We start from the raw sequence: 144179 nt of genomic DNA on the forward strand, positions 1-144179 counted from the left end.
GGGCAGCGCGCAGGCGGATGCGGCAGCACAGACAAGCCAGCGAGCAAGAATTATCAACACAAGAACATGCGATGGACCCACAAGACGAAGAGAGTCGAAGAAGAGGAGAGCACCGTAACGGTGCACAGTGACGATTACTCTGCGGAAGAAGAAGTAGGAGAAGAGGAGGCGGAGGCCGAAGTAGAGACGGAACACACGTACGCCACAGGAGCGCAGGCAGCAACAACTAGAAGACAGTCACCAGCAGCTCGAGAGAGAGCAGGAGTCAATCAGCAAGAGGCAAGCGACGCTAGAAGCGACAGTTGTCGATGGCAACGTCCGGGTTACCAACATGGAGCGCATGCTACAGCAACTCCTCACGCAAATGAACGAAATGAAAGAAATCATCCACCAACAGCAACAGCAGCAGGCGCAGATGTTGTCAACGCAGCAGCAACAGCAGCAGGCGCCACCTCAATCAAAACAGCAACAACCAACGACCAAGACTCGCCCAGTATGGCCGGAGCAATGTTAGGTCGAGAGTTGGTCATATGGCAATGGAATGCGAACGGCCTACGCACAAAGAGGGCATCGTTACAACAGTACATACGACACGCCGGCCGAAGACCGGACGTTATTCTAATACAAGAGACACACACCGAAGACACTCCGAAACTGCCGGGGTACCGCTCCTACGCCAGCCCGCCCAGCGCGAGAATCGCAGGGAAAGGAGCCGGGCAGGGGGTGTGTACCCTGGTGAGGAAAGGAATCACCTACGTAGAGCACGGCCTACTCCGGAATACCGCCATCGAGCATCTCGCCATCGAGGTGGTAACGGGCCGTAAGAAGAAGGAAAGCACCTACATCGTAAATATCTACAGCAATCCAAAGCAAGTTCAACAAAAGTTCAGAACCCTCATACACAAGACCATGCAGCTGGCGGGTAACAACACTGCGCTGGTGTGTGGCGACTTTAACGCGCCGCACACGGCGTGGGGCTACCCGAGGACAACGACCAAGGGCCAGAGCCTCCACGAAGAGACCCTGGAGGCAGAATATCACCTACTCAACGACCCGGCAGTCCATACGAGACACGGCACGTCAACGCAGAGGGATACCAATCCCGACCTGGCCTTCTGCAACGCTACCACCGGAGTCAGCTGGCGGAACACGGGCGAAACTCTGGGCAGCGATCACTGCATCCTCGAGATCGTGGTGCCGCTGCGCGGACGGATCCCGTCTCCCCGCGAGCACGCGACAACGGATTGGAACAAGTACAGGCAGGAGCTGTGCCCTGACAGGGAAAATCGAGGACATCGGCGAGTGGTCGCGCAGCGTCAACGCGGCGATCAAGGCAGCCACGACCGAAGTCGAAACGGACGAAGGGACGCAGCAAGTAGACAGCCGCCTAGCGCACTTGCTGGAGGCGAAAAACTCGCTGAGAGCCCGGTGGAAGCGACAAAGACATAACCGAAGGCTCCGCAAGCGCATCACCTTATTCAACATCGAAATCGCAAAGCACAGCGAGGTGCTCTGCCGACAGCAGTGGCAGGCGGTCTGTCAAGAAGCGGATGGCCAAATCCACAAGAGTAGAACCTGGCACTTGCTCCGTCACCTGCTCGACGAAGACAAGACAAAGGGAACGCAACATCACATCCTGGCGCGAACGTTACACAGGGCCAAGCAGGAACTCGGGGAAGACGAGGTCCGCCGGCGCATAAACGACAAATATCTGCCGGCCACGCCGCAGACCCCCCTCCCGAGCTACACTGGTGCAGCCAATGCCGAGCTCGTTGCGGACATCGAGGAGTGGGAGGTCAGAGCGGTGATCCAAACCATCAATTGCAAGTCGGCTCCGGGGCCGGACGGAGTGTCAAACAAGGCGCTGCGCAACCTGAGTGACGCGGCCATAACCGCGCTCACCGGTTATTTTAACAGATGCTGGCGGGAGGGCAAGCTCCCCGCCGGCTGGAAGGAGGCCAGAACGGTCCTAATTCCAAAGCCGGGCAAAGCACCGAGCATAGAGAACCTGCGGCCCATCTCCCTGACGTCCTGCGTGGGGAAGGTGCTGGAGCACGACCTCCTGAATCGGTGGCAAGCTTACCTAGAAGAGGAGGGACTCTACCCCGACACCATGCTGGGGCTCCGAACCAAACTCAGCACCCAGGATGCGATGTTGCTGATCAAGCACGAAGTCCTCGACAGGCCGACCAACTCCCTGGACAACCGAGCGATACTCGGACTCGACCTGACGGGGGCGTTCGACAACGTTCGTCACTCAGCCATCCTCCGGCAAGTATCGCGCCTGAACATGGGTGAGCGCACGTTCGCCTACGTGCGAGACCTCTTGTCGGACCGTACCGCTACGATCGTGGCCGGTGACCTAGAACTCCCGAAGAAGAAGCTGGGGAGCACGGGTACGCCGCAGGGCGCTGTGATCTCGCCGACGCTGTTTAACATCGTCATGATCGGGGTTACCGAGCGCTTGCAGAGCATCCCGAGAGTCGGACACACCATATATGCAGACGACATCACGCTCTGGGTGTCCGGCGGCAGTAACGGCGAGATCGAGGCGTCCCTGCAGGAAGCCATCGATGCGGTCGAAGAACACCTGCTGGACACTGGGCTCACGTGCTCCCCGAGCAAGTCCGAGCTGCTGGTGATACCACCCAAGAAGAAGAGGAAGACGACGGAGAACGGGCCCGACATTAATCTACACACCAAGGACGGAACGATCATCCCGCGGGTGAAGACGCTGCGAGTCCTCGGACTGCACGTGGACGCTCTCGGGCACAATGGTCAAACCATAAAGAGACTGGAGGTGAAGATCATGACGGCAGTGGGGCTGATCAAGAAGGTGGCCACGCGGCACGGGGGCATGCGCAAAAGCAACCTCCTGCGGCTGATACAAGCCTTCGCGGTCAGCCATGTGGCATACGTGGCGGCCTTCCACGACTGGTCGGCGGCGGAGAGCGGGATGCTGGACGCTCTGTTACGCAAGGCATACAAGTCGGCGTTAGGCCTCTATTCTCACACGAGCACGACCCGGCTCCTAGAATTAGGGATACATAACACACTATGCGAGGTCGCAGAGGCGCAGCACGTATCGCAGCTTGCGCGCCTAGAAACGACCAGAGCAGGCAGAGCAATTCTCAACCGAGTAGGGCTGCTGCGGGGGGAAGGCGGTGGGGGCGGGGGCAGGGGGCCGACGGGGCTGCCATCGCCGCTGCGGTCGTCGTCCGGACGGTCGCTGCCGAGGGGGCTGCTCGGCCTCATGCACGTCACGCCAATACCCCGGCACATGGATCCGGAAGTCAACGGGGAGCGCCGCCTTGCCAGGGCGAAGGCGCTCACGGCCGTGCCCGCGGCCGACACGGACGCGTTCTACGTGGACGCGGCCACCTACCCGCACCGCAAGGGCACGTACGCTGTGGCCGTGGTCGCGGCGACCTCCGGGGAGCTGTACACGGCGGGCAGCGTACGGGCCCAGGACCCGAAGCAAGCGGAGGAGCTGGCCATTGCGCTGGCCCTCACAAACCCAAGGTGTGCCACCGTCCTGAGCGATTCGCGAGGGGCGGTGCTGAACTATGCCACGAACAGGGTAGGACCGTGCGCGCTCAGGGTGTGCGGGGCCCTGCCGCGGAGAACAATGCCGGTGACCATTAAGTGGTTTCCGGCACACGAGGGCCCGGTCGGAACCGGAGCCAACCGCAACGAAGAGGCGGACCGAGCTGCGCGCGTGCTGACCAGACGCGACAGCGCGGCACCTGGCTCGCCTCCGAGGCCTGCGGGAAGCGAAGGGGAGGACGAGGGTGAAGGGGAAGAAAAATACGAGGAAGAAGCTGAAACGGCGGTTCCAATCACCACCTACTGGGAGGTGCTCGAATGGTACAGGGAAGGCCGCAGGGTCTACCCGCCACCGCACCGTAATCTCAACCGCAGAGAGGCAGTGATCGTGCGACAGCTACAGGTGCGGGCAATCTGGACACCGGTGTTCGCTAAGCACGTGTGCCCCGAACTCTACCAATCGGACGCGTGTGTGTTGTGCGGGGGTGAGAGGGCCACCATGCAGCACATGCTGTGGGGTTGCGGACAACAACCAAGGCAAGAGACTACTAATACGGACGAAGTGACCGTGCTTCCACCGCGCATTGAGTGCGCGATCATGAGTGCGGACTGTGGGTTACAGAAGATGGCTGTCCAGCTCGCGCTCGCGGCCATCGAAAGCCAGCGGCCGAAACCGACGCCTCCATCTCCCGCGAGGGGGGTGCGAGGTAATAGGCAGTAGGTTTGCCCCTACAACGGGGCTTGAACGCAGGCCAATAAAGATGTTGTTTCTCTCTCTCTAATATCAAGATGAGGGTGCCAGCCCTAAAACAAAATATTCTAAGGCATTTATTCACACAGATGGCGTACTGGCTGCGTTTGGTTAAGTAGTGGTACCGTTTTTATACTTTACCTTCCAGACTGCTCTGTTATAGCCGCTTTTTTCCTGCGAGCCAACAGGGGTTTCGAATGCTAACGGGGTTGTAAAGAAAACAAGAACTTAATCTGAAATCATTGTTGTAGTTATTACTCTCTTCGCCACCAGAAAAAGGCTTAGCTATGTACTCGGCTGACGAGGTACCCTGACTTGTGCAACTTGATGGCACAGTCCTACTCGTTATGAAGTAAAAAAAATACTCCCAGGTGGAACGAAATTACTCGAGAGTGTTCGCATCCGATAGGAAAGAAGAAAGAACTAGTTTTTCATTCTTTTCCTCATTTTCTTTCCTGTGAGTTGCTGATTCTGGTTTGGTGAGCCTTATTTGTGCTGTTAGAAAGCCCTAGATTTTAATTATAAACTCGTTTAATTCTAAACCCCCTAGGCTCCCGCCACAGGCGGTTCTCTAGGTTTTCTGGTCGATGAAGCCCCTTTCCCTGCTTTATAAAATCAATGACTCATACCAGTCAGCCTCGAAAGCGCTTTATTTGCAGCGAATTTTAAAACTTCCCTTCCCTTAAGCTGCATATAGCAGTAAGGGATTATTGCATCAAGATTATTAGCAACCAGAAGAACCGTGCTTTAAAGAAGAATAAATGTGATGTACAAATTGCATGCCACGTTAGAGAAGCGACTTTGGCCCTGAAAAATGCTGTGCGTGAAACTAACATGGTACATTGAAAGAACAAATATGTTATAGATGTGAATATTAACATTAGAAGCCCAACTACAATAAGGAAACTTTTTAGTTGGATCCTTCCACCGCCAGAATAATCGAGCTTCAGAGATGTTGAATTTCCGTACATTCCACATCAATCCTAAGCTGATTACGAAATAAAATATGTCGCGACACAACTCGAGGTAGACTAAAATACAATAGTGTGCCAAATGTAACTGTTTTACCTGTTTGTGTTGAGGATAGTCACTAATTGGCACGCTAAGTACCTACCTGAGAAAAATAGAGATAACTTCGAGCAAGTTAAGATTTTAGATTTGTTCTTTCTCCAAGTATTCAAGGGCTCTCTCACGCTGAGTACTATGGAGCGAACTTTTAAATGACGTTAACTAACGTCAACAGTTACTTTCCCGAATTAGGATGTCAACAGTGACCCACAGCGGTGGCTCGTCGGCTAAAACTCAAATTCGTATGTTCAATTATCGACCGAAGCTGCGGTTGTTCATTAGAAGGTTCAAAGCGAAAAGAAATTCATAAATGGATGCGTCCGAGAGAGGCAGGGGGATACGATGCACATACATGTAGACGAGAAACGAAACGTTGAAAAAGTATTTTTATTTGCATTAAACGTTTTTACTAGGAAACGTTAATGTTCGGATTGCGCATGGCCGCCATCCCACTTTGCGAAAGTGGATGTCCAGCCAATCTGTTGTAGACCACTGCACATGCTGAAGAGTGAGGGGAATGTTCCTCGTCGTCTCGGCGGGCTTGTCGCTTTTCCAAATTTAAAGCGCAAAAAACTTTTAGACAGAAGACGAAACGACACAAGGACAAGGATAAACGAAACTACACAAAGACCAACCTTAGCGCTCGTCCTTGTGTCGTTTCGTCTTCTGTCTAAAAGTTTTTTGCGCTTTAAATTTGCACTATGGACTACCAACTAGCTCGAACCCTCACGTTGTTAAATTGTCGCTTGTGCTTGGCTTCTCGTGCTGCAAATGCCCGATCGTGCCTTACCTGACACATGCTCTCGCCTTCAAATGATCTCATCCACCTTTTTGAGATCAACTGCAAACCTAAGCCCTACCAGGAACACCTGAAGGGTTCCTAATGTTCACAGGGGCCTTATAATCAATCATGTGGTTTAGATGCCTGTTTTGTGGTTTTTCTTTATACGAATACTGTATGCCAACCTTGCCTGACGCATGCGCTGGGCGTCATGGCGGAGACTATCAGGAATACATAAAACGTTTCCCATTGTTAACGGGTGCCTTATCATTCATCATGTGGTTTCGCTGCATGTTTTGTGGTTTTGGTCGACACTGCTGGGTCCTGTCTGGTTTTTTCTGTTTACGAAACGAGATTTTCTGAACTTAGGCTAACATCTTCGCTGTAAAATCAGCGCTGCTTGCACAAGTTGTGAAAGGCTGGAGAAACAGCAGAGCTGGCGCCCTCTCTCACTTCGTTGGAGACCTAGCTGTTGCACCTCACATGGATTTCCGAACTTGCTGCAGAATGTCTCCCATGACCGGCAAGCGAGGATCGTTTGGTCCGCAGGCTTTCACATCTTTCCCAAAAGTGGACGGGGTTAGCACGCTCTAGAACCGGCGGCAACCGACTTCCTAAAGTCGGCGTCTGTATCGCGAACTCGGCATCTGGGGTGTCCACTTCCGGTGCGAACGCACGGAAACTGGCATAATAAGGAGAACAGCACGCCAGAAATCACGCTAAAAACGCTGGGCAGAGTGTTCTCAAAGGCAGAGCTGGCGACGTTGGGCGCTCCTCACGAGGCGCACAATCAGGTGGGGTCCGTCTTTTTCCTTGAAATTTTTTTAAATGCAGAGCATTTCAGTAACTCACGATGTCACCCGCGTTGACGTCCGTAGTCCGCACCGTCGTTGTCCCTACTATATATATAAAAAATACTATCCGGCGCCCGGTTTCGATCCCTCAACCCTGCTGGCGGAACGCAATGTACATGGTGCTCTACCCACTGCGCCACAAAGCCGACACAGAATGGGACGCTACGAACGCGCCTTATATCGTTGACTCATTCAAATTACTGCTGACGAGCGCTCTCTCGTCAGCAGTTGCCACAAGTGCACCAACATTAACGTAACGCAAACTACTTAACGTCGTGCGCCCCCGGAAATGCTCTGCATTTGATCGTGCCCCTCGCGAGGGGGATGTTTCACTGCGTCTTCTCTCGGTCGCGGGACCCGTGGCGCCATCTGGCGGAGGCGCGGCACAACTCGTAGCACTTTGAAAAGATGCGGCGCCAGCCAGCTGTGTGTGTGCGTGCCGCACTTGTACAAATGACGAGTGCATTGGCTGTCCACAGAGCAAAGTATTCGTGCAAGTAAGCCGTTGCAGTCAGTCAGTCAGTCAGTCAGTCAGTCAGTCAGTCAGTCAGTCAGTCAGTCAGTCAGTCAGTTAGTTAGTTAGTTAGTTAACAACTCCGCAAGCATTTGCGTTTCTTGCTTTGTAAACAAAGCGAAACACGCAAGAATGTCGAAATTTCCTTGACTCATTCAAACTACGCCAAGAAGCTGCTGATACAACGCATTCACTACCACCAACTCCCTAAACACTAAACGTTAACGCAATACACCCACCCCCTATGCGACGCATTTACTCGAGTCCCACACGCGGGGAGATGGGTCCAATTTCTCGTTCGCGCGCGCTCCGGTCGCTAACATCTGTGGCGTGATCGTGACGTCAACATCACGCGTTCGTGTGGTGGCGCGATTTTTTCGAGCTCCTCAGTTGGCGTAAGCGCGAGCGTAAGCCTGGAAGGGGCTTCTGTTCACGAGCCTTTATACCATGTGTTGTGGAGTGACGTCACGGCTTCACGGGTGCCGGTGAGGTGCAGCGGAGCCTCGAATAGGCTAGCGCAGCTAGTGCGAAGCTATCCACAGCTGTGCCAGGGGCTGCTAGCAAAGCGAGGTGACGTGATCTCTGCGCGAGTTTTTTTTGGTGCGATGGCCGGATAACGCTCGGCTTAAACAGCTTTGCTGTGAAAACAACATTTCTTTTGCATAATAGCATGCAGTCGCTGTGTTTTTACAGTAGCTTGGGCGTTGTGAATCCATACTTAATGTCTTGAGTTCGATTCGAAGCCTTATAACCTATAGTTATGAAGATGATAAAATACAAAAACGTTTTTTCTGCGACAGATTCAGCCGCATCGTAACCACGTCTCGTTACGGCCCATTATAAGCACTTCACGGGGGGCCTTATGAAAAAAATTGCCGCTTTTGCTCATGAAACAAAATTTTAATGACTGGTTTAAGACGCACGTAAACACAGCCTCCGGAGCGGACAGAAAAGCTCTAATTGGCGAACTTTGCGATTTGGCAGGGTCAATAATTTTCTCTCAAAAATGACTTCTTTCAAAACTGGAACTATAGGCCTCCTGCGCTGCCCAGGGGGCGCTCCGCAAGCGGCTTCCGGGCAGTACCTCCGGGTAGTACAAAGCTGCGCGGGTCCCATAGGATCCCGTGTTGACAGAAGCAAAATGAGCTCGACGCTCCCGATTATTTTGCGACGTGGTCACCAGCTCATCCCCGACGCGTCCGATCTATTTCAGCGATCAACTTAGCATTAGGGGAAAAAGCTTTGCAGCGCTAAACACGTTTACAGCGCCGACGAAAGTGCCGGGACCGTGACGGCGTCTGCTAGTCGCAGGTTCACCGATCGATGGTCGTATGAAGTGAAATTTTAAGTGAAATTTCTAGTTTAAACTAATACTCTAGGTGACAAAGACTTCTCAAAAACAGCTGATCAAAAAATAAGAGTGACGCAATCGGCGATGATCGCGCTTTAAAAAGCCAGCCAGTCCGGCGGACCGCAGGCTCGCCTGCTGCGGTGCGCCGCTGTTTTGCGAACCTGCACACGTGCACTATGCATGCACTTTCATTAAACAGTGCTCGTTTGCGTCGCCGTTACGAATACATGGTGCAGCGTTAGCTTGCCGTTTTATTGCGTGTCTCAGTGACAAAATGCCGCGACCGTCAGAAGCGTGAAATCTGTTTTGCGATTCCGAAATTAGTGGCCGTAAAACAAAGTGGTCGGGCGAACTAAGAGGTCGCTCGCTTTCCTTGTTTGCTCTCACTTTACTTAATTGCGTTCTTGCAGCATACATTCCCAGTTCGCACTTAATAGCCTATAATGAGGGTCAGCAACGGCCGAGTTCCATGCAGCCGACACGGCGGAGGGCTGGTCGGCAAAATGGGGGGAGGGCGGGGGGGCAATTCAACTGGAGGACGCCAATTTTCTGTTCTTGTCTCGCTGTCTAACTCCATTTGAAGTCATAACTGGCGTTTCGGCGTTCAGATTTGACGACCCCTGCACTAGAAAACCAACACAGTCAGTAATGATCGTATGTAAATATTAGGGGCCCCGCGCCGTGTATGCGGCTGTGTTATGTTATGCTGTGTTATGTGATGTTATAGAAGTACACATCTCTGCAGGCACCGGGCGTGTGATTTGGTGCATGTTTTGCGTCCTTTAATAGCGCTTACTTTGTTTATTTGGCGCTATTGCCCCACCTACTCGCTAGTATACATGTACCCTGCCATTCGTAAATCGTGCGGCGTAAAACGTTACGCAAGAATCATTTAGTTTGCGAAAATACGAAACAAAATTTCCACTCGTTTCAAAGGTGCTGCCAGGCCAGCAGTGTCAGCTCAGTCGGCTGCGCAATTCTTGCGTTCGCTTGCATGCTCCCGCTGAAGCAACCTTTTGCAGTTACCTCAGGATATAGGATGAGCAGTGTTCCCTTGTTTATGCTACTCGTGAACTTTCCTTTGTCGACCGCACGCAAGAAGAAAAAACTGTAACTGTCACGTCAAACAGTTAAATCACCCGACCTGGCGATACTCAGTGGGGCTCTTCGATTTAAAATCTTGGACTCACCACGGACTCCCCGAGAAGCAGTCCGGCATTCGATTTTCCCATGTATCCCTATGGCTTCGGGGAATCCTCGGACTTCCCGCGGACTATCCGCGCTGAGTCCGAGACTGTAAATCTAAGAGCCCCACTGGCCCACGCCACGACCACCGCGACAGCTAGCTCAAAAGAAAGCCGACAAATCGGCTTCTTTTAGCGGATATTATTTTGTTTAGCCTCTGCAACTACTTTAAGGACTATTTCATACAGTATGCAGTCATTTAAACACGCCACAAAGCGCCACAACCAACTTTCTATCTGGCTTGTAATTGAAAACACATGGAGGGCGGCTGGGGTCGTCTGCTTCTGTACTACCCAGAGGCGTCGGTCGCTTGGGGCGCTGCATGTCGCAAAAACTCCAGCGCAGGAGGCCTATGGCCGTGTCCGCACAAATGAAACTTCGGCTTCTTTTGTCATCTGGAAACTCATAATCTTGTTCCATTCTGACAAGTCCTTCTGTTCTTATGCTAGGGTCAGTGGTCGAGAAGGTTGCTGCCAGAGCTTCCAAGCACAAACCCAATCCTTACCCACGTAACCAGTGCGAAGAACACTGGTGCGAAGAACAGCCTGCCCAAAAAAGGGTTACAAAACTCAGAATTTAAGTATTTCAGAAAAATGAAGACAAACGTTTTTTCTCGGCAATCACGCAATTATGAGCCACTTTACATGCAGAGGATAAAAAGCGCCCCCCCCCCTTCCCAAGACGACATAATATCTATTTGGTTTATTAGTGGTGGGATGAGACTGGATATCAATCATTATGCCAGTATTCGCACATGGCTGCTACTATGCCACAGCTTTCAGTTAGCTAACGAGCTGCCCAGAAAGATAATAATTTTGTTGAAGTGGGAATCTAGCATCATAAGACAATATTGCAATAGGTGGAAACTCTGCAACGTTCTTGACAGCTCTTGTTGTAAACAAAGAATTCGTGTGGGTGCCAGCCGCAAGCCTCTTTCTGTATAATCTCATTATTTGTCTCAAACCAAATCTCGCCAAAAGCTACATGATATGGGAACGAAATTTCTAAGTCATGTGTAGACCCGCACAGCTTTTTCGCAATTGAGTGAGAAATGAACTGAAAGGTAACGATGCGTGCCACATAAACACAACGACTGATGCGGTCGTGGCAGTGTCTCGGGCAAAGCAGATATAGAGCTGGAACTCTTGCCAGGTTGCAGGTGGTTCACGTCCGAGTATGGTTTGGTATTTCCCTATGTAAAGCTGTTAACCTGCCAGAAAGCATCGGTACCTTGGGGGGAAAAAAGAAAATATACGGCGTACTCCTTCTACAACCACAGGCTGGAGTTTATGCACAATATTAAAATTTTTATTTTGTGTCTTGTCTTCTGGTTCCAATGGTTTTAAAATGAGTGACCTAGGCAGGTGAATTAAGAGGATAACATACAGCCATTCGTTCTGTCTTGTTTACTTTATCTAAAAGACGCTCAAGGTTTACGCTTCGTGTCTGCAACATAGCACCCTCAAAAATTCTCCGAATCAGACAAAACCAAAGGTTGAATTTAGGGTATTTTTGTGTAGTAATAAACATGTCACCTTTTGTTTACTTTCTGAGGAAGCAACATTTTCGATTCCCGATAAAACAATTCCCGCTGACCACGATTTTTAATGCCGGACGTATCGTGCGACCGGGAAAACACCGTCAATTCTTAATCGGAAGGCCATCGTTGTCATCCGGAACTTGCGATTAGAGTGTGAACAAACTAAAAGTGACCATTATCTTCTTACATGCCACCCAGAGTCGCAAATCATAACAGTGAAAGTAAAAACGGCAAGTGTTTTGTTCCCATTCACAGTGTTCTTTTTTATTGTTTTAACGTATAGAAGAACTAGAACAGAGCGCAATACTTTTATCGGCGTGATTTTTACTCCATGTATTTATAAAACGATGTGTGCAGTGACTCAGCCATAAAAAATGAAAGATTTGAAGAAAGTTATGTCTTTACGGGAAGTACGCCCGTTGTGCCCCATCAGATTCACGCTCCATAAATGAAGGCAACTGTTCACTTTTTATTGAATCGTGAACCAAAATACTTTAGATAATTGTTCTGCTGACCAAGTTAGCAACTACTTTTAAAAATACATGAAGAAATATAGTCCTCGATTTCAAAAAAAACTGATATACTGCGCTCATTCCTCAAATGCCTAAGCCTGTATTCAGCATGAGTCTGATAGGAAACATTGCAAGCACCCCCTGAAAAACTTTAAAATAGTTGTTAAAATTTATTTTCGTCTTGTTAATGCTTTGTACAGAATTGTTTGAATGAAACATCCGACGATAATACACACTTACATTATTGTTACACATTATTACTTCTAGAAAAATCCGCCACACAGGGGAAGATAGCGCCGAAATTTGCAGGCTCCGAAAGCCCAGATGACCAGTAATTATTTAGTGTTAACGTAGGGAATACTCTCTATACATGACAAATTCTTTATCTTTCGCCGCACGCTCCCTTGTTCTAGCAGTATATTGGCAAAAACTAACTTCACTTCGACAATGTTTGCACATGACAGTGGGCACTGGAGTCCCAAAATTGTCATATACATCAACGCAAACAGCAAGGACTGTAAAAAAGGTGTGCAATACATGGCAGTTAAAATTGGCTGCTATGCTTACTCGCTGCGGGGAAATAGATTTTCATTATATAGCAATCGGTTGCCGTATTTCTAGCACGGTACCAGCGTTCAGGCCCCTCTTTTAACCGCGTTCGAACGTTGCTATCGCTGCTATGTCCTATAATATACCACTGCAAGTTCTTTGCAGCCTTTACTGTCTGTTAGGATTCCACAAATACGGTTACAAGCCCCCTTCCAGATTCTGTACCTTAGACGGCCGAAAAATTCAAGGTTCAAGAGGAGCAGCCGGCCCAGCTGGGTGTATCCGTACGTACACCTCCAAAAAATGGGCAAGCTATTAGTTCTGCGCACCGCTGAAAAGAATAGTGCCTTGTATTTAAGATTGTCTGAAAAATGCCAGCTTCCTCCATTAACCTTCTCAGAATCTGACACAAATCGCATGGCTGTTTTCTGATCCATCAAAGAACGCTTTCAGGAGTGCTGTTTTTAGATTAAACCTTAGACCTCTACATAGTCATAGAAGAAATTAAGAAAACATTACCTGATAACTTCGAACATCGCAGAGGTGTAGACGGAAACTACTTTAGTTCGAGGCCTCTTCGCGATGATGAATTAGACCAAAATAATTTAAGTCAGGAAAACAAAAGGTCTTTCGTTCAAAATTGGCATGATGGCAGGAGACTGTAAAAAGCTCAAGCTTTGCTCCGGATTGACAAGTCTGCATTGCGAAGTTTGTCACCCATCTTCCGCACACCGTTGCGACCTTACCTAGTGCATTAACCATCTCAGTGGCCAGCTTGCTCCATTTAGCAGTGGCATTGGCTGCCCTCCTCTTCTTTTGTTGCCTGCAAGTATCAGCCTTTCGTCGCTGTCATTTCCTTTTGTTCCTCTTAACCACCCGCACTGGCTTTAAACACATTTTAAACACATACAAACGATCGCGGGAGCCGCAAGACCCTTCGAGGCCGGGGCAGCTTGCGCTCCATGCTTCATCTTGTCGCCATGGCCATGTCACCAGCGTTCTCAAAGGTGTCCGCACGTAATTTACGCTGGGTCGTTCTCTTCTCCTCTATCGCTGTTCGGTGTTGCAGAACGACGCGAACATCAACAGAGTGTAATTAAAGGTTCGCAGCGATGTTGCATTAATTCCTCCCGCGTCAATATATTCACTTTGCCCGCCACGTACTGTTCACTAATTGGGGTTATATTATCACCAAGTGCGATATAAAAAACATTTGTGATATAAAAAAAACAATCCAGGTTGACTACGTATTTTTCTAAGCATTCAATATTACATGCATTTCAACATGGTTTTCGCAAGAACCATTCCACAGAAACTGCGCTACTCGAGCAAAAAGAAATCAATCTTAAGAGTTTTTGAGATCACAATCTAACATTAGGCATTTACGTAGACTTATCTAAGGCCTTTGACTCCCTTCGACATGAAACACTCGTCTGTAAACTGCACTCGTAAGGCGTGCGTGGTGTTGCGTCTGACCTTTTACTCTTTCCCCTAAGTCACCGTCAGCAGTACGTATTAATAGGCGAGGATTTTTCTGACCTAAAATCTATAATCAGGGGCGTGCCCCAGGGCAGCATTTTGGGGCCTCTTTTATTTTCCGTTTACGTAAATGATTTGCATGCCCTCTTGTAAAGGCCGCAAGTTTTGGTAATCTCTTATGCTGATGACACCACTTTGCTGATCACCGGTAAAACAAGCGAAGACATAGAAAAAAAAAATATCGGTTACAACACTGTCGACGCTCTTGGCGTAGACACAGCGCAACTCCCTAGTGATAAAACAACGGCAGGGCTTTTTCGGCCGAAAAACAAACTCGCTGCCTCACCAAAGGTGTACCTTGGCCCAGACATAATCCCGGTGGAAGACAATGTAAAAGTTCTTGGCGTACAATTTTCTCGAAATATGACCTGGGACTCTCACATCGAACAAATCTATAACAAAATATGTGAAACTGTTGGTGTCATCAACAAATGTAGGTATATCTTACCTGAACAAATTAAACTGTTATTATATATTTCGCTATTTTTTCGCAAATCACATATGCGCACTTGGTCTGGGGAATGACAAGCAACAAGAACTTTAACCAGCTTTTCCTAGTCCAAAAAAAGTTTCAAGGATAATAGCCAATGTGCCATATAGTTTCCGCACGCCTGAACTCTTCAAGAAGTGTAAAATAATTAAAATTAGCAATTACTACGACTACCGGTTCGCCCAGTCATACGTTGAAGCTATAAAAAATACCAACCACTTTTACGAGGGCCTAGCGAAGTTAAAGAAAAATATTATAGCATACAACACACGCAATCCAGACATATGGTATACTCCTACACGCCACAACAACTACGACCGTCAATCTTTAACTTTCACTTTGCCCAGACTGCTAAATAACTTTACAAGAAACTCAATTGAGATCGGTAAACTCTCTAAATCGGCTTTAAAAGAATATTTTTTGTAACGCATGTTAAATATCTGTTGTATTTTTGTTGTTATAAATACGTGTGACATGCACCTGTTGAATTCATTTTGCTGTTTCTGTTGCCCTGCTAACCATGACTGTAAAGCACATTTTGTTACGTTTTACTTGACACGTGTTTCAATTTTTTCTTCTTCTCTTTTTTTTTATTTCCTCTGCTGTATCTTTTAATCTGTTTGGCCCATTCCTGTCAATCACATGGTGGGCAGCCGCCTCGTCATGCTGCTCTGTGCAGCTTTTTGTGGCTGCTCCTTCCCCTGTCCCAATCTGTAAGGCAAATAAAGTTGATTTGATTGATTGATTGATTGATTGATTGATTGATTGATTGATTGATTGATTGATTGATTGATTGATTGATTGATTGATTGATTGATTGATTGATTGATTGATTGATTGATTGATTGATTGATTGATTGATTGATTGATTGATTGATTGATTGATTGATTGATTGATTGATTGATTGATTGATTGATTGATTGATTGATTGATTGATTGATTGATTGATTGATTGATTGATTGATTGATTGATTGATTGATTGATTGATTGATTGATTGATTGATTGATTGATTGATTGATTGATTGATTGATTGATTGATTGATTGATTGATTGATTGATTGATTGATTGATTGATTGATTGATTGATTGATTGATTGATTGATTGATTGATTGATTGATTGATTGATTGATTGATTGATTGATTGATTGATTGATTGATTGATTGATTGATTGATTGATTGATTGATTGATTGATTGATTGATTGATTGATTGATTGATTGATTGATTGATTGATTGATTGATTGATTGATTGATTGATTGATTGATTGATTGATTACTTGCTGGCGTTCCATCCGACATCACACAGAAAATTGAGTTGTGAAATGTACTACTAAGATGGCGAAATTCTGCCATGGAAAATATGCGGAGCGTTGAGCGTTATGCTGTAAGCGAAACATGTATCTAAAATATTGCAAGTAGCTGTTGATCCTACCTGTTAAGACGTAAAGAACTACAGGCCGAATTATACTTTAGAGAACGCGCATTGTGTCCACTCATGTTCAAATTTAAGCATCAAACTGCAGGCAAGAAATGTTTCAGGAACCTTGAGTCATTACCATTTTAATTCACCGTGAATACAAATAATTGCATATTTTCCTTGCTTTTTACTCTGTTTCCGATAAGACATCAGATAAAGAAATTATAAAAATAGTTACAATTACAAAATTTAAGGAGCATTTCGCGAAATGTTTGAATTGCACAGTTTTTACCAGGTTTATTGATAATAGCAGGTTAAAATTGAGCTCCCCGACCTAGAAAATGTTTTTAGAAGCGTTTTAGACGAATGATGGCAGCTGTATAGAAGTTTAAATTTAAGAAAATGGCAGCCTTTATGTAAAACGAGCTTTCATCCAAAGCAGCATACTTAAAGTGTGATAAGCTGTGCCCAAATCCATGGCTTAACCGGACAAAGATTGTCAGACCTGTGTTTATATTTTTCGAATGTCTTCTTGAGGATTCTTTTATGAACTCGATTTCTTGTTAGAAGGCTGCAGATATTTTGTACAGTCCTCTTGAACTATACTTTTGCACCACTTTAACGAAATGTTAACAGCCGGAAACGATTTTGCTATTTTTTGAGACCTCGCTTTGACGATGATTAATTTTGGCGAATAATTAATTTGACGAAAGCAATTTTAGAAACTAATTCACCTGTTCGAAGAGACGTTACCCCCAATGGCTATTCCATAGAAAAGAAATAGGGTTAGTGCCTGTACCATCTTAATTTTGTAGGAAAAAGATTCCCGGGACCTATGCTCCATCGTTTTATAGTGGTGGTTTTCCTGACATTAGGACTGGAAAACAAACATGCTAGTTTTATTCGGGTCACCTATTGGTAACCTGAGGAACAACTAATAAGTTCTAGAAACTCCTGTAAATCTTAACTGACATAATAATTCGGTATCTGCTTGACTGCTACGCTTTTTCTAAACCAGCAAGAAAAAGTGTTACTATTATGTTACTTGAAAAAAAAAATATTACTATTATATTTCCTCGCAGAGTGCAAACGCGTATATTTTCAGTAAGAACTGCGAGACCAGGACTACCGAGATGTGCGGCGAATCTCAGCGAAAAGAAAACGAATGGATTTAGTGCAGCTAAGCTTCGTTCACTGAAGACTAGGCAGAAACCTCCGTCATACATTTTCGCCTCAATATGTGAAATGGAAGGAAGAAAAACACTAGCGCATGCTTATTTTTTTTGAGTCCCACCAAGGGAAGAATCTGATATAACGTTCATTCTACCACGAGGCGCAAGGCTCACTGGCGGTCCGAAACGTTTGCCTGACAACAAAATATATTGAACTCCATCGAATAGAATCCCATGACTATGGGTATAGTATCACCTCAACATGATTCAGGGGGCGAAAGAGTGGTGTCAGTAAAACGCTTGGGAAACTACAACCAGTCCAATAGATACCAATCCCCAAACAATGTCGGGCATAAAAACCACCGCGATGATAATTTGAAGCCGCACTTAAAGCTTGGAAGCGAAGTATAGAATTTTTGTTTTATAAATTATGCAGGGCCTTCTAAAAAGACATAGTTTAAGCTGCAGTGTAATAAAAAATCTGAAATTATACGGTAGGACTGTGGTTGAGTAGGGGAGAAATTTAGCACGAAACATAGAGGTGAGAGAGAGTTTAGATGAAAGGTATGAGCAACGTTAGTTTCTTTCTAGCATTAACGGCTGTTATCCCTAAGTATGGGTTTTGTGTCTTCGGACACGATATATACATAAAAACCAAGGCATACATTTTGCCTGAGCAATAGAGGTTAAGGCAAGTTTTTTGATAGATAGCTCAGGTCTCGCGAAGAGGCTGCCAGTGAGCCGTTTTTTTTTGGGAGCAACTACCCCATCTACAATTGCTCCACTGGCGACAACAGACGAATCTAGGCGCTACTGGCGAGAAAGCGAAGTGAACTGCGCTGTGAGCGGGCACAGTGCGGAGTGAAGCCGAAGATTGTCAGCCATAGTTCGTTATCGCGCCGAGAGCGTGCAGGGAATGCGCACGTCTTCTGATTGCGAAGATGAAACCGGCGTAGGAGGCGCCGGCAAACCCTTAGGTGAGCTTGAAAGTCAGGAGGACACCACCATCTGTGCCATAAGTTTGTACCTACAGGAATCAGCCACGGTTCAGAAACGGAACGCCCTTTAAGAATGAAATGACGATAGAAACCCGGCCAGCGCAAACTGAACACGTGCAAAAGCATCAAAATCTTTTGGCGGGTGACTCAAATGACGTAAAGAAAGGGCACTTGTGATGAGGAAAAATCAAGTTACCTATCTGGCAGAAATAAAATGTAAAAAATGGGGCATGTTTTGCGTACTCCAGACAGAAAAGCATATTTTTTCTTAAAAATGGCAGAACACTTGTAAAAGTGGCAGATCCTTCGGGAACAGAGCGCCGACAGTGACAAGGTGGACACAAAAGGAGGAAAGATAAGACAAACCGGTGTGATGCAATTCTTAGGAAAGGCGAAGTGTAATGCTTCAGCTTAGGACGCAAATAAAGACTGGTAGAAATATTAGAAAAAATTTAGTGCGGAACGTAATGCGATGGATGTCAGCAACAGCAAGAAGTCCACTGATGACGGGGCATAATGACGCCATTATGCGCAACGTGCTGTAAAGGCAAGTAAAAAGGTCCTATCCTTGCTAGTGCTGTCCAAGCGAGAAAAGGGTTTAACCCGAGAAAGACATGTTCAGTGGCTGATAAGAGGCATTTCACTGCACTAGCAGCTTGACAGACTTGACAGAGAAGGTGGGCGTCGCAGGCGTGAATAGAGTGAGCCACAATGTTTAACCGCCAAGGGCAGATTTCGCCTCTTTTGGGCACGGTGCGGCCTCAAAGGTATTAGATAAGCCCTTTTTGACTGAGTCATGCAGATATCTTACATGCGCCACTGCGGTGATGTAGGCAGTTGAAAAAGACGAACTTTAACGTTCCCACAGACTTACATGTTATAGTTAGGGAAGACCCGACAGTAAATGCGACATGCTGGATAAGGAACAAAGAACGACAGGTTGCTTTCCGATAAGCTTAGAATAGCGGTATAAAGCGGGAACCTAATTGAATTATCTCAAAAATACTAGGTTAGTCTTGGTTATGAATGGTCGTTGCTCTTGTTTATTTCTGTGTCGCAGAATAAAGTAGGAGCCTTACTATCGCCTGCAACCGGATTTCTTTGGGCGTTTTTCGGGGATTTTAAGCGGGGGCGGGGGGATTTACAAGGGATTGCTTTTTGGTACAAAAGCGGCGTTAGGACTGGCACTTCGACACGAAGCCCCTTTGAGATTTCATAGGCTTTTGCGGCACGTTCTCTGCTCACATTAGGCACAGTAGTTAGATATCTGCTGAATCAAAGAAGCAACGAGGCAGCATGCTTAACGACGTCATTGATAATGGTCCGCTAATATAAAACTTTCCTTCCTTGTCGTAGCCGATAACAACTTATCTCTGGTATTGGCCATGTGCCCTTTTGTCACAGATTACATATTTGTTCATTCACACGTTTCTTGATATGGGAGCATTATGAAGAGCTTTACGAGGGACAGGTAAAAGTGCGCGGAAAGGACACAGGCGGAGAGATCCTGTTTCAGCACACACTTTTTGTACACTAACGTTATCGGCAACGTCGTCGTTCGAGGAGGCGGGACGAAGTAGATCTTGGTTTCTAGGCTCCGTCGCTGAAGAAGAAATTAAGATTATGAAAAAAAAGCTTTCGGCAGCGGAATTTCGGGTATTGATTTGATTGTAGGGTTTAACGCGCCGACGCAACGCAGACGATGAGGCGCGCCGTAGTGGAGGGCTCCGGATTAATTTTGACCACCTGGGGATCTTTAACGCGCGCCGAAATCTCGTACACACGGGCGTTTTTGCTTTTCGCCTTCATCAGAAAAGTGGCTGCCGCGGCCGGGAAGCGAACCCACGACCTCGTGCTCAGCAGCACAACGCCTTAGCCACTGAGCCACCGCGGCGGCTGGAATTTCGGGTAATTTGCTTCTGTTCCATGCGAACGAGCACTAAGCGGTCGAAATATGCACCGCAGGCCAACCGTGAGTGTAAAAGGCGGGCTGAGTCAGCCGAGGGGCAACAAGAAAGAGATGACCCTCTTTCAAGAAGAGCAGTGGTAATGACCACGATTTCGAGAGACAAATCTGTTTGTAGTAAACTCTCAAGCCTGGCTGAAACTTCTGCAATCGTGAATCAATCAATCAATCAATCAATCAATCAATCAATCAATCAATCAATCAATCAATCAATCAATCAATCAATCAATCAATCAATCAATCAATCAATCAATAAACAAATCAATATACAGCCTTCTGTACAAATACAGAGTTATGGAACAGAAAGAAAACCTGATGAAATGCAGCTTGACGAAGTCACATACCGGGTAGAAACTTTGGTACCATGACATCCCAGGGCATACATACGATACAGAAGAAAGACTAACAAGGTAGCACTCAGCAGAAACCAAAATAAATATAAAATCGCAACAATATACCAGAGTACCAAATTCATCAATCCACCGCCTAATAGGGGCAGAATTTCTTTATTGTAATTCCCAGAAACAACAAGAAAACATTGGACCAAAATCCACTCAATGTTTCAATTCTTTTATATTTGTTATATAATATCTGTATATATTGATGATGATGGTTGGATGTTTTATGGCGCAAGGCCAACTGGGGCAAAGAGCGCCAAAACAATAGTCATATATGAGGGGTGAAACCTTAAACAATAACTAAGTCAGCAAAAACAAAGTAAAATCACAAGACGACAATGAGCATGGCTGGTGTAGAGGGCCAGATTTCATGATGCGTGATAGGAAATGAGGTTTAAAAACTTGACTTCTGACAAATACTGAAACACACGTTTCCCGGAAACAATGGCTTCGTCACCTAGAAAAAGCGATGGATGTAGGGGAATATGTTGTCTGTAGAGTTCTCTGAAGTGTTTGTGTCGTGTTGTGTGAAGTGCCTTGCATGTGATTAGTATGTGCACTATGGATAGGGCCTCTCCGCACCTGCTGCACTGGGGTCTAGAAGATCCCGTCAGCAGATACGAGTGCGTTGCATGGGTGTGCCCTATCCGCAGCCTACCCAAGGCGACTTCCATGTGTCTGTTGTGTGAGTCAACTGTGTACCGTCCCAAGTGTGGCTTTATTACATGTAGTTTGTTGTCTGTCTGTTCATCCCAGTGTGTTTGCCATGTTCCGCGCAGGTGTTGTCTTATGTGTGGCTTGAGGTCTGTGTAGGGTATCGTTGTAATGTCTACAGTGTTCCTGAGTGCAGCAGCAGCAGCCCTCTCATCTGCCAACTCGTTCCCAGCGATCCCAGCGTGTCCTGGGACCCAGCAGAGGACCAGCTGATGCTTCTGCGCATACACAGACATGATAGTGGTAAATACAAGATTAACTATGTGGTTTTTGGGGGGTGTATGCGATGACAGGGCGCGAACAACACTCAAGGAATCTGTGTAGATGATAGACTTCGGAATTTGATTTTCAAGTATCTGTCGTACAATGAGTAAAATTCCATATGCTTCTGCTGAAAAAATTGTTGTGTGGACGCTCATGGTTCTGGCTGCACTGAAATTCGGACCATGAGCAGCGCAGGAGACCATAGTGAAGGTTTTAGACGCGTCACTGTAAAATTCTGCAAGTGGGTATTTAAACTGCAGAGACAGAAAGTGCTGCAGTATTGCAGCTCGCGGTACTCGATTTTTGTCAAGTTTCATAAAAGAAAGGTCGGAGGACACAGGACGAACTTTCCAAGGCGGTAAAATGTCTGAAAAGGATGATATGTACACATCTAAAACCGAAGCGCTCAGATCCGAGGCTCGCTCTCTCACTCTAAGTGAAAAGGGCAGAGGAACGGATGGGCGATTTACAAAGAGCAGAGATGTTGATGTATCGTTAAAGACAGGATAAAAAGGATGATTATTCAGCGATGAAATTTTAAAAGCATAAAGCAAGTCCATGTATGTTCGTTGGTTCTCAAGGCTCCACTTATTACACTCGACATAAAGACTTTCAGCAGGGCTGGTGAGGAAAGCACCCGACGAAAGACGAAGGCCCAGGTGTAGAACTGGGTCAAGAATTCGCAAGGCTGTCTTAGTCGCCGACCCATACACCACACTGCCATAGTCCAAACGAGACCCAACCAAAGCAGTATACAAGCGAAGCAAGAGTTCTTTGTCGGAACCATGGGATTGGTGGGAGAGAACCTTAAGTATATTCATTGTTTTGATACATTTATTTTTAAGTTCCTTGATGTGGGGAATGAATGTGAGTTTGTGATCAAACACCACACCTAAGAACTTGTGCTCCTTGTTCATAGGAAGCGACACGCCATTAAGAGTAATGTCTGGGTCCGGATGGACCCCGCGCTTCCTGGAGAACACAACGCAGGAGCTTTTTGCAGGATTCAATTTAAAGCCATTCTTGTCTGCCCAGCCGGCAAGCTTCTTGACACCAAGCTGGACTTGACGTTCGCATATTGACATATTACATGATTTGAAAGATATTTGCACGTCGTCTACATACATAGAATAAGAGATTGTTGGTGGCAGTGCCTTTCCAAGAGAGTTCATCTTTACTATGAAGAGAGTGCAACTCAACACGCCACCTTGCGGCACGCCATTTTCTTGGACGTGAACCTTCGAAAGTGCACAACCAACTCTTACTCTGAACGTTCTCTCTGACAAATAACTAACAAGGGTGTTCAACATATTACCCGAAACGCCGAATGACCTGAGGTCACTAAGGATCCCATAACGCCAAACGTAGTCGTAGGCCTTCTCGAGGTCGAAAAAGACAGTTAAATAGTACTGCTTATGTACGAAGGCATCCTTGATGTATGAGTCAAGTGCAACCAGTTGATCATTCGTGGATCGCCCCACCCTGAAGCCTGCCTGGCAGCTCTCGAGAAGACCGTTGTACTCGAGGAAGTACACGAGCCTGCGATCTTCTCGAAGAGCTTGCACAGGCAGCTCGTCAGGGCTATTGGACGGTAACTTGAGGGGGACGACGGGTCCTTTCCCTCCTTCAAGAAAGCCACTACAATGGCCTCCCTCCAAGAGTGTGGAATGTGCCCCGAAAGCCATATTTTATTGTATAGATGTAGAAGTGCTTCAAGTGTGTCTGCGTGTAGATGTTGTATCATTGTATATGTGATGTTGTCTGGGCCTGGAGCTGAGGGTTTACACGTGCTCAAAGCAGCCCTCAGCTCATGTAGTGAAAACAGGGAGTTGTAAGAAGTCTGTGAATTCTTGTTGTCGTGTAGCGACTTCTTTTCACTAGAGGCTTTATGTTTCAGGAAAGTGTTCGTGTAGTGCGCTGAACTGGACACGTGTTGGAAGTGTTGTGCGAGTGTGTCAGCCTGGTCTTCCAGTGTGTCCCCTGTTGTACTGACCAGGGGCAGGCTGTTTGTCTGTTGTCCTTTGAGTTTGCGTATACGTGTCCATACCTTGCGTGTGTCTGTGTACGAGTTTATAGATGTTATGAATGAGCGCCAACTATCTCTTTTTGCCTCACGGCGCACACGTTTTCCGAATGCCTTGGCCCGTTTGAACAAGAGAAGGTTTCCCGACGTGGGGTACCGACGGAGGATACCCCACGCCTTGTTCTGGGCCTCTCGCGCCCGCCTACAGTCCTCATTCCACCACGGCCTCCGCTGGTTGCGCGGGGCACCAGAGGCGTGGGGAATGGACTTTTCGGTGGCGTCGAGGATGTGCGCCGTGAGGAGTTGTGCGGCTTCATCTACGTGTAGGTGTCTTATAGTTGTGTAGTGTAGATTCGATGTCTCTGTAAATGTGTTCCAGTTAGCTCGTGCTTCACTGAACCTATTATGGGAAGATGAACTGCTTGGGCCTTTACCTATGTATGTAAGTGAGGTGGGGAAGTGGTCACTGCCATATGGGTCAGTTCCCACACCCCACTCCAGAAGAGGAAAGAGAACTGCGGAGCCAATAGCCAAGTCAAGACATGAGTATGTGTTGTGTCCTATGTTATGATATGTAGGCTGTTTATGGTTGAAAAGGCATGCTCCAGAAGATGTCAGGAATTTCTCTATCAGGCGACCTCGGGCATCCGTTCTGGAAGAGCCCCAAAGAGAGTTGTGAGCATTAAGGTCGCCTGTAAGGATGTATGGTCCGGGCAGGTGGTCAACCAGCGCCTCGAAGTCGGAGCTCGTAAGTGCAACATCAGGAGGAATGTATATGGAGCATACCGTTATCAACCTATCAAATATTATTGAGCGAACGGCTACAGCCTCAAGGACGGTGTTCAAGATGACAGGGTGGCATGCTAAGGATTTGCGGGCGATTATGGCAACACCGCCAGATGAGTGTGTGCAGCCATCCCTGTCTTTCCTGTATACCAGGTAACTATTAAAGAAATTTGTGTGTTTGGAATTCAGATGTGTTTCCTGGACACAGATTATACTTGGCTGATTGGCATGCAGAATCTCATACACGTCGTCAAGATTATTCAGAAGGCCTCTGCAGTTCCATTGAACAATATTTTCTCTTCCCATTATTATGTGTTCAGAGCTACTGGAGTGTGACTATTTATGTAGGGTCTTTCGGGGCTTGCACTCTTGGGAGGGGTTTTCTGGCCTTCTCTACTGACCTGGACGTCGCAGCCCGTTCCTTCCGCTGCGATGAAAGCCGGAAGGGCTCGACGTCCATGTCGTCATCTGAAGGCAAGGGGGTGCCCAGCGGACTGGGCCCCCTTGACGTGGTACCCTTTCGGGCGTTCTTTGCCTGCGCTGCCAGTGCCGAAGGCGTGGGGAGCACGACAGATGGCACAGGCAGTGAGGCGGGGGAGGGGGTCGCTGCGACTGCCTCCGTCTCCATCTCGTCCGGGCCCTCGCGTGTGCTTCGGGCCGGTGGAGAGGGGGAAACGGTGGGTGCAGCAGCATCCCCACCGGACGTGGATGCCACCACAGCCGCTGCTGGCTCAGCGAGCGGTGCGGAGGCGGGTTGGGCTGCCAGAGGCAACCCTGGGGGGGGGGGGGCGGAGGCGGGACCAAGTCCGACTCGCGGTACTGGGTCCCCGCCGAAACCAGACGCCGCTCAGCCCCCCGGCGAGCTGCGTCGGCGTACCTCCCCAGGGGAAAAGAGGCGAACCTCTTTCGCGCCTCGGGGAAGGTGATGTTTTCTGTTACCTTTATGTTAATGATTTTTTTCTCTAGTTGAAACTTTTCACAGGCGCGAGAATATGCTGCATGTGGACCCTGGCAATTCGGGCAGGTAAGGTTGGTTGCAGTGCAGTTGTCGGATAGATGATCATGCTGGCCACATTTGGCACATCTTGTTCTGCCACGACAGGAGTTGGTACCATGCCCGAACCTCTGGCACTTGAAACAGCGCCGCGGGTTCGGGATGTATGGCCGGACAGAACAACGGATGAAACCTGCGTTGATATGCTCGGGCAGTGTGCAGCGGTCGAAAGTCAGAATCAGATGTTTGGTGGCTATTTCTTTGTTATCTCTCCTAATGACGATGCGCCTTACTGCTGTCACGCCTTGATCTTTTAGGCCTTCAAGCAGATCGATCTCTGTCTCGGTTAGGAGGTCTGGCTCAGATATCACACCCTGGGAGCTGTTGAGGCTGCGGTGGGGTGTGACTCTGATATCCAAGTCTGCCATGCGGGTTTGGCTCATGAGAGTTGTGGCTTGCTTCTGTGAGTTGACCTCAACTAGGACCTCGCCAGTTCTTAGTTTTTTAGCATTGTATGTGTTGCCTAGGATAGATTCAAGAAACTTGGATACAAGGAATACAGATTGTGAGGAAAGAGGCTTGGATTTCTCAACCGATTCAACTATCGAAAAACGTGGGTAGTTGTCAGGTTTCGGTGAGTTGATGGCAGGAAGAGGTGGAAAAGATTCTTCGGTGCGGACCCTTTTCAAGGTCCGATCATGTTTGGGGGGGGTTTTACGATTTACCATATGGCATGTAATAGAAGCAGGGGACGGGGTACTTTCTTCTCAAACCTTACCCTGATAGCCTGAGAGGTCCCGGAGCTCCCTGCCTGGTAGACAGACAGGGAGCCGATCCGCCGGAGCTTGACCTGGGCTCCGACGGCCACCGTTTGAGGCTTCTACCCTTCACCTTTAAACACATCACCATGGTAGGTTACAGTTTATGTTGGGGGCTCGGGGTCCGCGGTGTCGCCAACACCGTCACCATGAATACTCAAGGTGCCCCGTGCGGGGTATCTGTATATATTATATCTGTGATATATATTTAAAGCAGTTGTTTTATATTTGTGTCCCAAAATATTGTTCGCTATATTGCAGAGAAGCAATCACCCTTTTCAGCCCTGTTTTCTACGATGGAATAAGGCTTTAAGGCGGTTGAGCATATATTTCCGCTTAAAGGCACTTGCCATATCCACTGACACGCTGCCCAAATTCTATTAGCGATAGCCACCTGCAAGGCGACAATGTTGCCCTCAAATACAAAAGGTAAATCTCTTAGCCTTATTTATAACCGATGGAGGCGTCCATGCAGGGCAATAAAACTCTGCATTAAAACCGAAATATTTATGGGCTAAACTACATATACCCTACTAATATTTAATGTCCCGTAGGAGATTGCTGTTCACTTCAATTCAATAAATGCTTTGAAAATACCCTATTTTTTATTTTAGAACACCTGTACTGATTTCTGGATGGTTCAGACAAGATAGCGCCAGTTCTGATCCACTAGTTGCCACATACAGCTTCGAGGACTGCTTTTGAAAATGTTCGAATCCTTAGCACCTTAAGTAACACTTACGATTCCCCACTATAATGCCCCACAGCCACCTAAACGACAGGTGTCAGGTGTTGCAATGTGTTACACACTAGAGAGAATAGCACATAAGTAAAAACGAAGGCTTTCACTTTCGCTTTATTTTGGCATTTTGAATCCAATTTGAGGTTGGACGTACACCCCCGAAGTTTTTTTTTTCTATCCTGATCTCTCATATCGCTATTATTATACTAAATGTTCTCAACTTTGATCGTTTTACTGTGTTTTGCGCTATGTCTCGAACACGAAAAACAGGCTTGGGAAAAGTTTGTCGGTTTTCGGGGTCCTCGCGGAAGGTATACTAATATTTGTGTTGTGTTGCTTTTTTCGCTTGGTTATAAAAAAACGGGCGTTCTTCTCACTTTTGTTGGTTCCTTGGGTACGCCTTTACTGCTTCTACAAAATAAGCAATAAAAACATCTCGTGCAGCAAGTGCGGTAGTCCTTGTCCAAACCCACCACGAAAGGCGAAAGCTGAAAAAGAGTTTTGAGCTTTACTTACGTCTTTCCCTTTTGCCGAGCTACGCCTCCACGAAAAGCTGCTTACGGAGAAGGCTTAGCCTCAGGACCTATTTATCGGAAGGTATGAAGAGGGCCTGTTCATGTTAATATACCAAAGATACTGCAAATTGGAAAACAATTTTGTTTTTCATTTCATTCGAAAGGCCACTTCACAGGAAATTTTCTGAGATCACCTTTTTGCTTGGGATTCTGTGCGCATTTGTGCAACCCGGGAGCAGTTAATATTCGTACATGACAGTGTCAGTAAAGCACACAACCTTTTATCCTGGTTTGAATGCTAACTGGAAGTTGGGGAATGAACACTGATGGTGTGATTTTTTCTGAACTAATGGAACGCACAGGTGAAGTGCTCGTCGAGGTAAAAAACAAGCAGTACGCAACCACACTCCTTGGTCAGACGAAAATGGTCGATCTGGACATCAGGGTCACACCCCACCGCAGCCTGAATAGCTCGCAGGGTGTGATCTCTGAGCCTAACCTCCTAAACGAGACAGATGACGACCTTCTTAAAGATTTAAAAGATCAGGGCGTCACCGCCGTGCGCCACATCACGATGCACAGGGATGATAACATAATCCCCACCAAACATATTATCTTGATCTTCAACCGCTCCTCACTTCCTGAACATATCAACGCAGGCTTCATCCGATGCTTTATACGTCATTACATTCCGAACCCACGCCGCTGCTTTAAGTTCCAGCGGTTCGGGCGCGGAACGAACTCCTGCCGTGGCCATCTGACCTGCGCAAAGTGCGCCCAGCATGATCCCCTATCGGACAATTGTCCATCATCAACCCTTACCTGCGCCAACTGCCAGGGACCCCATGCCGCCTACTCTCGAAAATGTGAAAAGTTTCAACTAGAAACAAAAATCATCAACATCAAAGTCACTGAAAACATCACCTTCTCAGATGCGTGAAAGAGGTTCGCCTCTTTCCTCCTGGGCAGGTACGCCGACGCGGCTCGCCGGGGGACGGAGCGGCGTCTGGTCTCGGCAGGGACCCAGTACCGCGAGTCGGACTTGGTCCCGCCACCGCCCCCCCTGGGGTGCCTCAGGCAGCCCAGCCCGGCACCACACCGGTTGCTGAGCCAGCAGTGGTTGTGGTGCCAACCGTCTCTGTTGGGACCGATACAGCTCCTGCCCTTGCCTCCCCTTCTTCCAGTGCGTTGGAGGGTGCCGAGGGGATGGACACCGGGGGCCCCGCACCGGCTCCACCGCCACCGCACCGCCCGTGCCACTTCTGGCGCTCCCGACACCTGCGGCGGTGGCGGCTCAAATGAAGTGCTCCCGAAAGGGGGCCAAGTCCGGTGGGCCCGGCTCGACGGGCACACCCAGGGCATCGGACGACGAGATGGAGTTCGCGCCGTTCTTGCCTGGAACGCAGCGCAAGTAGGGGCCTCTGACGTCCAAGCCTACAGAAAGGCCCAAAAAGCTCAATCCCAGAGTCACAGCCCCGAAAGACGGCACATAAACATACACACTCCAGTAGCTCTCACACTAAATAATTGGAAAAGAAAACATAATACAATGGAACTGTAGAGGCCTCCTTAAAAATCTTGACGACGTGTATGAGATGCTGGATGCCAATCAGCCAAGTCTCATGTGTCTTCAAGAAACGCATCTAAACTCCAGGCACACAAATGTCTTGAATAGTTACATGGTAGTTAGAAAGGACAGAGATGGTGGTGGCACATCCTCCGGTGGTGTGGCCATCATTGCCCGAAAATCCTTGGCATGCCACACTGTCAAACTACAGACTGTCCTAGAGGCCGTGGCACTTCAAAGCATAATGATCTTGATTTTAGGGTTTAACGCACCGACGCAACGCAGGCGATGAGGCGCGCTGTAGTGGAGGGCTCCGGATTAATTTTGACCACCTGGGGATCTTTAACACTTCAAAGCATAATCTTTAATAGGCTTATAACATTATGCTCTGTTTACATCCCTCCCGACTTCCAGCTCGGATTTCGAGGGTCTGGTAGATCAGTTATCCGAACCTTTCATTCTTTTAGGTGACCTCAACGCACATAACTGTTTTTGGGGCTCTGCTCGCACGGATGTCCGGGGTCGCCTGATAGAGAGGTTTCTAGCATCCTCTGGAGCATGCCTTTTCAACAATAAACAGCCTACATACCCTAACATAGGACACAACACATACTCATATCTTAACTTGGCTATTGGCTCCGCAGTTCTCTTTCCTCTTCTCGAGTGGGGTGTGGGCACTGACCCATATGGCAGTGACCACTTCCCCACCTCACTAACATATATAGGTAAAGGCTCAAGCAGTTCATCTTCCCATAATAGGTTCAATGAAGCACGAGCTAACTGGAATACATTTTCAGAGACATCCAAACTACACCACACATCCTTAGGAATCCTACACGTTGAAGAAGCTACCCAACTGATCACGGCGCACATCTTCCATGCCGCCGAAAAGTCCCTTCCGCAGGCCTGAAGTGCTCCGCACAATCCAAGGAGGCCATGGTGGAATGAGGACTGCAAGTGGGCGCGACAGGCCCAGAACAAGGCGTGGGGTGTCCTTCGCAGGTGCCCAAAGTCGGCTAACTTAATTTCTTTTAAAAGATCAAAGGCCTTGGGAAAGCGCGTGCGCCGTGAGGCAAAACGGGATAGTTGGCGCTCCTTCATAACATCCGTAAATTCATACACAGACACACGCAAGGTATGGACACGAATACGTAAACTTAAAGGACAACATGCACATAGCCTGCTGTTGGTCAGAACGACATGGGACACACTAGAAGATCAGGCTAACACACTTGTACAACACTTTCAACACGTGTCAAGCTCTGTACACTACACAAACACTTTCCTGAAACATAAAGCCTCTTGTGAAAAGAAGTCCCTACGCGACAACAACAAATCACAGACTTCCTACAACTCCCTGTTTTCACTACATGAGCTGAGGGCTGCTGTAAGCACGTGTAAACCCTCAGCTCCAGGCCCAGACAAGATTACATATACAATGATACAGCACTTACACACATACACTCTTGTAACACTCCTTCACCTTTAGAACAAGCTATTTCTTTCGGGGCACATTCCAAAGTCTTGGAAGGAGGCCATAGATGTAGCATTCTTGAAAGAAGGGAAGGACCCTTCCTCTCCTGCTAGCTATCGACTCATTGCCCTGACCAGCTGCCTGTGCAAGCTTCTCGAGAAGATGATAAATCGCAGGCTCGTGTACTTCCTTGAGTACAACGGTCTTCTCGAGAGCTGCCAGGCAGGCTTCAGGGCGGGGCGATCAACGAACGATCAACTCGTAGCTCTTGAAACATATATAAAGGATGCCTTCGTGCATAAACAATTTTGCCTTACGGTGTTTTTCGACATAGAGAAAGCCTATGACACCGCTTGGCGGTACGGCATCCTCAGTGACCTAAAGTCAATCGGTGTTGCGGGAAACATGTTGAACATCCTTTGTAGTTGTTTGTCGGAGAGAACCTTTCGCGTCAGAGTTGGTTGTGCACTGTCAAATGTTCACGTGCAAGAAAATGGTGTGCCGCAAAGTGGAGCATTGAGCTGCACTCTTTTCATAGTAAAAATGAACTCTATTGGAAAGGCACTGCCACCTACAATCTCTTATTCCATGTATGTAGATCACGTGCACAGATCTTTTAAATCGTGTAACCTGTCCATCTGCGAACGTCAAGTCCAGCTCGGCGTCAAGAAGCTTGCCGGCTGGGCTGACAAGAATGGTTTTAATCTTAATCCCGCGGAGAGCTCTTGTGTTCTCTTCTTCAGGAGGCGTGGGGTCCACCCGTACCCAGGCATCTCTCTTGCGAATGTGCCGATTCCTGTGAACAAGGAGCACAAGTTTTTGGGAATTTTATTCGACGAAATGCTTACTTCATCCCGCATATCAGACAGCTCAAATGCAAATGCTTAAAAACAATGAATATTCTGAAGGTCCTCTGACATCATTCTTATGGGGCCGACAAACAACTCCTGCTGCGCCTATACACAGCCTTGGTGGGGTCTCGGCTCGACTAAGGCACTGTCGTGTATGGGTCGGCTACAAAAACAGCACTGACAATGCTCGACCCAGTGCTGCATCTTGGCCTTCGCGTCTCATGCGGCACATTCTGCTCTAGCCCTGTTGAAAGTCTTTATGTCGAGTGCGACAATTGGTGCCTAGGGCATCAGCGGGAGTATGTTGACCTGTTGTATGCATCTAAGGTCGTGTCTCTGACCAACCATCCTTTTAATCCCAACTCTTTTTAAACAGGCCATCTATTCCCTTGCCGTTCTCTCTAAGTGTTAGGGAGGAGGCTTCTGAACTCTATGCCCCCCTTTTCAGACACGCACAAGACACCCATTCATAATTTCATCCCACCATGGCATCTTCATCCTGTATCATGCGACCTGTCATTCACTCTTGTAGAAAAAAATAGGGTACCAAGGAATGCAATTCTGCAGCACTTTCTTTTCCTGCAGGACAAGTACAGGTGCCCAGAATTATATAGCGATGCGTCCAAAATTGGTTCTACTGTCTCTTGTGCAGCGCATGGACCAAATTTTAGAGTGATCAAAACTATGAATTTTCACAGCAGTACTTACACGGCAGAAGCGTATGGCATTTTGCTCGTTTCAAATCACATCCTCGAACATAAAATTCCAAAGTCCATCATCTTAACAACAGCTGACATAACAACAGTACCTTACACCGGCCTAAAGACACACATTCGAAGACACCTTTGTAACACACACACTAAAAAATTTTACGCCCAAAAGGGTGCTTCAGCTTGTCGCCGCAGGAGCACCCTAAAAACTGAATATTTTACACCCTTTAGGGTGCTTGGATTCTGTCGCCGCAGGAGCACCCTTTGTGAAGCACCTAAGAAGACGGGTGGCTTATAACACCCTTTTAGGCCTAAAAGTATCCTAGGGTGCTACTTAGCATCCCAATCTGTAGGAGCATCTTCTGCAAAAGCACCCACCTAAAGGGGTACAAGAAGGGTGCGTCATCCTCGGTTCACAAATGGCGCAGCAGGTGTGAAACCACATATTGAACAATATGACACACGATTATGGTATGAAACATTCGTGCTTTCCAAGCTCGGTTCTGTGAGACATTCCATTGAAGCTCAACGCCAGCTCATAATTTCCTTGAACTGGTGTCACCGATTGTTAAAACATCAATTTAAAGAGTGAGGAGCCACATCTCAGTACAGAGTTATAACTTTAGAGGTAGTTGATTATTCAAAACTTCGTAAAAAACCAATTATATTTTCACTTTGCCGAACTGCAATACACAGCCTTCGAGCTTCACTGCACAGCATAACCATGCTATGCAGTGAAAGCAATTAGGTGTGTAACACTTCAACCACACAAAACTTCCTTGAACTTTAAAACCCTTGGCTTCACAGTATTGCATCAAACATCCAATCACGGTAGCTACCTGCAATGTTTAGTGCCTTATTCTTGAGCTGAGCAGGAAAGTTCAATATGAAGGAAGACCAAATGCAAAATGGATAGTTTCCTCCGTACTGCGGCTCATAATATAGTTCCCTCCGTACTGCGGCTCATAATCTACTCATAAAAGGTGGGTACCCAAGCCATTTATTTTCTTTTGCGTTATTCTTTTTGCTTTACGAAAAAATATTCATATGGTACAGCACTTGCAAGGTTTGGTGGTATATGGAGGTTTATAAGCATACATTTAGACTAAATGACCCCACATAGCAATAACAAGAACGGCAAACATCACTGAACAATGCATAAAACTTCCCTGGTGAATCCCATGGTTGAAATGTAATGTCATTGTTCCTAAAACTTTATTTTATCATGCGGCTAGCTTGTACATGGTGCCTTGCATTATGTCCCTGCCGGTGGATGTGGGGTCATTTCCCACTGTTGCAAATGAAAAGCCAACAGCCAGGGCCCGTTAGGTTTGGCTAGTATTACGAGGTGCCTCAGGGCAAGCATTCTACGTCTATAGACTTTTTTAGAGTTGACTAGAACTGAAATCAGCAAAAGATTCTCTGCAAAACATTCAGTCTATCCGCAGCTTTAGGATTTGCTAATTTCCATTATTGGGTTTCTTCTGCCTTTCTTAACAACATTTTTCTTTTGATGAGAAGGTGCATAACCAAAAGCAAAAAGCTTTTCTGTTAACCTTTGGTAGCTATATAATTGTTACAAAATATTTTACCCTAAATATGGCAGCTTAAACTGGGAATATTTGCATTTAACTACATTAAAATAAGCTTAAATTGATCATAAATTTTTAGCTGTTGTTACGCAAAACTGCACATTTGATATAAAGTGCACCGCAGGGAGGGCTCTGGGTTAGCTTTAGCAAAGTTTGGGACATTTAAGGTGCACTGAAATCTCTACACATGCGCTTTTTCACTTTCCTTATCCACCAGGAAAATGGCTGCCAATTTAGACAGCGATTCTTAATAGTAGTTGACGTGCTTCGTAGTAGTTCTTAATAGTAGTAATAATCTTTTTATTATTAATAATCTTTTTATTATTATTTTATTAATAATGAAAAAACATTAATAATAATACGATCCTTAATAGTAGTTAAAATAATCTCAAACATTATAGCCACAAAATTAATTTTTACAAGTTGTAGACATTGCGCGTTACACCAGACATTGGACTACACTGTCAAGATCTTTGACATCTACAATGACCTCTACAAAGCAAGCTTATACTGGTAGAATGTTTCATACCATAATTACTGTGTGTTCAGAGCTCACGTGTGAAGTATGGATACTGCTGCTTCAGCAAGAACCGCGGATGAGCACCCTTCCTGGTTCTGAAAAAAATTACAGAGGAAATGCCTTAAGCAGGATTCTGAAACAGGGTTGAAAGAAACAAGAATGAACAAGAAATTATTTCAAAACATGTAAAGCAATGCAAACAAATGTTTATTTCAATTTCATTTCAACAAAAGACCACCTCATGAAGACTGGTGATGGGGTATTGGCTCAAAAAACAGCAGATAGCACTTATATAAATGCTACAGGGAGCCTTCGCAGCCAAAAATTGTTTTAGCACCTAAACTAATCACTGTTCACCAAACTCATAAAAAATGTTTGAATGCATAAAAAACCAGTGGTAAACACAGGAAACAGTTAAAAGAGAATGACGGCACAAGTTTGTCCCGTCGTTCTGTTCTGTGTCCTGGGTTTTCCTTTGGTTTTCCATGCATTCAAACATGTACCAGCTAGCCCAGTCCTACGCCTTGGTATCATAAAAATATGGATAGTCAATTCTTACAGAAAGTCGGAAAAAAAGAAAGTATAAAGTAGGTGACAAAATTAAAACGACAGCAAATTGGTTGGCTTTTAATTTTAAATGATAATATAAAAAATAATGGCATGAATGAAAGGGAGCAGCACGCGAAGTTCCATGTTGCTAGCCCGACATTCCACTTTGAAGCAAAATGTCCGCTTTCAAAACTGCATAGGCCAAACATGCAATGAGGCATTTCTTTAGGCACACAAAACATACCATAATTGTTAAAAAAGCTACGAATTATTTGAAAAAACCTGACCACAACAAATAAAAATTGGTGACTAGATACAGCTTCAGAAATACACAGCGACATCCTATAAAAATATATGGTTCCCATACAAAGATTGATCATTACAAAAATTCAGGACTACATTTATCAGACTGGCATCAATGTGCAAAGCAGCTTAATGAAGAAAGACTGTCTTCACTTAAAACATGTAATATTGAGAGCTCATGGGCTTCCCTGCAAGTTGGGTGTGTAAACGCACTGACACCTGAACTAACCCGCCTGAATCATCACTTTATAGACATTGAGGAATTTTACAAATTGGTTTATTGTAGCGAGCTGTCTAGTTTATTTCCCTATTTTTCTTGAGATTTCGTGTCTAATTCCTAATTTGCTGACTAGATAGATTTTACTATGGTCATGCACTGGTGACAACGAATATTTGATTTTACTTTTAAAAATTTTCAGTTTTGTTTTATTGCTCACCAGCCAATGATCTGAAATATCACAGGCGCTTAAAACGTATGTTGGCATTTTCTTCCTGCATTGTAGTACAACTAATCATGACTTTTACCATAATGTGTTCACAAATCGTAATATTTGGAAAGTATTCAGCCGATTTAAAATGTCATTTCAGAAGCATGCACAATCAACAAGGCCTATATGACTCTCACGACGTGGTCCACTTGTTTCTGTCACAAATAACCTGATTGCAGACACATTCCACCGAAGACGAAGGTAACATGCCCTCTTGGGTGATGAATATTTAAAAAGCCGTACGAGAAAATAATTGCTGAGCACGTGAAATTGTGGCATTAAAACAAAAGATCCCTCTGCGGCATCTTTCACTTGAAGGAGCGCTTGACCACAAACTTTGAGAAGCTGGAAAATGCTCCATGAGCCGCTCCAGCCAGCAGAAACGATGCAGGACACAAGTTGGTAGGCGGACCGTTGGCATCCTGCGATTGTGAAGATATTTCTGTTTAGTAGATGCTCTTCTTTTTGTACCACTGTTTATTTCACCTTTAACAAGCAGCTGAACTCTTTAACGTTCGCATAATAAAATGCTGCAATGCGGACCAGTTAGCAGGGTTACCTCAATTTTGCTTTTCTACGAATTAACACAATGTAGGTAATCTGCACACAGCTACAATCAAACTACAATTTTCACCTACTTCACTGCTAACATCAGCGTTTGACTGCTCAAGCACAAATACAGGTTAGACATGTGAGCAATCTGCTAGACTTATCCCCACAAACTGAACAATCAGCATCAGAAATCGGCAAGGAAGGAGGTGTCACCTTTAAATGGCACATTTTTCGTTCAAAACATAAACAACACCTGGAAGCTCGAAGCGTGACAAGGGGTCTTTCACACTGACAATGACAGAACATAGATTGCTAGTGGGCACGTGCACGATGTGCACAATGTGTTTCTTGAAAATGCGTGCAAAAGCTTGATTGATGTGTAGGACGAGAATTGCAGCACGTTTTGACACAGGCCTTGTGGACGCTTCTGCCTGCTAATGTCAATGCGGATTCCTGCTAGTCGCCCTCTTCACTTCTTTCTGAATATAATGCTTTAGGCAGCCACAAGGACTGCATCAAAACGTGCCGCAATTACCTACGTCCCACAAATCAGTAAAACTCTCGCACACATTTTCAAGAAACACAGTGCATACATCGTGCATGTGCCCACTATCAAGCTGCGTTCTAACATTGTCAGCGTGAAAGACCCCCTCTCACGCTCCAAGCTTCCGGGTGTTTATTAGATTCCATGCGCTGAATGCAAATCAGTGTACATTGGCGAAACGGGCAATCTGCACAGAAGATTAACGCAGCACTGGAACGAAGTGAACACGGGCCATGCAAAAACAAGAGCACTGGCAAAGCACCGTGACAGGACGGGACACGTGGTCGACTGGAACAAGGCGAAATTACTGACAACTGAGTGCAATCTATCTTCTCGATTACTGCTCGAGTCCCTCATCGTTCAGACGACGCCAAACATTATCAACATAATGGATGGCAATCTGCACCATATCTATGCAAACTCATTGCGCCTCGTAATGCCCAATATATAGCTTCGTTTTCCACGAAACATGTTCACCGTGAACAAGCACCAAACCGTTAAATGGCTTTCTTGACTTGGTCAGTGACCTACATTTCATTATTGCAATAATGCTTTTACCTGCCTACACGGCATTCCATCAAACACTGGACTAAACTACATGAGCCATTGCCGTTCTTAACCTGCACCAGAGTATATAACCTTTCACTACTGCTTTGAGATAGACGCATAAATGTACTTCAATAGGGCCTTTATATTTAGCTCTTGGAAACATTATGTATAATTTCGCCTTTATGTTGCACCTGCTGCAGAAGCAGGTAATATTACAAAAACATGAATAAAAACGGTGGTTTAACACGCCAAAGCTACACTTGGGATATGGGGAGCACTGTAGGGGAAGGCTTCGCATTAATTTTGACCACCTGGGTATTTTTGTGCACACCGAAATCTCAAAACACGGGCGTCTTTACGCGTTGCCTCCATCTGAAAAGCGGCCACACCAAGCGTTATCAAACCGACATTCGCCTCCACAGCACACCACCCTAGCCACTGCAGTGGGTTAAACATATGAAATAAAGGAAGTTTTGGAGTACAAATGAAAATATTAATCACACATCTTATTTTCCCAATCGATCTACCTTTTGAAATCTACCATGCAGTCCCCCCTCCCCTACCGGCCTGCCAAAAACACCTTTGTCTCAAGAGGTAATCAGGCTGTTGTTAATGAAGTTGATGATGGTTGCGTTTTTTATGGCGCAAGGCCAACTAAGGGCAAAGAGCGCTAGAGAAAAGGTTATTTAATGAAGTGAAGTGGTTACCACAAAAAGGGTAGGTAAAAAAACGTGTAAACCGAACATAGTAAAATCAATTAAAGATAATGGTGATGGCTGGTGTATAGGGCCAGATTTGATTATGCGTGGTAGGAAATGAGGTTTAAAAACTTGACTTCTAACAAATACTCAAACACACGTTTCACGGAAACCATGGCATCGTCACCTAGAAGCAACGATGGATGTAGGGAATATGTTGTGTGTGGAGTTCTCTGAAGTGTTTGTGTCGTGTTTTGTGAAGTGCCTTGCATGTGATTAGTATGTGCACTACGGATAGGGCCTCTCCGCATCTGCCGCACTGGGGTCTAGAAGATCCCGTCAGCAGATACGAGTGCGTTGCATGGGTGTGCCCTATCCGCAACCTACAAGAGGCGACTTCCATGTGTCTGTTGTGTGAGTCAGTTGTGTATCGTCCCAAGTGTGGCTTTATTACGTGTAGTTTGTTGTCTGTCTGTTCATTCCACTGTGCTTGGCATTTCCTACGAAGGTATTTTCCACTCCAAGACGACTGACATGTCTCATTAACTTCCCGTTACATGCGCGAAGTATTTTGAAAACAGAAGAGTGCGATCGGTCGGCTTGTTTGGAAATTACTATAACTTGTACAAAGCTAATTTGCTTACCTGTCATCTTTGGAGAAGACGAGAAACTTGGCCGAACTGTTTCGCCCTGTGTTGCTGCACCACAGAGCTGCGCAGGACTGGTGACGCTCCTTCCTCCGCGGCCCCATATTTAGAACACATTCGAATATATTTTATATTGCAGCGAAACTTTCAGCCCATGGAGACGTTGAGCCAACCCGCGCAACCCTTCGCACGCTTGCTCACTCACGCAAGCACCGAACTGGGCCGCCGCGGGCACCGAGGAAAAGAAGAAAAAAATATTGGCGCCGGTGAGCTGTTGTGCATGCGTGAGGAGGCGCGGAAGCATGCACGCTGTGGAAAAAAGAAACGCTGAGGGAAAGGAAAGGGCCACGCCGCACCACCCTGCCGAAAGGATCGCCACAATTTCGGAAACCGAAACTAGCCAGAGTCGCCGACCAGTGTTTAAACCTCTCAACGGGAGGTGAAATAGTGCAATGTGCGGTTTAAACATTCAGCCTGTTTTGTGCGATTTTGCATGCTTGCATTCACACACCGTTCTTTTAGGCACCCTAACGATAGGGTGTCGTGGTAACACCCCAATCGAGAAGAAATACTTTTTAGCACCCCTTTAACGGTAGTAGCACCGTTTGAAACTGTTGATTACACCCCTGAATTTTGGCACCCTCGAGATGAGGTGCCCGAGCAATATTTTGGTGCTTGAAAGGTGCAAAAAGGGTGCAAAATGTTCAGTACACCCTCTTAGCACCTTAAAGGGTGTAAAAATGCTGAGTTACACACCTTAATTTGTGGCACACTCATGATTGGGTGCCGGAGCAATGTTTTGGTCCCTAAAAGGTGCAAAAAGGGTACAAAATGTTGAGTGTACCATTTAGCACCTTAAAGGGTGTTAAAAAGTTTAGTGTACATGGCAACACACTGGAGTCAACAAACAGACAACAAACTACACGTAATAAAACCACAACTGGGACGCTACATAACTGATTGATTGTAGGGTTTACGCGCCGACGCAACGTAGGCGATGAGGCGCGCCGTATTGGAGGGCTCCGGATTAATTTTGACTACCTGAGGATTTTTACCGTGCGCCGAAATCTCGTACACACGGGCGTTTTTGCTTTTCGTCTCCATCAGAAAAGCGGCCGCCGCGGTCGGGAATCGAACCCGTGACCTCGTGCTCAGCAGCGCAATGCCTTAGTCACTGAGCCACCGCGGCGGGTGTCGCTACATAACTGACTCACACAACAGATACACTGAAGTCGCCCTGGCTAGGCTGCGGATAGGCCACACACATGTGACGCACTCCCACCTGCTCACTGGAACTTCGGGACCCATGTGTAGCAAGTGTGGAAAGAGCCTATCCGTAGTCCACATACTAATCACATGCAAGGCACATGACACAACACGACACAAACATTTCCCTGAATTATACAGACGATACATTCCTTTGCACCCATCATACTTTTTAGCCGACGAACCAATGTTCTCTAGTCAACGTGTTTTTACGTTTTTAGCTGAGGTAAACTTTCTGCAGCTCTTGTCATATCACGTGTAATCATCCTGGCCCTATACACCAGCCATCTCCATTGTCTTTTGTTTTGCATCACCTTTACTTTTAGTCACATGTTTTAGTGTTTAGGTTCTCATCAAATTTAGTAACTTCTTCTTTGGCGCTCTTTGCCCATAGTCGGCCTTGTGCCAATAAAACCCAACCATCATCGAGGAACTAGGAGATGAATTGCTTGCACGTAATCGAAAAAAAAAATGAGAGGATTCTTGTCATTCACCTCGTCAAAGGAGACTTGAGCGTGATGGTACATGCAATGAAAACGGCCATAAAAAGCTAGGCGCAGATGTGTGCGTTTCCGCAACTGCCAGCAGTAAACGGGATTTCGTACAACTCCTCGAAAGCATCGAGAAGTGGGACGGGGTCTTGAAGTCCAACTCAGTACCAGAAATTTGCGACGCTGTTTGTTTTCTGCTTGGTGAGTTGTCGACGTCCCAAGAAGAACGCAGCGGCGACTGCATTCGTTTTCTGAAGCAGCAGGTCACTTTACACCTAGCAAGAAAACAGCGCAGACACTACTTGGCTGATTTTATCGTGTTTTGCTGCCTTCTCTTCACAATATCGCCCAATGCGTACGCTTACATGCGCAGTTATGGAAGCATCACCTTCCCACATGCTATGACAATTAGGTCAGTTTGCTCGTCAGATGTTATGAGCCCTCTACAAAAACATCCCAGTGAAACATTCCTTAGCTACATAACGAGGAGAATTTCTGACGTAAATGGCGACCAGCGCTTTGCGACCCTATTCATAGACGAAGTCCACATAAAACCATACTTTGATTAAAACATGGGTAATATTACCGGCGATGCTGGCCAACGAAGAAGAATGGGACTTCGACGCCTGTGAAAATGGTCACACAAGTGAAACACTGCTAAAACACACTGTGCCGTGCAGCACGAACGTTTTGCTAAACAACTTCTGTGGCAAACTGAACGACAAAATTCTCGATTCTGCCGATAAGTAAAAACAAAAAGGAAAGCGGCAACTTTCCAGAACAAATCGGTGTATTGCACACAATCTGGCGCAGACACAAAACAAAACTACATTGTGTAAATAAAAGTTTCACTCCTATAATTTTCTTTGCGTCAAATTTCTTTTAAAGTACACGCATTCTCGTTCTTAAAGGAAAAAAGTTTCCGCGCTACGCATCTGCGCCAGACCCGCCTTTGAACAGCTCTCCAATGTTTTGCCAAGCACCTAATCGTGTGACGTCACAGAAAGAGAGGTAAGGCCTTTTCCAGTCGGTGTTGCCTGGTTGCGGGACCCTCCTCTTCCTCGCGAAATGGCCTCGTGCGAGTCGCTTTGACGCTGGTGCCAGATTCGCCTTTTTGGTATCTGCCTGTACAGGTATGGCCCTGCTCGCCGCTTTTGCCGTCGTGTACATCCTCGGTACAGCGGCTGCGAACCCGACGCCAGCTCCCCAGGTGAGACGTAGGCCGGTGCGTAACCAGGGGGGGCACACCGGGCCCGTGCCACCCTCTTCCACCCCCCCCCCCCCGAAATGTTTCTTGCCAGGCTGGGGTGCGGTTCAAGAAGCCTGAAGAACAGCCTGAAGTCGCCTGCAGGCGAGGAATTAACCTGCAGTTTTAAGGGCATTCTTGTTTATATAAAGCTGATAACAAGGGCTACGTCAACGTCTGATTCCTGTGCCCGCTCCAAATGCTGTGCAGGGGGGATTAAAAGAAATACCAACAACGGAGCACACAGCCTCCGACGCATGCCGCACCGTCTAGCTGGACTGTCAGTAAACTCCGCGCATGCGTAGTTCTTTCCGAGCATTTCAGAGTGCGGCCTACTGTTAGGGTATATGCTTGGCAAAGAAGCGACGCGGGTCATTTATTTTGAGGCGTCTTTTTAAGTGCGAATGCACTTTATAAGCGACCCCAAACCTTCCACCACCGGCGGTGGCGGCGGCGGCGTCCGCAGTCCTCCTCTCTCTATATAAAAAAACAGCATCCGGCACCAGGTTTCGATCCGAGGACTTCGCGGCCGCAGCGCGACGCTCTACCGACTAAGCCACGCACGCGACGCTGATATCAGTGTTAGTAACGCGCCTTATATCTTTAACGCAGTCCTCCTCTCTGTATAAAAAAAAACAGCATCCGGCGCCAGGTTTCGATCCGAGGACTTTGCGGCCGCAGCGCGACGCTCTACCGACTAAGCCACGGACGCGACGCTGATATCAGAGTTTGTAACGCGCCTTATATCTTTAACGCATTCAAACTACGTCGTCAGCGGCGTGCGTTGGCGACTCAGCGGCGTTATAGCGGCTTGATAACTGCGTGGTGTACACGTGATACTACAAACCCGATGGAAGAGATGGAAGAGAAGGTGGCGAGGCGGTGGGCTGCGGGGGCCGAGCGCAAGCGCCGCAAGCGGGCCGACAACCGTGCATTCGCACTTTCACATTCTCCCCCTCGGGGAAATGCGGGGGAATATTTATGCTCTGTCGCCACAGAGCATCCTGTTATCTACTACGTTCGACAGCCAAGCGGGCAACAGGCTGATTGCAGCTAGCATGATGCCCTTCAACGATCGTTCTGCTCAGTGACGACGCAGCGTGAAAAGGCGCCCCAATGTAAACAACCTGCGCCGCTTCTTGGTCAAGCATTTCCATTAAACGTAGGCCCCACTCTCCAACGCTCTCGGAGAAGTGCGCATGCGCGCAGTTTACTGATTTCGCAGCCAGATGGTGCAGCATGTGTCGGAGGCTGTGCGCTCCGTTGTTCGCATTTCTTTTGATTCCCCCTGTACATGTCAACATTTACAGCCCGGCTTCATTTCGCGCCGGATGCACGCAGCTGTGCCGGGAACCTGCCGCGAGCCGATCGAGGCAGTCCCGCTGTTTCGCTGGCGGAAAAGCAGAAAATCCTCATGTAGTCTGGGCTTTAGCGTGTCATTAATATTCTTTGCACTGGTACAAAGTGTAATAACATGACCGAGCATATCACTGTATATTGTTCAGTCAACAATGAATCCGTTATATGTTTCTGTTTCTACCGACATCGCATATCATAGACTATTGCAGTTCCATAATTTATGAAAAGCATTGCTCTGCCCATCTTGTATTTCCTCCACATAGCAAAACTGTACAATTTTTTATTGTGGAACTTTTTCTTTCTGGCACTATAGCATTGTTTCCTTGACCTCCCTCTTGGTTAGAATCAGCATCACGTATTTGCTTAACCAGACTTTTACTGAAGCCATGCCTGTTTGATTTAACGGCTAGAAATAGAATTAAACTTAACAAACGCGCAACAAGCTGAACATTCAACAGCAGTGCAATAAGTTTTTTTCGCTAAGCGTACGTTTACTATTCACGTTACTAGCACAAAAATAACAAAAAGGTCATTACTTAAGGACGAAGACGCACGTTCGCTAGTTTCACCGCCATGGTATACGAAGGTGCCGCACGTACTATATGTGCAGCTTTCCCGCTCATGGCAGTCCTTTCAACAGCGGTTATTGTGTATTTAGCGTAATTGAAAGTTATTTTGTGCTGCTAATATTGGGGGGGGGGGGAGAACATGCTTTGCGCAGAGTTTCAAGTCTTGCACGTTTTCCGGCTAGGTTCCTGAGCCATGGAAACTATCCCATGCAAATGCATGGGGAGTAAGATTTGACAGCGAATTGCACATAAAATATTCAGAATCCCGGAAAGTTCTAGTGTTTTCATCTCCACGTTGACGTCTTGCTTTGTGACAAATATCTTTTTTCTGAAGTGGTCTGAAGATATTCTGAAAATATCTGTTTCCTGAAGTGGTTCACCTAGGTTTCTGAGAGGTCTGAATTTTGAGCGAGACAGTTCGTTAAAGATACCCAGGTGGTCAAAATTAATCCGGAGCCCTCCACTGCGGCGCGCCTCATCGCCTGTGTTGCGTCGGCGCGTTATCCCTACAATCAATCATCAACCCAGCTATACTGATACGCAGCGGCCGCCGTCGGAAACGAAGTGAAAAGGGGGACGCTGTTCTAACAACTGTCCCCATTCCTGCCGTGCGTCTTATCGGCTGTCCGACGATACCATATTATCGGCGAAATGACGTAGGCTGCTGCTTTGTAGAATGCCAGGGCGGTGCTAGTGCCAATAGTTAGTTGAAGAGCGCCCTCCTTTCCTTTGTTTTAAATGCAGAGCATTTCTTAGCCTCGCCTCTTCCTGCGTCGGACGGCGTCCACAGCTCCGCGTCCGCAGCAGGTGCGCCTCTCCTCCTTCCCTCCTCTCTCTCAACAGCAGCTGGCGCGCGCATGCGTCGTACTCAGCCCGTTCGCTCCGTCGCGGTCTCGGCGTAACAGGTGCGTGATAGCAGCGCGGTGGGGCGTGGAAGGGCGCGCTTTGCTTGCGCATGCGCGCTCTCCCCCCCGTACTGCTCTCCCTCTACTGCGCGCGCTGCAAATATAAAGCGGCTTGCGGTCGCTCGTGCTTCAGTCACTGCGTTGCTCCTTCCTTCCATGGATGACGCTCGCTCCCACGTTTACTCGTGTCTGCTACTCCAGCATCACGGAAGAAGCGATGGAAGCAACACTGCCACTGGTCGGCGACTCTGGCTAGTTTCGGTTTCCGAAATTGTGGAGATCCTAGCGGCACGGTGCTGCGGCGTGGCCCTTCCCTTTCCTTCAGGGTTTCTTTCTTTCCACACCGTCAACGCTTCCGCGCCTCCTCACGCATGCGCAACAGCTCACTGGTGCCAATATATTTTTTTTCTTTCTCTCGGCGCGAACGGCAGGCCAGTTCGGTACCTGCGTGAGCGGGCCGGTGTGCGAAGGGTTGCCCGGGTTACCTAAATGCCTCCACGGGCTGAAAGTTTCGCTGCATTATAAAATACATTCGAATGTATTCTAAATATGGGGCAGCGGAGGAAGGAGCGTTACCACTACTGCGCAGCTGTGGGGTGCAGCAACAGAGGGTGATACAGTTCGGCCAAGTTTCTCGCCTTCTCCAAAGACGACAGATAATCAAATTAGTGTTGTACAAGTTATAGTGAATTCCTTAAAAGCCGACCGATTGCACTCTTCTGTTTACAAAATAATTCGCGCAAGTAACGTGAAGTTAATGAGAGAGAGAGAGAGAGAGAGAGAGAGAGAGAGAGAGAGAGACTTTATTGCATGATCCTGCGTGGGGATTGGGAATCAGGAGACCCTGTGAAGTAGGCGGTGTCCTCTTCCGATTCCAGCCTTGGTTAAGGCCTCGAGGGGTATTGGGCCAGTGGCCCGGCTCGAGCTACTAAGCTTCCTCCAGCCACGCAGCCTCTCCCCCGTACCCTTGAATGGGCATGGTAGTGAGTCGCGCCGGCGTCAGAGTGCTCCGTTCGCTCTTGCCGAGCCAGGGCTTCCTCGAGCCGCTGGATGGCTTGCCTCTGCTGCGCGCAGTTCGGCGATGTGATCATTTTCACTACATCCGGTGGGATGTCGGTCGGGGTCGTGTTCGCACTCGTAGTGTTCTCACACGTATCACTCGCGTACTCCGCGTTTGCGCACGAGTCAGCGGTGTCCGCGTTTGGGGTGTCACAGCACTGGGGATCGCGCACTGCACCGGTATTCACTCGTCCGCTCGTCTTGGAGTGGAAACTAATGTAGAAATATGTCCCAGCTATGCAGGTACGCAAAGTTTTAGTAGAAGTAAACGCGTCTTTGACACGCACACTCTTGCTCTCAAGATCAATTTGTGGTGGCATTGTCGTTTTTTGATTGCCTTAGTAAGTGCTGGAACGTCGATTCAGTATACTTATCAAGGTATTTTTTGTTGTTTCGTGCAGCAGGTATGAGTCTAGGTTTGGGCCCCAAGTCGAGGACGGTTTGCGACTTCATTGGACGTTTCCTCCGGTGACTCTCCTCAATCCATCCAATGTCATCACGACGCACCTGCTCACAAAGAAGGCAAGCTCAATTGTACGCGCTTCTTGCCTTTCACGGCGTACCTACTATCACAGCGATTGGTGGCGTGAATAGGTGCTGCGCCCTAAGCATTTTTTCCTCCACTATCTTGCCTTAAAACGTATATTTGGGGCCAAACTACTACCAAGCGTTGCTATCAGTGCTCCGAAAAATCTGACGTAACACGGTGGTGTTCAATGCAAGTCGATTTTCACATGAAGCAGTGGAAGGCCAAACCAAAATACACGCGTTGTCTGCAGCCGCCATTACAAGCGTTTCGCTGATTAAAAAATACATATATATAAAACCAAGTAGCATTGCCGGCCTTGCTGTTCAATCTAAACTGCGTACCCGTGCCTTGTCATCTTATCGCGAGTGGGTTTGGTGTTCCATAGTTCTGAAGTTAGAATCCTCATGTCGTATCGGACAGGATGAGATAAGAGGCGCTGCCCACACACGAGCTAGGGGGTAGCTTGTAACAACCTGGCCGATATCTGAGGCTTACAATACAGGAAAGCTTTTTTTTAGGGTGTCTTCTCCCCCCCCCCCCCTCACCCGCCTTCCCTCCCACCCCCTGTAACCAGACTGTTAATTCACGCGCAATTAAGAGAAAAGACGGGTGCGTTCGATTTGTGTTCTGCGTTGTACGAAGTGCACATGGTTGCGCAATGTTTTTGTACGTAGATATAATCCAGCAATGAGTGTCTACAGTGCGGTCATTGTGTTGCAACAGTTTTTATGGCTGCATTTTGTTGGTGTGAACATGATTTCTCGGAAGTGTATGCACGTTAATGGGCGAGTGAACGCTTTCTTTCTGAGTTTGCGTTAACTCGCCCGAAAGGCAGGGCTTGACATACGTGTGCTTGCTTTGTTTTAACATATAGGTTTCCAATTATTGTGTCTCTTAACTGAAACGAATTTTTTAATGTCTAAGGAACATTCCTGTCTCGAGGTGAGCCCAAGAAATACGTATACATTGAGTGGAAGTTTCAAGTTCTTTTCTTCTCCCGGCGAGGTGTGCGCGAAAAAAAATCTCTGTAGGGACTAGAACTTTCGAAGTTCTTCTTTCGTAATCAAGTATTGTGTACCTAAATGTGTATTCATGGCTGTAACTTTTGCGCAACTTTACACGGAGTCAGATACAAAAAGGGACTCGAAGACTTGTATCTGCCTCCGTGTAAAGTTGCGCAAAAGTTACAGCCTTGAATTCAGAATACCAACTAGCCCGCCCAACCGTGTCATTGTAAATGTGTATGTAGCGCGTTTTTTTTTTCCTATTGTACAATATTGTATGCCTAAGTTTTGATATGTCATATTTTTGCTTAGACCATTTCTGTGTACATAAAATGTATGTGCAATATGTGAGTGTAGTATGTGTTTTCATGACTTCGAATCAAATACGTCCTCATATGAATTTTCAATAAACGCAAAGCAAAAATAATGTTTGTGTAACACTCCAATTAATATCGCCACAAAGACAACAATTCGACACCAGAAAACATAGTATTACCTACATGTTTTCTTCGTTCAATTATTACACACGTTACTGCACACACAGCAAACGACGGGCGGCGGCCATTTCGAGTAATCGCCGCCGCTCGTCCAACTTTCGCGCCTGGTGCCATTGCCGAGCGGCCCATGAGGCAGCGACCGGCGGCAGGCGCGAAAGTTGGGCGAGCGTCGGTTTTAGAGGCCGGCGCGCGGCGGCCCGGCCGGGCTGCCTCGGAAAAAATGACGTCAGCAGCGACCGCGACATCACCAATCTCCTTTCTCCCCTAGCCACTCGTCGCCATGACGATAAGTGCAACGTTTTTCAGACGCCACGTACCACTAGGGGAGGATTTGGCGCTGTTGTTGCGAATTACGCGGGACCACGGTGGATGCTACAGAGGCCGCCCCGTGACACTGCCTTTAACCAGTACTGAGGCCCCAATGCTCTGCATTTACTCGTGTTCCCCTCGCGGGAAGGCGCCGGAATTTTTTCACAGCGCAATACGCGTATCGCTCCGAGTCTGTTTCGAGGCTGTTTGCCACGCGTTCCTGTGGTCCCTTTCATATTGTTCATAATAGTACAGTCCAGTGTGATTCGAAGGTTATTGCGGGAAAGCTACTCTTTCAAATAAAGCAGTCAGAACACCGGCTTTAGCAAATCTTCCACGCCAGTTTCGTTATCGTCGGCGTAGATAAAGGCAACCAAGTCTGTGCTTGATAACAACGAATGTAAAGCTTGGAAACCAAAGGGGGGCAAGTCAGTCGTGCGGGCCATTGTTGCAGCATGAAACAGCCAACAAGGGAGAGAAGTGTGCGAAATCATGATTTTCATGGTTCCCAAACGAAGCCGTAGGCGGCCTACGGTTTCGTTCCGGAACCATGAAAATCAAGATTTCGCACTCTTGCCACTCTTGCCCAAGCGTGCCACAGAAGCAGTCCGGCATTCAATTTTCCCATGTATTCCTATGGCTTCGGGGAATCCTCGGACTACCCTTTGGCTATCCGCGGTGAGTCCCATACTGAATCGAAGAGCCCCAGTAATTTATTTTAAAAAAAAGCACAGAGAGGTCGGCCTGATCGCATACTATACTACTCTGTGTGAGGGCGGATGAAGGGGGAAAAGAGCATCGACATAGGGTGACAGGTATGTGATTTTACATATAATTGATAGTACAGTAAAAAAAACTCGTTAATTCGAACTCGGTTAATTCGAACTTCCGGGTAATTCGAACTGATGCCCTGGTCTCGGTACCTGTATATTTCAATAGGGGAAAACTCGATAATTGGAACGCATCGCAATACAGAACGGTTAATTCGAACTGGGAGACACTGGCTTCTGTCGCAGAAGTCGGTCTGGAGTGATTACAATGTGTCGAAGTCGAAACCAAACCAAATTTACGAGAGATGCAAAACAATGAAAAAAAAAACAGGGCAGCTCACGCGCTACGCTGCTGCGACAGCCTATTTCGCTTCCGCAGTGGCGCCGCGAGGCCGGCGCCGTTTACTATTCAAGTTTCATGAACATTATTTACAAAATCGGCTGCCACAAACATCTAGTAGCGCCTAATGCGCGATAACGAGACCACAGGTGGCTTTTTTGTGTTCTTCCCACGTGGTGTGGCGTGAAGTCCATTTATTCTGACGCCCAGCCGCTAATTCCAACTCCGCTTATTTCGAACAATATTATGGTCCCCTTCGAGTTCGAATTAACGAGCTCTTCCTTTATAACTATATATACAAAATGCCTATACATGTTAAATAGTTCACCACAACTGTATTGGGCTACAACCTTGTTGCCTCACCGCAGTTTTTTTAAGATTGCCAGCACTGCCTGGAAGGCCTTGTTTTAACATTACGAGTCTGGCCAGGACCCCAGCAGGATGTTGTCAGACAATGCCTGATTGTGTAACCGGGCCAATGACGTGGCCAACTTCCCACGAAGATGCACATAGCAGAGACAGTTTCACAGTACTTGTTCAATAGTCTCTGGTATGCGGCACGACACACAGTCTGGGTCGCTCGAACCAGGGATGAGGTGTTGGTAGCTATGATTAAAAGCCGCAGTCGATGGAACAGCGACCAGTTGAACCCTGATTTCAGGTTCCGGATGCCCCCAGCGACGAGTTCCTGGGGTCATCTGGAACGTGAAATCAGGGTTCAGCCGCGGGAGCTTTCTGTGGCGGTGGTATGGGAGGGCCCAGCAATTGCTCATGGCGTTGCGGAGAACAGCGGTGAGGAGGGATGTCGTGTAGGGTCGTGCCAGTGGAAGGTGCGCGACTACTGCGCCTGCTGAAGCCTTTTTTTGCCTTCGCGTCAGCCCATTCATTTCCCGTCAGCTCACAGTGGCATGGAACCAACTGAAAAGTCGTAACCCCGTTGAGACACATCGGCAGTGGCACGTCGAGGAAGCAACTGCCTGTGCCGCATGCTATTTCTTTCCGCTTCGTAGGACTGCTGCAACCATATCAAGAAGCTTCAACCAAAGACGGTGCGCATGCGCATTGCGCCTGCGAGAAGAGCCAGCAACGAGCCTCATCGACACGTCACCAGCATTGCTCGATGGCCAGGCTACTTAAGAATCGCATAGTCGGACCCGCCATCCAGTCAGCAATGGCACCACGGGGCGGCCTCTCTAGCATCCACAGTGGTCCCGCGTAATTCGCGCCAACAGCGCCAAATCCTCACAAAGTGGTACTTGGCGTCTGAAAAACGTTGCATTTATCGTCATGGCAACGAGTGGAGAGCAGGGAAAGGAGGTTGGTGACGTCGCGGACGCTGCTGACGTCATTTTTTCTGCGGCAGCCGGGCTGGGCGGCCGGGCGCCGGCCGCAGCAACCGACGCTAGCCCAACTTTCGCGCCGGCCGCTTCTCATGGGCCGCTCGGCAATTTCACCAGGCGCGAAAATTGGACAAGCGGCGGCGATGCCTCGGAATGGCCGCCGCCCGTCGTTTCGTATGTGTGTGCAGTAACGCGTTTAATAATTGAACGAAGAAAACATATAGGTGATAGTCCGTTTTCTGGTGTCGAATTGTTGTCTTTTTGGCGATATTAATTTGAGCGTTACACAAACATTCTTTTCGTTTTTCTTTTATGCAAAAATTCGTATGAGGACATCTTTATTTCGAAGTCATGAAAAAAACATGCACTACTCACATATATTGCACATACATGTAATGAACACAATATCGAACTCCAAGTAAAATTATGACATGCAAATTTAGGCATACAACATTGCACAATAGGAAAAATAAACGTGTGAGATATTCATTTAAATACAAAATAATTGAGTACGCAAGCAGAACTTCGAAATTTTTAGTCACTATAGATTTTTTTTCGCGCACACCTCGGCGGGAGAAGAAAAGAACTTGACAGGTCCCACTCAATGTATACTTATCTCTTGGGCTCGCCTCGAGACAGGAGTATTCTTAGACATTCAAGAAATTCGTTTCAGTTCAGAGACACAGTAATCGGGAACCTATAAAATAAAAGAAATCACGCACAGGTATGCTTCAAGGCCGGCCGTCTTGGCCAGTTAACGCAAACTCTGAAAAAAAGCGTTAACCCGGACATTAACCTGCATACACTGCCGAGAAATCATGTTCGCACCAACAAAATGCAGCGAGAAAAAACTGTTGCAACACAATTACCGCACTATTTCCACTCATTGCTGGATTATATCTGCGTACAAAAATAGTGCGCAACCACGTCATATAGCACAGAACACAATCGCAACACTAATCGAACGCACCGTCTATCCTTTTAATGGCCCGTGAACAGCCTCATTACCTGGGGGGGGGGGGAGGGGGAGAGAAGACGTGCAGAAAAAAAACCGTTCCTGTATTGTAAGCCGAATGTACCGTGCTCATTGCTTCCAGATATCGGCCAGGTTGTCCTGAGCTACTCTCTCGCTCGTGTCTGGGCCGCGCCTCTTATCTCATCCTGTCCGATACGGCATGACGCTTCTAACTTAGAACTATGGAACAGCAAGGCCACTCGCGATAAGATGACAAGGCGCGGGCGCGCACGTTAGATTGAAGAGCAAAGCAGGCAATGCTACCTTTGTTTTGTTTTGTTTTTAATGAGCGAAACGCTTGAAATGGGGGCTGCAGACAACGCATGTTTTTCGTCTTGGCCTCCGACTGATCACTGTGCAAATCGAGTGGCATTGAACACCGCGGTATTCGCCAGATTTTTCGGAGCGCTGAAGCAACACTTGGCACCAGTTTTGCCACGAATATCCGTTTTTGGAGCAAGATGGCACAGGAAAAATTGGTCAGGGCACACCGCCTCCACGCCAACAATCGCCATGGTAATACGAACGAAGTCAATGACAAGAAGTGCCTACAGTTGAGCTTGCCTGCTTTGTGAGCAGGTGCAGCGTGATGACTTTGGAGGGGTTGAGGAGATTCACCAGAGGAAACGTCCAAAGAAGTCTGAAACCTTCCTCGACCTGGGCCCACAACCAAGACTCAAACCAACTGCACGAAACAACAATAAAAATACATTGATAAAAATCCTGAATCGATGTTCAAGCAGTTACTAAGGCAATCATAAAACGGCAATGCCACTTCAAATTCACCTTATTAGCAAGAGTGTGCTTGCCGAAAGCGCATATACTTCTATTACAACTTTTATACCTGCAAGGCTGGGGTATATTTACACATTAGTTTCCCCTCCAAGACGACTGACATGTCTGTCTCATTAACTTCCCGTTACATGCGCTAAGTATTTTGAAAACAGAAGAGTGCGATCAGTCGGCTTGTTTGGAAATTATTATAACTTGTACAAAGCTAATTTGCTTACGTGTCATCTTTGGAGAAGACGAGAAACTTGGTCGAACTGTTTCGCCCTGTATTGCTGCACTACAGAGCTGCGCAGGACTGGTGACGCTCCTTCCTCCGCGGCCCCATATATAGAATACATTCGAATATATTTTATATTGCAACGAAACTTTCAGCCCGTGGAGACGTTGAGGCAACCCGCGCAACCCTTGGCACGCTTGCTCACTAACGCAAGCACTGAACTGGGCGGCCGCGTGCGCCGAGGAAAAGAAAAAAAAATATTGGCGCCGGTGAGCTCTTGCGCATGCCTGAGGAGGCGCGGAAGCATGCATGGTGTGGAAAGAAAGAAACGCTGAGGGAAAGGGAAGGGCCACGCCGCAGCACCCTGCCGATAGGATCGCCACAATTTCGTAAACCGAAACTAGCCAGAGTCGCCGACCAGTGTTTAAACCTCTCAACGGGAGGAGAAATAGTGCAATGTGCGGTTTAAACATTCGGCCTGTTTTTGTGCAATTTTGCATGCTTGCATTCACACACCGTTCTTTTAGGCCCCCTAACGATACGGTGTCGTGGTAATACCCCAATCGAGAAGAAATACTTTTTAGCACCCCTTTAACGGTCGTAGCACCCTTTGAAACTGTTGATTACACCCCTGAATATTGGCACCCTCGAGATGGGGTGCCCGAGCAATAATCGGGTGCTTGAAAGATGCAAAAAGAGTGCAAAATGTTCCCTACACCATTTTAGCACCTTAAAGAGTATAAAAATGTTGAGTTACACCCCTAATTTGTGGCACCCTCATGATTGGGTGCCGGAGCATTGTTTTGGTCCCTAAATGGTGCAAAAAGGGTACAAAATGTTGAGTGCACCCTTTTAGCACCTTAAAGGGTGTTAAAAAGTTTAGTGTGCATGGCAACACACTGGAGTCAACAAACAGACAACAAACTACACGTAATAAAACCACAACTGGGACGCTACATAACTAATTGGTTGTAGGGTTTAACGCACCGACGCAACGTAGGCGATGAGGCGCGCCGTAGTGGAGGGCTCCGGATTAATTTTGACCACCTGGGGATCTTTACGTGCGCCGAAATCTCATACACATGGGCGTTTTTGCTTTTCGCCTCCGTCAGAAAAGCGGCCGCCGCGGTAGGGAATCGAACCCGCGACCTCGTGCTCAGCAGCGCAACGCCTTAGCCACCGCGGAGGGTGACGCTACATTACTGACTCACACAACAGATACACTGAAGTCGCCCTGGCTAGGCTGCGGATAGGCCACACATATGTGACGCACACCCACCTGCTCACTGGAACTTCGGGACCCATGTGTTGCAGGTGTGGGAAGAACCTATCCGTTGTCCACATACTAATCACATGCAAGGCATATGACACAACACGACACAAACATTTCCCTGAATTATACAGACGATACATTCCTTTGCACCCATCATACGTTTTAGCTGACGAACCAATATTCTCTAGTCAACGTGTTTTTACGTTTTTAGCTGAGGTAAACTTTCTGCAGCTCTTGTCATATCACGTGTAATCATCCTGGCCCTATTCACCAGCCATCTCCATTGTCTTTTGTTTTGCATCACCTTTACTTTTAGTCACATGTTTTAGTGTTTAGGTTCTCATAAAATTTAGTAACTTTTTCTTTGGCGCGCTTTGCCGATAGTCGGCCTTGTGCCAATAAAATCCAACCATCATCAAGGAACTAGGAGATGAATTGCTTGCACGTAATCGAAAGAAATGAGAGGATTATTTTAATTCACCTCTTCAAAGGAGACTTGAGCGTGATGGTACATGCAATGAAAACGGCCATAAAAAAGCTAGGCGCAGATGTGTGCGTTTCTGAAACTGCCAGCAGTAAACGGGATTTCGTGCAACTCCTCGAAAGCATCGAGAAGTGGGACGGGGGCCTGAAGTCCAACTCAGTCGCAGAAATTTGCGACGCTGTTTGTTTTCTGCTAGGTCAGTTGTCGACGTCCCAAGAAAAAGGCAGCGGCGACTGCATTCGTTTTCTGAAGCAGCAGGTCACTTTACACCTAGCACGAAAACAGCGCAGACGCTACTCGGCTGATTTCATCGTGTTTTGCTGCCTTCTCTTCACAATATCACCCAATGCGTACGCTTACATGCGCAGTTATGGAAGCGGCACCTTGCCACATGCTATGAAAATCAGGTCAGTGTGCTCGTCATATGTTCTGAGCCCTCTACAAAAACATCCCAGTGAAACATTCCTTAGCTACATACCGAGGAGAATTTGTGACATAAAATGCGACCAGCGGTTTGCGACCGTAATGATAGACGAAATCCACATAAAACCATACTTTGATTAAATCGTGGGTAATATTACCGGCGATGCTGGCCAACGAAGAACAATGTGACTTTGACGCCTAGGAAAATGGTCACACGAGTGAAACACTGCTAAAACACATTGTGCCGTGCAGCACGAACGTTTTGCTAAAGAACTTCTGTGGCAAACTGAACCACAAAGTTCTCGATTCGGCCGATAAGTAAAAAACTAGACTGTGTAAATAAATTTATCGCTCCTATAATTTTCTTTGCTTTAAATTTCTTTTAAAGTACACGCATGCTCGTTCTTGAAGGAAAAAAGTTTCCGCGCTACGCATCTGCGCCAGACCCGCCCTTGAACTGCTCTCCGATGTTTTGCGAAGCGCTTAATCATGTGACGTCCCGGAAAAAGAGGTAAGGCCTTTTCCAGTCGTTGTTTCCTTGTTGCGGGACCCTCCTCTCCACCGCCAAATGGCCTCGTGCAAGTCGCTTTGCACTGGCACCACATTCGCCTTTGTGGTATCTGCCTGTGCTGGTATGGCCCTGCTCGCCGCTTTTTCCGTCGTGTTCATCCTCGCTACAACGGCTGCGAACCCGACGCCAGCTCCCCAGGTGAGACGTAGGCCAGTGCGTAGCCAGGGGGGGGGGCCCACCGGGCCCGTGCCACCCTCCCCCGAAATGTTTCGTGCCAGGCTGGGGTGCGGTTCAAGAAGCCTGAAGAACAGCCTGAAGTCGCCTGCAGTCGAGGAATTACCCTGCAGTTTTAAGGACATTCTTGTTCATATAAAGCTGATAACAAGGGCTACGTCAACGTCTGATTCCTGTGCCCGCTCCAAATGCTGTGCAGGGGGATTAAAAGAAATACCAACAACGGAGCACACAGCCTCCGACGCATGCCGCACCGTCTACCTGGACTGTCAGAAAACTCCGCGCATGCCTAGTTCTTTCCGAGCATTTGAGAGTGCGGCCTACTGTTAGGGTAAATGCTTCGCAATAAAGCGACGCGGGTCATTTATTTTGAGGCGTCTTTTTCTGCTCTGTCGCCAAAGAGCATCCTGTTATCTACTACGTTCGAGAGCCATGCGAGCAGCAGGCTGATTGCAGCTAGCATGATGCCCTTCAACGATCGTTCTGCTCAGTGACGACGCAGCGTGAAAAGGCGCCCAGATGTAAACAACCTGCGCCGCTTCTTGGTCAAGCATTTCCATTAAACGTAGGCCCCACTCTCCAACGCTATAGAAGAAGTGCGCATGCGCGCAGTTTACTGATTTCGCAGCCAGATGATGCAGCATGTGTCGGAGGATGGGCGCTTCCGCTGTTCGCATTTCTTTTGATTCCCCCTGTACATGTCAACATTTACAGCCCGGCTGCATTTCGCGCCGGATGCACCCAGCTGTGCCGGAAACCTGCCGCGAGCCGATCGAGGCAGTCCCGCTGTTTCGCTGGCGGAAAAGCAGAAAATCCTGACGTAGTCCAGGCTTTAGCGTGTGATTAATTGTCTTTGCACTGGTACAAAGTGTAATAACATGACCGAGCATATCACTGTATTTTGTTCAGTCAACAATGAATCCTTTATATGTTTCTGTTTCTACAGACATCGCATTTCATATACTATTGCAGTTTCATAATTTATGAAAAGCATTGCTCTGCCCATCTTGTATTTCCTCCACATCAGCAAAACTGTACAATTCTCTTTATTGCGGAACTTTTTCTTTCTGGCACTATTCCATTGTTTCCTTGACCTCCCTCTTGGTTAGAATCAGCATCACGTATTTGCTTAACCAGACTTCTACTGAAGCCATGCCTGTTTGATTTAACGGCTAGAAATAGAATGAAACTTAACAAACGCGCAACAAGCTATACATTGAACAGCAGTGCAAGAAGGTTTTTCGCTAAGCGTAAGTTTACTATTCACGTACTAGCACAAAAATAACAAAAAGGTCATTACTTAAGTACGAAGACGCACGTTCGATAGTTTCACCGCCATAGTATACGAAGCTGCCGCACGTACTTTATGTGCAGCTTTCCCGCTCATGGCAGTCCTTTTAACAGCGATTATCGTGTATTTAGTGTAATTGAAAGTAATTTTGCGCTGCTAATAATTGGGCGGAGAACTTGCTTTGCGCAGAATTTCAAGTCTTGCACGTTTTGCGGCTAGGTTCCTGAGCCATGGAATCTATCCCATACAAATGCATGGGGAGTAAGATTTGACAGCGAATTGCACATAAAATATTCATAATCCTGGAAAATTCTTCTAGAGTTTTCATCTCCACGTTGACGTCTTGCTTTGTAACAAATATCTTTTTTATGAAGTAGTCTGAAGATATTCTGAAAATATCATTTTCCTGAAGTGGTTTCCCTAGGTTCCTGAGAGGTCTGAAGTTTGAGCGAGAGAGCTGGGTATATGATATGAAAGGGAACACCAGAACGCGTAGAAAACACCCTCACACCCACCTATAATGATACGCAGCGGCCGCCGTCGGAAACGAAGTGGAAAGGGGGACGCTGTTCTAACAACTGTCCCTATTCCTGCCGTTCGTCTTATCGGCTGTCCGACGATACCATATTATCGGCGAAATGACGTAGGCTGCTCCTTTGTAGGAATGCCAGCGCGGTGCTGGTGCCAACAGTTAGTGGAAGAGAGCCCTCATTTCCCCCTTTGTTTTTCACAGCGCTATCCGCGTATCACTCCGAATCTGTTTCGAGGCTGTTTGCCACGCGTTCCTTTGGTCCCTTTCATATTGCTCATAATAGTACCGTCCAGTGTGATTCGAAGGTTATCGCGGGAAAGCTACTCTTTCGAATAAAGCAGTCAGAACGCCAGCTTTAGCAAATCTTCCACTCCAGATTCGTTATCGTCGGCGTAGATAAAGGCAACCATGTCTGTGCTTGATAACAACGAATGTAAAGCTTGAAACTCAATGGGGGGCAAGACAGTCGTGCGGGCCATTGTTGCAGCATGAAACAGCCAACAATGAAGAGTAGTGTGCGAAATCATGATTTTCATGGTTCTGAAACGAAGCCGTAGGCGGCCTACGGTTTAGTTCCGGAACCATGAAAATCAAGATTTCGCACTCTTGCCACTCTTGCCCAAGCGTGCCACCGGCCTACGAGGCCGGTGACACGCTTGGCCGCTCGATTTTGGCGCGATAACCTTCAAATCGTGCTCGACTGTACTTGATAGCTTATAAGAAAACTTACTAGTCCCTTTCCTAAAGGAAAATCCAAAACACGAATCTTGATTGTAAACACCCAGTGTTGGCCTCCACTTCCGCCTGACGAACTTCGGGGACCGCCCGCCAGTCACGAGCACACTCATGATCGCGCTCACGAGCGCGTGCCCGCATAACCGCCTGCTGTACGGATGAATGAATCACCCGTGGCCTACCCATAGACCGGCGAACGGGAATTTGGGTCATCATCATCAGCAGCATCATCATCACTAACCTCCTCAAGGTGTGCTTTACTGATAGCGTTCAGCGTAAAGCAATCGCATGGTGAAGTCCGTTATGTCAAGCTTCGTTTGAAAACAACGCGCGAGAAGCCTTGTCTACATATTTCCCCTTCCCACCTTTTGGTCAACCCCCCCCCCGCCCCCCAAGAAAAAAAGACTCCTGGCTACGCCCCTGGACGTAGGGGGCGACACCAGACCTCTTGGTGCACGCAACTATAAGTGCCTGCATGCACTCAGGAAAACGGCGCGAACAAATCGCCGTGCGGCCGGGGCGCGGAGTTCCCCGGCGTGCCCTCGCCATTTACTCTTGGTGCAGGTTTCCGACTTGTCGAACAGGCGGGGAGTAATGGGACGCCGTCGGTGCGTGAGCGCTGAGTGGCAAGTAATGCAAAGCTCCCTTTCCCATCAGCAAAATACAAGTTCGGTTCATTAGAGAGACTGCTTTGTCCTGATAACAGTGGTGCCAATTTTATCGGAAGCTTAAAAAATAGTGGCAATTTTTTTAAACAAGCATGAAAAGCATTGCTGACTCCCTAGCCACTTTCTGCCACTTTTTTCATGACGTCACAGAATCTTTGTGCGATTCGTGGCCGCCGCACGGAAAGATCCATAAGAGAGAGAGAAAAACGGGGGGGAGCTCTTCGATTTACATTCTCGGACTCACCGCGGACTCCCCGAGAAGCAGTCCGGCATTCAATTTTCCCATGTATTCCTATGGCTTCGGGGAATCCTCGGACTACCCTTTCACTATCCGCGGTGAGTCCCAGACTGAATCGAAGAGCCCCAGTATTTTATTTTAAAAAAAAGCACAGAGAGGTCGGCCTGATCGCATACTATACTAGTCTGTGTGAGGGCGGATGAAGGGGGAAAAGAGCATAGACAGAGGTTGACAGGTATGTGATTTTACATATAAGTGATCACACAGTAAAAAAAACTTGTTAATTCGAACTCGGTTAAATCGAACTTCCGGGTAATTCGAACTGATGCCCTGGTCTCGGTACCTGCATATTTCAATAGGGGAAAACTCGATAATTGGAACGCATCGCAATACAGAGCGGTTAATTCGAACTGGGAGACACTGGCTTCTATCGCAGAAGAAGTCGGTCTGGAGTGATTACAATGTGTCGAAATCGAAACCAAACCAAATTTACGAGTGATGCAAAACAATGAAAAAAAAACAGGGTAGCTCACGCGCTACGCTGCTGCGACAGCCTATTTCGCTTCCGCAGTGGCGCCGCGAGGCCGGCGCCGTTTGCTATTCAAGTTTCATGAACATTATTTACAAAATCGGCTGCCACAAACATCTAGTAGCGCCTAATGCACGATAACGAGACCACAGGTGGCTTTTTTGTGTTCTTCCCGCGTGGTGTGGCGTGAAGTCCATTTATTTTGACGCCCAGCCACTAATTATAACCCCGCCTAATTCGAACAATATTATGGTCCCCTTCGAGTTCGAATTAACGAGCTCTTCCTTTATAACTATATATTCAAAACGCCTATACATGTTAAATAGTTCACCACAACTGTATTGGGCTACAACCTTGTTGCCTCACCGCAGTTTTTTTAAGATTGCCAGCACTGCCTGGAAGGCCTTGTTTTAACATTACGGGTTTGGCCAGGACCCCAGCATGATGTTGTCAGACGATGCCCGATTGTGTAACCGGGCCAACGACGTGGCCAACTTCCCACGAAGATGCACGTAGGAGAGACAGTTTCACAGTACTTGTTCAATAGTCTCTGGTATGTGGCACGACTCACAGTCTGGGTCGCTCGAACCAGGGATGAGGTGTTGGTAGCTATTATTAAAAGCCGCAGTCGATGGAACAGCGACGAGTTGAACCCTGATTTCAGGTTCGGATGCCCCCAGCGACGAGTTCCTGGGGGCATCTGGAACCTGAAATAAGGGATCAGCCGCTGGAGCTTTCTGTGGCGGTGGTATGGGTGGGCCCAGCAATTTGTCGTGGCGTTGCGGAGAACAGCGGTGAGGAGGGATGTCGTGTAGAGTCGTGCGAGTGGAAGGTGCACGACTACTGCGCCTGCTGAAGCCTTTTTTGCCTTCGCGTCAGCCCATTCATTTCCCGTCAACTCACAGTGGTATGGAACCAACTGAAAAGTCGTAACCCTGTTGAGACACGTCGGCAGCGGCACGTCGAGCAAGCAACTGCCTGTGCCGCATGCTATTTCTTTCCGCTTCGTAGGACTGCTGCAACCATATCAAGAAGCTTCAACCGAGGACGGTGCGCATGCGCATTGCGCCTGCGAGAAGAGCCAGCAACGAGCCTCATCGACACGTCACCAGCATTGCACGGTGGCCAGGCTACTTAATGGCGAATTCCATTGGGCGAACAGGAGTAGTGGAGCGAGAAGCCGGAGCAGCAATCGGGAGTAACGGGGACGTGTGCTTTCGTTCCGCGAATGAAACATTCGCGCTGCTCCGGGAGCACTGAAAAGAGGTGGAGGGCGAGATGTCAAGAGTCATGTGACCAAACGTTTCCCGCGCTCGCTTCCCGGAGCATTTCGCGCGCTCGTGATGTCCGCACGCAGTTATTCCTCGCCAGTTTCGCCAGATACGTGCCGGTGGTTTTGTGTCTGCCTTCCGCATGGCGACGAATGAAGAAGCCGAGCGGATGTTCATGTTCATGATAAAGGGGTCACCATCGTGTCTCCCAAAAATTAGGTGCGAACGATAACAGCGTCCACCGTCTTTTCCAGGTACGACTCTACCTTCGGTCGCTGCTCCGGCGGAGTGAACAGGTGCTCGAACATAAACTCATGCAATGTCAAATCGTCGTCGTCGTCGCTGCTGCTGCTGTGCGATGATGAGCTTGCGCTTGAATCTGTGGTGCTTTCATCATCTAAAAGTAGCAGCAATTCCTCGTCCAGACGGCCGCGCTTAGCTGCTGCCGTACGCACTGAGCGACTACCGCGGTTGCTGGATTCCGCCATTTTTCTTCCGCCACTCGGGGATAAAACCAGAAGTGACGCAAAAGAGGTCACGTGACTTCCTCGGCGTTCCCTGTTACGCCGCCGCTGGCGACGGAGCACCGAGAACTGCTCTCGGCTGCTCTCGGCGCCACAAAAGTGCTCCTCATCGACCAATGAAACACAACGCCCCTGCTCCTGCCCGACCACTGGAAGACGCCAGAACTCGCGAGAGCACTTTGGGTGCAGTTAGGAGTGCTCCTGTTCGCCCAATAGAAAGCGCTATAAGAATCGGATCGTCGGACCCGCCATCCAGTCGGCAATGGCACCACGGTGCGGCCTCTCTAGCATCCACAGTGGTCCCGCGTAATTCGCGCCACAGCGCCAAATCCTCACATAGTGGTACGTGGCGTCTGAAAATCGTTGCATTTATCGTCATGGCAACGAGTGGAAAGCGGGGAAAGGAGGTTGGTGACGTCGCGGACGCTGCTGACATCATTTTTTCCGCGGCAGCCGGGCTGGGCCGCCGGGCGCCGGCCGCAGAAACCGACGCTAGCCCAACTTTCGCGCCGGCTGCTTCTCATGGGCCGCTCGGCAATGGCACCAGGCGCGAAAGTTGGACAAGCGGCGGCGATGCCTCGGAATGGCCGCCGCCCATCGTTTCGTATGTGTGTGCAGTAACGCGTTTAATATTTGAACGAAGAAAACATATAGGTAATAGTCCGCTTTCTGGTGTCGAATTGTTGTCTTTGTGGCGATATTAATTGGAGCGTTACACAAACATTCTTTTCGGTTTTCTTATATTCAAAAATTCATATGAGGACATCTTTGATTCGAAGTCATGAAAAAACATGCACTACTCTCATATATTGCATATACATGCTATGAACACAATCTCGGACTCTGAGTAAAATTATGACATGCAAATTTAGGCATACAAAAATGCACAATAGGAAAAATAAACGTGCGAGATATTCATTTAAATACAAAATAATTGAGTACGCAAGCAGAACTTCGAAAGTTTTAGTCACTATAGATTTTCTTTTCGCGCACACCTCGGCGGGAGAAGAAAAGAACTTGACAGGTCCCACTAAATGTATACTTATCTCTTGGGCTCGCCTCGAGACAGGAATATTCTTAGACATTCAAGAAATTCGTTTCAGTTCAGAGACACAGCAATCGGGAACCTATAAAATAAAAGAAAGCACGCACAGATATGCTTCAAGGCCAGCCTTTTTGGCCAGTTAACGCAAACTCTGAAAAAAAGCGTTAACCCGGACATTAACCTGCATACACTGCCGAGAAATCATCTTCGCACCAACAAAATGCAGTGAGAAAAAAAATCGCGCCAATCCACCCCGTGAATCTGGTTGGAAAGCAAAGCTGTAAACGGCGCCCATAACGATTACCCATGCGACGTCACTTTTATTCAGTCACATCGCTCCACAAATAGTAAAACCAGAGAGAAGTGAAATGCACTTAACCACACCATTTATTACTTCAAAGAGATATTCTTGGTAAGGTTAAATCAATGCGTGATGCATGAACGGTATTTGGTTGAATTGTATTGGTGTAGCACAAGAGTGGAAACTTTTTTTATACAATTAAAGTAAGCTCCAACCCGGTGTTAGACGATCTGACTTCTCCGTCTCTGCGCCACGGACGGAGGCGACGAGATTTGCGGCACAGAAGGAGGTGGAAGAGGAAGAAATATTTCTGTTCAAATTTCTGAACGGCCCAGAGTGCAGCCCTGGGGAGTGATTCCTTCTTCTGTGGGGCCCATATGCACTCCGCGCGGCCTGTGTTCCGTCCACCCGCTGAAGCTGGGTAGGTAGAGAGGGGCTGGACAGCAGCATCTCCCATTGCTCTTGTTGGGTAGTTGACAGAAAGAGAGGAGGGTGCTCAGGGCTAAAGTCGCACACCCCGATTACGGGGCGGAATGTTCCTAATACTGAGCAAAATTTACATTCAGCGTCGTAGCGATTCGGATGCATTAAGTGAAGACGCGTAGGCTGTGGGAAGGAGCCACGATTGTATGAGTCGTAGGGTAGTTTGATGTTCTCTGGAAAGGTCACGGTAAGGTGAAGGCACGGTCTGTCTCAGAAGGCGATAATGATGGGTTATCTCCCTGAACGTGACAAGCGGGTGACTGTCCTCGTGCACCTCCATAGCACGGGAGGTAAAAGCGCAGGCTTGTTGGGTGGGCGTATTTGTTGCCCTCTATTGAAGCGTGAGGGGGGTGTCCAGATGAGCTGGATGTAACCGTTTGGGGAGTGGTTTTTTAGCACGCGCAGTGCAGCTCAGGACACCCAACCCGACTCGTAATTCCAGTAGGCTTGCTGGAAATCGGTGAGTACCCTCCGAACCCATGGTTGAGTGAGAGCCAAAGTGATGGCTGCCTCTTCTGCTGCCGTCATTTCTTGGGTCCTTAGCGAGGTGCACGCAAGGAGGTTGGTTCTGGAGGTAGCCACGATGATGGCGTATTGCTGCCCTCGATATTTGCAGGCGTCTGTGTAGATAACTGCGGGATCCCCACCGAGGGCGGTGTGTAGCGCTTGAGCCCGTGCTTTTCGGTGACCCTCGTCATGTGAGAGGTTCATATTTCTACGCAACGGGAGCATCTTTAGTTTTAGTCGCCAAGAGTCTGGGAGTACGTCAAGCGGAGTGACATTCTGGGCTGCCCAGCCAATCTGGTGAAGCATGCGGTTACCCACCGCAGTTCTGAGTCGGACCTTCTGGTTTGAAAGATGGCCTTCTATCAGCTCTTCCACCGTGTTGTGGAGTCCCGTGCTAAGTAGCCTGTGTGTGGACGCACTCATGAGAAGACCAATGGTCTTCTCGACCACATTTCTAATCATTATATAAAGCATCTCTATGTATTCCTTGTCGAGAAGAAGACAGGGGGTTTACGTAAGTAACTCTCGAGAGGACAAAATTTTCAATTAATCGAAAGGTGCCGGATTCCTTTAGGCCTCGCTTCTGGGTGGCAACTCGCCTGATCATGTGTATGATTTGATTAATGCTGTGTTTGAGGCGCTGCAAGTAGACGTCACTCTTGGTGTTAGCCTCGAGATGTAGGTGCAGGATCTTGATGCTGGGGCTTGGAGTGATGGCCTGGCCATCAAGGAGTATTTGAATGTATTCCTTGATTTGGTGTGAGAGCGGACGACAAGGAGCTGTGATTTTTTACGTGAACACTGGAGGCCACAGACTTTAGCACATTGGCGTACTAGAAGTGAGATGTCACGCATTAGTGTGAGCTTCCTTTAATTTTTTTAACTCTTAGCACATGAGCAAGGTGCACACAGGGCCGCTAGACGGGCATGAGTGGTCGAGTGACGCTTTTAAGTGGCATTCAGCGAGAACGAAGGGGGTAAACCCGCAGATGTACTTGGTGAGTACACCACCTGTCTTCTCTGTCTTCGCGTGGGCTCGTAGCTAAATCGGCAAAACAACGGGCTCTCGCCTTGTTAGTCTATTAGTTCCAGGTTCGATTCCCGGCGGTGCCAGTAAATTCTTTTATTTGTTCGCTGGAGTTTTCTGGTGACACCAACGGTCGCGAAAGAACCCTTGGGGGGTAGAGGTAAAAAGCTTTGCTTTAAAAACTGTTGCAACACAATTACCACACTATTGACCACTCATTGCTGGATTATATCTGCGTACAAAAATAATGCGCAACCACGTCATATAGCACAGAACACAATCTCAACACAAATCAAACGCACCGTCTTTTCTTTTAATGGCCCGTGAACAGTCTCATTAACCGGGGGTGGGGGGGAGCAGGGAGGGGAGGGAGAGGGGGAGAGAAGGCCTGCAGAAAAAAAAACCGTTACTGTATTGTAAGCCGAATGTACCGTGCTCATTACTTCCAGATATCGGCTAGGTTGTCACAAGCTACTCTCTAGCTCGTGTCTGGGCCGCGCCTCTTATCTCATCCTGTCCAATACGGCATGACCCTTCTAACTTAGAACTATGGAACAGCAAGGCCACTCGCGATAAGATGACAAGGCGCGGGCGCGCACGTTAAATTGAAGAGAAAAGCCAGCACTGCTACTTTTGTTTTGTTTTGTTTTTAATGAGCGAAACGCTTCCAATGGGGGCTGCAGACAACGCATGTATTTCGGCTTGGCCTTCCATTGATCACTGTGCAAATCGAGTGGCATTGAACCCCGCGGTATTCGCCAGATTTTTTGGAGTGCTGAAGCAACGCTTGGCATCAGTTTTGCCGCAAATATATCCGTTTTTGGAGCAAGATGGCACAGGAAAAATTGGTCAGGGCACACCGCCCCCACACCAACAATCGCCATGGTAATAGGTACGAAGTCAATGACAAGAAGCGCGTACAGTTGAGCTTGCCTGCTGTGTGAGCAGGTGCAGCGTGATGACTTTGGAGGGGTTGAGGTGATTCACCAGAGGAAACGTCCAATGAAGTCTCAAACCGTCCTCGACCTGGGGCCCCAACCCAGACTCAAACCCACTGCACGAAACAACAATAAAAAATACATTGATAAGAATCCTGAATCGATGTTCAAGCAGTTACTAAGGCAATCATAAAGCGGCAATGCCGCCTCATATTCACCTTATGAGCAAGAGTGTGCGCACTGAACGCGCATTTACTTTTATTAGAACTTTTTGTACCTTCAAGGCTGGGATATATTTACACATTAGTTTCCACTCCAAGACGACTCACATGTGTCATTAACTTCCCGTTACATGCGCTAAGTATTTTGAAAACAGAAGAGTGTGATCGGTCGGCTTGTTTGGAAATTACTATAACTTGTACAAAGCTAATTTGCTTACCTGTCATCTTTGGAGGAGACGAGAAACTTGGACGAACTGTTTCGCCCTGTGTTGCTGCACCACAGAGCTGCGCAGGACTGGTGACGCTCCATCCTCCGCGGCCCCATATTTAGAATACATTCGAATATATTTTATATTGCAGCGAAACTTTCAGCCCGTGGAGACGTTGAGGCAACCCGCGCAACCCTTCGTACGCTTGCTCACTCACGCAAGCACCGAACTGGGCCACCCCGGGCGCCGAGGAAAAGCAAAAAACAAATATTGGCGCCGGTGAGCTGTTGCGCATGCGTGAGGAGGCGCGGAAGCATGCACGGTGTGGAAAGAAAGAAACGCCGAGGGAAAGGGAAGGGCCACGCCGCTGCACCGTGCCGATAGGATCGCCACAATTTCGGAAACCGAAACTAGCCAGAGTCACCGACCAGTGTTTAAACCTCTCAACGGGAGGTGAAATAGTGCAATGTGCGGTTTGAACATTCAGCCTGTTTTTGGGCAATTTTGCATGCTTGCATTCACACACCGTTTTTCTAGGCACCCTAACGATAGGGTGTCGTGGTAACACCCCAATCGAGAAGAAATACTTTTTAGCACCCTTTTAACGGTCGTAACTTCTTTGAAACTTAATTACATCCCTGAATTTTGTCACCCCCGAGATGGGGTGCCCGGGCAAAATTTGGGTGCGTGAAAGGTGCAAAAAGGGTGCAAAATGTTCAGTAGACCCTTCTAGCACCTTAAAGGGTGTAAAAATGTTGAGTTACACCCCTTAATTTGTGGCACCCTCTTGATTGGGTGCCGGAGCAATGTCTTGGTCCTTAAAAGGTGCAAAAAGGGTACAAAATGTTGAGTGCACCCTTTTAGCACCTTAAAGGGTGTTAAAAAGTTGAGTCTGCATGGCAACACACTGGAGTCAACAAACTACACGTAATAAAACCATAACTGGGACGCTACATAACTGATTGATTGAAGGGTTTAACGCGCCGACGCAACGTAGGCGATGAGGCGCGCCGTAGTGGAGGGCTCCGGATTAATTTTGACCACCTGGGGATCTTTAACGTGCGCCGAAATCTCGTACACACGGGCGTTTTTGCTTTTCGCCTTCATCAGAAAAGTGGCCGCCGCGGTCGGGAATCGAACCCGCGACCTCGTGCTCAGCAGCGCAACGCCTTAGCCACTGAGCCACCGCGGCGGGTGACGCTACATAACTGACTCACAGAACAGATACACTGAAGTCGCTCTGGCTAGGCTGCGCATAGGCCACACACATGTGACGCACTCCCACCTGCTCACTGGGACTTCGGGACCCATGTGTAGCAGGTGTGGAAAGACCCTATCCGTAGTCCACAAACTAATCACATGCAAGGCACATGACACAACACGACACAAACATTTCCCTGAATTATACAGACGATACATTCCTTTGCAACCATCATACTTTTTAGCCGACGAACCAATGTTCTCTAGTCAACGTGTTTTTACGTTTTTAGCTGAGGTAAGCTTTCTGCAGCTCTTGTCATATCACGTGTAATCATCCTGGCCCTATACACCAGCCATTTCCATTGTCTTTTGTTTTGCATCACATTTACTTTTAGTCACATGTTTTAGTGTTTAGGTTCTCATCAAATTTACTAACTTCTTTTTGGCGCTCTTTGCCCATAGTCGGCCTTGCGCCAATAAAACCCAACCATCATCGAGGAACTAGGAGATGAATTGCTTGCACTTAATCGAAAAAAATGAGAGGATTCTTTTAATTCACCTCGTCAAAGGAGACTTGAGCGTGATGGTACATGCAATGAAAACGGCCATAAAAAGCTAGGCGCAGATGTGTGCGTTTCTGAAACTGCCAGAAGTAAACGGGATTTTGTGCAACTCCTCGAAAGCATCGAGAAGTGGGACAGGAGCCTGAAGTCCAACTCAGTCGCAGAAATTTGCGACGCTGTTTGTTTTCTGCTAGGTCAGTTGTCGACGTCCCAAGAAGATGGCAGCGGCGACTGCATTCGTTTTCTGAAAGAGCAGGTCACTTTACACCTAGCAAGAAAACAGCGCAGGCGCTACTCGGCTGATTTCATCGTGTTTTGCTACCTTCTCTTCACAATATCCCCCAATGCGTACGCTTACATGCGCAGTTATGGAAGCGTCACCTTGCCACATGCTATGACAATCAGGTCAGTGTGCTCGTCATATGTTATGAGCCCTCTACAAAAACATCCCAATGAAAACATTCCTTAGCTACATAACGAGGATAATTTCTGACATAAAAGGCGACCAGCGCTTTGCGACCGTAATGATAGACGAAATCCACATTAAACTATACTTTGATTAAAACGTGGGTAATATTACCGGCGATGCTGGCCAACGAAGAACAATGTGACTTCGACGCCTGTGAAAATGGTCACACGAGTGAAACACTGCTAAAACACATTGCGCCGTGCAGCACGAACGTTTTGCTAAAGAACATCTCTGGCAAACTGAACCACAAATTTCTCGATTCGGCCGATAAGTAAAAAACTAGATTGTGTAAATAAATGTTTGGCTCCTATAATTTTCTTTGCTTCAAATTTCTTTTAAAGTACACGCATGCTCGTTCTTGAAGGAAAAAAGTTTCCGCGCTACGCATCTCCGCCAGACCCGCCCTTGAACAGCTCTCCGATGTTTTGCCAGGCGCCTAATCATGTGACGTCACGGAAAAAGAGGTAAGTAAGGCCTTTTCCAGTCGGTGTTTCCTTGTTGCGGGACCCTCCTCTCCACAGCGAAATGGCCTCGTGCGAGTCGCTTTGCACTGGCGCCACATTCGCCTTTGTGGTATCTGCCTGTGCTGGTATGGCCCTGCTCTCCGCTTTTGCCGTCGTGTTCATCCTCGCTACAACGGCTGCGAACCCGACGCCAGATCCCCAGGTGAGACGTAGGCCCGTGCGTAGCCAGGGGGAGCCCACCGGACCCGTGCCACCCTCCCCCGAAATGTTTCGTGTCAGGCTGGGGTGCGGTTCAAGAAGCCTGAAGAACAGATTGAAGTCGCCTGCAGGCGAGGAATTAACCTGCAGTTTTAAGGACATTCTTGTTCATATAAAGCTGATAACAAGGGCTACGTCAACGTCTGATTCCTGTGCCCGCTCGAAATGCTGTGCATGGGGGATTAAAAGAAATACCAACAACGGAGCACACAGCCTCCGACGCATGCCGCACCGTCTAGCTGGACTGTCAGTAAACTCCCCGCATGCGTAGTTCTTTCCGAGCATTTGAGAGTGCGGCCTACTGTTAGGGTAAATGCTTGGCAAAGAAGCGACGAGGGCATTTATTTTGAGGCGTCTTTTTATGCTCTGTCGCCACAGAGCATCCTGTTATCTACTACGTTCGAGAGCTGCGAGCAGCAGGCTGATTGCAGCTAGCATGATGCCCTTCAACGATCGTTCTGCTCAGTGACGACGCAGTGGGAAAAGGCGTCCCGATGTAAACAACCTGCGCCGCTTCTTGGTCAAGCATTTCCATTAAACGTAGGCCCCACTCTCCAACACTCTCGAAGAAGTGCGCATGCGCGCAGTTTACTGATTTCGCAGCCAGATGGTGCAGCATGTGTCAGAGGCTGTGCGCTCCGTTGTTCGCATTTCTTTTGATTCCCCCTGTACATGTCAACATTTACAGCCCGGCTGCATTTCGCGCCGGATACACGCAGCTGTGCCGGGAACCTGCCGCGAGCCGATCGAGGCAGTCCCGCTGATTCGCTGGCGGAAAAGCAGAAAATCCTCATGTAGTCTGGGCTTTAGCTTGTCATTAATATTCTTTGCACTGGTACAAAGTGGAATAACATGACGGATCATATCACTGTATATTGTTCAATCCACAATGAATCCTTTATATGTTTCTGTTTCTACCGACATCGCATTTTTTAGGCTATTGCAGTTCCATAATTTATGAAAAGCATTGCTCTACCCATCTTGTATTTCCTCCACATCAGCAAAACTGTACGATTCTCTTTATTGCGGAACTTTTTCTTTCTGGCACTATTCCATTGTTTCCTTGACCTCCCTCTTGGTTAGAATCAGCATCATGTATTTGCTTAACCAGACTTTTACTGAAGCCATGCCTGTTTGATTTAACGGCTAGAAATAGAATGAAACTGAACAAAGGCGCAACAAGCTCAACATTCAACAGCAGTGCAATAACGTTTTTCGCTAAGCGTAAGTTTACTATTCACGTTACTAGCACAAAAATAACAAAAAGGTCATTACTTAAGGACAAGACGCACGTTCGCTAGTTTCACCGCCATGGTATACGAAGGTGCCGCACGTACTATATGTGCAGCTTTCCCGCTCATGGCAGTCCTTTCAACAGCGGTTATCGTGTATTTAGCGTAATTGAAAGTTATTTTGCGCTGCAAATATTGGGGGGGAGAACTTGCTTTGCGCAGAGTTTCAAGACTTGCACGTTTTGCGGCTAGGTTCCTGAGCCATGGAAATTATCCCTTACAAATGCATGGGGAGTAAGATTTGACAGCGAATTGCACATAAAATATTCAGAATCCTGCAAAGTTCTTCTAGTGTTTTCATCTCCACGTTGACGTCTTGCTTTGTGACAAATATCTTTTTTCTGAAGTGGTCAGAAGATATTCTGAAAATTTCTGTTTCCTGAAGTGGTTTCCCTAGGTTCCTGAGAGGTCTGAATATCGAGAGTGAAAGCTGGGTATATGATATGAAAGGGAACACCACAACGCGAAGAAAACACCCTCACACCCAGCTATAGTGATACGCAGCGGCCGCCGTCGGAAACGAAGTGGAAAGGGGGACGCTGTTCTAACAACTGTCGCCATTCCTGCCGTGCGTCTTATCGGCTGTCCGACGATACCATATTATCGGCGAAATAACGTAGGCTGCTGCTTTGTAGGAATGCCAGGGCGGTGCTAGTGCCAAAAGTTAGTGGAAGAGCGCCCTCCTTTCCCCTTTTGTTTTTCACAGCGCTATCCGCGTATCGCTCCGAGTCTGTTTCGAGGCTGTTTGCCTCTCGTTCCTGTGGTCCCTTTCATATTGCTCATAATAGTACAGTCCAGTGTGATTCGAAGGTTATCGCGGGAAAGCTACTCATTCAAATAAAGCAGTCAGAACACCGGCTTTAGCAAATCTTCCACTCCAGATTCGTTATCGTCGGCGTAGATAAAGGCAACCAAGTCTGTGCTTGATAACAACGAATGTAAAGCTTGAAACCCAAAGGGGGGCAAGACATTCGTGCGGGCCATTGTTGCAGCATGAAACAGCCAACAAGGGAGAGAAGTGTGTGAAATTATGATTTTCATGGTTCCGAAACGAAGCCGTAGGCGGCCTACGGTTTCGTTCCGGAACCATGAAAATCAAGATTTCGCACTCTAGCCTACGAGGCCGGTGACACGCTTGGCCGCTCGATTCTGGCGCGATAACCTTCAAATCGTGCCCGACTGTACTTGATAGCTTATAAGAAAACTTACTAGTCCCTTTCCTAAAGGAAAATCTAAAACACGAATCTTGATTGTAAACACCCAGTGTTGGCCTCACTTCCGCCTGACGAACTTCGGGGACCGCCCGCCAGTCACGAGCACACTCATGATCGTGCTCACGAGCGCGTGCCCGCATAACCGCCTGCTGTATGGACGAACGAATCACCCGTGGCCTACCCATAGACCGGCGAACGCGAATTTAGGTCATCATCAGCAGCAGCAGCATCATCATCATCTAACCTCCTCAAGGTGGGCTTTACTGATAGCGTTCAGCATACAGAAATCGCATATTGAAGTCCGTAATTTCAAGCTTCGTTTGAAAACAACGCGCGAGAAGCCTTGTCTACATATTTCCCCTTCCCACCTTTTGGTCAACCCCCCAACCCAAGAAAAAAAGATTACTGGGTACGCCCCTGGACGTAGGGGGCGACACCAGACCTCTTGGTCACGCAACTATAAGTGCCTGCATACACTCAGCAAAACTGCGCGCACAAATCGCCGTGCGGCCGGGGCGCGGAGTTCCCCGGCGTGCCCTCGCCATTTACTCTTGGTGCAGGTTTCTGACTTGTCGAACAGGCGGCGATTAATGGGACGTCGTCGGTGCGTGAGCGCTGAGTGGCAAGTAATGCAAAGCTCCCTTTCCCATCAGCAAAATACAACTTCGGTTCATTAGAGAGACTGCTTTGTCCCGATAACAGTAGTGCCAATTTTATCGCAAGCTTAAAAAATAGTGGCAATTTTTTTTAAAAAAGCATGAAAAGCATTGCTGACTCCCTAGCCACTTTCTGCCACTTTTGTTATGACGTAACATAATCTTTGGGCGATTCGTGGCCGCCGCACTGAAAGATGCCGAAGAGAGAGACAGAGAGGGGGGGCTCTTCGATTTAGTCTCGGACTCACCGCGGACTTACCGAGAAGCAGTCCGGCATTCAATTTTCCCATGTATCCCTATGGCTTCGGGAATCCTCGGATTACCCTTTGACTATCCGCGGTGAGTCCCAGACTGAATCGAAGAGCCCCAGTAATTTATTTAAAAAAAAGCACAGAGAGGTCGGCCTGATCGCAGACTATACTACTCTGTGTGAGGGCGGATGAAGGGGGAAAGAGCATAGACAGAGGGTGACAGGTATGTGATTTTACATATAAGTGATAGTACAGTAAAAAAAACTCGTTAATTCGAACTCGGTTAATTCGAACTTCCGGGTAATTGGAACTGATGCCCTGGTCTCGGTACCTGTATATTTCAAAAGGGGAAAACTCGATAATTGGAACGCATCGCAATACAGAGCGGTTAATTCGAACTGGGATACACTGGCTTCTGTCGCAGAAGCAGTCGGTCTGGAGTGATTCCAATGTGTCGAAATCAAAACCAAACCAAATTTACGAGACATGCAAAACAATGAAAAAAAAACAGGGTAGCTCACGCGCTACGCTGCTGCGACAGCCTATTTGGCTTCCGCAGTGGCGCCGCGAGGCCGGCGCCGTTTACTATTCAAGTTTCATGAACATTATTTACAAAATCGGCTGCCACAAACATCTAGTAGCGCCTAATGCACGATAACGAGACCACAGGTGGCTTTTTTGTGTTCTTCCCGCGTGGTGTGGCGTGAAGTCCATTTATTTTGACGCCCAGCCACTAATTCCAACTCCGCCTAATTCGAACAATATTATGGTCCCCTTCGAGTTCGAATTAACGAGCTCTTCCTTTATAACTATATATACAAAATGCCTATACATGTTAAATAGTTCACCACAACTGTATTGGGCTACAACCTTGTTGCCTCACCGCAGTTTTTTTAAGATTGCCAGCACTGCCTGGAAGGCCTTGGTTTAACATTACGGGTCTGGCCAGGACCCCAGCAGGATGTTGTCAGACAATGCCCGATTGTGTAACCGGGCCAACGACGTCGCCAACTTCCCACGAAGATGCACGTAGCAGAGACAGTTTCACAGTACTTGTTCAATAGTGTCTGGTATGTGGCACGACCCACAGTCTGGGTCGCTCGAACCAGGGATGAGGTGTTGGTAGCTATTATTAAAAGCCGCAGTCGATGGAACAGCGACGAGTTGAACCCTGATTTCAGGTTCCGGATGCCCCCAGCGACGAGTTCCTGGGGTCATCTGGAACCCAAAATCAGGGTCCAGCCGCTGGAGCTTTCTGTGGCGGTGGTATGGGTGGGCCCAGCAATTTGTCGTGGCGTTGCGGAGAACAGCGGTGAGGAGGGATGTCGTGTAGGGTCGTGCGAGTGGAAGGTGCATGACTACTGCGCCTGCTGAAGCCTTTTTTGCCTTCGCGTCAGCCCATTCATTGCCCGTCAACTCACAGTGGCCTGGAACCAAATGAATCGTCAAAACCCCGTTGAGACACATCGGCAGCGGCACGTCGTGCAAGCAACTGCCTGTGCGGCATGCTATTTCTTTCCGCTTCGTAGGACTGCTGCAACCATATCAAGAAGCTTCAACCGAGGACGGTGCGCATGCGCATTGCGCCTGCGAGAAGAGCCAGCAACGAGCCTCATCGACACGTCACCAACATTGCTCGGTGGCCAGGCTACTTAAGAATCGCATCGTCGGACCCGCCATCCAGTCGGCAATGGCACCACGGGGCGGCCTCTCTAGCATCCACAGTGGTCCCGCGTAATTCGCGCCAACACCACCAAATCCGCACATAGTGGTACGTGGCGTCTGAAAAACGTTGCATTTATCGTCATGGCAACGTGTGGAGAGCGGGGAATGGAGGTTGGTGACATCGCGGACGCTGCCGACGTCATTTTTTCCGCGGCAGCCGGGCTGGGCCGCCGGCCTCCAGCCGCAGCAACCGACGCTAGCCCAACTTTTGCGGCGGCCGCTTCTCATGGGCCGCTCGGTAATTTCACCAGACGCGAAAGTTGGACAAGCGGCGGCGATGCCTCGGAATGGCCGCCACCCATCGTTTCGTATGTGTGTGGAGTAACGCGTTTAATAATTGAACGAAGAAAACATATAGGTAACAGTCCGTTTTCTGGTGTCGAATTGTTGTCTTTGTGGCGATATTATTTGGAGCGTTACACAAACATTCTTTTCGATTTTCTTTTATACAAAAATTCATTTGAGGACATCCTTGATTCGAAGTCATAAAAAAACATGCACTACTCTCATATATTGCACATACAGGTTATGAACACAATATCGGACTCTGAGTAAAATTATGGCATGCAAATTTAGACATACACCATTGCACAATAGGAAAAATAAACGTGCGAGATATTCATTTAAATACAAAATAATTGAGTACGCAAGCAGAACTTCAAAAGTTTTTGTAACTAAGAACTTGACAGGTACCGCTCAATGTATACTTATCTCTTGGGCTCGCCTCGAGACAGGAATATTCTTAGACATTCAAGAAATTCATTTCAGTTCAGAGTCACAGTAATCGGGAACCTATAAAATAAAAGAAATCACGCACAGGTATGCTTCAAGGCCGGCCTTCTTGGCCAGTTAACGCAAACTCTGAAAAAAAGCGTTAACCCGGACATTAACCTGCATACACTGCCGAGAAATCATGTTCCCACCAACAAAATGCAGCGAGAAAAAACTGTTGCAACACAATTACCCCACTATTGACCACTCATTGCTGGATTATATCTGCGTGCAAAAATAATGCGCAACCACGTCGTATAGCACAGAACACAATTGCAAAACAAATCGAACGCACCGTCTTTTCTTTTAAAGGAGCCGTGAAGAGAAAACAAAAGTTTGTTTTATTCGAAAGATTAGGTGTTTCATAGTACCCCAAGCGCTTTCGCGAAAGCAAATGATGCTTTCTTCACTGAGAAATAAGGCAATTTAAGCCAAAATTTTAAATCTCCCACTAAAATTGCACATTTCGTCACGTGAAAAATGGCATCACATGAGCCGGTCGATGAAACAGATACTTAGTATGTCGACTCCATATAGCACCCACACGCGGGAGTCGACCGAGACGGCGGCCATTTTAAAAATACTAGTAAAACCTAGTGCACCCGCAGCACTATCATGGAATCGCCTGATCCGGAGAACAAAACTCTCGCCGAGGAGTTCGGGCTTGCATTTAACAACCTCACACCACTTTAATGCTCAATGCTTCTAAGTGCACGAGCGGCAAGAGTTGTGGGATACGCGGTGGACGGGAAAGCGACGATTCCGCGATAGCCAAAACAGACGAACGCCCAGCCGTCGGCACCGCTGCCTCGTCAGCCCCGTCGCGACGGACGAATACAGACTGGTACGTATGTGCCGTATTTTCAATTTCAGTAGCAGTATCGCTTATGCCAGTTGTCCGGTGTCGGGTATGCAAAGCCATTCGCTCGATTCTCTGCTCCGACCAGAAAGATTCGAGCGTCAATGCGCGGTGTGTACGGCATTTTTTTTCCCCAAGGTCAGAGTGCTTTGACGAAGTCGGCGACGAGCGCCAGCATGTCCGGGTCCCTGCCGTAATCACTTCCTCGGAAATGAAGCGAGCACACTCGTACTTCCTTTAGCTCTCTTTCTCCTCCGTTTGCAAAGTTCACAAAACGTAGCCACTTGCTTCGCCGAGGTTCGTCGTTGGGCAGCACATGAAAGGAGATCTCACCGGCGGGGATGTCGCACTCCCTCGACGATTGGCCCGTACTACATGGGTATTTCAATACACAGCAACGAAGTTTCATTGTAAAGTACTCAAACAAACTGATGTTTTCAGTGGTTGTAAACTGTAAACGAGCTCGTAACGATAGCAGCAAGCCAACACGACCTCCATACCGAAACCTGTGCGACGAGTGGCACTATCTCGTTGCTGCTCTGTGTTCCTTACTCCCCTTGTTTCTATTTTTACCTTTGCTGGTTGGCGATATGACGGCCAACCTCCTGTGACGGGATTACGATACAAAGCAAGGTCGCGGCGGTGCGTGCTGGGACGGTTCGTTGGCCCCGAAGAGCCTTGAACCCGAAAATTCGTCTGCGCGACGGTGGCAACGGCGAGATGTCGAGCTCGGCCAACGGTAGTTTCGTACGCATTGGCATACACGCTTGCGTGTTCGTTCGGAACTTCAACCGTTTACTCCACCGTTCTTTGTCATAAAAAGAACGTGCAGTATGTTTCACGGGCATTTAGCTCGCTATGCAAACTGTAAGCCCTGCCTAACATGCGTTTGCTTTTGCCGGCCTCCGCCAATCGCAGAGCATTCTCAAGTGACATCACAGGTTCTGTAGCGGAAAATGAGCTGGTGGGTCGCATGGTCATTTCCTTTGTTCCTAATTATGTAGCTTATTTGAGCGAAGTTTGCGTTATAAGTGGTGTCGTTATGGTTCTAACGACGCAATCTTTCGAATGAACCAAACTTGTGTTTTCTCTTCATGGCTCCTTTAATGGCCCGTGAACAGTCTCATTAGCGGGGGGGGGGAGGCGGGAGGGGGGAAGGGGGGGGGAGAGAAGACGTGCAGAAAAAAAACCATTCCTGTATTGTAAGCCGAATGTCCCCTGCTCATTACTTCCAGATATCGGCTAGGTTGTTACAAGCTACTCTCTAGCTCGTGTCTGGGCCGCACCTCTTACCTCATCCTGTCCGATACGGCATGACGCTTCTAACTTAGAACTATGGAACAGCAAGGCCACTCGCGATAAGATGACAAGGCGCGGGCGCGCACGTTAGATTGAAGAGCAAAGCAGGCAATGCTACTTTTGTTTTGTGTTGTTTTTAATGAGCGAAACGCTTGCAATGGGGGCTGCAGACAACGCATGTAGTTCGGCTTGGCCTTCCACTGATCACTGTGCAAATCGAGTGGCATTGAACACCGCGGTATCCGCCAGATTTTTCGGAGCGCTGAAGCAACACTTGGCAGCAGTTTTGCCGCAAATATCCGTTTTTGGAGCAAGATGGCACAGGAAAAATTGGTCAGGGCACACCGCCCCCACACCAACAATCGCCATGGTAATAGGTACGAAGTCAATGACAAGAAGTGCGTACAGTTGAGCTTGCCTGCTTTGTGAGCAGGTGCAGCGTGATGACTTTGGAGGGGTTGAGGAGATTCACCAGAGGAAATGTCCAATGAAGTCTCAAAGCTTCTTCGACCTGGGGCCCCAACAAAGACTCAAACCCACTGAACGAAACAACAATAAAAATACATTGATAAAAATCCTGCATCGATGTTCAAGCAGTTACTAAGGCAATCATAAAACGGCAATGCCGCCTCAAATTCACCTTATGAGCAAGAGTGTGCGCGCCGAACGCGCATTTACTTCTATTAAAACTTTTTGTACCTGCAAGGCTGGGATATATTTACACATTAGTTTCCACACCAAGACGACGGACATGTCTCATTAACTTTCCGTTACATGCGCGAAGTATTTTGAAAACAGAAGAGTGCGATCGGTCGGCTTGTTTGGAAATTACTATAACTTGTACAAAGCTAATTTGCTTACCTGTCATCTTTAGAGAGACGAGAAACTTGGCCGAACTGTTTCGCCCTGTGTTGCTGCACCACAGAGCTGCGCAGGACTGGTGACGCTCCTTCCTCGGCGGCCCCATATTTAGACTACATTCGAATATATTTTATATTGCAGCGAAACTTTCAGCCCGTGGAGACGTTGAGGCAACCCACGCAACCCTTCGCACGCTTGCTCACTCACGCAAGCACTGAACTGGGCCGCCGCGGGCGCCGAGGAAAAGAAAAAAAAATATTGGCGCCAGTGACCTGTTGCGCATGCGTGAGGAGGCGCGGAAGCATGCATGGTGTGGAAAGAAAGAAACGCTGAGGGAAAGGGATGGGCCACGCCGCTGCACCCTGCCGATAGGATCGCAACAATTTCGGAAACCTAAACTAGCCAGAGTCGCCGACCAGTGTTTAAACCTCTCAACGGGAGGAGAAATAGTGCAACGTGCGGTTTGAACATTCAGCCTGTTTTTGTGCAATTTTGCATGCTTGCATTCACACACCGTACTTTTAGGCACCCTAACAATAGGGTGTCGTGGTAACAACCCAATCGAGAAGAAATACTTTTTAGCACCCCTTTACCGGTCGTAGCACACTTTGAAACTGTTGATTACACCCCTAAATTTTGGCACCCTCGAGATGGGGTGCCCGAGCAATATTTGGGTGCTTGAAAGGTGCAAAAATGGTGCAAAATGTTTAATACACCCTTGTAGCACATTAAAAGGTGTAAAAATGTTGAGTTACACCCCTTAATTTGTGGCACCCTCATGATTGGGTGCCGGAGCAATGTTTTGGTACCTAAAAGGTGCAAAAAGGGTACAAAATGTTGAGTGCACCCTTTTAACACCTTAAAGGGTGTTAAAAAGTTTAGTGTGCATGGCGACACACTGGAGTCAACAAACAGACAACAAACTACACGTAATAAAACCACAACTAGGACGCTACATAACTGATTGATTGTAGGGTTTAAGGCACCAAAGCAACGTAGGCGATGAGGCGCGCCGTAGTGGAGGGCTCCAGATTAATTTTGACCACCTGGGGATCTTTAACGTGCGCCGAAATCTCGTACACACGGGCGTTTTAGCTGTTCGCCTCCATCAGAAAAGCGGCCGCCGCGGTCGGGAATCGAACCCGCGACCTCGTGCACAGCAGCGCAACGCCTTAGCCACTGGGCCACCGCGGCGGGTGACGCTACATAACTGACTCACACAACAGATACACTGAAGTCGCCCTGGCTAGGCTGCGGATAGGCCACACACATGTGACGCACTCCCACCTGCTCACTGGAACTTCGGGACCCATGTGTACCAGGTGTGGAAAGAGCCTATCCGTAGTCCACAAACTGATCACATGCAAGGCACATGACACAACACGACACAAACATTACCCTGAATTATACAGACGATACATTCCTTTGCACCCATCATACTTTTTAGCCTACGAACCAATGTTCTCTAGTCAACGTGTTTTTACGTTTTTAGCTGAGGTAAACTTTCTGCAGCTCTTGTCATATCACGTGTAATCATCCTGGCCCTATACACCAGCCATCTCCATTGTCTTTTCTTTTGCATCACCTTCACTTTTAGTCACATGTTTTAGTGTTTAGGTTCTCATCAAATTTAGTAACTTCTTCTTTGGCGCTCTTATCCCATAGTCGGCCTTGCGCCAATAAAACCCAACCATCATCGAGGAACTAGGAGATGAATTGCTTGCAGGTAATTGAAAAAAATGAGAGGATTCTTTTAATTCACTTCGTCAAAGGAGACTTGAGCGGGATGGTACATGCAATGAAAACGGCCATCAAAAAGCTAGGCGCAGATGTGTGCGTTTCTGAAACTGCCAGCAGTACACGGGATTTCGTGCAACTCCTCGAAAGCATCGAGAAGTGGGACGGGGGCCTGAAGTCCAACTCAGTCGCAGAAATTTGCGACGCTGTTTGTTTTCTGCTAGGTCAGTTGTCGACGTCCCAAAAAGAAGGCAGCGGCGACTGCATTCGTTTTCTGAAGCAGCAGGTCACTTTACACCTAGCACGAAAGCAGCGCAGACGCTACTCGGCTGATTTCATCGTGTTTTGCTGCCTTCTCTTCACAATATCGCCCAATGCGTACGCTTACATGCGCAGTTATGGAAGCGGCACCTTGCCACATGCTATGACAATCAGGTCAGTGTGCTCGTCATATGTTATGAGCCCTCTACAAAAACATCCCAGTGAAACGTTCCTTAGCTACATAACGAGGATAATTTCTGACATAAAAGGCGACGAGCGCTTTGCGACCGTAATGATAGACGAAATCCACATAAAACCATACTTTGATTAAAACGTGGGTAATATTACCGGCGATGCTGGCCAACGAAGAACAATGTGACTTCGACGCCTGTGAAAATGGTCACACGAGTGAAACACTGCTAGAACACATTGTGCCGTGCAGCACGAACGTTTTGCTAAAGAACTTCTGTGGCAAACTGAACCACAAACTTCTCCATTCGGCCGATAAGTAAAAAACTAGATTGTGTAAATAAATGTTTCGCTCCTATAATTTTCTTTGCTTCAAATTTCTTTTAAAGTACACGCATGCTCGTTCTTAAAGGAGAAAAGTTTCCGCGCTACGCATCTGCGCCAGACCCGCCCTTGAACAGCTCTCCCATGTTTTGCCAGGCGCCTAATCATGTGACGTCACGGAAAAAGAGGTAAGTAAGGCCTTTTCCAGTCGGTGTTTCCTTGTTGCGGGACCCTCCTCTCCACCGCGAAATGGCCTCGTGCGAGTTGCTTTGCACTGGCACCAGATTCGCCTTTGTGGTATCAGCCTGTACAGGTATGGCCCTGCTCGCCGCTTTTGCCGTCGTGTTCATCCTCGCTACAACGGCTGCGAACCCGACGCCAGATCCCCAGGTGAGACGTAGGCCGGTGCGTAGCCAGGGGGGGCACACTGGACCCGTGCAACCCCCCCCCCCCCCCACCCCAAATGTTTCGTGCCAGGCTGGGGTGCGGTTCAAGAAGCCTGCCTGAAGTCGCCTGCAGGCGAGGAATTAACCTGCAGTTTTAAGGACATTCTTGTTCATATAAAGCTGATAACAAGGGCTACGTCAACGTCTGATTCCTGTGCCCGCTCGAAATTCTGTGCAGGGGGGATTAAAAGAAATACCAAAAACGGAGCACACAGCCTCCGACGCATGCCGCACCGTCTAGCTGGACTGTCAGTAAACTCCGCGCATGCGTAGTTCCTTCCGAGCATTTGAGAGTGCGGCCTACTGTTAGGGTAAATGCTTCGCAAAGAAGCGACGCGGGTCATTTATTTTGAAGGTCTTTTTATGCTCTGTCGCCACAGAGCATCCTGTTATCTACTACGTTCGACAGCCAAGCGAGCAACAGGCTGATTGCAGCTAGCATGATGCCCTTCAACGATCGTTCTGCTCAGTGACGACGCAGCGTGAAAAGGCGCACCAATGTAAACAACCTGCGCCGCTTCTTGGTCAAGCATTTCCAATAAACGTAGGCCCCACTCTGCAACGCTATCGAAGAAGTGCGCATGCGCGCAGTTTACTGATTTCGCAGCCAGATGGTGCAGCATGTGTCGGAGGCTGGGCGCTCCGTTGTTCGCAATTCTTTTGATTCCCCCTGTACATGTCAACATTTACAGCCCGGCTGCATTTCGCGTCGGATACACCCAGCTGTGCCGGAAACCTGCCGCGAGCCGATCGAGGCAGTCCCGCTGTTTCGCTGGCGTATAAGCAGAAACTCCTCATGTAGTCTGGGCTTTAGCGTGTCATTAACTGTCTTTGCACTGGTACAAAGTGTAATAACATGACCGGGCATATCACTGTATATTGTTCAGTCAAGAATGAATCCTTTATATGTTTCTGTTTCTACCGACATCGCATTTCATAGACTATTGCAGTTCCATAATTTATGAAAAGCATTGCTCTGCCCATCTTGTATTTCCTCCACATCAGCAAAACTGTACAGTCGGGATCAATTTGAAGGTTATCACGGGAGCACCGACCAAGCAAGACGACAGCGCCGTTCCGTGGCACTTTTTTTTATTCGCGAGGATGAGGTTATGCTACCCTCCCTCACCCCTTGGCTGTTCCATAGAATTATCTCACTCCCTTCAGCAAAGGCAAGCTGCCACACTTTTTTTTGTTCATTCTTTTCTGGATGACGTATCCGTGTTTCGGTCCTCGGCTGTTGTTGATTTTGATAACACCGCGGATGGCTCGGCATTGTGGCATATATCGGAAGCAAATTATCTTGACCCTCTAGCACGAACTTGCGAGCGCTGCCTATTTTCTTTTTATTGTGGGGTTTAACGCGGCGACGCAAAGTAGGCGATGAGGCACGCCGCAGTGGATGGCTAAGGATTAATTTTGACCACCTGCGGTTCTTTAACGTGCGCCTTCATCAGAAAAGCGGCCGCCATGGCCGGGAAACGAAGCTGCCTATTTTGGCGGCAGTTGTGAAAGCTGAACTTTCACAACAGTTTTTCGTCACCGAGTTCCTCGCGCCGAAGTTACAATAACGCGATGCTGCGGGTTTTAATGTGAGAGATAGGGAATAATTGTTTATGATCGTCGCAAAAGGGTTTTATCGTCGCAAAAGGGTTCGCAATGGAAGTTTTCAGTGAGGTATTTACTCATACAAATAAAGTTCATACAGAACATGGGTTTTTTTCCCGTTGCGCGAAAACTAGCTTATGTTTGGGGTTTAACGTACAGGATGCCAAAGCATGCAGTTAGTATTTGATGGCACCACCAGCTCGCTTCTTCACTTCAGCAATCCTTCTGGGCAACGATTCGTACAGAGATTCCACAAGGGTGGTGTCTTCCCGAATTCTGTTCCATTCGGCGTTAACTGCTTCCCACAAGGCTTCTTGGTCGCATCTACCTAGCTGAAGGCGAGCCAGTTTCGCCTTCATTATACCCCATACATTCTCAATTATATTGAGGTCCGGGCTCCGCGATGGCCACTCCAGTTGTGCTATGCCGCTGTTGGTAAGATTTTCTTGCACAACAGCTGCGGTGTGTACGGGGCACCCGTCGTGTTGGAAGTAGAAGCAGCCGTCGGGGAAAGGCCCGTTGACAGCATAAGGCAGAAGAACGTTGTCGCAGATTTCTTTGTATCCTTCCGCTGTTAGCCTCCCAGGGATACGGTACAACGGACCGAGACCCGCATAGCTGATGGCACCCCACACGTTAATGGAGACACGTCCGCTGGCGCTGAAATTCCGGACGTTACTCTCGTCGTAGCTGCAAAAAACAGAAAAGGTTAATATTTAAAGCGTGATATTTCCGCCTAAATTCACCTTACCGAGATCCATTGACTCGCCAGACGCGAAGTCGCTGATTCCCGCACGTGGAAAAAGTCGACTCATCACTAAAGATGACTTGCCGCCACTGGTCTGATGTCCAGTTTATGTGACGGTCAGCGAACTCCAGTCGTCTCTCACGGTGCACTGTCGTCAAAAGCGGCTTCCTGGCGGCTACAAAGCTCTTTAGCCCTCTGTCGTGAAGTCGCCTTCGAACTGTGTGCAGGCTAACGTTAAGCCCAAGCTCATCAGCTATTGCTTTTGCTGTGACGAAGGGGTTGTCAGCAGCAGCAGCTAAGATTAACTCATCTTCGTCTTTTGTTGTTTTTCGGGGCCTACGCTGATGACGGGCATCTTCTACACGGTTTTCCCTGAAATAAGCCTTCAAGATTCGATTCACCGTTTTTTGAGGGCGACCCACTCGTTTAGCTATTTCCCTCTGAGAAAACGACGCTTTTCCCAGAGCAATTATTTCGCGTCGCTCGTCGAGCGTTAACCGTCGTGGCATCGCGTTTCCAAATGAAACAAGCTGCGCGGGGCGTCCGCGTTTTTATTTTCACGCATATATTGTAGCTTGCCAATACCGAGCGCATCCGCGTGAAGTGATAACGAACAGTGGCATTCGCTGTACTTTTTTTTTTCATTCCATTTTTTTAGTACTACAATGCCCCGGCATACCGCCATCGGTGCTCTGAGAACGCTGCCTATCAATGTTAAGTATATCGATGACGGAAGAAAAGAATAAAAAGAAAACAAGACGACCGTGGCTGTTATCGGTTATGAGGGCAGTGCGCGCACTCGATGGAACAGCCTAGGGCGAAGCAAACATATCATAATCTCGTTGTGGCAAATGCTCAAAAGTGTCACGCAAAGGCGCTGTCGTCGCGGTCGGTCGGCGCTCCCGCGATAACCTTCAAATTGATCCCGACTGTACAATTCTCTTTATTGCGGAACTTTTTCTTTCTGGCACTATTCCATTGTTTCCTTGACCTCCCTCTTGTTTAGAATCAGCATCACGTATTTGCTTAACCAAACTTTTACTGAAGCCATGCCTGTTTGATTTAACGGCTAGAAATAGAATTAAACTTAACAAACGCGCAACAAGCTCAACATTCAACAGCAGTGCAATAAGTTTTTTTCGCTAAGCGTAAGTTTACTATTCACGTTACTAGCACAAAAATAACAAAAAGGTCAATACTTAAGTACAAAGACGCACGTTCGCTAGTTTCACCGCCATAGTATACGAAGGTGCCGCACGTACTATATGTGCAGCTTTCCCGCTCATGGCAGTCCTTTCAACAGCGGTTATCGTGTATTTAGCGTAATTGAAAGTCATTTCGCGCTGCTAATATTGGGGGGAAGAACTTGCTTTGCGCAGAGTTTCAAGTCTTGCATGTTTTGCGGCTAGGTTCCTGAGCCATGGAAACTATCCCATGCAAATGCATGGGGAGTAAGATTTGACAGCGAATTGCACATAAAATATTCAGAATCCTGGAAAGTTCTTCTAGTGTTTTCATCTCCATGTTGACGTCTTGCTTTGTGACAAATATCTTTTTTCTGAAGTGGTCTGAAGATATTCTGAAAATATCTTTTTCCTGAAGTGGTTTCCCTAGGTTCCTGAGAGGTCTGAATTTTGAGCGAGAAAGCTGGGTATATTATATGAAAGGGAACACCAGAACGCGTAGAAAACACCCTCACACCCAGCTATAGTGATACGCAGCGGCCGCCGTCGGAAACGAAGTAAAAAGGGGGACGCTGTTCTAACAATTCTCCCCATTCCTGCCGTGCATCTTATCGGCTGTCCGACTATACCATATTATCGGCGAAATGACGTAGGCTGCTGCTTTGTAGGAATGCCAGCGCGGTGCTATTGCCAACAGTTAGTGGAAGAGCGCCCTCCTTTCCCCCTTTGTTTTTCACAGCGCTATCCGCGTATCGCTCCGAGTCTGTTTCGAGGCTGTTTGCCACGGGTTCCTGTGGTCCCTTTCATATTGCTCATAATAGTACAGTCCAGTATGATTCGAAGGTTATCGCGGGAAAGCTACTCTTTCAAATAAAGCAGTCAGAACACCAGCTTTAGCAAATCTTCCACACCAGTTTCGTTATCGTCGGCGTAGATAAAGGCAACCAAGTCTGTGCTTGATAACAACGAATGTAAAGCTTGAAACTCAACCGGGAGCAAGACAGTCGTGCGGGCCATTGTTGCAGCATGAAACAGCCAACAAGGGAGAGAAGTGTGCGAAATCATGATTTTCATGGTTCCGAAACGAAGCCGTAGGCGGTCTACGGTTTCGTTCCCGAACCATGAAAATCAAGATTTCGCACTCTTGCCACTCTTGCCTAAGCGTGCCACCGGCCTACGAGGCCGGTGGCACGCTTGGCCGCTCGATTCTGGCGCGATAACCTTCAAATCGTGCTCGACTGTACTTGATAGCTTATAAGAAAACTTACTAGTCCCTTTCCTAAAGGAAAATCTAAAACACGAACCTTGATTGTAAACACCCAGTGTTGGCCTCACTTCCGCCTGACGAACTTCGGGGACCGCCCGCCAGTCACGCGCACAACACTCATGATCGTGCTCACGAGCGCGTGCCCGCATAACCGCCTGCTGTATGGACGAACGAATCACACGTGGCCTACCCATAGACCGGCGAACGGGAATTTAGGTCATCATCAGCAGCAACATCATCATCATCTAACCTCCTCAAGGTGGGCTTTACTGATAGCGTTCAGCGTACAGAAATCGCATGTTGAAGTCCGTTATGTCAAGCTTCGTTTGAAAACAACGCGCGAAAAGCCTTGTCTACATATTTCCCCTTCCCACCTTTTGGTCAACCCCCCCCCCCCCCAAGAAAAAAAGACTCCTGTCTACGCCCCTGGACGTAGGGGGCGACACCAGACCTCTTGGTGCACGCAACTATAAGTGCCTGCATGCACTCAGGAAAACGGCGCGCACAAATCGCCGTGCGGCCGGGGCGCGGAGTTCCCCGGCGTGCCCTCGCCATTTACTCTTGGTGCAGGTTTCGGACTTGTCGATCAGGCGGGGAGTAATGGGACGCCGTCGGTGCGTGAGCGCTGAGTGGCAAGTAATGCAAAGCTCCCTTTCCCATCAGCAAAATACAACTTCGGTTCATTAGAGAGACTGCTTTGTCCCGATAACAGTAGTGCCAATTTTATCGCAAGCTTAAAAAATAGTGACAATTTTTTAAAAAAAAGCATGAAAAGCATTGCTGACTCCCTAGCCACTTTCTGCCACTTTTTTTATGACGTCACATAATCTTTGGGCGATTCGTGGCCGCCGCTCTGAAAGATCCCGAACAGAGAGACAGAGAGGGGGGGGGGGGGGGGGCTCTTCGATTTAAAGTCTCGGGCTCACCGCGGACTCCCCGAGAAGCAGTCCGGCGTTCAATTTTCCCATGTATCCCTATGGCTTCGGGAATCCTCGGACTACCCTTTGACTATCGGCGGTGAGTCCCAGACTGAATCGAAGAGCCCCAGTAATTTATTTAAAAAAAAGCACAGAGAGGTCGGCCTGATCGCATACAATACTACTCTGTGTGAGGGCGGATGAAGGGGGAAAGAGCATAGACAGAGGGTGACAGGTATGTGATTTTACATATAAGTGATAGTACAGTAAAAAAAAAAACTCGTTAATTCGAACTCGGTTAATTCGAACTTCCGGGTAATTCGAACTGATGCCCTGGTCTCGGTACCTGTATATTTCAATAGGGGAAAACTCGATAATTGGAACGCATCGCAATACAGAGCGGTTAATTCGAACTGGGAGACACTGGCTTCTGTCGCAGAAGCAGTCGGTCTGGAGTGATTCCAATGTGTCGAAATCAAAACCAAACCAAATTTACGAGACATGCAAAACAATGAAAAAAAAACAGGGTAGCTCACGCGCTACGCTGCTGCGACAGCCTATTTGGCTTCCGCAGTGGCGCCGCGAGGCCGGCGCCGTTTACTATTCTAGTTTCATGAACATTATTTACAAAATCGGCTGCCACAAACATCTAGTAGCGCCTAATGCACGATAACGAGACCACAGGTGGCTTTTTTGTGTTCTTCCCGCGTGGTGTGGCGTGAAGTCCATTTATTTTGACGCCCAGCCACTAAATCCAACCCCGCCTAATTCGAACAATATTATGGTCCTCTTCGAGTTCGAATTAACGAGCTCTTCCTTTATAACTATATATACAAAATGCCTATACATGTTAAATAGTTCACCACAACTGTATTGGGCTACAACCTTGTTGCCTCACCGCAGTTTTTTTTAAGATTGCCAGCACTGCCTGGAAGGCCTTGTTTTAACATTACGGGTCTGGCCAGGACCCCAGCAGGATGTCGTCAGACAATGCCCGATTGTGTAACCGGGCCAACGACGTGGCCAACTTCCCACGAAGATGCACGTAGGAGAGACAGTTTCACAGTACTTGTTCAATAGTCTCTGGTATGTGGCACGACTCACAGTCTGGGTCGCTCGAACCAGGGATGAGGTGTTGGTAGCTATTATTAAAACCGCAGTCGATGGAACAGCGACGAGTTGAACCCTGATTTCAGGTTCCGGATGCCCCCAGGGAGGGGAGAGAAGACGTGCAGAAAAAAAAACCATTCCTGTATTGTAAGCCGAATGTCCCCTGCTCATTACTTCCAGATATCGGCTAGGTTGTTACAAGCTACTCTCTAGCTCGTGTCTGGGCCGCACCTCTTATCTCATCCTGTCCGATACGGGATGAAGCTTCTAACTTAGAACTATGGAACAGCAAGGCCACTCGCGATAAGATGACAAGACGTGGGCGCGAACGTTAGATTGAAGAGCAAAGCAGGCGATGCTACTTTTGTTTTGTGTTGTTTTGAATGAGCGAAACGCTTGCAATGGGGGCTGCAGACAACGCATGTATATCGGCTTGGCCTTCCACTGATCACTGTGCAAATCGAGTGGCATTGAACACCGCGGTATTCGCCAGATTTTTCGGAGCGCTGAAGCAACACTTGGCAGCAGTTTTGCCGCAAATATCCGTTTTTGGAGCAAAATGGCACAGGAAAAATTGGTCAGGGCACACCGCCCCCACGCCACCAATCGCCATTGTAATAGGTTCGAAGTCAATGACAAGAAGTGCGTACAGTTGAGCTTGCCTGCTTTGTGAGCAGGTGCAGCGTGATGACTTTGGAGGGGTTGAGGAGATTCACCAGAGGAAACGTCCAATGAAGTCTCAAAGCTTCCTCGACCTGGGGCCCCAACAAAGACTCAAACCCACTGAACGAAACAACAATAAAAATACATTGATAAAAATCCTGCATCGATGTTCAAGCAGTTACTAAGGCAATCATAAAACGGCAATGCCGCCTCAAATTCACCTTATGAGCAAGAGTGTGCGCGCCGAACGCGCATTTACTTCTATTAAAACTTTTTGTACCTGCAAGGCTGGGATATATTTACACATTAGTTTCCACACCAAGACGACGGACATGTCTCATTAACTTCCCGTTACATGCGCGAAGTATTTTGAAAACAGAAGAGTGCGATCGGTCGGCTTGTTTGGAAATTACTATAACTTGTACAAAGCTAATTTGCTTACCTGTCATCTTTAGAGAAGACGAGAAACTTGGCTTAACTGTTTCGTCCTGTGTTGCTGCTTCACAGAGCTGCGCAGGACTGGTGACGCTCCTTCCTCCGCGGCCCCATATTTAGAATACATTCGAATATATTTTATATTGCAGCGAAACTTTCAGCCCGTGGAGACGTTGAGGCAACCCCCGCAACCCTTCGCACGCTTGCTCACTCACGCAAGCACCGAACTGGGCCGCCGCGAGCGCCGAGGGAAAGAAAAAAAAAATATTGGCGCCGGTGAGCTGTTGCGCATGCGTGAGGAGGCGCGGAAGCATGCATGGTGTGGAAAGAAAGAAACGCTGAGGGAAAGGGAAGGGCCACGCCGCTGCACCCTGCCGATAGGATCGCAACCATTTCGGAAACCTAAAGTAGCCAGAGTCGCCGACCAGTGTTTAAACCTCTCAAAGGGAGGAGAAATAGTGCAATGTGCGGTTTGAACATTCAGCCTGTTTTTGTGCAATTTTGCATGCTTGCATTCACACACCGTTCTTTTAGGCGCCCTAACAATAGGGTGTCGTGGTAACAACCCAATCGAGAAGAAATACTTTTTAGCACCCCTTTAATGGTCGTAGCACACTTTGAAACTGTTGATTACACCCCTGAATTTTGGCACCCTCGAGATGGGGTGCCCGAGCAATATTTGGGTGCTTGAAAGGTGCAAAAAGGGTGCAAAATGTTTAATACACCCTTGTAGCACATTAAAATGTGTAAAAATGTTGAGTTACACCCCTTAATTTGTGGCACCCTCATGATTGGGTCCCGGAGCAATGTTTTGGTCCCTAAAAGGTGCAAAAAGGGTAAAAATGTTGAGTGCACCCTTTTAACACCTTAAAGGGTGTTAAAAAGTTTAGTGTGCATGGCAACACACTGGAGTCAACAAACAGACAACAAACTACACGTAATAAAACCACAACTAGGACGCTGCATAACTGATTGATTGTAGGGTTTAAGGCACCAAAGCAACGTAGGCGATGAGGCGCGCCGTAGTGGAGGGCTCCAGATTAATTTTGACCACCTGGGGATCTTTAACGTGCGCCGAAATCTCGTGCACACGGGCGTTTTAGCTGTTCGCCTCCATCAGAAAGCGGCCGCCGCGGTCGGGAATCGAACCCGCGACCTCGTGCACAGCAGCGCAACGCCTTAGCCACTGAGCCACCGCGGCGGGTGACGCTACATAACTGACTCACACAACAGATACACTGAAGTCGCCCTGGCTAGGCTGCGGATAGGCCACACACATGTGACGAACTCCCACCTGCTCACTGGAACTTCGGGACCCATGTGTACCAGGTGTGGAAAGAGCCTATCCGTAGTCCACATACTAATCACATGCAAGGCACATGACACAACACGACACAAACATTACCCTGAATTATACAGACGATACATTCCTTTGCAACCATCATACTTTTTAGCCGACGAACCAATGTTCTCCAGTCAACGTGTTTTTACGTTTTTAGCTGAGGTAAACTTTCTGCAGCTCTTGTCATATCACGTGTAATCATCCTGGCCCTATACACCAGCCATCTTCATTGTCTTTTGTTTTGCATCACCTTCACTTTTAGTCACATGTTTTAGTGTTAAGTTTCTCATCCAATTTAGTAACTTCTTCTTTGGCGCTCTTTGCCCATAGTCGGCCTTGCGCCAATAAAACCCAACCATCATCGAGGAACTAGGAGATGAATTGATTGCAGGTAATTGAAAAAAATGAGAGGATTATTTTAATTCACTTCGTCAAAGGAGACTTGAGCGGGATGGTACATGCAATGAAAACGGCCATAAAAAAGCTAGGTGCAGATGTGTGCGTTTCTGAAACTGCCAGCAGTAAACGGGATTTCGTGCAACTCCTCGAAAGCATCGAGAAGTGGGACGGGGGCCTGAAGTCCAACTCAGTCGCAGAAATTTTCGACGCTGTTTGTTTTCTACTAGGTCAGTTGTCGACGTCCCAAGAAGAAGGCAGCGGCGACTGCATTCGTTTTCTGAAGCAGCAGGTCACTTTACACCTAGCACGAAAGCAGCGCAGACGCTACTCGGCTTAGTTCATCGTGTTTTGCTGCCTTCTCTTCACAATATCGCCCAATGCGTACGCTCACATGCGCAGTTATGGAAGCGGCACCTTGCCACATGCTATGACAATCAGGTCCGTGTGCTCGTCATATGTTATGAGCCCTCTACAAAAACATCCCAGTGAAACGTTCCTTAGCTACATAACGAGGATAATTTCTGACATAAAAGGCGACGAGCGCTTTGCGACCGTAATGATAGACGAAATCCACATAAAACCATACTTTGATTAAAACGTGGGTAATATTACCGGCGATGCTGGCCAACGAAGAACAATGTGACTTCGACGCCTGTGAAAATGGTCACACGAGTGAAACACTGCTAGAACACATTGTGCCGTGCAGCACGAACGTTTTGCTAAAGAACTTCTGTGGCAAACTGAACCACAAACTTCTCGATTCGGCCGATAAGTAAAAAACTAGATTGTGTAAATAAATGTTTCGCCCCGATAATTTTTTTTGCTTCAAATTTCTTTTAAAGTACACGCATGCTCGTTCTTAAAGGAGAAAAGTTTCCGCGCTACGCATCTGCGCCAGACCCGCCCTTGAACAGCTCTCCCATGTTTTGCCAGGCGCCTAATCATGTGACGTCACGGAAAAAGAGGTAAGTAAGGCCTTTTCCAGTCGGTGTTTCCTTGTTGCGGGACCCTCCTCTCCACCGCGAAATGGCCTCGTGCGAGTCACTTTGCACTGGCGCCACATTCGCCTTTGTGGTATCAGCCTGTACAGGTATGGCCCTGCTCGCCGCTTTTGCCGTCGTGTTCATCCTCGCTACAACGGCTGCGAACCCGACGCCAGATCCCCAGGTGAGACGTAGGCCGGTGCGTAGCCAGGGGGGGCACACCGGACCCGTGCCACCCTCCTACCCCCCCCCCGAAATGTTTCGTGCCAGGCTGGGGTGCGGTTCAAGAAGCCTGCCTGAAGTCGCCTGCAGGCGAGGAATTAACCTGCAGTTTTAAGGACATTCTTGTTCATATAAAGCTGATAACAGGGGCTACGTCAACGTCTGATTCCTGTGCCCGCTCGAAATTCTGTGCTGGGGGGATTAAAAGAAATACCAACAACGGAGCACACAGCCTCCGACGCATGCCGCACCGTCTAGCTGGACTGTCAGTAAACTCCGCGCATGCGTAGTTCTTTCCGAGCATTTGAGAGTGCGGCCTACTGTTAGGGTAAATGCTTCGCAAAGAAGCGACGCGGGTCATTTATTTTGAGGCGTCTTTTTATGCTCTGTCGCCACAGAGCATCCTGTTATCTACTACGTTCGACAGCCAATCGAGCAACAGGCTGATTGCAGCTAGCATGATGCCCTTCAACGATTGTTCTGCTCAGTGACGACGCAGCGTGAAAAGGCGCACCAATGTAAACAACCTGCGCCGCTTCTTGGTCAAGCATTTCCAATAAACGTAGGCCCCACTCTCCAACGCTCTCGAAGAAGTGCGCATGCGCGCAGTTTACTGATTTCGCAACCAGATGGTGCAGCATGTGTCGGAGGCTGGGCGCTCCGTTGTTCGCATTTCTTTTGATTCCCCCTGTACATGTCAACATTTACAGCCCGGCTGCATTTCGCGCCGGATACACCCAGCTGTACCGGAAACCTGCCGCGAGCCGATCGAGGCAGTCCCGCTGTTTCGCTGGCGTATAAGCAGAAACTCCTCATGTAGTCTGGGCTTTAGCGTGTCATTAACTGTCTTTGCACTGGTACAAAGTGTAATAACATGACCGGGCATATCACTGTATATTGTTCAATCAACAATGAATCCTTTATATGTTTCTGTTTCTACCGACATCGCATTTCATAGACTATTGCATTTCCATAATTTATGAAAAGCATTGCTCTACCCATCTTGTATTTCCTCCACATCAGCAAAACTGTACGATTCTTTTTATTGCGGAACTTTTTCTTTCTGGCACTATTCCATTGTTTCCTTGACCTCCCTCTTGGTTAGAATCAGCACCATGTATTTGCTTAACCAGACTTTTACTGAAGCCATGCCTGTTTGATTTAACGGCTAGAAATAGAATTAAACTTAACAAACGCGCAACAAGCTCAACATTCAACAGCAGTGCAATAAGGTTTTTCGCTAAGCCTAAGTTTACTATTCACGTCACTAGCACAAAAATAACAAAAAGGTCATTACTTAAGGACGAAGACGCACGTTCGCTAGATTCACTGCCATGGTATATGAAGGTGCCGCACGTACTATATGTGCAGCTTTCCCGCTCATGGCAGTCCTTTCAACAGCGGTTATCGTGTATTTAGCGTAATTGAAATTTATTTTGCGCTGCAAATATTGGGGGGAAGAACTTGCTGTGCGCAGAGTTTCAAGACTTGCACGTTTTGCGGCTAGGTTCCTGAGCCATGGAAATTATTCCATACAAATGCATGGGGAGTAAGATTTGACAGCGAATTGCACATAAAATATTCAGAATCCTGCAAAGTTCTTCTAGTGTTTTCATATCCACGTTGACGTCTTGCTTTGTGACAAATATCTTTTTTCTGAAGTGGTCTGAAGATATTCTGAAAATGTCGTTTTCCTGAAGTGGTTTCCCCGGGTTCCTGAGAGGTCTGAATTTCGAGCGAGAAAGCTGGTATATGATATGAAAGGGAACACCACAACGCGAAGAAAACACCCTCACACCCAGCTATAGTGATACGCAGCGGCCGCCGTCGGAAACGAAGTGGAAAGGGGGACGCTGTTCTAACAACTGTCCCCATTCCTACCGTGCGTCTTATCAGCTGTCCGACGATACCATATTATCGGCGAAATAACGTAGGTTGCTGCTTTGTAGGAATGCCAGCGCGGTGCTAGTGCCAACAGTTAGTGGAAGAGCGCCCTCCTTTCCCTCTTTGTTTTTCACAGCGCTATCCGCGTATCGCTCCGAGTCTGTTTCGAGGCTGTTTTCCACGCGTTCCTGTGGTCCCTTTCATATTGCTCATAATAGTACAGTCCAGTGTGATTCGAAGGTTATCGCGGGAAAACTACTCTTTCAAATAAAGCAGTCAGAACACCAGCTTTAGCAAATATTCCACTCCAGTTTCGTTATCGTCGGCGTAGATAAAGGCAACCAAGTCTGTGCTTGATAACAACGAATGTAAAGCTTGAAACTCAACGGGGGGCAAGACAGTCGTGCGGGCCATTGTTGCAGCATGAAACAGCCAACAAGGGAGAGAAGTGTGCGAAGTCATGATTTTCATGGTTCCGAAACGAAGCCGTAGGCGGCCTACGGTTTCGTTCCGGAACCATGAAAATTAAGTTTTTGCACTCTTGCCACTCTTGCCCAAGCGTGCCACCGGCCTACGAAGCCGGTGACACGCTTGGCCGCTCGATTCTGGCGCGATAACCTTCAAATCATGCTCGACTGTACTTGATAGCTTATAAGAAAACTTACTAGTCCTTTTCCTAAAGGAAAATCTAAAACAGGAATCTTGATTGTAAACACCCAGTGTTAGCCTCCACTTCCGCCTGACGAACTTCGGGGACCGCCCTCCAGTCTCGAGCACACTCATGATCGCGCTCACGAGCGCGTGCCCGCATAACCGCCTGCTGTACGGACGAACGAATCACCCGTGGCCTACGCATAGACCGGCGAACGGGAATTTAGGTCATCATCAGCATCATCATCTAACCTCCTCAAGGTGTGCTTTACTGATAGCGTTCAGCATACAGAAATCGCATGTTGAAGTCCGTTATTTCAAGCTTCGCTTGAAAACAACGCGCGAGAAGCTGGAGGGATAGGCTGAAGGGATGGCGCATGAGTGTGTCGCGTCCCTTTCGTGCTTGATGGTTGAACCAGAGTCGATGGAGTTATTTTCACTTTAGACGTAACGATATTGTGCAAGAAGGATAACCGGGCCAAGCGTCTTCGAGATTCTAGGGATTGAATGCCACTGTCAGACATGAGCTTCGAAGGAGAATCGTAACGCCCATATTTGCAACAAATAAACCGTACTGCTTTTCTTTGGACGAGCTCTAGTATGTAAATATCCTTTTTAAAGTGCGTAACAACCCGGTGGGTACGGACGCGGGCAGCGTCGTGTGCCGACTCGCTTTCTTTGAGCGATCCGCATTTAGGTGACCAAATAGTTCTGGAAGGTTGTTCACTTATTGTAGAGTAGCCAATGCTGGTATAGATATTCGCTCGGGCAGAAAGTCGGGGTACGCACGTGGGGAGTCGGTGGGTTGTACATTCTTCGCAAGTGGGCTGTTCCCATTGACGTCGTAATGGTCCTGGCCTGTTTAATGTATGTGACTGTGAAAATTGAATGTTCGGTGGTCCGCCCTAAGTAGCAACAACAGTATTTCAACAGCACGCATGAGAGTGTCGATGTCAGTTTTCCAGAGAGGATGTGGATTGGTAGTACATGTTCTCGTTGCCTGTTACGTTGGCCTCGCTGGTAGAGCAGCACTTGACTGCTGCCACCATGCTGGCCGAAGACCAACTCTTTCACCTTCCTGCACCCTGGAGAAGCAATAGGTCGGACATCCTGTGATTAGAGTACGTTTAATTCGTCTCCTCCGCTCCTATTTACAACCTACTTACACAAGCTTTTACCGATCTCCCCAACAGAAAGACACCGTTTGCCGCCCAGTCGGAAAGGAGAAATTTCCTTCCGTTGAACGTCCCATTAGCTGCAGTCGAAATGTCCGGCCCGGGTTCGTTTTAGAAAATCGCTCGGCGTAAAAGTGCCTCTCCCATGTCGATCATTCGTCGCCTCCACTCCATGCCCTTTCTCGTACAAGCGCCCCGGTTCTCGGGGTCGAGCGCCGATGATTCGTGAGAATGCAGCTCCGGGAACGCGGTTACAGCGCCGAGCAGACAAGCCATGAACAACAACGGCCCGTCAATCAGCGCCGCTGCTGCCGCTGGTCTTGATATTCCGATAGCGGTGTCTCTTGAGCGCATGCCACAGTGACTCAGCGCCTAAGCTTTTGCTTTGTCTTTGTCCGTACCATTGGGAGGCACGTTTTCTTCAAACGGACGTGCCGAATTTGCCACGGGAGCCTAGTACATCGGCGGCTACCCGCCGAAGCGACGGAAATGGCCGTCAGCGCCGCTGGCTGAAGAGTCAAGTTCCACATGGCACGGTCGTACCATTGCCCCTGCCGCAGAGGCCCTGCGGCTTCTGTCTCTTGTGCGCAATGGATGGAGCGGGGTTCGCCGTCCGCGTGTGCGAGGTAACAATGGGAAGCCATTCCGCGGCTGCGTGCCCTTTGAACCCAGCAGTGATGATTTGCCTTCCGTTAGTGGTGTTTACTGTAACCACAGGCATCCGGGCAGTCGGTGGCAGTGGTACCTGTCTCCAGCATCAGCCAGTGTATGCGCTAATTGCTACATATGTTGGTGGCATTGTGTGGAGAGTAAAGAATGACCTGTTCTGAACAGAAAGTATCCGTGAATGGAGTTGCGCATGGCAATGAGGGTGTCGAACCGGAATTTTAAGTGCGAAGCACTTCTTAGTCGGACCTACTCCTTCCACCGCCGTCCGTCGCCCGCAGGTGTTATCGCGCCCTCCTCTCCTTAGCAACGGCGCGGTAGCGGAGGGAAGGCGTCCATAGCAACGGCGCAGTGACGTCACTACACCATGTGATGGCGCGCGCTCTCGCCGTGACGTCACGCGCTTGCGCCTCCCTTCCCTTCCGTGCGCCGTGACGTCACGCGCTCGCGCCTCCTCTCCCCTCGCTCGGCTGCCGCTGCGCCGTTGCGCGCGTTCGCTGCCCTCTCCCCTTCGCTCGCCGCGCTCGCCCCGCGCTTACTCTCTCTCAGTCGCCTGGCTCGGCGCGGCACACTCCCCTATATATGCAGCAATAAACGGCCAGACCTCCGTGGGTCGGCTCGCGCGTACTCTCTCGCTCGGCTCCTGTAGTCGCGCGCGCGTCTTTGTCGTGCGTGTGTGTGTGCGTGATTACATTCCCTCTCGAACATCTCTCGAACATACACGTTAATTCACCAAGATTTCCGCAGAGGGACAAACGAGGCATGTTAAGCCGAACGTGATCACGAGGGGGTGTTAATGTAACTAACGGGCAAAATGCCACCAAACTTCTACAAACTCCCCCTCATAGCATCACCCCGTGCTTCGCACTTCCTCATGCTCCCCTTCGGGGAAATGCGGGGGAATTTTTTTTCGAGTGCGGTTAGAGATAGGGCGCAAGTCATTGTTGTGCGGTTCCAGGTTCGGTTCCGGAGCACCACTCAGTTCCGGTTCAAGGACGGGGAGCGAGTGGGCTGTTTGGTGCATGTTTAAAAATGTACGAAACAGCGCGAAGGACAGGACGCAGAGTAGAAGACAAACACGCGGCGCTGACTAACAACGAATTTTTATTGCTTGCAGGCGGCTTATACCCTTGTCAAACGCGCCTATTTAACTGCACTTACGCCAAGTGCACTCGGGCTTCCCGCATGACACTTAGGCTGCGCGCTGCTAAACGACGAAACCAAGTGCCCTTCGCCATGATGTCAGCGACGATAGAAGGCGTAAATATTACGCAAAATGACTAGAAATTTTCTCTGATTATCACGTGAGAATTAATGTAAACATTTCGTTGTGTTTGCATTGTTCAAAATCGCAATCGGCGCCTTGTACAAGTCCACAAAAAATGGAGTCGGGACTGCGACTAAAGGCTGGTGGTCAAAGCTTCATTGTTATTTGCTGCGCAGTGAATAACAGCAGCATTATGGTTTGGGGGGAAATTATGTGAAAGCGTGGAATATAACAGTGAAGGCTAAAGCAGGAACACAACCTCAGGGCCACAAGAAACCATCTACGAGAACGCCGCAGAGAACGGCTGCCATGGAGCAGCAAAACCACACCAGGCGGCGCTGGCAAGTCGTTGAGAGAGAGGTTATTTTCTTTCTTTTCGTCGCTCATTCTCTTTTTGTAAAAGTAAATAAGCAATATATCTATAATTAACTTTTAACGTTACTTATTATCATCTTAACGCTCGCGGTTTTTGGTTATTTTTTCCGATTTTCGAACTTCTGCTCACAAGATTACTCATTCTGCGAGCTGGCCCAGGTAAGAGAAAGAGAGATAAATACTTTTATTGACACCACTGGCCTAAGAGGCCGCCATGGCAGCCCGAAGGGCCGCCACCACGGCTTTTGCTTGCGTGACCAGTGGGCGCTGGGAATCTTTGTCCGAGCGGCCCAGGGCCTCCGTCCAGTGGTCAGCGGAAGTTATGGTGGGGTGGGGTCAGAGGGGCAGGCCCACATGTGGTGTTGCACTGTGGATTTAGCACCACAATGTGGGCAGAACGGAGAGGGGTAGGCGGATGGAAAAATGTGATGAAGGAGGGCTCGGTTGGGGAGCGATTCCGTTTGGAGGAGGCGCCTCAGCCGTTCCTCCGAGGGGGTTAGAGATGGGTGAGCCGGGGCAACGTGTTGCGGGAGAGGCGGTAGTAGTCAGTCACCTCCCTATAAGTGGTGAGGGAGTCCCTGGCGGAGTAAACCCCTTGACGGGAAGTGGTCTCGTCACGCGTACGGGTGACGAGTGCTCGTGCCGCCTTTTGAGCCCACTCCGCGCCGTCTAGTCCCGTGTGTGCCGGTAACCAGAGGAGCTCCGTAGGATGCTGGGGGGCTGAATTTTGAAGCAGAATTTTGCAGGCTAGCGTGGAGATAGTGCCACTAGCAAAATTTTTGATGGCCGTTTTTGAATCAGATAATATTAGATCAGGGGGAGGCCAGTGTGCGAGAACCAGGGCTATGGCCACCTCCTCTGCAAAGTGTGGGGTTGTGGTGGGAATAGTGAGAGACGTGAGAGGAGGAGTAGTCGGAGAGGAGACGACAGCTACAGTGAAGGCCGGCTTGTGCCTGTGTGCTGCAGCATCTACGTAGAAAGTGTTTGGCGAGGGGGGGGAATGTGGAAACGAGGGTACGCGTTCGAGCAGCTCGTCGGGCAGTATGATGAGTAGGGTTCATATTACGGGAGAGTGGACGGATTGTTATGCAATCTCTGTAATCAGGTGGAATGCGAGAAGGGGGGGTTGATGTAAGAGGAGTATGTATTTGTGCCTTCTTAAGTAAGAGTTGGCCAGGTGTGTGTTTAGCCAGGCGATGTATCTGGCCTGTACGGTGCACTTCAATTAATTCGTCCAGGAAGTTGTAGGTTCCGGTGGCCCATAGCTTGGCAGTGGATGCGTGATGAGGCAAGCCGAGAGCAGCCCTGTAGGCCTTACGGATGAGTCCATCTACTTTGGTGACCTCCGTGGTAGAAAGGGACAGATATGGGAGGGAGTATGTAATGCGGCTAAGTAGAAATGCCTGGATAAATCGGCAGCGGTCCTTTTCCGTCGGGCCGTGGCCCCTAGCAGTTACGCGCCTCAGGAGGCCTATAATTTGCGTTACATGCGAGGAAAGGGTGTGTAGGACTGATGTGTTTCGGCGATTGGATTGTATGACTAGGCCGAGAATTTTTATGCGATTCACAGTTGGTATAGGAGCATTATCCAGATATACATGCACGCTGGGTGCTGTTTTAGGGGTGGTGGCGTGTGGGGATAGCATGAGGAGTTCGGACTTTGATGGCGAGCATGTTAAACCAGCTTCCTGGGCTGCCTGTTGTACCGCTAATACTCCTGCTTGAAGTGTTCCTTCTATGTCTGCGTCGCTGCCCCCAGTTACTCAAAGGGTGATGTCATCAGCGTACATACTATAGCATAGCCGAGGGATATTGTCCAGCATGGGGTGAAGATGGGAGACAGCGAGAATAAAGAGGAGGGGGAGAGGACTGAACCTTGTGGAGTGCCGATGGGCGGGAGTTGGTAAGTGGGGGATTGGAGGTCACTGAATTTGTAGCGTGCCGTGCGATTTGAGAGGAATGCCTTTACATAATTGTATGTACGATCAGCGGGAGCTATGCTGGCAAGGCCTCGAAGTATGGCTTGATGAGTTACCTGATCAAATGCTTTTTGTAAGTCTAGGGCTAAGATGGCAGAATAGCGTGTTTGGGGGGTTGCTGGAGGAGATTCGTGTACAAGCGCAGGTGCACGTCATTAGCCGCAAGGCCTGCACGGAATCCATACATGTGTGGGGAAAGTAATTGTTTGTCCTCAATGGAGTTATTGAGCCGGGCAAGTACTATTCGCTCCATCAGTTTTTCTAAGCAGGAAGTAAGCGATATAGGCCGAAGGTTAATGTGAGAGAGGGGTTTCCCTGATTTGGGGATGAGAGTGACCTCTGCGTGAGTAAACTCGGGGGGGGGGGGAGGGTTCCTTCTTCTCAGTAAGCGTTAAACAGATCGGTGAGATATTTTATTGAAGGATCATCTAAATTACGGAGCATTTTATTGGTAATGCGTTCACCACCGGGAGCTGACTGCAGTCGGAGGTCATGTAGGACTGCCTGCACTTCCGCTTCAAGGATTGGTAGATCAAGGGGTTCGTCAGGGCGGCCGGTGTATTGATGCAGTGGCTCAGGTGAGCCTGCTGGGACGTACTGCTGGGTTAGTGCATGGGGCCAGGTGGGATTGGAGTCGGCTAACTGACGGGCTAGTTTGGTTATACGAGTAGATTTGATAGTTCGAGAGGAAGTGGGATCCATCAGGTGTCTTAGGAGAGCCCACGTGCGCTTCATGCTGAGGCCGTTTCGAATGCTGTCGCATAGTGTCCCAGGCTGCCTGTACTAGTGTTTGGGAGTGGGTTTCTATAGACTTTAGAAGGTTGGCAATGCGGGTTTTGAGTCGTCTGTTATAACGTTGCTTACGCCAACGACGGTTAAGGCTGCCAAGAGCTTCCCACATGTGGTGTAGTCTAGCGTCTACATTGGGAGATGGTATGGGTGGGTCTAGGGGACGTTGGTGCGTGTGAACATCTTGAAGTTGTTGTGTCCACTGTGTTAGGGGTGTAAGTGTTGTGTCACTGGAGTTAGAAGCACGAAATTCCCGGAGGGCAGCCCAATCCAAACACACTTGACCGGGGCGGGGAAGACAGTTAAGAAATCGTGAGGGATAGGTTTGTTGACAGCCCTATCCCTCACGACTTCTTAACTATCTTCCCCGCCCCGGTAAAGTGTGTTTGGGGAACACACTCATTTGTGACAAGAACTTATGTACATTTCAAGCCATCTGTACTTTCCTTTTCCCTTGCCATCTGTAATTTCCTTTTCCCTTTCCATTGCTTTGTAGATGTGTATATAGCCGCCTGCAAGCAATAAAACTTGGATGTTAGTCAGCGCCGCGTGTTTGTCTTCTACTCTACATCCTGTCCTTTGCGCTGTTTCCTACATTTCTAAACACTTTTTTTCCGGTTCGAACTGGTTCAAACCGGTTCAGACGGGTTCGACCGGGTTCGGAGGAAAAAAAAGCAAAAGTGTTTTTGTTTTTTACCCTTTTAGTGCTGCGTTTTCGTTTCTCTTTTACATCGGTATAAAAGCTATTTCATTGCGTAGGTTTCTTTGTGCAAATGTTTTGGCTTGGCCGACTTAACTGTACAATCCACTGCAAAAGGTTTCCCATGGGAGGTAAGCGAGCACAACGCTCATTGATGTGAAATAAAAGCTTCGCAGGGACACTTAAGGCTGCTGATATCTGGGATGGAATGGGAACGAATTAATATTTAGGGCCGGAAGTCTATTTTAATTATTTAGTTTAGTTTATTTATATATCCTCATTGTATTGTATTCTTGGGTCACAAACCCCGCAGTTGTTTTGTTGAGGAAACGAAAAACAAATCGGCTGATGAATTACACTCCCTAATGGGAATTTTTGTGCAGCGTGAACTGCAGTCTTCTCGGCGACGGCGCGCAGCTGCTGCGTTTTTGGACGTGATTGCGTCATTAGCGAACCCACGACGGCGCGTGCTTTGCTCTGGCCTTATCTCGCATCGCGTCGCCGCTGACGAGCATGTCTCGCGCGGCCTTGGGATGCCGTCCTCCCCCTCACACGTTCGCCATACTGTCATCCTCCGCTTTCCTGCTTCGTTCTCTCGGTTAGAAGGAGGCCGACGCCGAGGGACGATGGGAAACTACCGGCGCGTTCGCTTAAGAGCTGCGCTCTAAAACAATGGCTCTACGTAGCGGCCGTGGTGCCGCCTTGGGATCCAGTCCCCTCGCCGACCAATGACGGGCCGCACCTCGTCTCAAAATTATGCATCTTCACCGCAGTCTTCTGGTAGGCAGGCAGCCTCCTGGCCAGTGGGGAGCGCCCCGGTGCCGTCGACGCCCCCCCACCCACCCCCCTCGCCTCGCCTCCTTGGGTTCTGGCAATTGGCAGCGTCCCTGCAGACTACCCGCCCACAAGCAGACCCGTCCGTCCACCATCGGTTTTTGGTGCCCTCGAGTGGAGTGCCGCCGTGGTACAGTGTTCTAGAACGACTGTAGCCGTGGGGCGGCTTAGCGCCCCCGTCTTCCCAATGGCCGGCGCGTGACGGGCCGCCTCTCGTCCCCAAATCACGCATCCTCGCCCGAATATTCTGGCTATCAGGCAGATAGGTAGTTTCCTGACAAGCGGGCAGCCTCTTCAGCTGGCAGGAAACTGTGAGAGAGCCGGCCACCTTTTTTGGTACCATCAAATTTCTGCAGACGCACGCGCACGCACACGTATTTTCGCACAATGATTGGATTGGACAACGTTTTTAATTAATGCTTTGCTGCGACTCTAAGCGGTGGATGGACATCCTCGTCCGGTAGTCCACGCTGTGCTACGGCGGCCCGTGCGTGCGTCTCAAGAAATTCCTGTTGTGTCAGCTGGCCACTCCGCAGCAAGCCCGTCCCACTCACTGTTCAAGGGTGTGTGGCTGGGGAGAAGGGGGGGGTGTGGAAGGGCACATCTAAATCAAATGATTTGTTGCATTTGGGGTGCCGGGGCAGCATGGGCAGTAGGGGGGGGGTAGGAGAAATCCAATGGAGGAAGGCGTGGTTGCGGTAATTCTCGGTCTGAAGTTATTCCTAAATGTGTGCGTCACGCCACATCTAGGGAGGAATATGGGGGCGGTAGGGCCCTGCGGGAAGCTCGGTAGTGATGAAGGATGTCGGAGTAGGTTTGTGACAGGGGGTGCAGGACCGGTGGGCCACTGAATGGTTCGTCTTGTTCCCCTTGTGGAAGAAGGCGAATGAGTAAGGTCGCGGGCAGTGGCATACGGCGCCTCATTCCCACTTAGAAAAAAAAAATTTCTTATTTAAAGTAATTGGTTGGTCTGCTACGCTTTTCATGCGGCTACTTTTAACGACGTTTTAGATTTAATGCGGGAGAATTACCACTGCGTGAGTGGAAGATGCGAAAAGAAAACGTGAGAGGAAGATGCGAAAGCCGTGGGTTAATCGCTTTTTACTCGAGAAAATAGAAACAAAAACGGAATGTATCACTTCTTTGTCAAAACACGAGATATTACTCAGTTTAGAGCATTTAAAAATATCGAACTCTAATTAACGCTGAACTTAAGCAAGCTAAACTAGCGTATTACGAATCCCTATTTTCACGCCTGCAAGGAAACGCTAGAAAAATTTTCAAGAAGTAAATCATTTAACTGGAAGAATACCACGAACCATCAGTTTAAAAACTGTAACAATTCTAGGCACGATGTTTGAGGCGGACATGGTAGCTGAACTTAATATTTGATACAAAGTGGGGAATGTACTTTTCCAGCTCCCCCTGTGGACGGCACACTGTCCTTGCCAAATCTAAATGTGGGAAATTCATTTTACTCTTCCATACAACACCAGAAAAAAAGCAAATATAATAAACGATCTCAAACCCAATACTGCTGCTGGGTTCGATGACATACAGGTAGCCCTTTTAAAATACGTTAGTGATATAATCAGTTATGTTCTGTCTAATATTGGTAATAAGATGATCGACAGTGAAATATTTCCCGAGGAACTAAAAATAGCGAGGTTCAGACCAATTCATAAAGGAGGAAATCATTATACTGCGTATAACTATCGGCCAATATCGGTGCTGCCTGTGCTTCCCAAAGTATATGAAAAAAATTATAAATATACGGTTACAAAGTTTTTTGGTTAAACACCATATTATTTGTGATGCGCAGTATGGGTTTAGGAAAATCGGTCATCTGAAATGGCATTGCTGGACATCAAAAATCAGATAATTAAAAACATTCAATGAAGGCTGTACAGTATTGGTCTGTTTCTTGATCTACGAAAAGCGTTGGATTCGGTAAACCAACCAATCCCTCTAAGAAAACTTTAGAGTATCGGTATTCGTGGTATTCCCCTTCAATTGTTTCGCAACTACTTAGCAAATCGGTATCAGTACGCGCTAGTAAACGGTACAGCCGCAGCTAAACTTCGAATAATAAATGGTGTTCCGCAGGGTCGATTCTCGGACCAATGCTATTTAATTTATATATAAATGATGTACCGGCGATACCTGGTCCACCCAAAAGAATAATGTATGCCGACGACGTCGATATATTTTTTATGCGTATGGCCTTGCAACAATTGGAAACTAGGGTTTTCCAATACTTGCATCTTCTATCCCACTGGCTGCATATCAATAAGTTACAATTAAACATAAGTAAAACCAATTACGTCGTGTTCACACCGATTATTAAATCATAGAATTATACTATAGATTTGACCTAGCGAAACAACAGACCCAACCAATCAAAAGCGAAAAAAAATCTAGGTGTATGGTTTGCAAATAATCTGTCACTGGATACCCATGTGTGTAAATTAACCGCTGAACTGAGCAAAACGGTCGACTGTCTATATAAAATTCGAGATATCATACCGTTATGGCTAAAAAAGACGCTCTATTATTCGTTATTTTTTTCTAAACTTTCCTACTGAGCTGTAGTATGGCGCACAACTACTACACAGAACTATAACAAATTGCTCTTGTTGGAGAAGAAGCTATTAAGAATATCCGAAAATTACTCCGGTTGGCCTCAATACCTAGCTACACATGAACTCTTTCTTAAGCACTCACTTCTCAAGGCAAATCAAATATACTACTTCAAATTACTTCAGCACAGAGGAGAGCACCGCAATATTACCAAATGCCAAGGACCCCGAAAATGTCGCGGGTGGTCTGAAGGACTCATCGGCCTTAACCGGACCGCTAATTCCTCTAATCCGAATGAATCAGCACATTTCCATAGCTCCCCCAGTCTTTTCAATAATCCACCCCGTCTACCCGTTAATGCGCGTCAATCGACATTAATCCATGCGCCCCGACTTAATTTTAAGCTTGAGCAGATTCAAAATGATATGGAAATGCTGTCCCTTCTGCTTTAAAAGTGGAGTTGAGAAGGCCGCAAACTTTTTCTTTTAAATTTCAAGCCCTATTAAAAGCAGTAAACCAGGGACGTAATATCACACAAAAGAAGCTTCGGGGACGTAGAGGACTGCGAGTGTTTGTGTCTCACTGCTGTTTTTATATAACTGCCCATTCAAACCACAACAAGTGAGATGTGGATTTATTGTTGATGGTGTCCCTGAAGGCGTTCACAAAACAGCGGGGTTGCATCCGAATGAAGAACACATTGAAAACTTTACATGATATAATAGAAACCATGAAGAATGAGCGATGATATGTCGCATCGGAATATACGGTCTCATAACTTATTCTAAACGCAAAAGATGATTGGGGGAGGTGGGGAGTATCTAACACAAACTGGTAGTATGTACGGACATCCTTACATTAACTTCAGGGTAATTATAAGAAGACGAAGCTGATGGGTTGTGGAGCTACAGACTATGAATAAAGTTCGCTTGTGCTGTGGGGCGAGCCGTAAAAATATCTTCAGGGGCAAGGTGGGGCACCATAGTCGAAAACTAGAAATTAGCTTTGAAGCCGCGGAACCGGTTCGGAACGGTTCCTTTAATTCGTTCCGGTTCGAGTTCCGTTCCAAAATGGCAAAAAAAAGAGAAAATACGGGTTCGGTTCGGCTGCGGTTCCGGGCGAAAATTCAAGTTCGGTTACGGTTTTCGGTTCGGTTCCAGTTCCGGTTCGACACCCTGATATTGAGAATGTTCTCTTCCACGCAGAAGGAAGAATGCCCGCCGTCGACAGAGCCGTGCAAGACGGAAGAGCCCTTCTGTGGCTCGGACGGGCGTACTTACGTGACGCGCTGCGACTTCGAACGGGCCCGATGCGAAGGCCGCAGCAATCTTAGCCGCTCCGTGGAGGTCAGCCACCCGGGGCCGTGCTCCGAGCCGAGGAAATCACGAGCTGCTCGGGAAGTTCTGAGTAAGTGACTAGTAGAATGCTTTGTTGGGTGAGTTGGCTCATGGCTTCACAGTATTAAAAAGAGCGCAATGGACAAGGACAGAGAAACACAGTAGAGAGTGGACACTCTACTGTGTTTCTTTGCGTTCGCCCTTTGCGCTCTTTTTATTTTTATCTAAGTAACTAGCTGGACGAGCACTGCTGGGGAAATTTGCCCTCTGATTGGATATGCAAATAGCAAACTTTTCACTTTAAATCAACTTTATATGAGACAGAAACGCGGAGTTCAAAATATCCCTTCATATTACGTACGCTATTTTCCCCGCCAAGTCTATCCATAAAATGCGCAGTTTCAGCTTGTCCTAAGCCATAATGTTGGCATACACCATTTTCTTTATTCGCTTCCGAGTTCGGGTGCTCTCAGATATGCCGGAGCGTTTACACAGACGAATGGAATGTGTCTCATAGCCGGCATCATGTCGTCACTATTTCAAAATTACTCTTTTCGGCACCACCCGAAGTTCCACGTAGCACCAAAAAAATGGTTGCTACGTGGTTTCCAATGGTCGCACCGGCAGCCCCAAAATTCTTGTCCTCCGGCGAATGTCGACAAAATATCTCGATTCGTTTCTAGTACAGTTCACATCCAATAGGGCGGCTGGCTGATCCTCAGAGAGAAAATGGGGGAAAAAACTAGCCCTCACTCTTTAACGTGAAGTTCCTTTGTAAGTGCGCGTTGACAGCTACTCTCAAAAACCCCGGTAAATGCTTCCAACGAATTAACCGGCAATGAGCAATTAAATTTAATTTATTGCGTGACAAATTTTGTACCGACTTCATTATCTGCTTGCTTAAAGGGCGTTTAGGGTATGCGGTATCCAAGTTTTATGTAGCCACGTTCGAACCGAGAATACCATTCGGCCTTTTGAAGCGTTGTGACAGCTTCCCTGCAGCTGCCTTCACTCAACTTCACTAAAACTCGATGAATGCGTGCATGTTGCCTCTACCCTTTTGCAATCGCAAAACTGAAAAGTATGGGAACAGAGCCTCAACTTGCCGCTCAAGAAACAATGTGCTGATATGATGACCCCTTTTTAAACGATGCTGCTTGCCCAGTTGATGTGGAGGGCAGGGAGAAGTGCATGTGTCAGTGGCAAACGTTGGTAATAACTGTGCTCTCCCGTCTACAAAAAATATAGGGGTTTTCTGTGACCTCCGGCTGATATATGAGAATGTACATCCTCTGTCAAAATTTTCTATGCTAAGCCTAAGCCTTCTGAACCGCAAATAACTCAAAGAATTTAGATGGAAGCTTGAAATGTAGCGAAAGTATTTGATGACATTAAGAGATAATGGTATTTTTTCTAGCTTTCCGGCATAAAAGGGTTCAGCCTCCCTCGGGAAGTAAGCTTGTACTACATTGTATGTTTCGCAGCCTGTGCACTTTCGGCAGGCCTAGAAAAATTTGACTAAGACTGTACGTGCATATACTAGCGCATGCTGTGTACACACTCACGCATACACACTGTAAGCAGATTTATTTTTGCGAAAACCTAACTGTTTTGTATCTTGTCTAACCTAAAAAAAGGCGCCGTTAACAACTCACATAAAAGATCGAACAGAGTTTTTTTGCTCGGTATCAATTTTTGTTAGTATCAGCCTAAATACGCAAAACATTGAAAGCCTGCTATAGCCTTTTTATAGGAGCGAAGCCCCTTAGGGGCTGGGGCTGCTGGCGTCTCTTGTCGTCGTCGTCGTAATCGTCGTTTCATGTAGTCACGGTACTTAAACACCGGAAACACCGGTACCCAAACACTCGTTTACGCCTCGCGCTAGACCGTAACGCGTACTAAAAAAACACCGGGACACTCGTTTACGCCTCACGCTGGAGAGCTTCGTCCTTCAAAGACAAGAGACTTTTACATCAAAGCTGTATACCTCTACCCCCCAACAGTTTCCTCTCCGTTGACCAAAACGCCAAGGCGCCAAGAATACACTTATACACTGCATGCTTCGCCCCTTTCCGATTTCACGTTAGTGGAGATGGCCTGGGATTTTCCCAGAAACTGGTTAGGAAATGTTCTCACACGCACGCACACAGTCACGTATGCACGCACAAACACAGGTGTTCCCTGGCCCCCACAAAAGTTGATCCTGCGGCTACGGCGCTTTTGAGCAAGAGAATCCACCAGCATACCTCAGCCCTCCCTCTGGTTTTGTAATCTAGGTCTCAGCGGGACAGGTGTTTCACGGCGACATCCGGTGTTCCGCAAGGGTCAGTGTTAGGCCCTCTTTTATCCTTAATCCTGATACTAATAAGATTGTATTTCTAGCTAATATGATACCGCGAGTCTTCAAACTGACCTTAATAACATTTCGCAATGGCGCAAAACATAGTGCCTACAATAAACACACCAAACTTTTTACACCCTTTTTTGCCGAAAAGGGTGTAGCATAAGTGGAAAAAGGGTGTTCTGAGCCCATTACACAATTTTTTTTCATCTCAACACCCTTTTCCTAGCTCTACACCCTTTTTGTGTGCAAAAAATTTTGTTGATGAATTTCAACACCCTTGGTTTTTCTTAGGGTGTTGAAAGGGTGTGTAAAATGTGTTCAGCTGTTCATTGAATAGGCCATGCATACATGTATAATTGCACTGTAAAGAACAAGACATATCCTCATACCCTCCTCTACTCGTAAGAAATATTCAAAAGCAAAAAAAAGCTGTTCGTATGAAATGATCGCTCGTTTCCATATACGGTGTGTCCCAAACCCCAAGTTCAGCTTTGGCACGTGAAATATCAATTTGAACATTTAAAACTAAAAAAAACTATAGTTGTGTGGCAAAAAGGGTGTTGAACGACGGCAACACGCTTAGCTTTCTGTAGGGTGTTGAAAAAATGTTCAGTTGCAAAACAATAACACCATCTTCCCGTAGGGGAACCCTGAGTAGTATCTGAAGCAGCCATGGGGTCGATTCAAGTGCCCATTAGTTTTCAGTTCGTCGTTTCTGTTAAGTTGAGGTACGTAGCTACCGTTATATTTACCGTTTGGTTTCCATGGTAACTACCAAACTTTTCACTTACCGGAACTACGAAATGAGAAATTGCATTCACCCCATGGCTGCTTCGTATACTACTCAGGGTTCCCCTCCGGGAAGATGGTGTAATTTTATTGGAGGGGGGGGTAGAGTGGAGAGGCATTAAAGAGAGAGAGAGAGAGAGAGAGAGAGACGTTGTACGTGGTATGAGTTTGTCTTTATTTAGGCATTATCATCATCATGTTCAACGTCGGTGACGTCGAGCTGTGGTTGGCGTTCCGCTTTGATTTTGACCGCCTTATGGTCTGTGAAATGTAAAGTCAACGGCTGTTGTAGTGGATGAACCCTAAAGTTGCTGAAGATGAGGTCGATGCACGTTCCCCGGTTGGTTGTGGGCTCTTTGTAATCACGGCCCGCCGAAACTCGCCGACGCACGCCGCTACCGCCGACGATGAAACGTCGAAGGCGCGTGAAGCGTGCTCGTCTCTTGCCGGCCCAGGAAGACACTGGCAACACTGTCGCTCCAGGAGCCCTTAAAGGGTAAGACACCACCCGGCGTTCAGCAAGCTGAGCATGCTCAGTGGAGGCGTGGACGCCGCACGGCGGAGGGAGGACATAGCCCCGACTATGAGATGCTTCGCATCTAAAAACAGCGAAGCTGCGGGTCCACCTAGTTTCTTCTGGTGTCGCTAAGTTTTGCTACGTTTTCTACGCTTTGAGATGTTCTTGCTAAGTCAGGATAAGCTCTCAGGGGCGAGGCCAAGTTTAACCGGATTTTACAAGGCTGTTCCAGTGTGTCCCCCAAACTGACAGCGGATCCAAGAAAGAAACAAGCTAGGTCGATCCCCACCTAGGCTGTTTCTCCAGCCTTGTAACACCATTGCAAGCTGCGCCAAATCTTTTGGCGTTTTAGAATCCAAAAAAGACTAGCACCTTTGAAATGGTGTAGTATAGGTGCGTATACGCTTGCGCCATCTGTGACAACGCGCGGACAGGCTACAAAGATGGCTTCACTGATATAATACCTATATGCGGTGGTGCACCCTTTACAGGGGGCGTAGTTGGTTTTCTCTGTCTTTTTTTGCCAACGCAACCGAACCTAGTTCAAGGTTAAAAAGCTTCACTTGTAATAAATTATGCCAATTTATGTTGTGTGAAACATCGTGAGGTACAAAACATACTCCGCTTGTAGAAAATGTTCTGTCCACCTGTGTAAACGGGTACGAAATACCTCCAAAGGTGGAGGTCTCTTACACGCTTTTTCTTAGTTTCCAACACCCTAATTTGTAGCTTTACACACTTTTGGGAAAAAAGGGTGTTGAGATGGCGGTGATTTGTCTAGTATTTGATAAAAGTTTATGACCCATTGGGCATAATAACTACCTCTCGATTAAAACGTTTTTACAAATCCGCATGCTGATGTGTATATGCTTACATTAAGATGCATAATTCCGAAATTAGCGCTAAAATATCTTATTTTTGCGACAAGCCCACCGGCTCTATTGGAGGACTTTCCTCTGCTTGCTTTAAAAGCATTAATAGCAAATGTATTTCTAAGTAAGTATGTACTCGCTGTCCTCATGCATACAGTTGGTTTTCTTGCTCAATTCACTTGATGGTCAAGTGTGACTTGTGCATGTCGAATGTGTCTGTATGTGATGCTGCGCTCTCGGCCCATCCACACCGTGACGCGTAGCTCCGCTGCCCACACCCTTATTTTAGGGTGCTGAGCAACCTTACACCCTTTGTTACGGTGTTCACACGAACACCCTTTTTCATCTCTACATCCTTTTTAGCCAAAACACCCTTTAAAGGTGTTCGACATGGGACAAGATTCTTACACCCTTTTCGGCCAAAAAGGATGTAAGAAAGTTTAGTGTGAATGTTAACAAATATAACTCCAGGAGAGCTTCGCGAGCAAATAGCCCCACCAAACCACTCAGTTATTATCTCAGTGGCTCACCTTTAACCTAAGTGACTACGTATAAATATCTTCAAGTTCATATTACCTATATTTTCTCCTGGGAAAGTCACGTTAAAAACATATGCAACTCTGCCAATCTTACCCCTGGAGTTTTAGGTCCGAAGCACCTTAAGACCTCGCAATTTTCGTTGGTGTCCGTGCGCGCAGCATTGTAAGCGAAATCCGCGCGCCATCTATAGAGAGCGGCGCATACTGTAGTACCATCCGCGCACCATCTGGAAAGAGCGCCGCAAACTGAAGTAGAAAGAGCGCGAATTTCAAACGGTACAAAATCCAAAAACAAATGAAAAACCATAAACTCTCAACGATAATTTGCGGAACAAGAGCAGTGGCAATTAAAGTTGAAACGGCAGTGACTACTGTCACGTTAGCCCAATTCGGGCCAATAAAATCACACATCTCCACTCCGTGAACGAGGCCAAGGGTGCGAAGTACTGGGACACGAATTGTCTTTCGTGTGGCGCTTGTCAGTTACAGTGCATTTACTGCACCTCAAAATCATTTAAAAGTCAGTGTGCATCAGCACGCACGGACGATGACGCTCATCACACAGGCAATACGCCACTTGCGTCCCAGTGCTTCGCACCCTCGGCATCGTTCAGGGCGTGATGTGTGATTTTTTTAGATGCAAAGCATCTCTTGCTCTCGGCTGCGTCGTCCGTAGTCCGTCGTCCGTCCATCCACCAGCCCAGGAAGACACCGGCAACTCTGCCGCTCCAGGAGCCCTTTAAGGGGAAGCGTGCTCGTCTCGTGCCGGCCCAGGAAGGCACCGGCTACACTGTCGCTCCAGCATCTCATGGTCGGGGCTATGTCCCTCCCTTGTTGTGGCGCCGTCCACAGCCTCACTGCGCATGCTGGACTCGTCTCGGGCCGGTCAGGAAGACACCGGTAACTCTGTCGCTCCAGGAGCCATTAAAGGGTAAGACACCACCGGGCGTTCAGCAAGCTGAGCGTGCGCAGTGAGGGTGTGGATGGTGCAACAACGACAAGGAAGGGACATATCCCCGTCGCATGTAATAAAATCACACCATCTTCCCATAGGGGAACCCTGAGTAGTATGTGAAACAGCCATGAGCTCAACGCAATTTCCCATTCGTAGTTCCGGTAAGTGAAAAGTATGGTAGTTACCATGGAAACCAAGCTGTAAATATAACCGTAGCTACGTACCTCAACCTAACGGAAACGACGAACTGAAAACTAATGGGCACTTGAATCAACCCCATGGCTCCTTTGCATACTACTCAGGGTTCCCCTACGGGAAGATGGTGTAATTTTTTTTGTCACAATTTGTTGCACCGGCTATATGTCATGTAGCCGGTCATGTATATGTTATCATAGTGTTAAATATAGACACTCATGCGACTGAAAATCGAATATGCCTCATCCGTATGACGACACTAGCTGGTACAAACTAGCTTACTCCAACACTGCAGTAACTACAAAACCGTGCTGCTAGATTAACACTATCGAACTGTGCGGATCTGTCCAGTGTGACAGAAATAGGAAAAAAAACATTTAAATCTTGTTTCATGCTTGTGTATGTACAAAAATTAGTACAGAAACGAAATTCTTAAACAACCACTTTTTGCTGACCACACTTGAGTGTTTTCTCAAGTTGACCACAACCTCAAAGTTGGTGTATCACCCTGCAGATCTGAACAGTATCACGACTCTGTCATTTCAAAAACCAGTGTGCACGGGAACAGCCTTCCCGGTTCCATCGTCTGCATCACTTGGGCCTGCCACCTTCAAGTGGGCAGTTTATGATTAAGTTCATTCATTGTAATTTTTTTAGTCGCTCTGTATGTTGTTGCTGTTTTTTTCTTGATTACCCCACCACCCTTTGTTACGTCTGAACCTTGGGCGTTGAGTGTAAGGAAATGTAATGGAATAAAACGCCTGAATGGCGCTGAGCGTATATAAAAGAAATGTGGTCCTGCGCATGCGGTCCAGGTGGCCCAGGCACCGCAGGCGTTCCCGGCGGCCCAGGAAAACCCGGTGGGTCAGGCGGCCCAGGGGGCCCGGGCAGCCCGGGCGGCGCAGGTGCTCCAGGCGGCGCAGGCGTCCCAGGAGGCCCAGGCGGTGCAGGCGGCGCAGGTGGCAGAGGCGGCCCGGGAATCAGCCCAAGTGGAATGGGCGGCGCAGGAGGCGCAGGTGCTCCAGGCGGCGAAGGCGCACCAGGAGGCCCAGCCGGTGAAGGCGGCGCAGGTGGCACAGGCGGCCCAGGCGTCGGCGCAGGCGTCAGGGGTGGCCCAGGAGGCCCAGGCGGCGCGGGCGCACCAGGAGGCGCAGGCCGCGTTGGCAGCCCAGGGGGTAAAGGTAGCCGAGGTGGTGCAGGAGGCTTGGGTGGCAAAGGTGGACCAGGCGGCGCAGACGGCCCCCGTGGCATTGATGGCGCACCCGGCCCAGATGGCGCATACGGCTAAGGCGGCGTCGACGCAAGGAGTGCAAACCAGAATATTGCTCAATGAAAGCTATATGTATTTTTATGTATTTACCAACTCGATTAAATATGTAGACCCATGCCATAATGATAAACTGTGTTATTACTAAAGTTACTCATAAATATACATGGCTTTAAGTGTGTCGGGCTTTTTTGTATGGCTGGTTTGTTGCAGAAGAAGCTGACTTTAAAACACATGATATACAAAAAATTTAGCCGGATCAGAGAAACTTTACGGCGCAGCAGCTACAGTGTAGCACAGCTTGTGAATCGCACACGGTACACGACGTTTTTCTTCGCTCAGCGGATCGGCTAGGGTAGAGCGTGACTTCGCAACGGATGCGGGCGTGGATTCCACAATTTTTCGGCGCCTAATATAATCATCTCGAAAGCGCATATGTGCCCGTTTACAGTTTAGACGTTTGACAGGTAAATCGTAAAATTTATTTGGGGCAGCTCCGTTGCTGCCACTGCCACTGCAAAGCGTGCATTGGATGTGACGGCAGCGCGCCGTCGACTTTAGAGATGTCAGAGTCCCCGAAGGCCACACCCCCGTTGGAAAGTAGACGAAACGGAATAGCGTTTCCGGGTCGGTACTGTTGTTGGTGTTGCGCGTGTCTGTGGAGTTGTCGTTGGACGTTGCAAAACAGTACCATTGTCTAACAAAACTTGTGGGGGGGGGATGGGGGGAGGGCTAGTTGGTTCGTGTTTCTTAAAAATATGTTTAGCGCAAAAAACCAAAGACAGTACACAAGAAAGGAGACGGGACAAGCGGTATCCGTATCCTTTCTTGTGTACTGTCTTTGGGTTTTTGCGCTAAACATATTTTTAAGTATCATTGTTATCGGGACAATGCAGTTTTTTTAATGAACCAAACATGTATTTTGTCTTCATAGCCTTAGGGGAGCTGGCGAACTACCGCGTTTTTTTTTCTTTCGAGAACAGGGAAGGGGAGGGGGGGTTTGCTTGAGAGCGACCTAAGCGCCCCGAAAAAAAATCCTGTCTACGCCCCTAAATCGCACCACGGTGATACGACAACAATACCATTTGGTGACATAGTGCTGTGGGATTATGTTTTTTCGGGGACAAAATCTTATTCAGCACAGCCTAAAGTTGACGCTTTAAAATGAGAAAAGGATCCAGGGCACCGAAGTGCTCCATGTTGAAATATGTGGGTATTGTTCTGAGCACATGACCGTTCAGACGTCCTAGTAAGACATTACTATTTCTTTGTCTTCTGCGTAGATATGTCATGTGTGTGTACGCATGGGTATAAAGCAGCAACAGTGTGTATTCTTGCATCGCTGTTTCCATTTCTAGTGAAATGTACCAGACACAATGAATGTTTATTCAGCCACATTTGCCCTAAGACAGGCCACATATACACACAAAAAAAATTACGCCCACCTCCCCTCGCGGGAACCCTGGTGTGATGCGACGCTGAGGGGGGTTCAAGCGCAAGCGGAGAGCAACCGTCGACCGAAAGGCCGCCGGAGAGCGGCACACCAGGTATGAGAGATGTTGAGAGAGAGTGTTCACTCTCACCTGGGCACGCGCCGGCGCCAGTGCGTCTGCCGCGGCTATGACGCAACACAATCCAACACAATGCACTTTAAACCAATCTACTCCAAATGCAATCCAGTCCAAGCCAAGCCAAGCCAATCAAATCCAATCCAATGCCCCTCGCGAGGGAGTGTTCGCCATCGGAGAGGAGAGGGAGTGAGCGGAGGAGAGTGTGGACGCCGACGACGGACGCACGCAGGAAGGACAGGGCCGCCGACAAGAGATGCTCTCAGCGTCGCATCTAAATGCGCAGCTTTAAGCGGTTACTCGCAAAAAAACTACCACCTCCCCTCGCGGGATCCCCTGTGTAGATGCGACGCATAGGAGGTTCACGTTGCAGCGTTGGACAGCGGGGGAATGGCGCTGGAACGATGGAGCGGAGCGGCGCAGGCACCGCGTTTTATAGCGCGCATAACGGTGAGGTGATGCGCCGGCGCCAGTGCGTCTGCCGCGGCTATGACGCAACCCAATCCAACACAATCCACTTTAATCCAATCCAATCCTAATACAACCCAAGCCAAGCCAAGCCAAGCCAATCCAATCCAATCCAATCCAAGCCAATCCAATCCAATCCAATCCAATCGAATCCAATCCAATGCCCCTCGCGAGAGAGTGTTCGCTATCGGAGTGGAGAGAGAGAAAAACTTTATTGTACAAGGCAGTTAAGAGGGCGGGGTGGCCGGTGGCATGAGCCTGGCGGCGACAGCGGTGGCTCGGTTCACCAGGGTGATTTGGATCCCCGGATCCGAGCTACTACCCAGCGCCCCCTCCCACTGCTCGTCACACACTATGGAGGGGAAGGGATCATTAGGACATGCCCACATGAAGTGCGACACGGTGGCCAGAGCACCGCACGAAGGGCAGTTGGGGGAGGGAAATAGTGAGGGGTGAATATGGTGCAGCACTGCACGACATGGAAGAGTGTCGGTCTGCAAGAGCCGCCACGTGCGTTCCTGGGAGTTATTAAGACTGACATGAGCGGGCGGAAACGCGCGGCGGGAGAAACGGTAGTGTAAGACCAAGTCGTGATAGCTGAGGAGGCTATCTCGAGCGGATCTGGCACCGTGGGAGAGGACAAGGCTGGGGCCCGCTCGGATAGTGAGTTCTCGAGCAGTAGCGTGGGCCGCCTCGTTACCCCCCACACCGGTGTGGGCTGGGGTCCAGATCAGTTCTATGGGGCTGGTGGGTGGATTTTTGGAGAGAATTTGGAGGGCCTGCGGGGTTATTAGACCCCGGCCGAAATTTTGGACGGCCGTCTTCGAATCAGAGATTACGATTGCGGGGGCTGGCCGTTGAGTTAAGGCTAGTGCAATTGCCGTCTCTTCCACCGTCGCGGGACAGGTGGTACGGACGGAGAGGGAGGTGACAGGGGGGGCATTTGGTCGGTCGACTACTGCCACTGCGTATGCGGCGTGGTGTCGATAGTCCGCCGCGTCGACATAAAGTATGCCTGGATTTATTGGGAGGCGCCGGCACAGCTCTCGTGCTCTATGCTCCCTGCGACCCTTGTGATGAATGGGGTGCATATTGCGCGGTATGGGGCGGACTCTAAGACACGCGTGCGTATCACGCGGAATGGGGAGTCTCTTATCAGTAATTAGAGGGGCGTGCAGCTTCAGACGATCTAGTATGTGCCTTCCGGTGGAGGTGGCCGAAAGCCTCCGCAGTTCATTAATATGATGTGCTTCCACGAGTTCCTCCGCGGTATTATAAACCCCCAGACGTTCGAGTCGAGCAGTGGATGCGTGCATGGGCACTTGTAACGCCGCCTTATAAGCTTTTCTAATGAGGCAATCAATTTTCTGCAGTTCGGTTTTTGTTACATTGAGATAAGGGAGTGAGTAGGTGATGCGGCTTATCACGAAAGCTTGTACCAGCTGGAGTCTTTCTGTCTCCTTAAGTCCTTTGTTACGGGTGGTTATTCGTCGAATTAGGCCGATAGTTTGGTTTACATGCGATGTAATTTGCGATATAAATTGAGTGTTTGATCTGTTACGCTGTATGAAAAGACCAAGAATTTTAACACTTTCTACTGTTGGAACGGTGTTGGTCCCAATCTGAATTTCTATGTCCGGTGGGGCTTTCGATTTACGCTTCGCGGGTAGAAGAAGGAGCTGAGATTTCTGAGGTGAACAGCTGAGTCCTGCCGCACCCGCCTCCTCGACAACCACCTGTGCACCTGCTTGTAGGGCTTCTTCTATGAGGGCATCGCTACCACTCGGTGCCCAGAGTCTAATGTCATCCGCGTACAGGCTAAAGTGAAGGTGCGGGGTTCTTTCCAACCTCTTGGGGATGTTGAGGAGGGCGAGATTAAACAAAAGCGGAGACAGTACGGCGCCCTGCGGAGTGCCAACTGAGGGGAGTTCAACAACGTTTGATGTGACGTCTCCGACCTGAATAATTGCAGTGCGAGACGTGAGGAAGTCCCTGACGTAGTTGTAAGTACGTTCTCCAGGGGAGGCTGTTGCCAGCCCTTGCAAGATTGCCTTGTGTGATACCCGGTCAAATGCCTTCGTGAGGTCTAGGGCAAGTACAGCGGCCGTGTCCATTTTTGACGGAGGGGTAATTACTTCCCGGGATAGTTGAAGAAGAATATCCTGAGTGGACAATCCTGATCTAAAGCCAATCATGGAGTGAGGAAGAAAATTAGTAGAGTTGAGATAATTCGTAAGGCGAACATGGATAATGTGCTCTAGAACTTTTCCAATGCATGAAGTGAGGGAGATGGGCCGAAGGTGTTCAATATTGAGCGGCTTCCCCTGTTTAGGTATCAGTGCAATTTTTGCGTGCTTCCACGACTGGGGTAGAACGCCGAGTTTCCAAAAATGGTTATAGTATTTTGTAAGGGTTGAAATTGATTGGTCGTGTAGATTACCGAGCATCTTATTTGTGATGCCGTCTGGTCCTGGGGCCGACCCTGGGCGAATGTGGAGGAGGGCGGCTCGTACCTCCGCTTCAGTTATTTCCGCATCTAGTTCAGCATTAGCTTCCCCTGAATAGGACGGAAGAGCCTGTCTATCGCCTGTCGGGATGTAAAGAGAGCGTACCTTATTGAGGAGTTGCTGATTTGTGCCCGGGAAATTATGAACGATGGCGGATAGTCGATTCAACTGAGTTGTCTTGGACCGTTCGGGATCTAGAAGATGTCTGAGAAGTGACCATGTGCGTTTCATACTTAAGTTTCCCTTCATCTGATCACAGATCTGGGCCCATTGATCTCGCGCTAATTCGGCAGCGTGGTTTTGTATGGACTCGATTAACTCAGCTAGCTTCAGGCGGAGTTTGCGGTTGTGCTTGTTTTTGCGCCAGCGGCGTTGTATGCTTTTGAATGCTTCCCACATATGCTGTAGCCGGGAATCTACTACATCCGAAGGAATTTCTGGGTCTAAGCGAGTGCTTACAAGTCGGGCATCGGAGATGATTCTGTCTACCCAGTCCTGGAAGTTGTCGGTGGTAACTTCTTGCGAGGTGTTATCAGCACGGACGTTGCGGAATTCATCCCAATTAGTGAAATAGGTTTGTCTGGTTCGCGGCGGAATGGTAACGTCAAGGAAGATATCCGTTTGAATAATTAAGTGGTCGCTGCCCAGTGATGAATCAGTGCAGGTCCAATGGCAGCGCTTGATTTTGTGAGTGAGAGTGAGGTCCTGGGGAGGAGTCTTTTTGTACGCTATTGCCAATTATGGTGGGGATCGAGGAATCTGACTCAATAACAAGCCTGTGTGCTTGTATTTGTTCCCATAGCAGGCGACCCTTCTTTGTACAATGAGAGTATCCCCAAGCAGTATGAGGGGCATTGAAGTCCCCGGCTATGATCAGCATGTGATTCTGGGCTGCCTGCTTAGCGAGAGAAAATAAGTGACCAAATTTGTGCCCAGTATCTTTGGGGCTGCTGTATACGTTAAGTATGTATATCTTAAGTGCATCTCGTTAGAGGGAAATAAGACGACAAGATCATGTGCGATATCAACGCTATCGAATTGAGATCTTTGAGCTGGCACATTCCGTTGAACCAAGACCGCCGTTTTTGGATTGGTTATACATTGGAACGCCTTGTAACCCGGAAGCTTAACTGCAGTGCCTGTTTCCTGTAAGACAATAACTACAGGGGGTAACTCCGTAGACTGAATGAGCATCTGCAGATTGGGGCGTTTCCTGCGGTACCCTCTGCAATTCCACTGCCAGACTCGGAGCATCTCCTTATTGTTGCTCATACGTGGTGTCATAAGGGGGCTGGTTCACCGCAGGAGGGGCCGTAAGAGCGTTAATACGGGCCAAAATTTCCCTCATGAAATTGTGCATTTCTGTTCGTAGTTCTTCAATGTTGGCCTGAACAACGGAGAGATTGCCTTGCAGAGCTTGATAAAAGTTGGAGTATTCTGCCTTTTGCTCCAGGAGCGCCTGCTTACATGAGTCTTCTATAGCGGTAAGGTGCTTGCCCACCAGTTCCTCTCTCTCCGACAAGGCGGGAGCGGACTGGGAGTCGTCTGAAACTGCCTTACGCTTGGGGGGTGGGGGATTGGGAGAGGGAGAGGGAGCTTCTTCCATGTGAGCAGTAATTCTCTGTTTCAGAGATTGGTTTTCCTGCCTGAGTGCTGCGTTCTCCTGGCGAAGGAGAGTCATTTCCACCCTAATGGCGTTAAGCTCTTTAAGGATGTCATGGGAGGAAGGGAGGGGCGGGAGCGGGTGTGACGAGCCAGGGTGGGAGGCGCTAGGGTAGCTCACCTGTTTTCCGTAGTTCAGTTCGGGTTTTGACGAGGTGACCCGGCGGCGGGGCGAGAAGGAGTTGCCACCAGTTGTTTTGGGTCCCGCGTCGTTGGCCTGGCTGGTGGGATTATCCTTTGGTTTGTCTTGTGATCGCGGGAATTCGGCGTCCTTTTCAGGGGTCCTGTTGATGTTGTGGCCTTCAGCCACGACCTGGGCAAATGTTGGTTGTCGTCTGCGCGGTTGGAATCGTTTAGGGCAGTCCGCAGTCCCAGTGACATGAGGGCCCTCACAGACGATGCACCTGGGAGAACAGAGGTGGGCTTCAGCGGGGTTCACTGTGCCACAGCTGGAGCAGCGGGAACGAGCTTGAGCGTTCGAATTCGGGCACACATCTGGTCTGTGTCCGGCCTGCCAACATGCTGTGCAGGCCTCTGTCTCCCTCCGAAACGGCTTGCAGCGATAGGTAGTCGCCCTGTAGCGGATCCAATAGGGCACGTGCATGCCGTCGAAGAGAAGTTGGACCATATTGGAAGAGTTCAACCTTTTGGCGTCCAGTATTTTAAGATCCGGGTTGTAGTTGCAAATGCTGTTCATGATCTGCTCTGGAGTATCGTCCTCGGGAATATTGAAGATTACACCGACAACGGTGTTGGCTGGTGCCGAGACGTGAGCTGCAATTTCATACTGCTGTCCACGGAGCGTGAGGGAGTTGATGTTGGCGTACATTTTCGCTCGTTCCTCTGATGGGGTGCTGATGATGGCGTAGTTGGCGACCTGGTTAATTCTTATCTGGTCATCTCGGTTAGGGGCTAATCCAGCTTGAGCCTGGATGACGTCAGCTAGCGTTGCTTGTGCGACAGACGTTAACACTAATCCGCCTCGTGGGCGTAAGATGATTTTGACGTCGGAGGCTGGCAGTGGGGAAGCAGGTGGCTGGCGCTTCGGAGGGCGCCGGCGGCCTTGTGCTGCGTGCATTGGACCTGGAGTATTCATCATGCTTGTGGAGGCTTGTTCCGCGGCGTGCAAGACTTGTTGGCGGTGCCGGATGGTGGCCCAGCCAGGCTTCTGAAACTCAGCGGGGTCCATCTCTTCACCTTCGACGACGTTTTCCATGCTGGGGAATTGAGCGGCGTCGCTGCGCCGCAGCTGGTAGAGTGAAACGCCGCCGCTGCGGCTCAAGCGAGCTAGATGGAATCGCGAGGCCGAAGTAGGCCTAGCGCGGTCGGCGGCGTGGTCGCACTTTCAGATGGTTGTAACTGTCCGGTGGGCACTCCGATGTCCAAGATATTGGGTCCCAGGAATCCGTGTGACACAGCGATCCTCGTGGTACCAATCTTGAGAGCGGGGGTGTCAATATACCAAAGAAACGAGGGGCTAAAGACGGAGCCGGTGTGAAGGGCATCCGCCGAGCACAAGTCGGGAAGCAGCTATCGGAGTGGAGAGGGGGTGAGCGGCGGAGAGCGCAGCTCGCGCGGCGAGGAGAATGGGGGAGGGGCGGACGCCTACGACAACGCCGACGACGCCGGATGCAGGGACGAGGCGAGTGAATCAGATGCAGTCGCATCTAAAAAGAAATAGCTAGGCGGCACCCGGTTTCGATCTCACTTCTCTCTGGCCGCAACGTGGTACCTGACGCTACGTGGTACGTGGCTCTCTGGTACGTGGCGCTCTTCCCACTGCGCTACAAACCGAGACGGCAGCATGTTCTACGAACGCGCCTTATGTCCTTCACTCATTGAAACTACGTCAAGAAGCTACTGATACAACGAAGGCACGCGAAGCTGAACGTCAACGGAAACGAAGAACTGAAAACTAATGGGAACTTTAGTCGACCCCATGGCTGCTTCGCATACTACTCAGGGTTGCCCTACGGGAAGATGGTGTAATTTTTTTAATCTGCTCGGCCAAGTGTGATCCATAATATAAAACTGGCAGCAGACATATCGTGGTACCTACAGACAGGCCGAGAAAAAAAGGCCTTCTCGTAATAAGCTACCGACAGTTGTCAATACAATGAGAACGCAGGCACTAATGCACAGTTTCACTGTACCAGCCGTTTAATCATTATGCTTTGTAGGTATAACGAGCTTACCCTTTGCACAAAATAGGTTGTCCTCCTATCCTGTCGTTTTAAGTTCAGGACACATTGGGCCCCGGCTTTTCTCCGTAGCTCGTCTGGCCGTTACGCACGCAAACAGAGGCTCCGAAAAGAAAACCGCTTCACCTGGTCGGGATCGCACCTGCGTTCCTCGCGATGCGAAGCTAATGCACAAGACGCACCCGGAGACGACACGTGCAGGGTGTGTCGTAAAGACACCGCGACCCTCGAGCACATCGTCTGGGACTCTCTCAGCTTCCCGGAAGAATCCGCGACAGGAAGACTGCCACCCGACTTTGAGGAGGCGAAGCGATCCGAAGACCAGGACCTCCAAATCCAGGCCGTCCAGCGGGTCCTCGTAGCGCTGACCAGGCAGGAGCCCGAGCTACCCGACGACGGGAAGCGAGGCTCGGGCCTGGCGGCGACGGTGAGGGCGACTCCGGCCAAGTCCGAAGTCTTAGTGTAAGCCTTTCACCGCCGGCCCAATAAACGTTTTTTCGGAAATAAAAAAAATGGGCAGCTGCTGTTCGAGTGCGAGTGGCGCCACGGATGCCACAATGTCGCCTAACCATGCTTGGGTCGCTTTGCAGGTCGGTTTTTACTCGCCTACCTCGCAGTTTCGATCTAACTGTCCTTGTCTTATCGTGCTGCCACTCCTAAATGGCTCTTCTGAACTTTTGAATATGCTGTGGTCTGGTTTTGCAATTTTGCTTTCTGGGCACATTGAAACCAATCCTGGTTCCACGGTAGAAGAATTACTCGAATCGATTCTATCAAAAGAAACCACCATAGAAAAGATGCTTGGCGATATTGAAGAAAAATTAGCTTTGATCTCTGACCACTCCGCCAAGTTGGTTTCCCTCGAGAGCACTGCGCCGATCGATGACGTCACTGCGTGCGCCGGCCCCTTGGCCTCGCCGCGCTCGGGCGAGATTCGTGCTGCCACCTGTCGGAGGCACGATACAACAGGTACAGGCACGGCTTTGGAAACGCGTCGCGTGGTGTCTCGGTGCGCGCTTCTTGCGACGGGTGGGGCAGTTCTGACGGTGTCGAGAGGAGGATTAATGTCAAAATGAAAGAAGCCGAGAAGCGATAACGTTAATTAACTTCCCACACGCCAGACCACACAGTCGGTGGGTGGCCGCGTAACAAGTGCTAAAAAAAAATGAAGGAAGCTCACACTAACGCGTAGGACTCAATATAGCGAAGGTGTACGCAAGAGCAGCCTTTTCCCCCTTTTTCGCCTCGCGGCGTTGTTGAAGCGTCGCCGCTGTACAAGCGACCACAGCTGGTTGTTGGTATTCTTCCGTCCCACACGGTTCTTCACCGCACACGGCCTTCCATCGTGGCGCGTGCTTATCGCCTTCCTCCTTCCCTATCTCTCCCCGTTATCGGACTGCTGCTCCGTGCCGGGCGCTTGCGGAAGGGGGCGTGGTTTGGCCTCTAGCGCTCAAGGGCAAAACTGGTCAACCCGCGAAGACTGCCCGAGGTAGCGTAGTGTAGCTTGCGCTACAAAATGTTGAGCAGACGGCCGTCCTGCTGCGCCCTCTACTACTCTTGGAGCTTCACCGCAAAGCCCGTGGGCATGCGTACGTTGTACAGGGGGGGGGGGGACTTAATAAAGAGTTTTAGCATAGCGGCTAGTGGAGGCCCACGCTACGGTAGCGGGCTACCGAGACCCGACAGCGCATGCGCGCGTGCGGGCGAGGAGGTTGCCCCTCAAAGGAGAGAATGCGCGGGCATGGCGAACATAGGTCGGCGTACTCACTCGTGAGTACACTCATTTGTGCTCATTCGTATTCAGACTCACGTATGAGTATGATGGTGAGTGAGTCCACACCCAGATTAAAAAAGTGAGTACGATGACGAGTGAGTACAGGGATAAGTCCACTACTCGTGAGTACAGTACACATGAGTACTCTACTCATGAGTATGAGTACTCATGAGTACAGTATTCATGAGTAAGAGTACTCATGAGTATGAGTACACAGTACTCATTAGTACCCAGTACTCATGAGAAACCAGTACCCGTGAGTACTACTCGTGAGTATGCAATACTCATGAGTACAACAGTCATGAATACTATATTTTCGAAACCTTCCACTCGTGAGTACAGTAGTGCAAACAAGTTCTATCATGAAGTCGAGTCCGGACGCGCGTGTATGAGTCGCAAACATTTAGCGGTGCCGCTGTGCAGCTTAACTCTCAAGGATGGTAAAATCAGACAACGAGAACTGCGCCTCCCTCATTTCCCTGTTCATAGTGCCTAGAATATTCTAGGCACTATACCCGGTTTCTTTTTGGCGCTGTTGGCGTTTTTCGGCGCTCGCTCTCTGAGAGGTCCCGGTGAAAAGGGAAAAACGGGGGGGGGGGGGGTTGAACTCCCGGCGGGAAGTGCAGCCGCAGTGACTGTTTCTACGGCACGTGTTGATTGGCGCGGTGTTTTTGTTTACAAATACGCGGCCTGGGAACACGTAGCTGCTTCGTTCCGCTTGCTCCATTCAAGTTGCTTTGGGGAGGCGGTGGGAGCTGCTAGCAATGCAGGCACTACGCGCACCGAAGTCGCTCTTTTCCAGTCTTCAGCAGTTTCCGTAGACGCATGTCACTCTGTGTAGTCGCTTCGTGAGCCGAACCGCTCGTTGCAACAGTCGCAGTTAATTTACTTGATTCGCGTCAAATCGACTGCATGGTTTGTGTCACCGAAATTGTCTGCAACATGCCGCTGTGCGATAATTTGCCTAATGTACGTGCGCCCATGTGGTTTTATTAGGATCCCGTTTTGAAACTTTTTGCTCAGGTTCGGTAGGACTATGGTCTCGTGCAGTCCATTTACAAATGAGCATATAGCCGCACCGTGCACACGCGGTGGTGCAATTTCCTCTGCATTGGAAATAAAATATCTGGGTACACCCAGGCACGCTTCTGGGTGGTTAATCGGACATCATAATGCCCAGTTAAACGCGTGCGAAGCCTTGTTTTGCCTCGCATATTTTGTCGAAGAGCTCTGGCATCTTCCCGCTGAAGGAGCGTTTTGCTTTCGAATGGCTTTGCTTTCGAATGGCAACCCGATGCGCCGCTTCTCGTTTATGCCACCGTGTAATGGGGAAGCTGACGACGATGGTGAATTTCGGTGGTTGTTCTTCCCTACCTCCATCTGCTATTTGCTGGCGGTGCGACCACCCGTTGCTAGCAACTACTGCCAAGTTTACGCTCGCACTGTGGAAGGCCTCGTGAAGGGGCCGTTTTTATATGATGAACGGCTACGTGAGGCGTGGGGGTTTTCGCTTAAAGGGGTCCTGAAATACCTTCCGCGGATGCATGGATGGGCATGTAACCAAATAAAGCAATGTATTAGCAATCTCCTTCCGCAATAATTTTGTTAAAGGGACACTGAAGTGATATGTAAACATTGCGGGATTACTAGCGCAAATTGTAGTCCGGAGTCCCCAGGCCATGTTTCGACCACTCTAGGCGCGTTTACGCGATTTTATTTAGTAGAAAAACTAATTCGAAAATGCTGTCCTCCTCTCTTTACGCTCGCCCATTTTCTGTGGCGTTTTCGTGTGACGTCAGGAGGGGATGAGGTGGCAATTGGCTGGCTGCGCTACTGCACGGCTCCCCGGCCTTCAGACAGAGTCAGTCGGCCCAGCGTTTCGTCCGCCGGCCGCCGGCGGGTCGTCGCAATCAAGGAGGTTAAAAAAATTGCTTGGTCGCAATTCGTTCGCTTAGTTGAAACGAAGCCAGGACACGTTTGTGAATGGAAGAATGTGCCTTTCTTTACTTGGTTTGTTTGTACACTGTATCTAGCTCCAAGTCAAGGTCGCTTCACACAGGCGCTGCACAAGCGCACATGCGACGCTTCGCTGACTGGTACGCCAGTAGGAAAATATAAGGCCTCTTGAAGGCTGGAGAAGAGTCAGCGAAGTTAATATAGGTACTAAATAAATAAAATCGACTGATATTTTTCCGTACAGCGTAAAACTAGGGCGCGGGAAGCACTTTTTTGCGCTGGGCGAACAAGAACAGCGGTCAGCAGCACGACTACGCATCTGCGAACGCTTTTCCGTCTACGAAATGCAATTGCTAGACGTGAGCTACTGTGGAAACTCGGGCGACGCTTACTGCACGAGCGCAGTACAACAAATAGTCACCTAAGCTGCTTGAAATGCCAAAACTAAATAAAAGTGTAAACCGGTTGTGCAATATATACCTTATATTAGGGAGGCCTGCGGATCCGGCTTCGTGGCCGTGTGGGCTAAGGCGTTATGTAGTTCACCGCAAATGTTTTGCAAGTCACGAGTTCGAATCCCCGCGGGTACGTGCTTTTTTTTTTTGTAAGTTAACTTTTATGTTTTCCGTCGATGTTTTATATTGAGTTCACCTTTTTTTGGGCCGCAGCGTTCATGTCTACACGAACTAGTTCACAAAACACGCGCAGGCTGGCACTGGCGCGCTAGCGACTTCTCGTTGGCGTGCTGTTGCCATAAGCACCGACTGCTTGCAGGCAGTGGGCACAGGCCAGAATGAACAGACCCTTGGCCTGGTGCGAACACGCTTTTTACGATACAGGCATGAGGGAGGCAAGGTCCAAATATGGGGGAAAAGCGCATGACATTTGGGCGTCTGCGGGTACGCGGAGGGCGTTCATGCACTGCGTAGGTCTCGGCTAGTGAATGCTACGACTACAAGCCGTGCTGGGAGGCTGATCTCGTGCATTTTACAGCGGCCAACATGGCAGAAGCGCGGTACGATGATTACTGAGATATTGAGAATGCCCATCCAACAACGCCATTGGTTATGTTTTACAGAACCGAAACCGAAACCGAAACTTGTTTGATTGCTAACCTTGGGCATCGTCCAATCACGGCGCCCCTCCTCTCAACGTCACAGCCTTAGTTGGTGCGGCCGCCGCAAACCGCGCATGGTAGTTTTTCTTCTTTCGCGCTTTGTAAAATAATTACCGATTTGTCAACCGGATAAACGATGAAAAGTGTGCTAATTTGAGCCAGTCTACGCAGTGCAAGCAAAAACGGGAGCTTGACAAATTCACTTCAGTGTCCCTTTAAAGCGATGAGTATCAGCTGAGAAATCGTAAATCAAAAACCACGCATTATCGTCGCGCCGCGTTTCCTCCTCCTTTCAACATATTCTTCGCTGTTGACGGCGCGCCAGCACTCCCTCCCATGATGCTGCGCTCCTTAGCGGTGATGTACTTCCGCTATTATGCTCCACCGACTTCCGTCTGCTACGGGCAAGCTTTGTTGCCACCATGAATCCCGCACTCCGCTCAAGGCTGGAAAAGCGAACTAAAAATCTGGCCGCATGTGTGCGGCGACCTTGCCTTGCCCTTTCGCGGTGTACATTGCTGCAGTTGCTATCGGCGGCATGTGACTTTTTATCAGCGGCGAACTCGCAGCCGCACGGGGAGGATCGTGCGCTCGTTCCCTTTGATGCACCGACACTGTTTATCCAAAAAGCGCCGTATCAGATGTGGCCCCGCTGGTGCCGGGTCCTATTTTGCGGCGGTGGTAATTCCTTCCGGCGGCATGTGAAAAAGACATTTAAAACCGAGACAGAACCCGTGCACAAAACGCTTCAATCATGTGACCACTTCAGCTTGGGGCGACGCGTGGTGGAGATCGGAAACGTTGGCAAAACATGCTCCGCCTCGGATCTGCTCGAGCTTTCTAGCGCTGGAGCGAGCGCCATTTATTTGACAACCTCAAATATTGGTTGCCTTGGAAACAAGGCACAACCCGCTCTAGAAGTCAGTTACGGTTGCATTATCCCGGTTCAGCTCGAGGCCCCACCTCGCGACATGAGGGCAGTGCAGGCGTACCACTCACTCCCATTGAGAAGGGCGAGATGCGTTCGACATTACAGGAGGCGATGGTGTGTGTGTTGTGGACGCCTTTGTTTCCCGATGCAATGCGACGTTGTGCTTCTGCGGGTGGATAGTGCTTCCCATGGTCTGGATTATCTTTCTCGGCCGACGTACGACTCAACCTCGCATGGGGTATGTGCAGTGTGCGTGGCTAAAAGCCATCTCGGCTTGTGCGCCAGAGTTAAGTGACTTGCTGTTCGTCCCCGCAAACCGCGCGTGAGGCGAGTGCCGAATTTGCGACGGGCAGGAGGCAACCCATCTTCTGTCAATCGCGGTTCAGACTTGCAACGCATGTTGTGACGATGTGTTCGTTCGAAACGCATCTCTGGGTTGTTTGGAATTGAATAAAATGTGTGCATGAAACCCGGGCATTCGGATCAGGGCGTTCTCTGCGATTGCACGAAAGAAGTGCCACGGGGCTTCAATGCTTTCTTTATGGAACGTACTCAGGTAAGAGAATATCCATGTCGTGTTATGGCCGTGTTGCATTCAATACGAATGGTTAAGCGTTTGTTTACAATTGTTTCGTTTGTCGTAAAATGTCCAAGCTGGCAGATCAGCCGGCGAGCCGACGCTGAGCAGACGACTCATCTCTTTGCCGGAAGAGCGTGAAAAAGCCGCCCAATCGCATGATGTCTAGCTCATGACGAGCATCTGGAAATCGATGACGCAAACATATGAAGATGGCGGCGTCCAAAAATACGAAGGAAAGGGTGAGGAAAAAGTGACAAACTTTGCAACAGAAATGTGAGCTTTCCGCTGCGCGTAAAAGAGTAATACTTGACACAGATGACGTTGACGACCCAATCTAACGATTGCGCTAGTCAATTTAGTGTGCTCAAAACGCCTTTCAGGACCCCTTTAAGCTCGCGTCTTGGAACGTCTCATAAAACATGTTGCTTTCCCATAACGATGCCACTGCACTTTTTGATCGATACCTGTCAGGTTCGTCAACGCTGGTCGACACAATAGCGGCAGATTTCCACTGTGCAACCAAGGCACCAACACGGCAATAAAGCGACGTCAGTGCAAGCTATCATGCCTCCGGAAAACGCGTCTGCAAACTTTGTTTTCGAGTTCAGAAAGCACGGGAGAGCAGTTGGACAGTGCTGTAACGGCTACCAAGCACAGGCAGCAACTGGGTGCTCTGCGGCCCTCGACTGCGAGCGGTACCCGCTTTACGCCCCCTACCTACCTCCCCAAACACACACACACAGTTGGGACTGGGCCATCCCAGCTCGGTCACCACTGTTGCGACGTTGCCCTGCTCAGCCCGCTATCGAAGCGGCGCAGAGTAGAGCAACGAAGTAGTCGGGTCGACGGTTATTTGAAGCTGTATTTATATAGAATATATACAAAGGTAGCAAGAGCGTTACATGGCTCGGACAAAGGCGATAGCGCTTCTCAACTCAGTTCCTCCGATGAGATGCCGCCGCACCACAGCTGCTTCCGGGCTGGTGTTATACCCCCCGTGTTCCGTTGCAGCCGCGTGCAGTTCAAATCCCTCCAATCGGGACTATTACTGGCCGCAGTTTGAATCAGGCGAATGGAGGCGAAGCGATTGCGTCAGCCGAGCCGCCCCGACAGGGAAAGGGAAGGCCACTCAGCGGCGCCGTCTCCAGGCGCTGCTTGCTACGTGTCTTACGGGGGTCGTTTTTCACAGGCACGATTTGGTTTAGGCGTCCTTATGGAAAAGTGAGAGGAGACTCGGCGGCGCCTTTCTCGCCAAGTTGTGGCACGTCTTCCGCGGCCGGTTTGACCTGGGCGCGAATCAACTCCGCCGTCGGCACGTCGCCGGATGCAGCGAATTTGTGTTAGGCGCTCTGGCTCAACACACACAGGCTTACAATAATGAGTGGTTAAAGTCAGACACGTGTGAGTTTTGCTCGGGCTCTTAACGGAATTAAACATCACGACGCGTGGCGCCCCTGTCCTGCCCCTTTCCCGCTGCGGGACCTCCCTCTAGGGCTTATCGCGGGCTAGCCGGTTATCGTTTTTGTGTTTATCTCTTATTTTGCGGGCTGGCGGTGGCGGCGAGGGGTACGGTTGCGCAATGTTCGCAGTATGCAGAACAGTGGCGGCAGCGTTTGCAGCTAATTTTAAAGGGGATAGTCTTTCTTTGGCTACTCTAGCGCGACAATGTTGGCCTGTCTATCTGTCTGTCTGTCTCTGTGTCTGTCATAAAGACAATTTATTATTGCAACTTAAATCCCGCCCTGCTGTATACATGGCAGCTTCCTGCCCCGTACGTTTTTCTTGCAGTACTTGCAGCGATAGGTAACGTTGAAAAAATCCTTGCTAGTGCCGATGTAATCACAGTGGTCCTTCAAACTCTCTGGCATACTAGAACCTTGCGATATCACTAGGTCGTCCGCTGAGTGCATGTTGCAGGTAGGCATAGCTGAGCTTACAAACAATCGTCAGCGCGACATTTTTTCACTGACCTCCACGGTCCGAGTCAGCATACTGTGCATACCTCAAATTTTGGGTCTTTTACACCGTGGTAACCACTCTTTCCTTGTTTTTGTTACAACTCCTCCTCCGGAAATTTGTTGCGTTTCCTCCCCCGCGCAAAAGAACAACACCAAAAAGAACACAAGACCACGTTAATCGTACAATGATCACTTATCGTTTTTTTTTTGCTTCAATAATGTCATTTAATGGAAGTGGTCATCTTCTACAGGTTGTCAGTCGAGTTATTTTGAAGTTGCAGAAAGAGTGCTCACAAATCAGTCACTCGGAAGGACTGCTTGCCTAGCAGGTGTTGCGAAGAGCTACTGAGGATGATGTAACAAGGCGCGATGCAACATTGCTTCAGCTGTACCACTTCGCATGATGCAACATTTCGTTAACCGTAACTGAGGCTATTGGTTGGATGTACCCGATACGCTCGACGGAGCATCGTGTCCTACTATTATTTATTATCTACAGCGGGCATCCAGGCGTGGTTTGATTTCCCAAGATGGAAGAAATCTTAATCTCACTAATAAAGGAAATTTCTACACTATATTGAAATCAAATGCAAACAATGATAATCGTAGAAAGGAACACTCTGACGAACGTTGAGCGACACGATGTGCCTCGAGAGCGCTAAAATATTTGGCAACATTGGTCCCCTGTTGAAGGCTACCGTTGTCTAAATAAGCATTGGTGGAGTTTATTTGGGCTGCACATAACGCTAACAATGATATTTGTAACAATGATATTTAAAGATGATTACGATGATATCTGTCTAACGATGATATTTACCACCTTGCATAATTGACCAAAATAGTAGAAACATTGTTGAATATGGCCAAATGTTAGTGCAGATTATGTACGAGGAAATACAGGTGAGTACAGATTGAGTAGAAGTGACGACTTTCAGTGCGCTCCGATGATTCGGAGAATTTCAGCGCACCGAGAAACGAAAAGGGTCGAGGAAAGCTGCCGCCGGAAGACACACAGAAAAGCTCAATTAACGGCCACGGCAGCGCCGAGAAGCCCCGATTCCCGCAAGAGCACGACGCGCCCCAGATGCCTGTGCTTTGCGTGTGCGCGCCTTCGCGTAGTGCGTCGCCCTACGACAGTGCACAGTGTAAGACGTTCTCTTTCCATGCTCCTTCGTCCTGGTGTGCATGTAACCTCAGTATTTCTAATTAATTAAGCATTTTAAAATGTTTCCTGTTTAGCCTTTCATTCGAGCCAGGACCTAGATAACATGGCGCACTGGACAGGATGAGGATTTGAGCCACGGGAGGACGAACAGGCGAACGACGCGGATGAACCGCACCACGACTACGAGAGTGCGGCACGCAGACGTGGGGCACCGACGGTGCCCACGTCAACGGTGGTCGACCCGCTGCTGACTTTAACGGAACGCTAGGTCTTATGTTCAACGAAGAAACAGCCCTTCGTGAGCGCATGACGATACGAGGACTGCTTTGCTCTGGCCGTAAGGACGACATCTTTTCGCGTCTTCTAGTGGACAACGAGCCACGTCGCCAGCTCTCCAAACGAACGAATGTGTTAACGATACTTCAGGCTGCTTACGACGACAAACGGCAGAGGAACTTGCAAGCCGCGCTGTTGGTGAGGAGGATGTTGCGTGAAGAACGAGAAAGTTTTCTGAGACAACTGGCGAGAGTTAGCCACACTTTTGCCACAGCGCCTGAACTGCACGAGATCCGGACACAGGTACCATGCATGCACGACGGCACGCAGACGAACGAGACGGCGTATGGAAAAGTGCGATTGCCTGCTCACCGGAGGAGGAGGAAGAGGTGAAAACTTCATTGAACATGTTAATCGAGCTTGTAAGTGAGCGGGGTCCTCAGTCCAGGACTCCGTTGGTGCGGCCTGCCGTCTTCGCCCTTTCAGCGAGCCAGAGCTGCTTAGTTAGGTACGTGCTGGCAAGTTCACTCTCCCACTGCTCGCCTGTAGGACTGGGAATTGGTGCAAGGTCTGGGTTTCAAGGGCATGCCCAAACCCTATGGAAGAGGGTTGCTGGGCTACCGCAGTGCCTGCACAGGGGGTAGTATATTGTGGGGTGAACGGCGTGTAGCCAAGTGGGATGTGGAAATATGTTTGTTTGAAGACGTTGGAGGGCGACTTGTTCTTTTGTTAATTTTTCTGCCGGTGGCGGGAAGGTGCGTCGTGTGACCATGTAGTGTTGGGTGGTGTCGTATGTAATAAGTGAGTGTGTGGTCTTCTCATCGTCCTCTTGCGGCGCCCGGCGAGCAAGATCTCGGGCGTGAGTGTGAGCCGCTGCATGGCCGCGAAGGGATGAGTGGGCAGGCGTCGAAATGATTTTGACTGTTCTTTTAGGAGGTTTTAGACTACGATGCGTAGTGCTTTCGTGGAAATACTTCCGGCTATGTACTTCGTACATGCCACTTGTGAGTCTGTAATAATAATCTTGGCTTTGGTCTGGGTTATTGCTAATGCCAGTGCCGCTTCTTCCGCTTCGAGGATGGTAGCCTGGCGAAGGGTTAAACTAGTAATAAGATCATTGGGGGTGGCGACAACCGCTGTTTTGGTATTAGCACGTGCGTAGTCCGGTGCGTCAGTGAATACTGTTGTTTTTGAGTTACAGTACAGCCTTACAAGGGTTTGTGCCCTGGCTGTTCTTCTGCCTTCATGGTGCTGAGGGGTCATATTTCTTGGCAGGGGAGCCCCCTCCCAGGCAATGGCGAGAATACGAACACACGCCGCTCTGACACCGGGCCAATGGACGAGCTACATCGCCCGCGCGCAGGCCATTCCAGCAAAGAGCAACAAGGTGCGCAACGTACGCAGCTCGCACAAGCCAGAAAGCACCACGTGCTTGGCACCCGCTCTTCCGGTCCAGACGTACATGAACGAAACTCTGAAAGTGCGGAAGGCAACGGGGCCAGTACGTGCATTTCCGCACCTACTGTCCCCGCCCCGGTCGGCGGCACCAACGACATCGCATCTGGCTTGGTGGATAGGCCACGACGAGCGAGACGCACGGCGCACGTCACGCACCATACGTGGCAAATGACCGCACACCATTGTTAGGGGAGTTTCCCAGGAAAAACGATACGCACAGCTCACGAAACGCACCAGAAGTGACGAACGACATCCAACTTGGACCGGTGGAGCTGACCACGGCGAACGAAATGCAAAGCGCACGGAACGCGACCAAGCCAGCACACACGCAGGAAACCGTTGCTATCTGGACTTGGCGAGCGAATGTCACAACCGCAGAAATCAACCTTGCCACAAGCCACAAATAACCCAGCTCACGCGATCCAACCCTACCTATACGTACGAGTTCTTTGGCACCCGCTGCTCCAACCCAAAGCAGGTGAAGAACGACATTACAGTCTTGCAGGTAGGCCCGTCAACGAGAAACGACACGGCCAGCGCTTGCGGCACGTCCAGCCGGAACGGACAAGGTCACCGGCACCCGCTGCTCCGATCGAGACTCACAAAACAAACCCGACAAACCGCGAGCAAGCGGACTCGGGACGAACGGAACGCTTTCGAGCCTGCTTGTACGGGAGAGATAGCAATTTTAGCATTCTCGAAACAACGGGCAAAGGAGGCGAGCTGGAGCCACGACACGGACACGGCAAGAACGCCAACGAATGAGCGCGATCCTGACGAAGGCATGGAACGCCCTACCGATGAAGTGACGCTTACGACGGCAAGGAATGTGGGCCGAACGGACGAGACGAACTACACTCGCTTCCCCACCACAACGGTTTCACTTTCGAGGCAACCACGGCGAAAGCGAGCACGGAACCGCAACGATTTTGACCGATCCGCCAAGCCACTCTACGGCAACACCACGCCACCACACGCAAAACGAAAAGCCAACCAGCTCCCTCACTATACCCAACGCACACCTCAATCGAAGCAACGTCCTCAACGCACCGAGGTATGCAATGCCTTCAGACCGCAGCTCGCCAGCGGACAAAACGGCTGTCTACGTTCCCACATGCATCAAGCACGCAACGAGCTACAGGATCACGGTAGCCCATGGAAGCGACGCGACTAACGCAACGCCGTGAACGCTGTCAAGTTCAGGTCCGGCGACGTGAATACCACGGCACACACGTAAAAAACAAGCCCATTTGATATTCACCAGACTTCATTGAGACAAACTCCCTGTAACGAAGTTTCTAGTATCCGGAGCCACAAAAAACAAACGCCAGCATGGAGCAACTGCGAATAAGCGGACAGTGATCTGCATACGTACGGACGTCAATCTACGCGGACACTTAATTGTGCCTGGGGGTATTGAGTATTGAGTTGACTTTTTCTGAGTAGTACAAATTGAGTACCCATGAATACAGATTGAGTACTCATGAGTACTTATGAGTAAAGATTGAGTGCTCATGAGTATAGATTGAGTACACATGAGTATAGAAGATTGAGAACTAGTGAGTACTGATTGTGTACTTATGATTACAGATTGAGCACTCATGAGTACAGATTGAGTACGAATACTCGTGAGGACAAATGAGTTTGAGTACAATGAGTACGATTTCAAATGAGTATGCGATGAGTGAGTAAGAGTGATTTTGAGAACAGACGAGCTTTTTGAGTTTGAGTTTGATTGAGTACAGCGTTAATGAAAAAATTACGCCCACCTCCCCTCGCGGGAACCCTGGTGTGATGCGACGCTGAGGGGGGTTCCAGCGAAAGCGGAGAGCAACCGTCGACCGAAAGGCCCCCGGAGAGCGGCACATCGCTTATATGCGCAGTGCGCCCGAAGGAGAGGAGACCACGGAGAGAGAGAGTACTGCGCATGCACAGCACCGCGCGCTGCGCCGCCCACCGGCGGAGTGATAGCGCGCTGGGCCGCACACCCGCAGATGTTGAGAGAGAGTGTTCGCTCTCAACTGGGCGCGCGCCGGCGCCAGTGCGTCTGCCGCGGCTATGACGCAACACAATCCAACACAATCCACTTTAGTCCAATCCAATCCAAATCCAGCCAAGCCAAGCCAAGCCAAGCCAAGCCAATCGAATCCAATCCAATGCCCCTCGCGAGAGAGTGTTCGCTATCGGAGAAGAGAGGGGGTGAGCGGAGAAGAGTGGGGACGCCGACGACCGACGCACGCAGGACGGACAGGGCTGCCGACAAGCGATGCTCTCAGCGTCGCATCTAAAAATCTTTCACCTCCCTTCGCGGGAACCCCTGTGTGGAATGCGACGCATAGGGGGTTCGCGTTGCAGCGTTGGACTGCGGAGGAACGGCGCTGGAACGATGGAGCGGAGCGGCGCAGGCACCGCGTTTTATAGCGCGCATAACGGTGAGGGGACGCGCCGGCGCCAGTACGTCTGCCACGGCTATGACGCGACACAATCCACTTTAATCCAATCCAATCCAAATCCAATCCAATCCAATCCAAGCCAAGCCAAGCCAATTCATTCGAATCCAATCCAATGCCCCTCGCGAGAGAGTGTTCGCTATCGGAGAGGAGAGGGGGTGAGCGGCGGAGAGCGCAGCTCATGTGGCGAGGAGAATGGGGGAGGGGCGGACGCCGACTACGACGCCGACGCCGGATGCAGGGACAAGGCGAGTGAATGAGATGCAGTCGCATCTAAAAAATTGTAATTGAGTTTGAGTGACATTTTTTTTGTTTTGCCGACCTACGATGGCGAAGGCCGGCCAGCGGAAATAATCCCCCCCCCGGAACGAATTTTCGCCTTCCCAGTCGGGCCCCCTACCCGCCGCCGTAGCTTAGCGGACGGTACCCGCTATGCTAAAACTCTCTAATATTCCGAACCACGCGAGCGCGTGGCAAAAGCCACCGATGCGCACTTTGGAGGTCTGGCGCCTGTTGTCGCCACGCCTCCAGGATACACGCGATTGTGGGGTAGAGAAATGACGTTTCACTATAGGCTATACGCCCATCGCGGTGCAGGCTCGATCGAGTGTGCAAAGCAGGTGCACGGCCACCGAAAAGCGGGCGCCAAAGGGAGCTGACAGGCGCCGCGCCTGGCGGGCATAGATGCGGCACTGACAGATCTTAAATGTTTCATAAGTAGAGTAAAAGCTCGTTAATTCGAACTTCTGTTTGGAACTCACGGCCTAGTCCCGGCACAGCCCTGTATATTTCAATGGGGGAAAACTCCCGCCGAAAGCGTCGGTACCCAGAACGGTTAATTGGAACTATGATTCCTTGGTTTCCATCGCTCCTCGCACAAGAAGTCGCCCCAGAGTGATTACAATGTGTTGCAAAGCCAAACCGAACCAAAGTTACTAGAGATACAAAGCAATGAAACCGAAAAAAGCACGAAGTTAGATAAAATGTAGCCGGGACGTGTGCGCAAAATATAAAAGAGAAGAAAGGAAACGAAAAATTCCCCCGCATTTCCCCGAGGGGGAGAATGTGAAAGTGCGAATGCACGGTTGTCGGCCCGCTTGCGGCGCTTGCGCTCGGCCCCCGCAGCCCACCGCCTCGCCGCCTTCTCTTCCATCTCTTCCATCGGGTTTGTAGTATCACGTGTACACCACGCAGTTATCAAGCCGCTATAACGCCGCTGAGTCGCCAACGCACGCCGCTGACGACGTAGTTTGAATGCGTTAAAGATATAAGGCGCGTCACTAACGCTGATATCACGTCGCGTCCGTGGCTTGGTCGGTAGAGCGTCGCGCTGCGGCCGCAAAGTCCGCGGATCGAAACCTGGCGCCGGATGCTGTTTCTTTATAGAGGAGCACTGCGGACGCCGACGCCGCCGACGCCGGCGGTGGATGGTTTGGGGTCGCTTATAAAGTGCATACTTAAAACAACAGCGTGGCGGGCGCGCTACGCTCCGGCGAGAGTTTATTTCGCGTCTATAGGGCTCCGCGCGCGCCAGAAGTGCCAGTTCTTCGGTGCATGCCATTATTGTTTACGAAACATCATTAACGAAATCACCGGCCACAAACGTGTAGTAGCGCCTAATTTGCAATAACGAGTCCAGCGGTGGCTTCTTTGTGTTCTGCCCGCGCAGTGTGGAGCGATTTCCATTCATTCTAGGACCCGCCCGCTAATTCGAACTCCGCTTAATTTGAACAACTTTAGGGTCCCCTTCGAGTTCGAATTAACGATCTTTTACGGTTATTACTGCCCAAGTATTATTTTTCTTTAAGAATCCTAGCTGTCCAGAGGTAAACCATTTACTCAACCCAATTTTCGCGTGTCTCGCTTAGACAGGAGCACACGAGGAGGTGGTCTACGTATTCTAATAACTACAAACTTTTGCCACAAAGCCAAGCTGTCCTTCCAATTTTTGTCACTGGTCAGCGAACTGATGGTGGTAGATATAAGTCTAACACAATTGAAAGTTAGGCGAGTTGTTGATACATTTTGTGAATAAGCGCGAAAAACGACGACACGTACATAAAAAAGAACACAAGACGGCGCGCCGTACTATGTTCTTTTCTACGTGTATACATCGTTTTTCGCGCTTCTTCCAGAAAAATAAATAAGTCTGCCTGGTTGCCTTTCCTTCTCTCTACTTAAGTCCTATTCCCCAACGGAATGTCCACCACCGAACACCTGGATCTCGCCCTTTCTTCCTGTAATCAAAGCGTCATAGTTGCCGAAGATTTTAATTCACACCATGTGAGCTGGGGCTTCAGGACGGACACTTCTGGTTGGCGTTTGTTAGAGTGGACAGAGTAGTAATTTAGTATGTGTTAACTCGGGTAGAGCGACATTTTTTGGGAATCAAACGCGCTCAGTCTTCGACCTAACATTCGCTAAGGGTGGGTTAGTTTCTACATGGCGTACAGTAGATGGTCCAACAAGCAGCGACCACGTTCCGATAGTTTTTGATATTGCGGTTTCCACAAACACACCTAATCGTGTTGTGCGGACCTTGGTTACCTATGATCTTATGAAAAAGATGCTGAGTTCGTCCGTTGCATCTCTTCCCAGTGATTCTACGGACCTTGGGGCCCTAAATGTAGCAGCATTAATGAAAAGTTCACTAAAAAATGCGGAGTTTTTTGTTTCGTCATAGGAAAGCGGCGTGAAAAAAAATTTATTCATAATCAGAGCACCAATAATTGGTCCAAGTTTGGGCATTATTCCACAATTTCTCGCCGTACCATCTCAACGGCTAAGCAAGACTATAATACGTTAAGGGTATACGCGCTTTCTAAAACGAAAAACAGGTGTATTCTTTTTCGCTTTTTTGCGTAACCGCAAGAGCCCTGACGATAGAAGCAATGGTGGAAACGGCGGAATAAATCTTGGAGTCGCTCGAGAAAGTCGCCAAGGCCTTGCAAACAACGTTTACGGCTACTCTCCGACTCACGATCTGTGAAAATACCCCAGTTTACGACTTTAACTCTGTCACGATGGAGGAAATGGCGGATATAGACATGCGCCTCCTGGCAGCCTCCCTACGGCCCGATGGCATCCCGACTACAGATATAAAGCTTCTCTTTGAGGAATCTCCTCACGATGTATAAACATTATCAATACATCATTGGAACATTACCAATACGTCATTGGAGACATCATGAGTGCCCGAAGACTGTGAAATTGTAAATATAGTGACGTGGCGACGATGGGGATGTATTTAGAGATTGCATGTACAAAAATAGACGGTATAGTAACGACAGACAAGGCAGCCGCGATATCCCAGGTACTGCACGCATACCGACATCAGCAAGCGTCTTCTTCTTCCCCAGCCTATGTGATCACTTATCCCAGAGGGCGCATACCCGCAGAGCGGGGGTTGGCCACTGGTTCCGTTTATTTACGGTAAGGAGCCAAAAGGCCGAGCCCGTGCATGACCCCCGGCGGTAGCAGCAACGTCCCGGTGCTGAAGACGGTGGACGTTGAGGGCTGAACTTGATCACGGACAAAGTAGGGCTTCAGGCAGGACGCATGCACAATTTGAGACGCGGGTTGCACAGTTGACGGCGGGGGCGTGACTGGAATAATTTGGTACGTCACGGGAGTAACCAAGCGAATGATTCGGTAGGGGCCTGTGAAGCGGGACAGTAGTTTTTCACATAGCCCAACATGGCGTGGACCTGGGAACCAGGTGGGAAGCACACGTCACGGCGGGTCTCATCCTAGCGGCGCTTCTGGCTAGCCTGTGACGCCGTAATCTTGGCGCGTGCAATCTGGCGGGCCACATCAGCCTGTGCAATGAGATCGCGTGCATACTCAGATCGTGGCAACATGGTGTCCAAGAGGTATGTCGCACCCGTTGCGGGAATTCCATAAATGAGTGAAATTCAACGCACTTAACAACCGACCGCCACCGGGAATTTTCGAAGCATCTCAAAACGGGATACGGGAAACACCAAAGCTGTCCCTGCCTCATGCCCCCCAAACAAGGGGGAAATATGAGCAAAATTTGTGTTTACCAAAATAAACATCATTCTTTATCAGGCGCAGCAGCTGCAAGGAGGGCACTGAATATTTTTATTTCTGGTCAATTTTTGTAAAGATGCAATGATTATTTCTTGATCGCCTGTATATTAAGCCGGAAATCGAGAAGTGACTGCTCTGTCCTCTACTCAAGCGTGCAATCGCGAAATTACTGTCCAACGTTTTGATATACCGCTACTACAGCTAAATGTTCACACCTCTAGCTATAGGGTGCATGACGTGAAAACCGATCTAAGGCGGCAGTACATTTACTGCTATTGGGTATATCTGGATAGAAAAATAAAGAATATAAATAGAAAAAAGTTGAGTATTTAGGTCACATATAAAAATTGGCGGTCGGTTGTGAGAACAATTGCTGCTTTTCCAGACGTATATATTTACGCCTGTGAAACATAACTCAATTATTTCACAATTCGTTTGCAGCTTAGTTTTTGTCGTAATAATCTGCTTTGTAGCCTTGTTTTAACAAACACGATTTTATGTATGCTTACGTTTATACTTTTAATGCAAAGATACCAATGGCACACATCGTCTATTTTAAAGCACATTATTGGCCTGACTTCTGTTCGTAAACATGCATGCTTGCTGTTTGGTCCTTGGCAAGGCTTCTATTTTACAACCTTAGTAACACTTGCCGACTAAACAAAGCAATGAACACGAAAAACCGAGATCTACAAACCACTCATGTGGTCGTCTAAAAATACGCGAAAGGATTAACCGTGCGCACCAAAAATCATCTCACTTCTTCGTTGAGCAATGAACGGTGTCTTTAGTAAGGCTTTTTCTCCGAAAGAAGGGCACAGGCCATTGCAACACGTTTATCCCGGTTCCGAGAACTGCACGGTGGCTTATGTGAGCCCCGATATATAGGGTATGTGGACCATAGCTTTGCATCGCCAATGCGGATTCAGCCTTTCGCGGAACCAAAAGCGATAAGAGGGGCTTTGTAGTGCTTCGGTGAGTGCACCGCAATCGCATCATTCTCCAAAGCCATAGAATGGCCACTGTTCCCAGAGTTGCCTTTCCTCGCCTGCTTTCACAGTAATGCCGATACATTCGTTATTCGGCTGAATAGGCGCAAGCGCAGAAAAAGAAGGATGCGTATAAGAGAAAACAAAATATTTTATGGGGAGGCCACATAACAGCAGACCAGGAAGAAGGGACTGCAACCGAGTCCACACAGTGGTTCAAGGACAAAATGTAAGCAATATATCTTTTCCACACCAGCCAGTACCACGCGTGCTACATGGCATTGCTGTGACTCCCAAACGTACTCCGAAGAGTTAGAAACAGGACCAAGGTCTGATGAACAAGGTCGTCATGTAGAAATATTGGTACCTTGAGCAGGCATCCGATATATTGTAGAGCCTTTACTAATGTCGAATTTGAGGGGCCGCCTAGCCGGGCCGCACTACATTTGGGCTCAGAGAAGAACATTTTCAACACGCGTTCTTATTGCAACCTTACATATTACTTTATATTGACGCTGATAACAGTAACTAAAGATTGCCCGTAACATGATAGCCCTGTGAGCAAATTTCCCTTTAAGTTCGGATGTCTGATCTTACGGAACGGGTACAGAATTCTAAATAAACAGTGTAAGAAGGTCGTTAAACTTAGATTGGATGCTTTAATTTGGAGCCAGCATCCGCAGAAGTAGCAGTAAAAATAAACGATTAGGACCCAAGTGTTAAACATACACGTCAGATTTTGTATTATGTGTTTCGTGAACATTTTTTAAAGTAATATCTCTCTTTAGACAGGCGCTTCAAGCAAAAAAATTGTTTGTTTCACGCCTCTTGCCAGTTGCAAGCAAGCATGATGATAATAAAATGCTGGAGAGTCGAGGCATTGGATTGTGCGAATATACCTAATGTATGATGCATCATATGTATCATACCTAATGTATTACACAAATGGATAATATCCTTTAAAAATTGCACGATGCTTGCGATATGATTGCATTGAAGGGCATTGTGCACAAGGATTTCTGAAGAAAATTCAAGGTGACGTAGACAAACATTGTTCCTAGTGCATTGATCAAACGTTTACCGTAGAATTTGTATCTGTACTGGGTAGAGGGATTTTTATGTGCAAATATCAAGAAGGCCTTAATATGTCCGGTAATGTACAAGCCAGCATCCCGTATCTTGATGAAGTGGAAAGAAGCTGAAACAGACACTTCCATATTATTGGGTTTCAGGAACGTTGCTCACTTAGACCACCGTATCGGTGTGGAGAGTAACGACTTCTGAAGCCGTATGATATTTATGACGCTATTTGCGCCCAGACCGAAGCAAATAGTCATATGTAGTTATGAAACCGCTGAGCAGGTCGCGTCTGACTGAAATGAACACATGTAACGAAATGGGTGGATCTTCCTCCCTCTAGCTTCAAAGGGGGCGCAGAACTCCAAGTGCTGTGCGAAAGGGACGTTTGTTCCGAGTGTTCTTACCCTGGATGAACTGCTTTTTAAGTGCAGCTTTATACGCTTAGTATTTCTGTGATTTTTCTAGAGTGTTTACAAGGCTATGCAGATGCAATGGGCTCTCTTTAGGCGGAACCTCAATGAACCGGAACATTTTGTTTCATTTATCTGCCATTTTGTCTGCAAGAGTTAGCATTGTGGGATGCGAAACCTGGGTAATTAGGAGAGCGTTACACAATAGGCATAACCTATCTTGTTGGACAAAAGTAAGCTATGAAGCATTTCTAGAGTATAAACAGTTAGGCTAGTTTGTTCATAATGTATAAAAGATTAACCGGAGAAATGAACGCAGGACAACAAGCGGAGGCACACACACAACACGGCCGCATGCTGCGGTACCCTTACAAAGCATGTAATTCCACAAAGGGACGAACAAACTCCTTCACATCACAGACACCTTACCTTATTAGACGAAAGCAGCCTTTTTAGAATTTTCCATTTGCTAGATGGACTAGACGAAGTCATATCAAGAGATTTTTGTGCCTGTTTCCAAAATTTTTACATTTTGTACAGGATGTAACGTTGGTAACAAACTAATGTGTGTTAGCAGACATGTGGAAAAAAGTGGGCGCGGCACCCTACTTTCTGTTCCGCCAATTATTTCATTCGAAATAATTTCCGACAAGCTCAACTTCTGTTAAAGCTAACTAAACTTCGTCGATATTGCATAAAGTATTTTTCCGTGTTTTACAGTTTTGACAGTGCAGAAGTAATAATGGTCATAGTAACATGTGTCCGACTGGAGAGGAGCCACTTTTGCGTAATATTTTTTGTAGGGTAAGCTTGCACACCAGAGTTTGTCAGCTATGCATATCTATAACAAACATTTCTCGCTCGCTTTCTGAAAAAAAGACCTCTATATCTGTTAATCATGGCCGTTGATTGCGCACCCTACAAACTTTGATTCCGCACACTCAAATTTTAGACTTCTGTCGCGTTAGTCGCCAGCCTTTTTTCTACTTCCGTGTTACGGTGAACACCTTACTGTTATTAGCAATTAAATTCCGCACAAAATTGTACTGAATAATTTGAATTTCAACCACCTGTTGTAATATACCAAACATTGTTTTGTAAAATATGATTGACTGGATGAGGATATGTACTTTACGTTCCGTTCCTATAGAGGACGTGCTTCTTACGCCAAGCCCCAATTAGTTCTCCCCGATAACTCATTGACGCCTGCCATTATTACGCGTGTTCGTTAACAGCGGATGCTTGTAGGTTCCAGTCATTAGACACTAGGGTGCTCTCAAATCGCGAGAGGGCCCATAACATGCCCTCTAACTTGTCCCAGTATGTGAGTGAACAACGGATGCTAGGAGGTAATTTGTGCCGCATGCAACGTGGGAATAACCCTTTGCATGCAGCCTAACCTCGGCAATGGCGTTCTTTGGGCTCATTAGAGCGAAATGGATTTTCCTTGAAGAGCCATCTGTAATGCGTTCGAAGTCCAAGGTTTATCGGTTCTTCACTTGAACCGTGGATGCATCACGGCCCACTTTCACAGAACAAATGAACAAATTATTCCGAGAAGAATCGTTTAGTTAAACTCGCCAACGAAAACGAGAGCCATTGCAGCACCACGCTGCTGTAAAGCATACCAAACGGAGACATTGCAAAACCGTGGGAATAGTTCATGTCCGGGGACAATGTGCAAAATGAATCACGCATGATCTGTTTTTTTTTCGTTTTTGTTCTAAGGCGAAACAAAAGTTGCAATAACTGAAATCGTCATAGTGTCATATTCCGTACTGCACTAACAGCACACTAAGGATGCATTTCGTAGAGTGGAAACACGGAAAACAGTTTGTACTACGAAAGCTAGCGAGCAATGCAAAAAAATGTACTGCCCATGGACCAGCAAGGTAATAAAATCATGAAGCCTCCTGTCTAACGACGACGATGGTTAAACGCGAAGCTTGCTCGTGAGTGATTCCTTGGTTGTGTAAGTATGCATTTTGACCTGAATAGCTTGGACTGTTGATCGCACCTGCTTTCTCCGGGGACATGAAGCGCATAATTTGGCGCGAAGTAGGTAAGCGCTTCCGCCGTTACTACACGAAGGCTGACCAAGGCAACACTCCACACGGTGCATTACCCTCCACTACAGCACTTCCATGAGTAAAAGCGATATAGTGTCGCATGAAGCTTAGCGTGCCGCTGTATGTCCACCGTAGCCTGTGAGAGCAGAGTAGTTTCCTTTAAATTGTTGTAATGAACAATTTTAAGAATTTTCAGAATTTTCTGAACATCACAAAAGATTGTCTATTTGTATAGCGAAACTATCTCGGGATACAGGATCAAGCAGAGTATCGCTCACAGTATTGCGATGTAGCTAAGAATCGCACGTGGGCCCAGTGCCACCAGGGA

At 48.5% G+C, this 144179-nt stretch overlaps 1 protein-coding gene across 3 annotated transcripts; it reads left to right on the plus strand.

Annotated features, from left to right (window-relative positions):
• Nucleotides 1-55044: 55044 nt before the first annotated feature.
• Nucleotides 55045-113312, plus strand: LOC144137953 (uncharacterized). 3 transcript variants are annotated; one of them, XM_077669992.1, is made up of 3 exons: nucleotides 55045-55192; nucleotides 105570-105771; nucleotides 112728-113312. In XM_077669992.1, exons 1-3 carry the CDS (start codon nucleotides 55052-55054, stop codon nucleotides 113198-113200), a joined length of 816 nt encoding a protein of 271 aa, XP_077526118.1. In that variant the 5' UTR covers nucleotides 55045-55051; the 3' UTR covers nucleotides 113201-113312. The 3 variants fall into 3 exon arrangements, with proteins under 3 accessions (XP_077526118.1, XP_077526119.1, XP_077526117.1); XM_077669993.1 differs by lacking the exon at nucleotides 55045-55192 and adding an exon at nucleotides 68495-68645; XM_077669991.1 differs by lacking the exon at nucleotides 55045-55192 and adding an exon at nucleotides 91269-91426.
• Nucleotides 113313-144179: the final 30867 nt, after the last annotated feature.

The sequence above is a fragment of the Haemaphysalis longicornis genome, unplaced genomic scaffold (assembly GCF_048455015.1).
Source record: "Haemaphysalis longicornis isolate Haplotype H1 unplaced genomic scaffold, Haemaphysalis longicornis Haplotype H1 scaffold_5, whole genome shotgun sequence".
Taxonomy (NCBI): domain Eukaryota; kingdom Metazoa; phylum Arthropoda; class Arachnida; order Ixodida; family Ixodidae; genus Haemaphysalis; species Haemaphysalis longicornis.

What these genes read in the sequence shown, in the direction of transcription:
- LOC144137953 (XM_077669992.1), top strand. Translation starts at nt 55,052, where the DNA reads ATGGCCTCGTGCAAGTCGCTTTGCACTGGCACCACATTCGCCTTTGTG. An exon ending in ACCCGACGCCAGCTCCCCAG is followed by an intron (nt 55,193 to 105,569) that starts GTGAGACGTAGG and finishes TCTTCCACGCAG; the next exon opens with AAGGAAGAATGCCCGCCGTC. An exon ending in AGCTGCTCGGGAAGTTCTGA is followed by an intron (nt 105,772 to 112,727) that starts GTAAGTGACTAG and finishes CATGCGGTCCAG; the next exon opens with GTGGCCCAGGCACCGCAGGC.